The following is a 135,753-nucleotide window of genomic DNA, read 5'->3' as shown; positions in this document are numbered from 1 at the left end:
ATTTCTCTTGGAATACAATCATATGGAAAATAAGCTGTCAAGAGGACTCTGGAGATTTAATAGCTGGAAAACTTGGAAGGGTATTGATTCCTGATGAGTGGTCTGATGTATTTCCAACTTCTACAGTAAAATTTGTTATTCCGGCGCCAATTTCTGCTCAAGCTTATGCTTTAATTTGCTTGGATGTTTTGACGTGGTGAAAAGCTAGAAATAGAGCTTCTACATTGTGTGACTATTGGACTACACACCATGTGTATCAAGACTTAGTGTAGTGACGGTAAGATCTTCTAGGAATGCCATTCAATCTTTAACATCATGAGATGGTACAGTTCTGCAAAAGCATGAACCGATCATACTGGTTGCAGTTGGTTCGATCTCAGAATTGTCTCAGACATTGGATTCTCATATTTCTGGATGAAGATTATGCTTGGTTCTCCAGCAATTGCTGAGGAGATTAAGGCAGCTCTATGGTCCATCAATGGATATATGAGTCCTGGTCCTGCCCTTCCCACTGGTTCAAGGAATCTTGGCACATCGTTGGTGACGAATTCACAAGTACTGTTCTCAATTTTCTATTAGGATTCTCAGCTGCTCAAGGTACCGAACTCGAAAGAGATTACTCTGGTTCCAAAGATATCCCACGCTTCAAAAATGATAGAATGTAGGCCCACCTTCTTGCCGCAATATGGTTTACTAGTGTGCTACTAAATATTTGATGATCAATCGAAAACTGTCTTGCCTGCTTCTGTGAGTTTGAATCAATGTGACTTTGCCGAAGGAAGTAAAATTATTGGTAGCATGCTACTTGCACACGAGTGTAAATCGGTTTAAGTACCCACAGTGCCAAAGTTCGCGCTCACTTTAGTGCCAAAACTTTCAAATCGATCACTTTAGTGCTAAGTTTTGGTAACTTCGATCACTTAAGTGCCAACTTCTTTTAAAAACAACCACTTTAGTGCCAAAGCTGACATGGCTTGCTGAAAATTCGACACGTGTTATTTTTTATTAATATTTGAGATGACGTGGCTCGGTGAATTTGACACTAAAGGATCGTTTTAAAAAGTTCACTAGTGATCAAGTTACAAAACACACTAAAGTGATCGTTTAAAGTTTTGCAATCGAAATACAAAAACTTAGCACTAAAGTGATCGATTGAAAATTTTGGCACTAAAGTGAGCGCCGTACACAACTTATGGCACTTGGGGTGTACTTAAGCCGTTGTAAATCATTGTCACAGGAAAAAGGCCCCTCAATATGCCATAAAAGTTGATCTCATTAAAGTCTTTGGTTCTGTGTTTTAAGCCTTTCAATTTCAATATCATGGCGGCGTGGGGGTCCCTAGCAGATTTACTGAATGAGTTGGGATTTTCATGGCATCTCCTTCTTTCTCTATTCCTATAAATGAAGGACTGGAAGGATATTTCGTGGGAGCCAAGGGCCTGAGAGAGGGACATCCTATCTCTTCCTACATTTCTCTATTAATCATTCAAGTATTATCAAGAATGTCTGAAGCAGCTTAGCAGGGCTGACAAAAACACCATTCATTGTGCTCCAGGATCAGGCTGACTCACTTACCCTGACAGGAGGGGTACCCAGAGACAACCTTTACCGACTCACACTAATGCCCCTGACAAATTATCTAGTAATAGGTCTTTCACAACGAGATCTACCTGTAAAGTTAGACCTTTCACAAGCAGAACGTCAAGCATTTATACATAGTTGGAGTGCTAGAAGGCTCTCTTTTGCTAGAAGGCTTCAATTAATTAGTTTTATCCTCTATAATGTTGCCTCTTACTGTTAGTGTATGTCATCTTATTGAAGAAGGTTATCAGATAGATTGAATGCTGTTGTGTTGTTCTTTCTTATGAACTGCTTCTGAGGAGAAAGGTATTAGGGCGAGGGTTAAGTGGACTGAAGTTTGCTTGAGAAGAAAAGAGGGTGGACCCGGTTTAGAGCAGGCTTATCAGGGGAACAAGGCTGCTGTTTATGACACTACTTTGGCTAATCCTTATCGACTCGGGTTCTTTCTGGATTGCTTGGACAGAAGAATACCTCTGAGAATAGCAGAGTTTGTGGCAGATCCATTCTTCTACTTCTTCATCCTATGTATGGAGGAAGTTTCTTAAGTTGAGGAATGAGTACGAACAACATATCTTCTTGTGGCTGGATCCCTGGTATCCATTTGGGACTTCAGCCAGTTGATTTTTTCAAAAGAATTTCATTTGGGTGTCCCTAGTAATGCTGAAGTAGTGGGAGTGGCCTGCTGCAAGATCTGAGGATTGGGTCCAAATTCAAACTGCTCTACATGGCATTATCCTTCCAAGAGAGTAAGTTGATAGAGTTGTCTGGAATGCTTCTTTTTGACTTTCACTATTAACAGTGCTTGCAGTAAGTTAGTGTGCTATAGAGATGCCTTGGCACAAGTTGATATGGTTCTCCCCTAACATCCAATGACACATTTTCATCTGTTGGATGGTCATCTTGAACAGGTTGCCTAGTAGGGTCAGGATTATGAAGTGGAATCCTTCCTTTAAATGATGCATGCTTATTGTGCCGTTCCCTTCCCGAGTCCAGGAATCCCTTATTTGCTGATTGTGAGATTTCCAGGAAACCTTGGAGACGAGTTCACGGTAGGTGTGAAGTTTCTCGAGCTATGCAAGGCTGGTGTTTTGATCTACAGCAGGCTAGCTCATCTTGGAAGGGGAAAGCTGTCGAGAATTGTCTTTCTTAAAATGAATTAAATATTTTTTGTTAGGAACTAAGGTCAGTCCCTAATTTTTAAGAATACTCTGTTCGCCTATGTTATTAGTTAAGGAGGTTGTTTTCTCGTGTATATGGACATTTGTGAGTCAAATTGTCATTGCAAATGTCAAACAAAGCACAATGCAAGCATGAGGTAGAACTATAATAATCACATGTTATAATAGGACATGACAAATTGAATGCAAAAACATTATGATAAGGGCAAAAAGTTCATAAACAGACGAGCATGAGTAGGGCAGCTTTGTTTCACAGGTGAAATAGCTGAACCAGATGCACTTTCAAGGGCCTATGTTTTAGAGTTAATGTTGCTTATTTGTTATAACAAGGGCAAAAAGTTCTCAAGATTCTTTGCCTCCAAGTGCAAGAGTTTGGCTCCTGTCACGAGAGCATCCTTCCTTTGTTAAGAGGAACCTGCTTTACTCTTGGCCCAGGAAATGTCTTTTGATTTTGGTGGTCCAGGGGGCTTCAACACGTACTTGTGCATGATAGTAAGTTCTTGGTATTTATACACGGTGTTTAACATGGAAGTTAAGTCATTTTTTGTTCGCCCTAAAATCATGGTGAAATCATTGGATAATTTGTTGTAATGCCTAATGGTAACACATATATGATTCGATATAATATATGTGTAAGTAGTTAAGGACCGTTTATATTTGTACACAGAATTCCTGCATACGCATTTATCTAGCCCTGTAAAGATCACATGCTCAAGGAGGGGGAACAGAGGGAAAAAGACAAAACATTCCCAATGAGCAGGAAACATGAAACAGCCTTGGCTTACAAAAGCTAAATGCGTTTCTACAATGATCACCCAACTAGAGAGAGAACAAGCCTTTCATTAAGACATACAATTTTGAGTCTACAAAATATGTCTTGTTAATCACCAGGGCAATAAAGTAAAAGTTTGATTGGACCCCAGCATAATCACCATCCCACAAGTGCAATAAAATACTTGCTCAACTGCTTTTCAGATCGTTGAAAACCTTCACTTCATTCCAACAACCTGAGTGGACATACATGTGTCGATGAACACAAAAAATGTTCAAAATAACACTTGCTATGGCAAACTCATGACATCCTTCACCTTCAAATTTCCAAATAACGCAAGCAAACACAAGTGTAAACATTGACAACACAACCAACATCGAATTCAATTTTAAATTTTCTTTCTTCAGCTTTGCTGCATCTTATTTCACATGTTTCAGTTGTGTCTTGAGAGCTTTGATTTCAGCATTCATCGAACTGCCATCGTCCTCGTCATGGGTCGACACTGGTTCTTCTTCGGCATTGCTTGTTAACATGAGCTGTCAATTAGGGCCTAAATAGGAGAGTTTTTCTATTTAAGGTCTTTGTATATATGTATCTCCTGATTTTAGGAGATTGTGATTTGTAGAAGATTCTAGGGTGGTTCATGCCGGTATGTATATATGTGTGTGTGTGTGTGTGTGTGTGTGTGTGTGTGTGTGTGTGTGTGTGTGTGTGTGTGTGTGTGTGTTTATAATCTTGAAGTAAGAGATACATAATATGAGAAAAAGAATTCATTCTTGAATTGTTTACTTTTGAGTGCTAACATGGTATCAGAGCACATGATCTAGGGACTTTGTGTTCATTCTAATCAAGATCCGAATACCTTGCCGGGGTAGTGCGATTGCTACGCTGTTGCACTCACTACTAAGACTCATGGCAAATGATGACATTCAACCCACCAAGATAATTCCTCCGGGTCCAATGGGGGTTGCTGCCAATTCTCCAACGAGGAAATTTGTAGTCTCGCACTAGGCTTCAAGAGGGACTTCTACTACTAATGCACTCCTTGAAACCCTAACTTCCAAGTTGACACAAATCTTGACTTATCGTCAAGATTCACCTTCTCATGTTGAAAACTCCGCCCCACCAATTGCAATCAATTTAGATGGCCGTAATTATGGCCTCTGGTCCCAAGTTGTCGAGATGTATATCTCGGAGAAGGACAAATTGGGATATATCAATGAGGATCTTCCCCAACCACTTCCAATCGACCTTAGTTTTCGAAAGTGGAAGACTAACGACAATACGGTTAAAGGATGGTTCATGAATTCCATGGACCCGGCATTGATTTGCAATTTTATCCATTTCCCATCAACGAAGGCAATATGGGATTCGGTGGCTACTACATTCTTTGATGGCACTGATTTCTCCCAGGTGTATGATCTAAAGCGACATCTATCCCTATTGAAGCGGGCGGGCGGCCCAATTGAAAAGTATTACAATGATCTCTTAGGTTTATGGCTGGAGGTTGATTATTGACGGCCTAATCCCATGACTTGTCCTTGTGATATTGAGCGGTACAATGCTCTTGTGCAAGAAGACCGTGTATATCTATTCCTTGATGGGCTTGATGATCGCCTTGACAACGTTAGGGCTGATGTTTTACAGACGCATCCCTTCCCGACGGTGGAGCAAGCCTTGTTGAGAAAAATCCCTGGACGATTTTGAAGTTGACAAAATAATCCTAGTACTCTTGTATTTTGAGATAATGCCGTGATTTACTTATTTTGCAGATTATCCTTTGGTGCGGGGATGCACGGGATTGAATCTAGCAAAAGGATTTGGCTCAGATGTTGTTTACGAGAATCTCATATGCTGGTTCGAGCTCAAACGTTGAGTGGGGATAGCTCGGATGTTGGAATGACGCTCAAGCTCTGAGAGAAGTACTTCACGAGCAGTAATCAGAATTTTAAGAGGAATACAAATTGAGCTTAATTGATGCATATCAACGGACGCCATCGAGCTGGATCATCCTTGAAGATTCTCAACAATTGAGATCAATCAAAAATGCGGAACCAAGGAGACAAACCAAGACTTTCTAAATGGAAGAAACCATCTATGGAAACCCGGGATCATAATTGTATGGGCGATTTGATCCAAACGGGGAAGACTTTCCTTTGGTGATCCCCAACGGCTAAGAGATCTTCTTTTTGCAAACATCTCGTCCAAAAGGGTAGATTTGGAGAGATCTCTTTTGGATGCCTTGCAACGGCTAGATTGGAGACAGAAGAGTATAAAAGACATCTCAAAGACGAAGGGAATAGAGATTGGCGTAAAGAGGGAAAAGTATTCACAATTCCTAGATAGAAGTGTACTCCATTTCAAACACACCTTTTGTTTCATCCATTGTAATTGTGAGGAGGTGTACACACGAGTGTTGAACGTCGGGTGTGAAGTCCTGCGTGTCAAGGAGATCAACGATCCGTAACTTACGAGCGGATTAATAGTGGAATCCAGCCGATTGGTGTCGGCCCGAAGAAGTGGACGTAGGCTTAACCAAAGCCGAACCACTATAATCCCTATGTGCAGTTTTTCTTATCTCTTACTCTGATCACTACGAATACCTTTTTGTGATAGCTAAACCGCACACGAACAACGTGCATCGATCACATTACATATCCTGCACAAATTGAATTGCTTGATCATCTCGGATCTCGGTTCTACGCTGTGTGATCAAAATTCCGCAATAAAATCTTAAAAACACACTTTATCACCTATTCACCCCCCTCTAGATGAATTCACTAGCCACCAACAATTGGTATCGGAGCGAGGTGCTCGTATTTTGTGAAGTGTTTTTACTTCCGAGCTAACGATCTTTATGGCTAGCGGTTTCTCTCCTTCTTGGATCGAAGGTGGAAGCAACAACAGACCACCGTACTTTGAAGGAAAAGATTATAGCGACTAGCAGAACAAATTTAAAGCATTTCTCGGATGCCGGGATTCTCAAATCCGGAATGTCGTACAAAGAGGAGTAAATCCAGCGACAGAGACTACAAGTGCGGGGGATAACACGACGGCTGCTCCAAGCGCAACAGAGATAACCAAGAGAGATGCTCTTGATGCAAAGGCCATTTATTCATTTTACAGTGCATTATCTCCTACTGAATATAGACGTATTGTAGATTGCTCTTCATCAAAAGAAATATGAGATAAGCTTCACGTCACCTATGAAGGAACAGACAGAGTAAAGGAGACAAAAGTCAACTTTTTACTCGGACAATATGAAGCATTCAAAATGAAGCTTGATGAGACAGTGAAAGATATGTTTGACGGGTTCACTGAAATAGTGAATGGTTTCACATATCACGAGCAACCGGTTACTGGACCGATGAGAATCAACAAGCTACTACGAGCTCTTACAAAGGATTGGGACAACATTCAAAATTCCATTCGAGAGTGTTGAGAAAAATCCCTAGACGATTTTGAAGTTGACAAAACAATCCTAGCACTCTTGTGTTTTGAGATAATGCCATGATTTACTTGTTTTGCGGATTATCCTTTGTTATGGGGATGCACGGGATTGAATCTGGCAAAAAGATTTGGCTCAGATATTGTTTTCGAGAGTCTTAGAAACTGGTTCGAGCTCGGGCGTTGAGTGGGTATAGCTCGGGCGTTGGAATGACGCTCAAGCTTTGAGAGGAGTATTTCACATGCAGTAATCGAGACTTCAATAGGAATACAAATTAAGCTTAATTGATGCATATCAACGGACGCCATCGAGCTGGATCATTCTTGAAGATTCTCGTGCTCGAGATCAATCAAGGATGTGGAACCAAGAGGACAAACAAAAACTTTCCAAATGGAAGAAACCATCTATGGAAACCCGGGATCATAATTGTATGGGCGATTTGATCCAAGCGGGGAAGACTTTCCTTTGGCGATCCCCAACGGCTAAGAGATCTTCTTTCGACAAACATCTCGTCCAAAAGGGTAAATTTGGAGAGATATCTTCTGGATGCCTAGCAACGGCTAGATTGGAGGCGGAAGAGTATAAAAGACATCTCAAAGACGAAGGGAATAAAGATCGACGTAAAGAGGGAAAAGTGTTTATAATTCCTAGATAGAGTGTACTCCATTTCAAACACACTTTTTGTTCCATCCATTGTAATTGTGAGGAGGTGTACACAAGAGTGTTGAACGCTAGGTGTGAAGTCCTGCGTGTCAAGGAGATCAACGATCCGCAACCTCCGAGCAGATTAATAGTGGAATCCAGCCGATTGGTTGTCAGCCGAAGAAGTGAACGTAGGCTTAATCAAAGCCGAACCACTATAATCCCTCCGTACAGTTTTCCTTATCTCTTATTCTGATCACTCTAAATACTTTGTGATAGCTAAACCGCACACGGACAATACGCATCGATCCTACTACATATCTTGCATCAATTGAATTGCTTGAGCATCCGAGATTTCTGTTTTACACCATGTGATTTGAATTCCGCAATAAAATCTTAAAAATCATACGTTATCAACTATTCAACCCCCTTTAGGTGAATTCACTAGCCACCAACAATTGGTATCGGAGCGAGGTGCTCGTATTTTGTGAAGTGTTTTTTTTTTTTTTTACTTCGAGCTAACGATCTTTATGGCTAGCAATTTCACTCCTTCTTGGATCGAAGGTGGAAGCAACAACAGGCCACCATACTTTGAAGGAAAAGATTATAGCGATTGGCGGAACAAATTTAAAGCATTTCTCAGATGCCGGGATCCTCAAATCTAGGATATCGTACAAAGAGGAATAAATCCATCGACAGAAACTACAAGTGGAGGAGATAACACGACGGCTGCTCCAAGCGCAACAGAGATAACCAAGAGAGATGCTCTTGATGCAAAGGCCATTTATTCATTTTACAGTGCATTATCTCCCTCTGAATATAGACGTATTGCAGATTGCTCCTTATCGAAGGAAATATTGGATAAGCTTCACGTCACCTATGAAGGAACAGACAGAGTAAAGGAGACGAAAGTCAACTTTCTACTCGGACAATATGAAACATTCAAAATGAAGCCTGAAGAGACCGTGAAAGAGATGTTTGACGAGTTCACTGAAATAATGAATGGTCTCACATATCACGGGCAACCAATTTCCGGACCGATGAGAATCAACAAGCTACTACGAGCTTTTACAAAGGAATGGGACAACGTTAAAACTTCCATTTGAGAGACTCAAAGAATATCTCCCTTGTCAATGGACGAACTCATTGGAACTCTTCAATCTTATGAAGAAGAAAGGATCAATGATGAAACCACAACTAGAGGTAAGAAGTCAATTGCCTTAAAATCTAATGTTGATTTTGATGTTTCAGATTCTCAAGTCAAAGATGATGAAGAGTTAGCGCTCATAGTCAAAATATTCAGACGAATGGCCAAACAAGGCAGGAACTTCAAAGAAAAAAAGGATCTCGGACGATTCAATCAGAGAAGATCATCCGAGACCAAAAATGAAGGCCAAGAAGTCATCTACTTCGAATGTAAGAAAAGAGGCCACATCAAACCCAATTGCCCTCCGTTAAAGAAGAAAGGCAAGGACGAGAAATCCAAGAAAGCTTTGAAAGCAGAAACTTGGAGCGACACCGAATGTGAAAGTGATGAAGAATAAGCAAATGTTTGTCTAATGGCGGACTCAGATGATGATATCGAGGTAACTCATCCAAACATCTCTCCTGAAATATCTACGTATATAGATGAGTTATGTTTAGAATACAAGGCTACTCTTAAGAGACTTTTTGAATTGAAAAAGGAAGTTGCCGTCTTTAAACAAAAGGATATTTTGCAAAAAGATAAAATCAGCTTTCTCGAAAAGGAATTTTGTCAATTAAATGAGAAATCCAATTCTATATCTTGCGAAAATTCGCAATTGAAATCAAGGGTAGAATTTCTCGAAAAGGAAAACGATTTCTTGAAAAAGGAAAGAAATCATTTTGAAAAGGAAAACACTTCTCTAAAAACGGAAAAAGATCTTTTCGGAAAAGAGAATTCCGTTTTGAAAAAGGAAGTTTTAGAGATACACAAAAAATTCACATTTGGTTCAAAAACTTTGCAACATATACTTTCCATACAAGTTCCCTACTATAACAAGTCAGGACTTGGTTTTCAAAAGGAAAGTGATGAGAAAAATTAATTTCCAACCGTAAAAGAAAGACTCAAGCGGCGACCTTCGAAACGCACTTATCAAAGTCATTTTAGGAAACAATTTGTAAGATTTGAAGGACAACATCCCTCGGGACATTCAAATTGTAGTGATCCGAAACATTCCAAGAGCTACTACTCAAAGATCAATCGATCAACACGTGACATTCTTAGATACACTTCTACGACTAACCTTAAAGGACCCAAACAAATTTGGGTACCAAAGAAAAAGTGAGAATCTTTGGTCATTGCAGGTACCAAACAAAAGAAGAAACAAATGGTACCTTGATAGCGGATGCTCTAGACATATGACTAGTAACTCATCCATGTTCATTGATCTCGAAAAATTTGATGGAGGAAACGTGTCCTTTGGAGGCAACAACAAAGGAACGATTATTGGAAAAGGAACTGTGAAGATTGGCAATCTACTCATCAAAGATGTTTCATTAGTCAAGGGTTTGAACTTCAATCTTGTTAGTATTAGTCAATTATGCGGTATTGGATACAAAGTTTCTTTTGCAAAAAATAAGTGCTCAGGTACAAGCCAAGACAACAAGTCATCATTTATCGGACGAAGATATGGGAACATGTACCTTCCGGACACATCATCCGAAAAGGAAAAATGTCTTATATCCATCAAAGACGATCCAGAACTATGGCACGAAAAGCTGGGACATATAAGCTTCAAGCAAATAAACAAGCTCTCCAAAAAGAAGCTGGTGAGAGGACTTCCAAGTGCCAGATTTGAAAAGACAAAACTTTGCGAAGCATGCACACTCGGAAAGCAAGTAAGAAATTCTTACAAACCGGTTAATGAAGTCATCATTACCCATGCTCTGCAACTATTGCACATGGATATCTTTGGACCCATTCGAACACAGAGTATTAGAGGTAAAAAGTATTGCTTTGTTATTGTGGATGACTATACAATATTCACTTGGGTATTATTTCTTACTCACAAGAGTGATGCATTCTCATTCTTTAAAACCTTTTCTAGAAAAGTTCAAAATGAAAAAGGTTATTCAATTACAAGTATCAAAACTGATCACGGAGAAGAATTTGAAAATAACTACTTTGTTGATTTACGTGATCAAAATGGTTTTCAACACAATTTTTCTTCTCCATATACTCCTCAACAAAATGGAGTTGTTGAAAGGAAAAATAGATCTTTGTAAGAAATGGCACGAACTTTTTTAATTGAAAGCAAAGCTCCATCTCATTTTTGAAATGAAGCCGTTTCGATTGCCCGTTATATAATCAATCGTGTTTTCCTCGGACCATTGATTGAGAAAACTCCCTATGAACTCTACAAGGGAAAAAAACCAAATATTTCATATTTTTATGTGTTTGGTAGTAAATGTTATATTCTTAAGAATGCAAGTGATAGGACTGGTAAGTTTGATGAGAGATCAGATGAAGGTGTATTTTTGACTTACTCTACTACTAGTAAAGCATACCGAGTCGTCAACAAGAATTCTCGGACAGTTGAAGAATCAATGAATGTGAAATTTGAAGAAGAGCGGATTACTCGGACGATGGATTACGAAGAAACATCAAGATCCGAAAATCAGAACGCATCATCCGAATAAGAAAAACCATCATCCGAAGACACGAAACTAGTCGAAACATCTCAAAACATGGAAAACACTCCGCAAGGCACATCATCCGAAGAATCAAATGGTGAAAACCTCACTGAGACCGGACATGACAAGTCAAATAGGAGCAGGAAATACAGATCAAGTCATCCCGCAAATCAAGTTATTGGGAATATAGATGAAGGAGTAAGAACCAGATCCGGACTCACGGATACAATAAATGCATTTGCTCTAGTTTCCGAAGTTGAACCCAAAAGAATTAAAGAAGCTCTCGAAGATAAAAATTGGATCGAAGCTATGCAACAAGAGTTACAACAATTCGGATCGAATGAAGTTTAGGAACTTGTACCCAAACCAAAGAATCATCCTGTCATTGGAACCAAATGGGTTTTCCGGAATAAACTGGATGACAAAGGAAAAGTAGTCGGGAACAAAGCAAGGCTCGTTGCACAAGGCTACTCACAGGAAGAAGGGATTGATTATGATGAAACCTATGCACCAATGGCAATCTTGGAAGCTATTAGGTTGCTACTTGTTTACGCTTGCCATCATGACTTCAAGTTGTACCGGATGGATGTTAAAAGCGCATTTCTCAATGGGTATATCAAGGAGGAAGTTTATGTCAAACAACCTCTAGGCTTTGAAGATCCAAAGAACTCGGATCATGTGTACAAACCGAAGAAGGCTCTTTACGGGCTGAAGCAAGCACCTCGAGCTTGGTATGAAAGGTTAAGTAATTTTCTAACTAAAAAAGGTTTCGAAAAAGGTAAAGTCGATACAACCCTTTTTATCATAAGGGAAAGTAAAGACATTATGCTTATCCAAATATATGTTGATGATATTATCTTTGGCTCATCTAACCAATATCTTTGTGAGAACTTCTCTCAGAACATGTAGAATGAGTTCGAGATGAGCATGATGGGAGAACTCAAATTCTTCCTAGGGCTACAAATGAATCAGACTAATCGGGGCACATTCATACATCAAGAAAAATATGCCTTGGAACTAGTGAAAAAGTTTGGTCAAAATAATTGCAAGAAAACAGAATCACCAATGTCTACCTCATCCAAATTAGATAAGGATGAACATGGCAAACAAGTTGATCAGAAGCTATACGGGAGCATGATTGGTTCTTTGTTATACCTTCTTGCTTCTCAACCCGATATTATATTCGGTGTATGCATGTGTGCAAGATTTCAATCTGATCTCGAAGAATCTCATATGTCTCCTGTCAAAAGAATCATCAAGTATATAGGAACCAATCCAAACTTAGGATTATGGTATCCCAAAACATCAGATCTTATATTACATGGCTATTCGGATGCTGATCTTGCGGGTTGTAAGTTGGATAGAAAAAGTACTTCGGGCACATGTCAACTTCTGAGATCAATGCTGGTGTCTTGGTTTTCCAAGAAACAGAACACCGTAACTCTATCAATTGCAGAAGCTAAATATGTGACACTAGGAAGCATTTGCGCTCAAATACTATGGATGAAGCAACAACCGAAGGACTTTGGTGTTGAAGCTCACAATGTAGAAATCAAATGTGACAACACAAGTGCTATCAACCTTACAAAGAATCCGGTTCTGCACTCACGAGCTAAGCATTTGCAATCAAGCATCATTTTATTCGTGATCATGTTCATAATTGTGATGTTAACATTCAATTTGTTGATTCTAAACATCAATTAGCTAACATATTCACTAAGGCACTTGATAAGAATATGTTTGAGTACATTAGACAAGAATTGGGTATAACTATGATTCCTATTTGAGCTGAGATCTAGACGGGAGAAATTTCCTCAGAACTTGGAAAGTATCATCTGAAGATCTTCAGCAACTCCAAAGCATCTTACGAAGGAACTCAAGAATCTTAGAACTTGAAAAATCATCTAAAGACAACATCTTACGAGCAGATACGACAAAAGATTTGATCGTTCGAAATCTTGGCGCGTAAGTCGTTTTTATTTTTGGCAACAATTAAGGTACGCATCAACACAATCTTCCTATATATTAGGCAAATATTATGTGATTGTGCTGATTGCTCTGATTGAATATTTGATTGCTTTGATTGAATTTAAATTGATTGAGTTAAAAATATTCTCAAAATATTATCAAAAAAATTTCCTTTTTTATCAAAATTAGGTTCATCTTTTACGGAATCCTTCTTTCTTTCTAAATCGAAGTCATCTCTTCAAATTTAAAAAGGGGTGGTCTTCACACTTGTTTTTCCCTAAAACCTTCTCGGTTTCCTAAAACTTTCAACGCCCTACAATCCTCATGGACCCCAAAAACATCTCATCCTCAACAAACTACCCCGATCTTTCTCAAAGTGATCTAGAGAATGATAATCATCTTTCCCTCAACAAGTTCGTTGAAAAAGTCAGAAAAGAAAGAAACAGATCATCAAAGCAAAACATGGAATTACGGTAGAAGAAGACATATATCATAAAAAGATGTTGGCAGAATACCATGACGCTCTAGTTGAAAACCGCAAAGAAGAAACTGGCGATCCAACGCAACCGTACGCCTGTAAGCCAAGAAGAAATATCTCGGGGGGAGGACATGGAGACAGAAACAAGCATTGAGGAAGAAGAAATGAATCAGAATAATGACTCTGGCTTGTTGGAGGATGTATTGTACTACTAGGCTGAGATGAAGTACCAAATCACTGGAATGTACAATTTGCTCTTTCGGGAGACAGGAGAAATAAGAGAAAGGCTGATGGAAGAGTTCGGTGTCTTGGCACAGGAACTCTCACGAAAAGCAAGATAAATCCTCTTCAAAACCGATAGATTAAATAAGACGGTGGACACACTTCAGAAATCCATCAACCAAAGGCTGGAAGAATTCTCAAAACTAGTGCTGATGAAATTCCCGCAAGACTTCATACTATCCACAGTACCACGCAGCTCCTTACAATCAACAAGAAAGGAAATTGACCAGCATTCTGAACTAGTAAAGTCTCTCACCGCCCAAAGAGCTGCCTTTTATCTTCAAAGGAAAATAAGGTTGGCCAAAGTTGTTAGAAAGACAATTCTTACAGCTCGACAGAAAGAAGATGAAGAGGAATTTGTGAAAGCTTTGATAAGACACAATGGGTTCGTCTCTGAGCAAGAAGTGATCGAATATGCAACCAAGCCAACCGAGGAAGAATTGAGGAAGGCTTCACCGCAAGGAGTTCAAACCGACAACGAGTTGAATCTGAATGATTTCCACATTCATGATCTTCTTTGCTTCTGCAAGGAAAATGAGCAAGACTTTGCTCGAGCGGAATGTGCAAGAGCAATGGTGGAAGAACGGAAATTGGATCCAAGCTACATCTTGACCAGAATACAGGCTCTTGAAAAGCTACCTACGGAGATAAACAGGGATATCATCCAGAAGATTCAACAAGATAAAAATGATCACACTCGGGGAGATTGGTGTCACTGCTTGGACACAAAGAAACCAGAAATCTCCGACACGAACAAGCTATGGGATATTCTGTTTAAGCGGGGTAAATGCAAAGATAACTTGAGGAAGTTCAGCACAGAATTCAACATTGAAATGACTGCGATCAAAGATCAGCTGAGTTTGAAGGGACAGACCTTCAAAGAAAATATGAACAACAAATACCATCTTACGGGTTTCGAGCTCGAACAGGCTGAAAAGAATCTGCACAAGCTAGCAGCTGCAATCAATGAAAAGCTGTCGCACATGACACGAGCTGTTGTGTTTCAAATCTACTAAAGCTCCCTTCCAACTCCTTTTAGTCTTAACCTCGTTACTTTGAATAAGAACCTCATCTCTCACACTCTTCGTTTTTTCATTTGATTCAATGATTGACAATTTGAAATGCCAGCATGATTGATTGAGCGATTCACTTTTAAATGCTCGCATGGTTAATTTGAGTATATTGCATAAATGACCTAAATAGGCATTGAATTCAAGGGGAGCAATGTTTTATCACTATCCGACTATACAGGTTACTCCCTTTTGCTGATGACAAAAAGGGGGAGAATGGTATATAGTTGAGATATATTTGTGATGATGTTTTGATGGTGTTATGATATACACTTCATAATTGTATATGATTGCATGAATGGATTTTGTGAGATCAATCCGTTATATGCGTGCGTATTCTGGCAAGTATCCTTCAAATACAAGATTTCGGGTTAAGCATGTTCTGCGGAATACAAAAGCATGAACTGCGGAAACATTATCCGAGAAGGAACATCTTCTCTTCTCCTAAACAGAGCAGGTGAACAAGTTCCACTTTTTCAAAATCACATATTTGAAAGCTCTGACTAAACAAGACAAGTTCCGAGCATTAACAAAGAGTGATGATTTGAGGAGTTACAATCTTCATACTTGTTTGTATTTGAAATCGTTTCATATCTCAATGCACTTAAAATACAAACTTATCAATTGAGATAGCACAAGTTCTGAAGATTGCTCATCATAGCGTATAAATGCATTCTCTCTCAGAACTTAATCTTGCTAAAAGTACAAGGAACGAAACTAAAAAATTATTACTTAGCAAGATTATCACTAGAGTAACTTTGTTGAAGTTGCTCATCCTTTTCTAAACTCAATTTTTCATAAGTGGATCGTTTTTTCATCATCAAAAAGGGGGAGATTGTTAAGAAAAATCCCTAGACCGTTTTGAAGTTGACAAAACAATCCTAGCACTCTTGTGTTTTGAGATAATGCCGTGATTTACTTGTTTTGCAGATTATCCTTTGTTGCGGGGATGCACAGGATTGAATCTGGTAAAAGGATTTGGCTCGGATGTTGTTTCTGAGAGTCTCGGATGCTGGTTCGAGCTCGGACGTTGAGTGGGGATAGCTCGGACGTTGGAATGATGCTCAAGCTACGAGAGGAGTATTTCACGTGTAGTAATCAGAACTTCAATAGGAATACAAATTAAGCTTAATTGATGCATATCAACGGACGCCATCGAGCTGGATCATTCTTGAAGATTCTCGGTAATCGAGATCAATCAAGGATGTGGAACCAAGAGGACAAACAAAAACTTTCCAAATGGAAGAAACCATCTATGGAAACCCGGGATCATAATTGTATGGGCGATTTGATCCAAGCGGGGAAGACTTTCCTTTGGCGATCCCCAACGGCTAAGAGATCTTCTTTCGACAAACATCTCATCCAAAAGGGTAAATTTGGAGAGATATCTTCCGGATGCCTTGCAACGGCTAGATTGGAGGCGGAAGAGTATAAAAGACATCTCAAAGACGAAGGGAATAAAGATCGGCGTAAAGAGGGAAAAGTGTTTACAATTTCTAGATAGAGTGTACTCCATTTCAAACACACTTTTTGTTCCATCCATTGTAATTGTAAGGAGGTGTACACAAGAGTGTTGAACGCTAGGTGTGAAGTCCTGCGTGTCAAGGAGATCATTGATCTATAACCTCCGAGCTGATTAATAGTAGAATCCAGCCGATTGGGTGTCAGTGAAAGAAGTGGACGTAGATTTAATCAAAGCCGAACCACTATAATCCCTCCGTGCGGTTTTGCTTATCTCTTACTCTAATCACTCTAAATACTTTGTGATAGCTAAACCGCACACGGATAATACGCATCGATCCTTCTACATATCTTGCATCGATTGAATTGTTTGAGCATATGAGATTTCTGTTTTACACCGTGTGATTTGAATTCCGCAATAAAATCTTAAAAATCATACTTTATCACCTATTCACCCCCCTGCAGGTGAATTCACTAGCCACCAACAGAGATACTCAAAGAATATCTCCCTTATCAATGGATGAGCTCATTAGGACTCTTCATTCTTATGAAGAAGAAAGAATCAATTATGAAACCACAGCTAAAGGTAAGAAGTCAATTGCCTTAAAATCTAATGTTGATTCTGATATTTCAGATTCCGAAGTTGAAGATGACGAAGAGCTAGCGCTCATGATCAAAAGATTCGGACGAATGGCTAAACAAGGTAGAAATTTCAAAGATAGAAAGGATCTCAGACGATTCAATCAAAGAAGATCATCTGAGACCAAAAATGAAGGTCATGAAGTCATTTGTTTCGAGTGTAAGAAAAGAGGCCACATCAAACCCAATTCTCCTCTATTAAAGAAGAAAGGCAAGGATGAGAAATCCAAGAAAGCTTTGAAAGCAGAAACTTGGAGCGACACTGAATGTGAGAGTGATGAAGAATACGCAAATGTTTGTCAAATGACGGACTCAGATGATGATCTTGAGGTAACTCACCCAAACATCTCTCCCGAAATATCTACGTTTATAGATGAGTTATGTTTAGAATACAATGCTACTCTTAAGAGACTTTCTAAATTGAAAAAGGAAGTTGCCGTCTTTAAACAGAAGGATATTTCACAAAAAGATAAAATCAGCCTTTTCGAAAAGGAATTTTGTTAACTAAATGAGAAATCCAATTCTATATCTTGCGAAAATTCGGAATTGAAATCAAGGGTAGAATTTCTCGAAAAGGAAAATGATTTCTTGAAAAAGGAAAGAAATTATTTTGAAAAGGAAAACATTTCTCTGGAAAAGGAAAAAGATCTTTTCGAAAAAGGGAATACCGTGTTGAAAAAGGAAGTTTTAGAGATACACAAAAAATTCTCATCAAGTTCAAAAACCTTACAAGATATACTTTCTATACAAGTTCCTTATTACAACAAGTCAGGACTTGGTTTTAAAAAGGAAAGTGTTGAGAAAAATTATTTTCCAAGAACAAAAGAAAACTTAAGCGGCGACCTCCTAAAGATGCCTACGTGAGTCACTTTAGGAAACAATTTGTAAGATTCGAAGGACAACATCTCTCGGGATGTTCAAATTGTGGTGATCCGAAACATTCCAAGAGCTCCCGCTCAAAGATTAATCGATCAACACGTAACATTCTTAGATACACTTCTATGGCTAACCTCAAAGGACCCAAACAAATTTGGGTACCATAGAAAAAGTGAGAATCTTTGATCATTGCAGGTACCAAAAAAAAGAAGAGACAAATGATACCTTGATAGCGGGTGCTTTAGACATATGACTGGTGACTCATCTATGTTCATTGATTTCAAAAAATTTGATGGAGGAAACGTGTTCTTTGGAGGCAACAACAAAGGAACGATTATCGGCAAAGGAACCGTGAAGATTGGTAATCTACTCATCAAAGATGTTTCATTAGTCAAGGATTTAAATTTCATTTTTGTTAGTATTAGCCAATTATGCGATATTGGATACAAAGTTTCTTTTGCAGAAAACAAGTGCTTAGGTACAAGCCAAGACAACAAGTCATCATTTACTGGACGAAGATATGGGAACATGTACCTTCCGGACACATTATTTGAAAATGAAAAATGTATTTTATCTGTCAAAGATAATCCAGAACTATGGCACATGAAGCTGGGATATATAAGCTTCAAGCAAACAAACAAGCTCCCCAAAAAGAAGCTAGTGAGAGGACTTCCAAATGCCAGATTCGAAAAGATAAAACTTTGTGAGGCATGCACACTTGGAAAGCAAGTAAGAAATTCTTACAAACCCATTAATGAAGTCATCACTACACATGCTCTGCAACTATTGCACATGGATATCTTCGGACCCACTCGGACACGCAGTATTGGAGGTAAAAAAGTATTGTCTTGTTATTATGGATGACTATACAAGATTCATTTGGGTATTCTTTCTTACTCACAAGAGTGATGCATTCTCATACTTTAAAACCTTTTCTAGAAAAGTTCAAAATGAAAAAGGTTATTCAATTACAAGTATCAAAACTAATCACGGATGAGAATTTGAAAATAACTACTTTGCTGATTTACGTGATCAAAATGGTTTTCAACATAATTTTTCTTCTCCATATACTCCTCAACAAAATGGAGTTGTTGAAAGGAAAAATAGATCTTTGCAAGAAATGGCATGAATTTTTTTAATTGAAAGCAAAGCCCCACCTCACTTCCGGGCTGAAGCTATTTATTTTGCTCGTTATATTATCAATCGTGTTTTCCTCAAACCATTGATTGAGAAAACTCCCTATAAACTCTACAAGGGAAGAAAACCAAATATTTCATATTTTCATGTGTTTGGTTGTAAATGTTATATTCTTAAGAATGCAAGTGATAGGATCGGTAAGTTTGATGAGAGATCAGATGAAGGTGTATTCTTGGGTTACTCCACAACAAGTAAAGCATACCGAGTCTTCAACAAGAACTCTCAAACAATTGAAAAATCAATGAATGTGAAATTTGAAGAAGAGTGGATTACTCGGACGATGGATTCTGAAGAGACAACAAGATCCGAAAATCAGAACTCAACATCCGAAAAGGAAAAACCATCATCCGAAGAAGCATAACCAATCGAAACGTCTCGTAACATGGAAAACACTCCGCAAAATACATCATCTAAAGAATCAAATGATGAAAACCTTACTGAGACTGACCATGACAAATCAAATAGGAGCTGGAAATACAAATCAAGTCATCCCACAAATCGGGTTATTAGGAATATAGATGAAGGAGTCAAAACCAGATCCGGACTCAAGGATACAATAAATACCTTTGCTCTAGTTTCTGAAGTTGAACCCAAAAGAATCAAAGAAGCTCTCGAAGATGAAAGCTGGATCGAAGCTATGCAACAAGAGTTACAATAATTCGGATCGAATGAAGTTTGGGAACTTGTACCCAAACCAAAGAATCATCCTGTTATTGGAACCAAATGGGTTTTCCGGAATAAGCTAGATGACAAAGGAAAAGCGATCGTGAACAAAGCAAGGCTCGTTGCATAAGGCTACTCACGGGAAGAAGGGATTGATTATGATGAAACCTATGCACCAATAGCAAGACTGGAATCTCGGGTTGCTACTTGCTTACGCTTGCCATCATGACTTCAAGTTGTACCATATGGATGTTAAAAGCGCATTTCTCAATGGGTATATCAAGGAGGAAGTTTATGTCAAACAACCTCCAGGCTTTGAAGATCCAAAGAACTCGGATCATGTGTGAAAACCGAAGAAGGCTCTTTACGGGCTGAAGCAAGCACCTCGAGCTTGATATGAAAGGTTAAGTAATTTTCTAACTAAAAAAGGTTTCGAAAAAGGTAAAGTCGATACAACTCTTTTTATCAAAAGGGAAGGTAAAGACATTCTGCTTATCCAAGTATATGTTGATGATATTATCTTTGACTCATCTAACCAACATCTCTGTGAGAACTTCTTTCAGAACATGCAGAATGAGTTCGAGATGAGCATGATGGGAGAACTCAAATTCTTCCTAGGGCTACAAGTAAATCGGACTAATCGGGGCACATTCATACATCAAGAAAAATATGCCTTGGAACTAGTGAAGAAGTTTGGTCAAAATAATTGCAAGAAAACAGAATCACCAATGTCTACCTCATCCAAATTGGACAAGGATGAACAGGGCAAACGGGTTGATCGGAAGCTATACGGGAGCGTGATTGGTTCTTTGTTGTACCTTACGGCTTCTCGACCCGATATTATATTCGGTGTATGCATGTGTGCGAGATTTCAATCTGATCCTAAAGAATCTCATGTGTCTCCTGTCAAAAGAATCATCAACTATATAGGAATTAATCCAAACCTAGGGTTATGGTATCCCAAAACATCAGATCTTATATTACATGGCTATTCGGATGCTGATCTTGCGGGTTGTAAGTTGGATAGAAAAAGTACTTCGTGCACATATCAACTTCTGGGATCAATGCTGGTGTCTTGGTTCTCCAAGAAACAGAACACCGTAGCTCTATCAACTGCAAAAGCTGAGTATGTGGCACTAGGAAGCCGGTGCGCTCAAATACTATGGATGAAGCAACAACCGAAGGACTTTGGTGTTGAAGCTCACAATGTGGAAATCAAATGTGACAACACAAGTGCTATCAACCTCACAAAGAATCCAGTTACGCACTCACGAGCTAAGCATATTGAAATCAAGCATCATTTTATACGTGATCATGTGCATAACTATGACGTTAACATTAAATTTGTTGATTCTAAATATCAATTAGTCGACATATTCACTAAGGCACTCGATAAAAATACATTTGAGTACATTAGACAAGAGTTGGGTATTACCATGATTCCTATTTGAGCTGAGGTCTAGATAGGAGAAATTTCCTTAGAACTTGAAAGTATCATCCGAAGACCTTCAGCAACTCCAGAGCTTGAAAACATTTTCTCAAGGAACTTAAGGATCTCAGAATTTGGAAAATCATCTGGAGACAACATCGTACGAGCAGATACGACAAAAGATTAGATCGTTCGAAATCTTGGCGCGTAAGTTGTTTTTATTTTTGGCAACAAATAAGGTATGCCTCAACACAATCTTCCTAAATATCGACAAATATTATGTGATTGTGCTTGATTGCTCGATTGAATATTTGATTGCCTTGATTGAAATTGATTGAGTTAAAATATTCTCAAAATATCTTCAAAAGAATTTCCCTTTGAGAAAACGCCTCATATACCCTAAACCTTCTCCACTCGTTCACCTTCACAAATTGCACTCTTAGTTCTACGAAATCCGAAAACCCTAAAACTCCCCGAACTCCATGATCAGAATTACCCAACAAATCTCATTCCTCATGGCACCCAAAAATCCCTAGGCACAGAAATCTTCGGTGGCTGGTTCTCGCCGGTCCGGTCGCCTCGGACAGAGAACATCCGGGGAGGCTCCAGCACTCACCACCTTGCCAAGCGAAGCCGAAGAGCAAGCACGAAGACCGATCGCTCATATGACGGAGATTTTGCCATCGGGAGTAACAGAGAAGAAACGCAAGAAGATTCAGCAACGAGTCTCTTCTACGGTAATCCGAACCCCCGAGGAAGACGATAGTCTACCCGTTGATAAAAGAATAAGGCTAGCTAGGGGTCCGTTGAATATTATTAAAAGAATGCGGATAGTGGTAGGTCTGAAATTGACATTCTGGATTTTGTTAAAATGAATGGATTCTTCGATGAGGGAGAAATGCAAAGATTCTCTAAGATGCCCACTCGGACAGAAATCACGCTAGCTACCGGGGTAGGAACAGAATTTCGGAAGAGTAGTCCCTCCGGAAAGGGAAAAGAAAAGATTGGAGAACTCGTGGAAATTGAGCATGGAAGTGCTCAAAAGAAGGATGTGAGAGAAGAAGAAATTTCTGTGTCCGAACATCCGAGGGATGATGATGATGAACCGATTTATTCCTTTTTCAAGTTTGTACCTATGAAATTTTTGGCTGATGAAGAAGAGGCGGACGGGCTATTTAGATCAAAAGAACATGACCAATGCTACAAGGCACTACTTGCTAGAGGAGTCATGCCTAACGGACATGTCGATTCAGACTTTTTTGAAAGGAATGGTCTGCAGATTCTTTATCCTCTCACCAACCCGCAGCTTCACAACTTCTGCTCCTTATCTACACCAACTTACACTGAACCGACTACCTATTTCTATTCAAACTTCGCAATGATCGATAGAAATGCAATTCAGTTTTCCTACGGGGGTCAGAACATCATTCCGAGTGTTGAAGACATGACGGATATTCTTCAGATCGAGCTGTTCAACTTCACCAAAATCCATGTCTCAGATGAAGATGTCTATAAGAAGCTATCCGGCAACCCCGATTTGTCAAGAGCCAACAAGCCACACGTTGAGCATCACCACTTCCCTCCGAGGACCATTATACTGCATAAGGTGATTATCAACCGCCTAAAGCCAAAGGATTCCTCAAAAACAGATATCTCAAGGTATGAAGCAAAGCTTATCTAGGCCATTCTAAATGGAAAACCCTTCTCTCCGCCTCACTTAATCTTTCCGCATATGAAGAGAGCAGTGAAGAAGAACAAGGGTCACCTGCCCTATGGATCTCTGATAAGCAGAATTTTTGAGTACCGGCAGATAGTGGTACCCCTAGAACTCAAATCCATAGAGCTTCATAAGGGAAGTGTGGGTGAGACTATGCTCACAAAAATGGGTTACAGATTTGAGAATGGAAGCTGGAGGGATAGAAAAAAGAAAGTGATCTTCATAGATCTTCCTCGGAAGGAGGCTGCTGTTGAACCTTCACAGAACAAGTCTTCGTAACCATCCTCTGAGTCCACTCGAAAGAGAAGGATCAAGATGATTGCTCACAAATCAACCAGACCTAGCAGCAAAAGAAGAAAACTTGCTAAGGTGCTGCTTGTGACAACTGAAAAAGAGCACATCTCGGACACTCAAAGAACAAATGATTCAGAACTAGAAGAGCTTATCCAAACGATCATAAGAACAACTTATGAGGATGAGACCGCCATTCAACTAGAACAGCAAGAAAAGGAAAAAGAGGACACAAAAGCAGGAGGAGATACGTAAAGAGAAGAAATATCATCTGTTCCATAACAGGGAACAAAGACAGAGGGGCCACTTCCACAAGAAGGAATGTCCGAGAGGGAGCAAGCTGAAATAGAAACTAATGCGTCTGAAATAGTAAATCTCCCAGACAGATCCGCTTCATCATCTAAGCACCATACAAGGACTCGGGGGGAGTCAACAAATGTAGGAACTCGGACGAATGAGACAGACAAGACCTTAGACCTTCTTAGGGAAATAGCATAGAGGCAACAAGAAATGGACCAAAAATGGTCGGATCTTTGAACCTCTCTGCGCTCGAAAGTTGAAGGTCTAAGCACAAAGGTAGATCTTGAGGTTGCAAAAATTCGTAGAACTGTCCATGATCATTCAAAATCTCAGCTGGGCTTCTTGGACAACAGGATCCTCACTCTGAAGAAGGATCTGGATATCAAGCTAAATCAGATATCCAAGTTTGTCCTAGTTCAACTACCCACGGACCAAGCCTCCACTTCGGATCAAGCCCTACCATCTTCTCATCCGGACCAAACACCAAACCTTAAACTGTTTTTTACACCATTTCATGTTTGGATCTATACTCTGAATCTCACTCTGAACTTTATTATTCTCCGATTTAGTTGATTGAATGACTCATTAATTTCTGAATGCTAGTATGTTTTATTTGAGTATATTGCATAAATGACCCGAATAGGCATTGAATTCGGGGGGGGCAATATTTTATCACTATCTGACTATGCGTGTTACTCCATTTTGCTGATGATAAAAAGGAGGAAAATGGTATATTGAGATATATTTGTGATTATCCGTGATGCTGTGATGATGTTATGATATACATGACTCATGATTGTATGAATGGATCGTGTGAGATCAATCTGTTATATGCGTATGTATTCTGGCAAGTATACTTTAAATACAGGATTTCGGGTTAAGCATGTTCTGCGGAATACAAAAGCATGAACTTTGGAAACATCATCCGAGAAGGAACATCTTCTCCTAAACGCAATAGGTGAACAAGTTCCGCTTTTTCAAAATCACTTATTTGAAAGCTCTGACGAAACAGGACAAGTTCCGAGCATCTAACAAAGCGTGATGATTTGAGGAGTTACAATCTTCATACTTGCTCGTATTTGAAACCGTTTAATATATCAAAGTACTTAGAATACAAATTTATTGATTGAGATAACACAAGTTCTGAATATTGCTCATCATAGCATATAAATGCATTCTTTCTCAGAACTTAATCTTGCTAAAAGTACAAGGAACGAAACTCCAAAATTTATCAAGATTATCACTAGAGTAACTTTGTTGAAGTTGCTCATCCTTTTCTAAACTCAATTTTTCATTCCTATAGTGGATTATTTTGTCATCATCAAAAAGGAGGAGATTGTTGAGAAAAATCTCCGGACGGTTTTGAAGTTGACAAAACAATCCTAGTACTCTTGTATTTTGAGATAATGTCGTGATTTACTTGTTTTGCGGATTATCTTTTGGTGCGGGGATGCACGGGATTGAATCTAGCAAAAGGATTTGGCTCAGATGTTGTTTCTGAGAATCTCATACGCTGGTTCGAGCTCGGACGTTGAGTGGGGATAGCTCGGGCGTTGGAATGACGCTCAAGCTCCGAGAGAAATACTTCACGAGCAAGAATCAGAACTTCAAGAGGAATACAAATTGAGCTTAATTGATGCATATCAACGGATGCCATCGAGCTGGATCATCCTTGAAGATTCTCAACAATTGAGATCAATCAAAAATGCGGAACCAAGGAGACAAACCAAAACTTTCTAAATGGAAGAAACCATCTATGGAAACCCGGGATCATAATTATATGGGCGATTTGATCCAAACGGGGAAGACTTTTCTTTGGCGATCCCCAACGGCTAAGAGATCTTCTTTTTGCAAACATCTCGTCCAAAAGGGTAGATTTGGAGAGATCTCTTCCGGATGCCTTGCAACGACTAGATTGGAGGAGGAAGAGTATAAAAAAAATCTCAAAGATGAAGGGAATAGAGATCGGCGTAAAGAGGAAAAAGTGTTCACAATTCCTAGATAGAAGTGTACTCCATTTCAAACACACTTTTTGTTTCATCCATTGTAATTGTGAGGAGGTGTACACACGAGTGTTGAACGTCAGGTGTGAAGTCTTGCGTGTCAAGGAGATCACCGATCCGTAACCTCTTAGCGGATTAATAGTGGAATCCGATCGATTGACTATCAGTCGAAGAAGTAGACGTAGGCTTAACCAAAGCCGAACCACTATAATCCCTATGTGCGCTTTTTCTTATCTCTAACTCTGATCACTCTGAATACCTTTTTGTGATAGCTAAACATCACACAAACAACGCGCATCGATCACATTACATATCCCGCACAAATTGAATTGCTTGATCATCCGAGATCTTGGTCCTACGTCGTGTGATCAAAATTTCGCAATAAAATATTAAAAACACACTTTATCACCTATTCACCCCTCTAGGTGAATTCACTAGCCACCAACAAGCCTATGCTAGGGTGAGGCGGGAGGATATACGCCAAGCTATTATGCTGTCTACAACCGAACCACCTAGCACCGCAATAGCTCTGGTTTCATGTGGTGGGAAGGTTGCCTCACGCTTTCCCGAGCCCAACAATGAGCCCAAAGCTCTGCAAACGGTCCCTCCTAATGCCGCATCCGGGGAAAGGGGGACTAACAATGGCTCGAAGGCTAAACCACGATACCTAGGAGGCCGTGCTCATTATGGGAATTCTAGACATACTAAAGATGCCCGTTTTAAGTTGCACGGTTATCCGGATTGGTGGAAGGAGTTGCAAACCAAGAAAAAGATAGAAAATCCTTTAGGGGCGGGGGCAGGCATCATTGGCTATGAGGGCCTCACCCCTCTCTTTGGCGTCGTAGGTAGATGCCACCAATACTTTTAATGCGACTCTTGATGGTAACATTTGGTGTGCACTTGTCAAGATTTCTCGGGGTGGCGGGGAGGGGTGGATTGTTGATTCTAGGGCAATAGATCACATAACACCCAATCCCGACGATATTATATGCCGCACCACTCCAAGGAGACAGAGTATCTATAATGTAAATGGCACTAGCTATCCCATCAACGGCACCGACAATGTTGATATTACACCCTTTATCATTGTCTCACACTTTACTAGTACCCTCTCTAGCTAACCGTTTACTCTCCGTTAGCCAACTCACCGATGCTTTGAAGTGTTGTGTTCTTATGTATCCGTCTTTTTGCTTATTTCAGGATATCCTCACGAAGGAGATTATTGGTCGTGTACTAAAAGACGGGGTTGTACTATGTTAATGACTTTCATGATGGCCGAGTACATCACACCAAAGAAGGGTCTACTAATAAAGAGAAAGCGACTTGGTTATGGCGCTGTCATTTAGGACACCCATCTTTTGGGTATTTAAAGCATTTATCTCTAGACTTGTTTCATAATTTGTCCGAAATTGAATTCCAATGTGAGACATGTATTTTGGCAAAGAGTCATTGTGTTTCGTTTCCTTTGAGTTTTAATAAGGGCACCAGGCCATTTTCTTTGGTTCATTCAAATGTGTGGGGTGATTCACCGCTTACTACTCTATCTAGCATTCATTGGTTTGTAACATTTGTGGATGATTGTACTCGCATGTCCCGAGTTTATCTAAGGAAGCATAAAGATGAAGTGGCGGGAATATTCCACGTGTTTCATTGGATGATTGCAACGCAGTTTGGGACTCAAATTCGAGGCCTTCAGAGTGACAATGGTGGGGAATATATTAACTAACATCTTACGGCTCACTTTCGGGACCACAGGCTTATACATGAAACATCTTGCACTAGGACACCCCAACAGAATAGTGTCATCGAGAGGAAGAACCGCTATATCCTTGAGACGGCACGGGCACTTCTAGTGGGTGGTCATGTTCCATCTCGTTTTTGGGATTCCGCCATGGTAACGATCGTATATTTGATAAACAGAATGCCATCTTGTGTGTTAAAATTTCAGACCCCATTTCAAGCACCTGCATCCCATGTTTCTCTTCCTTCAATCATGACACTACCTCCGAAAATGTTTGGGTGTGTGGCATACGTCCGTCTCCACAAGAACCAATAGACAAAACTCGATCCTTGTGCGGTGAAGTGTGTTTTCATTAGTTATGGTACTCATCAGAAGGGATACCACTATTATAATCCGGCTACCAAGAAAACCCATGTCACAATGGACATCACCTTCGTCGAGTCCGAATTATTTTTTCCAGACCAAATTGTACCTTTCAAGGGGAGACGTTTGGTGAAAGGACAAATTGGTGGGAAACTGGTGTAATGGCAGGGGTTGAGGATGATTTTGCGGCTGATTTTGCTTTGGAAAAAAATAACCTAGCAAAGTTAGCACCTGGTGATACGAGGATTGGTGATATGCAGTAGCATGGTGTGGCCACATATCATGATGAGACACGGGAAAATGAACAATAGTGCACTAAGGAATCTGATCATTAGGTTGATTTGGTGCAAGAGACACACGAGCAATCTCAAGAACAGCCCCCTTCACTTCAAAATACCCCCTCTTTAGTACCCGACAATTCTCCTGGGGATAGTCCCGAGGTAAGTTCTCATACCACACAAAATTTCTTTGTTGATACCGATGTCATTGTTGGTTATAAATTGCCCGACGGACATAATCGTAGCAAGGCTCCTAATAGGTACTCACCAAATGTAGAAGAACGAAGGTTGAAGTATCCGATCACCAATTATGTTTCGATGGAACGATTATCGGGACCTTTGAAGGCATTTATATCAAATGTCTCTGCAAGTAGAGTTCTGGGTGGAGTATAGGAGGCGTTAAGGGATCCCAAGTAGGTTCAAGCAATGCAAGAAGAGATGGAGGTTTTACGGAAAAATGAGACTCGGAGACTTGTAGAGTTACCAAATGGAAAGAAGGCAAGAGGATGTAAATGGGTCTTCACCATCAAATATAAAGTAGATGGTTCCGTTGAGAGGTACAAGGCACGTTTGGGAGCAAATGGATATATCCAAACCTATGGTGTGGACTACCGTGAAACATTCTCTTCGGTTGCAAAATTAAACACTGTGCAGGTATTGTTATCACTTGCAGCGAATTTGGATTGGTCTTTACATCAATTTGATGTAAAAAATGTGTTCCTACATGGAGATCCGGAAGAAGAGATCTACATAGAAATCCCACTAGGATATGCGTGTGTTGACCAATCGGAAGTGGTGTGTAAACTTGAACGATTGTTGTACGGGGTTAAAACAATCACCACGGGCTTGGTTTGATCGCTTTAGCTCTGCAATGAGAAGGTATGGGTACACTCAAAGTAATTTGGACCATACATTGTTCCCAAAATGACAGCATGGGAAAGTAACGGCATTGATTATATATGTAGATGACATGATCATCACGGGGGATGACCTTGAGGAGATCACAGAACTTCAAAGGAAATTGGCGAATGAGTTCAAGATGAAGAACTTGGGGGGCTTGAAATATTTTTTGGGTATTGAAGTGGCCGGATCAAAGGAGGATATTTTTTTATATCAACGGAAGTATGTGTTGGATTTGTTGGCTGAGGTGGGGTTGTTGGACCGCAAACCTACTAATGCCCCCATAGTACGTAATCATAAACTTGGAGATTTTCCCGATCATGTATCAACCAATAAGGACCGATATCAAAGGTTAGTAGGGAGAATGATTTATATATCACACACTCGGCTTGATATTGCATATGTTGTAGGAGTTGTAAGTCGGTTTATGCATGATCCTAGTGAGGAGCATATGAATGTTGTAGTTCGGATTTTACGCTACTTAAAGTCATCACCGGGGAAAGGACTATTCTTTGCCAAGAATAATCATAGTGAGGTGGAAGGATTTACGGATGCTGATTAGGCTAGCAATATCTATGATAGGAGATCGACATCGGGCTACTTTACATTTGTGGGAGAAAACTTGGTTACATAGAGGAGCAAGAAGCAGAAAGTGGTAGCTTTGTCAAGTCTTGAAGCCGAGTTTCATGGTGTGGCTAAAGGATTATGTGAGCTTTTGTGGCTAAAAAATTTGTTGACGGAACTTGGTCTTCCACCTAAATCGGGGATGTGATTGTTTGGTGATAATAAGGCCACAATTCAAATTTCCCATAACCCGGTTCAACACAATCGTACTAAACATGTTGAAGTTGATAGGCATTTTATCAAGCAAAATCTGGATGACATGGTGGGGAGTTTTTCTTTTGTCAAATCTGAAGACCAGCTGGCGGACATACTTACAAAGGTTGTATCAAGTCGAGCATTCCACAAGTCACTTGTCAAGCTGGGTATCAAAGATATCTTCTCACTAGCTTGAGGGGGAGTGTTAACATGAGCTGTCAATCGGGGCCTAAATAGGAGAGTTTTTCTATTTAAGATCTTTGTATATATGTATCTCTTGATTTGTAGGAGATTGTAATTTGTAGAAAATTCTAGGGTGGCTCATGTCGGTATATATGCGTGTTTATAATCTTGAAGTAAGAGATACATAACATGAGAAAAAGAATTCATTCTTGAATTGTTTACTTTTGAGTGTTAACATTGCTTCGGTGAAATTTTTGGATACACTCCTGGTCGGCTGATTGATTTCTACATCAATCCAAATGAAAAAAAACCGCCACTTTCCTTGCCGTTGAGTGAGTTTGGAGCTAAACCTAGATTCAACAGAGTGTCTCGAATGCTATTATAATATAAAGAGCTATTCCAATGCAAGCTAACTCTTTGACCCAAAAAAAAAATACGAGCTAACTCCAATTTTTATCTAGACATATTATTCTAATGAAATATTTTCACATATCATGATTATCATATTTCAATGCTTCTTTTTTAATGACTCAAATACTGTTGGGTCATCCGTACCTTGAGTTCAAACAAGGACACAAGTAAATTCAACTAATTTTCCCAATTATGTAATTAACCTATATAAGCAGGTCAATAAAATGCGTTACAATCCAAAACGATGTCACTCTCACATTTTTTCCATCCATAACTCACTCTCTTGAGAAACCACAAGCTCTAGTTAACAGCCAAACGAAGTGACCGAAAAAAGGAAAAAAGGATTGAGGAATTTCTTTTGAAAACACATCTCGTAGAATCCTCTTGGAGCACGTTCCAATACCGATATGGAGAGTTAGGAAGTATCCAGCAATCCTTAGCAGAGAACAAGCTCCAAAATCCTCAAATAAATATTACTAGTTGGTTCAAAAGAAACATAAGCAAGAACACAAGACATACATGCCATTACTACCCAAAAAACTTCAGTTAAATCTCAACACGTACCCCACATAGATATAAGATCCTGACCCGAGAATGCTGTCGCCCAAAGCCTCCACAAAAGACTAGAGGATGTCCAATGTGTGCAACCCTAGTCACAAGGTCGCCCTTATTAATAGAGAGTTGACATGCCGTCAAGTTCAACTATTTTTCCCCTCTTGTTGTTGGGGTTGTATCTTAAGTAGTTGTGATATCTTCTTCTCCGATTGTCCTTTGTCCTAGCCGTTCTAGAGAGATTTTAGGCCACAATGGCAAAATCCATATGTATCATCGTCAATTAGACGGACCGACATCGCCTATTGTGACGAATTTGATGACCTCTTCATGAGTTTGCTGATCTCCTCTTATAATGACCCCTCACTATCAGTTATAGGACACTTCCAATAGTTAAGATAAGTCAAAAGGACATCGGGAGTATCAATATTTGTGTACGGCGCTCACTTTAGTGTCAATAAATTTTTTTTTATCACTTAAGTGCCAATTTTTGTGAAAAACAATTATTTCAGTGCCAACTCCAATGACCTTCGTTGGAAATCATACATAGCACCTACGTAGCTCGCCAGAGGATCCGATTAGCAAAAAAATAAATTAAAAATTAATAAAAAAATCCATGTAATATTAAAAACATAAAAATAAAAAAATAAAAAATAAGGGAAGTCATTGCGACAGTGAGGGCTCAAAACCCTCACCGTTGCAACCTCTGCTTCCCTTTCTCTTTTTTTTATATTTTTAGGTTATTTTTCTGTTTAATTTTATTTTATTTTTTTAAATTAATTATTTTTAAGTTGAACAGTCCATGTGGATTGATAAATTGCCACGTAATATTAAAAATAAAAATTAAAAATGGCACGTGTACTGTTTGGCGGGAATTTGCAGTTAAGTGATCTTTTTTTTTTCTCGGAATTGGCATTTAGGTGATTGTTTTTTCTTCAATTTGGCACTTAAGTGAGTCGGTAAAAAAAATTGGCACCAAAGTGAGCACCGTACACAAATATTTGCACTCTTGGTATCCTTTTGCCGTTAAGATAGTGAGCAAACATAAATGGATAGCTGAAATGTTCACAAAATGAACATAAATGTCAATGAAATCTTGTTGCCAACATGTAGGAGTATTTAGTTCCCAGCTAAGGAGCGAATAAATCCGTAACATGCAGATGACATCTGGCCTTGTATTTGGCCTTGTGATGCCATGTTGTCTGTTGACCATTTGACTGGTAAAAAAAAGAGAGAAATAGAGTCATCGCCTCAAATAATAGTGCTCAACCGAGATTATAAAAAGGAGAGAGTGCTTCATTCACTCGTGAAAACAGGAAGAGAAAAACGCAAAGAGAAGAAGAAGAAAAAAGATAGAAATAAATTCGTTTTGGTCAAGAATCAAGCCGAATCAATTGTGTTTTTCAACATCTAGTAAGTATTCGAACCCCTTGTTAGTACAAGTCAAAATAGTTTCAAGTTACGCCATATAGTTGAAGTTTTACGCTTACACGTTACGGATAGTTTAGATTATGCGATTCGGATAAGCGTTTTATTAACACGTAGGAATAATTTGATTAGCGAATGAGCTTAACTTAGTCGATTCGTACTTACGGTAGCATTTTTGCTTGACTGTGATACCAGTTTTCGTTAAATTGATAGGATTCGAGTTCGTGGGCCCGAATTAGCTTTCGAAGTTTGAATTAGGTTATATCGGGTGATTGGTGCTTATCTCTTTTATGAATCTATAAAGTCATAACTTGAAGGCGGTACGGAGTTGATATATATTATGAATACTAAAGGCATATTTGTTGCATAAAAATTCTAGATAGAGCATTTACTGCGTTTTGATACTTACGAACCACTTTAGAAATGTGTTACAAAATGAATTGTGAAATATGTGTTTCAATTTGTGAACCTGGTTTATCCGAAATGGTTGTGAGATATATTCTGGTTTATGAAATGGATTCTGGATTGGTTTGTGGATTATTAGTAAATGTTGGTTTGATGCTCATTATGGCCATGAACCCGGTTAAGGGTTTTTGGGTATGCATACCAGCTTCAGGATATCCTTTGTGGCCGAACCACCGGCTAATAATAGGTGGAGACCTTACCAAGGGGGAATCTTGGTAACCCTATCACTAGGCGTTATGTTGTGATCGTGGTTTCATATGAGCAATAGATTGGTCAATGGAATGGACCATTGATATTTGGTTTGATGGAGATTGATCAATGGACTTGACCATTGATTTTTATATTGGTGACTAATGAAATATTTCTGGTATATATATACATATATATATATATATCGTTAAGCTAAAGTGACATTATTCATTTTATGTGAATTAGAGTTTTGATATTATTATATGTGCATAGTGAGTGCACGATCCGCTTAGAAGAGATATGTACTACTCACTGAGTTGTGGTTGCTCATTCCATTCCTTTTACGTGTTTTCAAGCTCTTGAGTCAATGGCAAGTAGAACGAGAGCGCAAACGTCGGGGGCTTTTGGAAGTCAGATTTTGGGTATGACCTAATGGAAGTTGTATACATGTATGTTGTTAGTCGTTGGGTTTAGCCGAGTGGTGATATGTAAATATCTTTGAGGATTATAAAAACTCTGATGGAGGAGCCAACTTTATGTTTAGATAGATGTCCGTATGTATATATAGTTGGATATATATATATATATATATATTTGATATCAAGCTTATGTTGGTTTCTATCCGAGGCTGCATCCTTTAGGTACGGGGACGGCCATGTCATTTTCCTATTCATTGTAAGATAGGGATGTGACATATGTTGCTATAAGAGCTTAGGTTATGATTTGTTTTGGGGTAGCTTTTCGGGGACGTGGTGAGATTGAGTGATAGTTTTTAACAAAATAAGTTTCTACAAGTTAAGGTTATATTTTATTGTGGGTTCGAGTAATCATGGGTTCCGACTCAAAAATGCTTGCTTCACTTCGTAAGAATCTTAAAGGCAAGCGAGGTAGTACCTCTTGTATCGTAGACATGTCAGAAGATTCTTGAAGTGCAACATCAACGAGTAGACGAGAGGAAGGTTTTGATAGGAGCTCTAACTTGCCGAAAGTAAGGGATGAGCTCCATCAGCCTATTACCGAAAGGGATTTGTCTAGGGTTTGTCAAGTGGTACTTGAACTGCAACGTGATTTCAAGAAATTCAAAAGAATAATGGGTGAATCTAAAGATGATAGAGAATGTTCATATGCTCGGTTCGGGAAGACAAATCCACCTACCTATAACGGGAAGCCCGATCCTTTTGTAGCTGAAGGTTGGGTTAGAAGGATGGAAGGAATCTTCAAAGCTGATCGAGTTCACGACAATGGAAAGGTTGATTTTACTAGTCAATGTTTGATAGGTGAAGCTCGGTATTGGTAGGAAGGAACAAGACCAACCTTAGGGGATGAAAATGCTACGATATCCTGGAAAAACTTTACGAAGGCCTTCTTTGCTCAATTTTCCCCGGAGTCCTTCCAAATGAGGAGTGACTTTATGCAAATATCTCAAGGCGATCCCACTGTTATGAGGTACGCAGGTCACTTTAATCAACTAAGTAGATTTGCAAAAACTCTTATAGCCGATGAGAAAGTACGAGTTGAACATTTTCAAAGAGGGCTTCGACCTGATATTCGATCTAAGCTTACACCTCTTGCACTGTCAACATACAACGATGTCTTAGAGCGAGCAATCGGGGTAGAACAGGACCATTTGGAGCACGACACAACCGGCACTCATCAACAAAAGTGGTCCAAGTTTAGTGTTATTCGAGAGAGCCATGCAAATGGCAGTAATATATGAAGTGGTAGTAGTCAATCGAGGAAGTTTAGAACTCAGAAACCTTGTAATACATGTGGAAAATATCATTGGGGTGAGTGTTATAGAAAAATTGGAGCATGCTTTTTATGGGGGAAAGTGGGACACATGCAGTGGGATTGCCCTACACGGAGGGACGCTGCAGTTGACATCATGCTATATGTGTGGGAAACCGGGACACATAGCACGCAATTGCTCCATGCGGAGGGATGCTCTTTCGGTTGGCAAACTACCGCAGAATCAGCAAAGACAGGCAGAGGACAACAGGAAAGGTTTTTGCTATGATCGAGGAAGATGCATCGGCATCTAATGTAGTTATTGCATGTAATATTTTTGTTGCCTACAATATGCTTATGCATTGTTTGATCCAGGCGCCACACATTCCTTCATTTCTATCGAGTTTGCAAGGAGACTTGATGTGTTACCTAAGCCTCTTGAATATGAACTATGTGTTAATACTCCTACTAGTAATCTCTTGATTGCAGATCGTGTGTTCAAAGGATGTATACTCCAAATAAATAATGATGCATTGTCGGTAGATTTAGTGGAGTTGAATATGCAGGATTTCGATGTTATACTAGGAATGGATTGGCTATCTACATATCATGCTACCGTAGCTTGTTTTTTGAAGAAAGTGTTCTTTTGACTTTCGAATCAGCCTGAATTCTATTTTTCGAGAAGTTGTAAGGGTACTTTTCCTACATTAATTTCATTCATGCAAGCAAGAAAACTTTTAAGAAAGGGTTGTTGTGGTTATTTGGCTTGTGTAAAAGATATAAGAGTGGATACTATGAAACTGGAAGATGTCTATGTAGTCAAAGAGTTTCCACATGTATTTCTTGAGGATTTATTAGGTCCGCCTCTTGATAGAGAAATTGAATTTTGTATTGAATTGATGCCTTGTACAAGACCTATCTCTATGGCACCATATCGAATGGCACCCGCCGAATCGAAAGAGTTGAAAACCCAACTTCAAGAGCTTACGGATAAGGGTTTCATCAGACTTAGCGTTTCACCTTGGGGAGCTCCAGTATTATTTGTGAAAAAGAAAGACGGTAGCATGAGGCTTTGCATTGACTACCGAGAACTTAATAAGGTGATGACCAAAAATAAATATTCTTTACCCCGGATTGATTATTTATTTGACCAGCTTCAGGGATCCAAGGTATTTTCTAAGATCGACCTTTGTTCTAGGTATCATCAATTGAAAATAAGAACGAATGATGTGCCTAAAACTACTTTTAGATATAGTCATTATGAACTTCTTGTCATGCCTTTTGGATTAAAAAATGCACCTACTGCTTTCATGGATATGATGAATAGGATATTCAAGGAGGATCTAGACAGATTTATAGTAGTGTTCATCGATGATATTCTAGTCTATTCGAGGAATTTGGAAGAACATGAGCGACACTTGAGGTTTGTCTCGCAGACCTACATGAAAAGAAGTTGTATGCTAAGTTTAGTGAGTGCGACTTATGGCTTGATCACATAGAGTTTTTGGGTCATGTAATTTCGAAAGATGGTATTTCAATTGACCTAAAGAAAGTTGAAGCAATTGTTCAATGGGATCATCCTACTAATATTGCAGAGGTGAGAAGTTTTCTTGGGCTGGTTGGCTATTACAGACGATTTGTGGAGGGATTCTCTAAAATCGCTGGTCCACTTACTTAGCTAACACAGAAGGGAGTTAAATTTGTGTGGACCGATCGGTGTGAACATTGTTTTTAAGAGTTAAAGAGGCGATTAGTGTCAGCTCCTATATTAACCTTGCCTTTAGGAACCGATGGCTTCACGGTTTATTGTGATGCTTCTAAAGAAGGTTTAGGTTGTGTTCTTATGGAAAATGATAAAGTTATTTCCTATGCGTCTAGACAATTAAAACCGCATGAGAAGAATTACCCCACTCGCGATCTAGAGTTAGCGAAGCTTGTGTATGCTTTGAAAATATGGCGGCACTACTTGTATGGGGAGAAATGTGAAGTATTTACAGATCATAAAAGCCTAAAGTATATTTTCACTCGGAAAGAATTAAACATGCGGCAGAGGAGATGGTTAGAACTTCCGAAAGATTATGATATATCTATCAATTACCATCCAAGTAAGGCTAATGTGGTAGCAGATGTCTTAAGTCGTAAATCTTTTGGAAATATGGCAGTATTGCTCACTACTCAAAGGTCTATTCTTGAAGATATGAGAAAACTGGATCTAGAAGTATTAGTATATCAGCTTGGTTCTCGATTGGCTAATCTTCGAGTGGAACCAACATTGATTGACAGAATCAAGTTTAAACAGAATGAGGACCTTCGGTTACTGAAAATTAGAGAAGGCGTGGAAGCTAATGGTCAAACATATTTCAACGTTCACGTAGATGGATCTTTGAGGTTTCGTGGTCGATTATGTGTTCCTAATGATTCAGAGTTGAAAAAGGAGATATTACAAGAAGCTCACAGTACTCGATTCTCCATTCACTCGGAAAGCAGTAAAATGTATCGAAACTTGAGAGAGAATTTTTGGTGGATTAATATGAAAAGGATGTCGTGAAATTTGTCGATCAATGTTTAATTTGCCAACAAGTAAACATTGAGCATCAGAAACCTGGAGGACAACTACACCCACTTGAAGTACCTAAATGGAAGTGAGAGCATATTACCATGGATTTTATCGTCGGTTTGCTGAGGACACCAAGTGGTAAGAATGCTATATGGGTGATTGTTGCTCGATTGACTAAGTCTCCCTACTTTGTATCATATCGGTTTGGTCTTTCACTGGAAGATTTAGCAAAGCGATACATCAATGAGATAGTGAAGCTTCATGGGAGTTCCAGTAAGTATTGTTTTTGACAGAGATTCTAGATTTGTATCCAACTTTTGGAAGAGCTTGCAAGGAGCCCTAGGCACCAAACTCAACTTTAGTACGACTTTTCACCCACGGACGGATGGGCGAACAGAGAGAACGATTCAGACCTTAAAAGATATGTTGAGATCATGCATCATCGACTTTGGCGGCTCTTGGGATGAACACCTACATTTGGCAGAGTTTTCTTATAATAACAGTTATCATTCCAGCATTAAAATGGCACCTTTTCAATCTCTATATGGTCAAAAGTGTAGAACTCGTATTTGTTGTGATGATATTGGTGAGAAGAGACTAATTGGCCCAGAGTTTATTCAACGGTCAAAAGAGAAAGTCAAGTTGATTAGGGAGCGCGTCAAAACCGCTCAAAGTCGTCAGAAAAGTTATGCGGATCTTAAAAGGCGTAACGTGGAATTCATTATAGGAGATCGGGTATTTCTCAAAGTTTCTCCCATGAAAGGCGTCATGAGATTTGGCACACGTGGCAAGTTGAGTCCAAGATACATAGGACCATTTCTTATCTTAGAAAGGGTTGGCGAAATTGCTTACAAACCGGCCTTGCCACCAGCGTTATCTAGAGTACATAATATGTTTCATGTGTCCCTGTTACGGAAATATGTGTCGAGTCCGGAACACATACTAGATTTTACTCCTTTGAGATTGAAGGAGAACTTGACTTATGAGGAGAGACCTATTCATATCATAGATAGGAAGGATCAAGTGTTGCGACATCGGACTATTCCCTATGTAAAGATACAATGGGAACATCATACTAAAAGAGAAGCTACTTGGGAACTCAAGGAAGAAGCGAGACGCAAGTACCCCGACTTGTTCAATAGTTGAGGTAAATTTAAATTTCGAGGACGAAATTCTTTTAAGGAGGGTAGAATGTAATATGCAGATGACATCTAGCCTTGTATTTGGCCTTGTGATGCCATGTGGTCTGTTGACCATTTGACTAGTCAAAAAAAAAAAAAAAAGAGAGAGTCACCGCCTCAAATAATAATGCTCGGCCGAGATTATAAAAAGGAGAGAGTGCTTCATTCACTCGTGAAAACAGGAAGAGGAAAACGCAAAGAGAAGAAGAAGAAAGATAGAAATAAATTCCTTTTGGTCAAAAATCAAGCCGAATCAATTGCATTTTTCAGCATCTAGTAAGTATTCGAGCTTCTTGTTGGTACAATCAAAATAGTTTCGAAGTTACGCCATATAGTTGAAGTTTTACGCTTACGCGTTACGTATAGTTTAGATTATGCGATTCAGATAGGCATTTTATTAACACACAAGAATAGTTTGATTAGCGAATGAGCTTTACTTAGTCGATTCATAGTTACGGTAGCATTTTTGGTTGATCGTGATACCAGCTTTTGCTAAATTGATAGGATTTGAGTTCGTGGGCCTAAATTAGCTTTCGAAGTTTGAATTAGGCTATATCATGTGACTGGTGTTTATCTCTTTTATGAATTTATAAAGTCATAACTTGAAGGTGGTACGGATTTGATATATATTATGAACACTAAAGGCATATTTGTTGCATAAAAATTCTGGATCGAGCATTTATTGTGTTTTGATACTTACGAACCACTTCAGAAATGTGTTACGAAATGAATTGTGAAATATGTGTTTCGATTTGTGAACCTGGTTTATCCGAAATGGTTGTGAGATATATTCTGGTTTATGAAATGGATTTTGGCTCATTATGGCCATGAACTCGGTTAAGGGTTTTTGGGTGTGTATACCGGTTTCAGGATATTGTTTGTGGCCGAACCACCGGCTGATAATAGGTGGAGACCTTACCAATGGGGGAATCTTGGTCGCCCTATCACTAGGTTTTATGTTGTAATCATGGTTTCATATGAGCAAGAGATTGGTCAATGGAATGGATCATTGATATTTGGTTTGATGGAGATTGATCAATGGACTTGACCATTGATTTTTATATTGATAACCAATGAAATATTTCTAGTATATATATATATATATATAAGCTAAAGTGACATTATTCATTTTATGTGAATTAGAGTTTTGATATTATTATATGTGCATAGTGAGTGCTCGATCCGCTTAGAAGAGATATGTACTACTCATTGAACCGTGGTTGCTCATTCCATTCCTTTTACATGTTTGCAGGCTCTTCGGTCAACGGAAAGTAGAACGAGAGCACAAACGTCGGGGGCTTTTGGGAGTCAGATTTTGGGTATGACCTAAGGGAAGTTGTATACATATATGTTGTTAGTCGTCGGGTTTAGCCGAGTGGTGATATGTAAATATCTTTGAGGATTGTAAAAACTCTGATGGATGAGCCAACTTTATGTTTAGACAGATGTCTATATATATATATATATATATATTTGATATCAAGCTTATGTTGGTTTCTATCCGAGGTCGCGTCCTTTAGGTACGAGGACGGCCGTGTCATTTTCCTGCTCATTGTAAGACAGGGGTGTGACAAAATCTAACTATTTATTAGCCTTTTTAAGAGCCAATATAACTCACATTGTGACTAGACTTTCATCACTCGAGAGCGGAGAGGATCTACAATTTTGCCTAAACCGGTTGCTAATTACACCTCTCAACATTGTTCTCCTCAAGAAACACAATCACAATTCTTTGAACTAAAGTCCCATATAATATTCTCACATTTCATCACATATACCCAAGAAAAAAATTCGTGTTCTCAAATTTCGCCACATTTCATCTCCTCTTTCACTACGCCATAGAGATTTCAGTAGATCATTAGCTAAAAAGAAATGCGCACAAAAGGGGAAAAGTGACACAAGTAGCACAGTCAAATCGACAAAGACATAGCATGAAGATTTTCCTGGAAAGTGTAAGAGGCTGGCACTTGATCGAACCTGCGCAACAACTTTCTCTCCATCGAAAGTTACTAGCAACCTAAACTATCGTTGACCTGTGTAAACAAACATTGTAAACCATTTTTAATGAAAAGACAACTTTTTCTTCATTTATCAATAATTCAACTAACAATAATGGATATAGAAGTATTCAAGAACCTGAAATTTTAAGGTTCATGTTAATATTTGCTCCGCAGGTGAAAGAACAATTCGTTACATGACATCAATCAAGTTAATTATCAGCAAAAGATAGCTCATAGAATTCAAAAAAGATGAAGAATTAGATTCGCTTCAATAGAAAATCATCTGACGAACTTACCTCAAAATGTTGGGCGAGCTTCCGACGATTCTAAGAGTAGGTGTCGATCAAGCATTGGGCGAATATCAAGTGAGCATCGGATTGAGCAAAATCCTTTGATTTGAGTTGAGATCGAATCAATTTGGGAACTTTGCTTGATTTGGGGCAAGAAAAAACGCACGAGAATGTGAGTGTTCAAGGTTCTAGGGTGTTTTCTTTTCTTTTTTTTTTAATTAAACAAATAGCGTTTTGGTTTCCGACGACCACATCAGCACCGGTTTGGTCATGTAGGACGGCCGACGCCGACTAGTTATCCACGTGGATAGTTTCTGAGCTAAATTAGCCGAAAGGACTGAATTGGCTCTATATTAAAAAATTTAGGACTAAATTAACACAAATACAAAAAGTTTAGGACTTTTCCGACATTTTTTCCCAAAATTGAACTATTACTTAAAGAATTTCCTCGAAAATTGAACAACATAAATCAAATAAATTGTAAAGAAACTAGAATTCCCACATGAGGCTCATTCTAATCTCCCTTTGATTTAGAAAAGAACAAATTAAGCAAAAAACAATTTAGGACATAAAAAAATATAATAGGAAATGCTAAAAATTATTCAAATATTTGCCATTAAGAAGATATAATGACCCAAAAATTGAACACTATAAATCAAATTCTGAAGAAACTAGAATTCCCTGTTGACCACCTTAGATCACTTGATCTAGATGGCTGGCTCATTCTAATCTCCCTTCTAATTAAAAAAAATTAAGCCAACAAAAATTTAAGCCATAAAAGTGATGAATTCACCTTATTGTCGTAAAAGATTAGCAGTCTTTACCATTTTAATTCGACTACGTCACCACGAGATCTTAATATAGCAAAATGTATGAGATTTTGCACACATCATACTCTAGTATGTAGGGGAATTAGGAACGAAGGAAGCAAGGATAGATAACAAGGTGTTAAGAGAAAAGTTCTACATTACCTTAATCAATACCCTGGTAGCAGGAGAATCTGATAGAGTCGCATGCTTATGCAGAAGCAAATTTAAATAATCTACATTTCTTGCTTGTTTCTATTAATAAAAGAAAAAAGGTTTCTTCTAGAGAAGATTGAAGAGCATCTGTACGTTCATACTTAAGATCATCGATCATTACAATGATTCTCCTCTCAAATCTATTCTCAAAGCAATGTCATGTTGTCTCAAATACTAAGGACTAAGAACGTGAGTTATGTTCTTGCTTCGTTATGAGATGGTGATCATGATCATGATTGAGGCATAGGACGAACGAGGGTGTAACACTATCGAAGCTTGCGTATCTAACTGCGTCTGGTTAAGAGTTTTAACTCTTCCAATTACTATCATGAAGGTTTACAAACCAAAAACCGAAAGATTTGTGTGGGAAGGATTTTGGGGATAAAAGTTCAAAGTGCTTTTTCTTGGTTCAATCTGGTCCTAATGACATAACTTCAATCAATAAGAGAAAAAGAAAGGTTTCTTCTGAAGAAGCAAGGTTTCCTTAGCAAGAAGAAACAAATCCATTCAAAAGGAGTATAAATTTATTTGAAACAGCTACTGACTTGACAATGCATCTCCATCGATTGAATCCGACAAGAATGAATATAGTTGAACATCTGAAGTTTTGTTTTGATCCCAAACCAGCACCAATTTTGAAATGAGCGACATCTTGAGCAGGCATTTTATTAAGCATATTCATCAATCTTAAAATTAACCTAGAATGCAGTGTGTTAAAGTTTGAGGAGGAACTTTGGAAAGTCGGATGGCGAAGCAGAGAGGAACTTGGGGAATTAGGAGGAGGAAGAGAGGAGGCACCTTGCAAAAACCCCATTACCCACCACTGCTTCATCTGCTTCATTAGTGGGGGACTGGGCTGCAAGATGCAAAGAGAGAAAAAAGCTTCGTTTGTTTATGGAGGGAGAGGGCTGCAACAAAAAGAGAATATATACTAAAGAGAGAGAGAGGAATCATCGTCGAGAGAAAAAGGGTACGAGGACGCCTTGTCGTCGTCCTCAGCCCCCGGCCACGCCCCTTTCTGCCTTTTTGCTCTGCAGGCTCTTCGCCCTCCACACGTTAAGTTAACCATTAGGGACTCAATCGAATTGAAAAGATCAGTCGTTTCTAATTGTTGTTTGTGCCGATGAAAACCTTTTGCTTGAGTCGCAACCGTATCACCAAAAAGACAATAGAAAGGCATTTTTGCAAATCACAAGAGGGAGGGATGATTTCATGTCTAATGAGGTCATTAATTTATCTTCACTAGAGGATCCACAGTGGCCATGAAACGCTTCGCTTCTCTTCGCTTACGGTCTTCTTAACACGTTATCTTTGAGTAGCTCATGTTCTCTTCTCTTCCACGAGGACGCCCCTTTCGCTGCTGCCCGTCGGCCGGTCGTTCGACTGCGATTGCAACTGCAACGCCCTTTTTTTTTTTTTTTGCATTTTGCGTTGCTGGTCGTACTCGCCCTTAAACCAAATTAGGTTTATTGAAAAGCTCAACCTTTCGTGTCGTTTCCAATTGTGTTGTGTCGATTTAAAAAAAAAAAAAGAATTTCCCACGCTTCTACTGATTAAATCGGGATTTTGTAATTACATCGGGGTGAATGGAACTAGTGTTTTTTGAATTATACGAAGCCAGTCTAGACATAATTAAGCACATTGATGCAACAACTAACTAGACATAACCTAAAAGAGACATTAAATTAGTTTTTTTTTATTTTTTTATTTTAAGGTTTTTTTTTGTCTCTTAAATCCCTTAAATTCACGACCTAATCTTACATGCGTAGATTAGTATAAGTTCCTAAATTAAACAATGACATGCACTAATTAAGTGCAATTTCACATGCAATATCTAGTCACTATAGCAAAAACTGAACGGGCTTGGAAGTTGGCCGGGGAGCAGAGCTCGAGGTGCGGGAGGGGGCGGGCTTGTTGATGATGGCGACGCGTATGAAAAAGCTAGAAAGTATCGACACTCTCCGACACTCAGACACTGTCTCGACACTCTTCGACATGCGACCGACACGTGATCGATGTTCCAGACACGCCAACAACACGCGAGTCCAACATCTCGACACGCAATTATTAACATACCCAACCAGCCCAATATTAACATACTTAGCGAATCCGAAAAAACTGAATCTTGAATCCCTAATAGAAGAATAATAAGAAGAAATTCACCATTGATATTTTTATAAGTACATGATAAATATAACGTGTCTCAACATATTGGAATCCTCTATTTTTTGAGAAATAACGTGTCGGCATGTCGTGTCGTATCGCGTGTCAAGGATCGGTGTCGTTACTACTTAGTGAAAAAGTGATGAAAATATGGACATACCACTCCTTTCCATTTAATGTTCACGATTATGAAGACAGAGAGAGACAAGGAGAGGGAGAGCCGCTTGCAGACAGAGAGACAGAGAGTTGTTTTTATTGGTTTTGGTCTTCGAACTCATCTTTTTTTTCCCCTTCTCTTCAATTATTAGCTAATTTAATTAAGTTAGTAAACTTGTATAACTTTTCTAATCAAGTCAGTGCCAATAAAATTCTGACTCAAGAGCTCGAATACTGCGTTGGAGTTGAAAAACTTGATTAGAGAAACTAAATTCTCTAAAACTTAATTAATAAAAAAATGCTCAAAATCAAAACAGAAATCGATATTAAATTATTATTATCAACACATAATTTAATTCCGCTTTGTTAGTATATCTTCCAATTGGTCCGAGTTTCACTTTCGTGTCCTCTTGATTATACTTGTACAAATTAGATTGTTTTTTGTAATCAAAGTGTTTTTTTTTTTATTTATTTTTTTTTTGAGGGTGGTTTCAAGGGGGCTGGCCATGGATGGATGAACGAGGAAGGCAAAGCCAAGCCAGACAACAAATTTCGCATAATTTGATTTTAATTTAATTCAAGACAAGATGCGTGTCAATTTTTAAGTGGACACGATGGAACTCGCACCTTGGCCGAGGATATCATAATTCACAATCTGCAGCGTACCGAGGACATGATACAGTGTGTTTTTTTTTATTATTTATCAAAAATAACATTTCATTCATTTCCTCGAAATACAAGAGAGAAACGTCTTGGCTCAAAGAGCATAACAATTGATACGGGGCATTGACCATGTTGTAGCTAACCAACGCGGCCTGCTCCATCATATTGAGAGGGAAGACGACGACTTGACTTTTATCGGGGAGTATGTCTCTTCGAATTTCCCCGACAAAGATTTCGAATCGCCTATGTTGTTAGATTTAGGGAGTACACAAGCTAAGCCGGTGGGCGTAATTGTAATTTTGAATTTGTCCTCAATGCCCCGAATCCTTAATACGAAATCTCGCCTATGTTGTCCTTCGATTTGCTTGGCACATTATTAACAGCGAAATCTCCAAATACATCCGGATCAAATAACTTTCACCCTATCAAGAACTAAATTCGGCTATCCTTCGGCCTATCTTTAATACGACATGGGTTGACATTCTTCATGCTTTTACAAACTGCAATGTGCCCATTTTTGCGGCATTTAACGTTAGCCTTCCATTCACAATAATCTTTTGCGTATCATTTTGCATTGGCGGTACTGTCTGAAAAGTTGTGCTTTGAGAAGCAAGGAAAGCTGTTTGGTAAGAACATATGATATCCAACTTCTTCTTTTTTTAATTTAGCTATTGACAACAATGATATTAACAAATTTATATATCATTCTGACAAAAAAGATAATATAAATTAGAAAATTAATTTTTTTCCTAGAAATTCAAATGAAAAAAAAATGCACATCAAAACAGACTCGATCTCAATTGAAAAAATAGCACCTTCAATATAATAAAATAAACGTTGGTAACATATGCCCCAACGAAAGAATTTCATTATTTCTCCTTGACTATTTCCTAAACTTATAGCTAGGTGCCATGTTATAATCCTTGTAAACCCTACAAGCACAAACGACACAGGCATGAACCAAAGCTAAAACCATGTAAGAAGACTCATACTAGAGACTTGGGTGTTAGTAGGTTTGACCATAACATCTCTCTCTCTCTCTCTCTCTAACATATTCTTGCAAGCATATTCATTAATTTCCGTTACATTTACCGGCAGATTGCTGAGTTAAATGACATGTGATAGTTAACGAGTGTAACGCTTTGGAATTCTTATCCTATGCTTGTCATACGTGTATCAGTTTGGGATTTTTAATTACGTTAACTAAATTTAACTAAAACTTTCAGAGGATAAATTTATCACATGTATACCAATTTGGGGTTTTTTGTAGGAAAAACATTAATTTTTGATAAATTTGTCACATCCGTATATGCCAGTTTGAGATTTTTAGTGGCAAAAAAATTAGTTTTGGATAAATTTATCATTAGTTTACCGGTTTATGTCTTTTTTTCAAAAAAAAATAGTTTGGAATAAATGTGTCACATATGTACCAGTTTGAGATTTTTTTTGGATAAAAAATAATTTTGGGTGGATTTGTCACATCGTATACTAGTTTGAGGTTTTTTATAGTCAAAAAATTAGTTTGAGGTAATTTTTTTTTTTTTTTTTTTAAGGAGTTTGAGGTAAATTTTTCATTGGTGCACTAGTTTATGTTTTTTGTGCTAAAAAATATATTGGGGGTAAATTTGTCACATGTATATCAATTTAGGGTTTTTCGTGATATTAACCCCAACGTCCCGAAATGCATTTCTACATGAATTAGAAAAAAAAAATGAGGGAGTCGAGACTTACTTAGAAAGTGCAAGACTCACAATACCTACATAGATTAGAAAAACACGTAACCCAATTTGAGAGAATTTCAAGAGCTAGTAGAAGATCAAGGAATAAACAGAAAATGAAGGGGAGATAGGTTTATATAGGCATTTGAGCAGCCTTAGAAAAACCATTGTTTGCCATAATTCAGAGATATGGAAATTTTCTATCCAAAGGTCGGACAAAGTTTGACTCATCGGCAGCATCCGTTCGCCATCGCGTTGGCATGCTTGCAATCTCTTTTTTTTTCAATATGTGCAATCGAAATTGGGAAATCGCAAACATTCCAACACTAAGAAATATGACCACCTATCTGGAGGGGTGAAAAATTAATTGCCGGGTTCGGATAGCAATATATTTACCAAACGACTCAGTTTGATGTGTTGAGCCCATTTTTCACGTTTAAATGTGTCATTGGCCTTATATTTGGGAGAATTTCAAATAAAAGCATTAAATGGATATTATTTCAAACAAAGACTTGAAGTGTCCTCTTTATTTCAAAGAAGGGCTCGGCGGAGTGTATATTCATCATTTAACTTTTTTCCTTTTTCCTTTTCTATTTTCCCATTTCTTTTTTTTCTTTTTTCCTTTTTTTGGCCCTTCCTTCTCGCCGGTGGTCGGTCTTAAGCGACACCGGCCACCGGCGAGGGCTATTGTCGTCGCAAGGCAGGGCGGCCCGGAGTTGTCTCGCCTAGGTGAGGCCGGCGCCAAATTTGGGCATTGTCCAAAAGCATTTCTTTATTGCTTTTTTCAAGTTACTATTCATTATCTTCTTCCTTTTTCCATCTTCCGATGAAGCGTGCTGCAGGTCTTCAAGTTCACCAAACTAAGCGAGGCCGAGGAGGGTTCGGCAAGACGAGGGCACGAGTGAAGCGAGGGCACAGGGCGAGGCAAGGGTGGCCCTCGCGAACCTTGCCCAAGCGAGTGAAGGTCGGGCTTGCCTGATCTGCTAAGGGTTGCCCTCGCCGGCCATAGGGGAGGTCGGCGCTCATCGGATCTAGGCTCTTTCCTTTTTCTTTCATTTTACTATTCATGATTTTCTTCCTTTTTCCATCTTCTTTGCTGCAATGTATTGCAAGTCTTGAAGTTCACCAAGCTTTGAGATTTTGTCTTCGTTCACAAACCTTCATGCCTCGCCCGGGGTTGTCCTCACCCTTCTCACTTGGCCCTCGCTTGGGTGAGCGGAGGGCAGCCCTCGCCACGCTCAGGCGAGCCCCTCTCCAGTGGCCAACCAGCCGCTAAGAGAGGAAAAAAATAAAAAAAATGAAAGAAGAAAAAGGGAAAGGAAGAAAGAAAAAAGGGAAAAAAAAACTTAAAAAAAGCAAATGACAAAATATCTTTGGTGAGACCCTTCTTTAAAATAATTAAGGCATTTCGGGCCCTTGTTTAAACTAAACTTCACTTCAAATCATTATTTGAGAAAATGATGGCACTTCGGATCGTAATTTGAAATTTTTCCCTTATATTTTGCCGGGTTAACCTTTGGTCAACTCTTCTGACCAAAAAAAAAAAAAAAATTTGGTCAATTCACTATCAACAAAAAAAAAAAAAGGAAAATAAGCTTTCAAATGGTAAAGAAAATTGGATTTTTTTTTTCCATTCTTAGGAATATAAAACATAAGCCTAAGAAGTTTCAAATTCCCATCCAATTTAAAAATATGGGAATAAGACATAATTTAATGCGTTGAATTTTTTTTTTCCATATTCACATTATTAGTGTCTATTTTCATTATCAAGGCGAAATTATTTAGCCCATTAAATCAGTTTGACTGGCAGGTTGCATGACAAGTCATGCACATCTATGATGCTTAGTTTTAGACCATTGAGTCTGGTTAATCACTGCCCTCGTGAAGCTTATACAAGCTTATTTCACATTAGGTCTAAGGCCATATGAGTACTCATTTATTCAATTGCTAGTGAGCAGTGACCAGTCCTAGAATTAAAGTGATCAGTTCAAGTTCATATTTACTTCCAAATAGCTTTTGTTCAACGGGCGAGTACACTTAAGCTGTATTTGGTCGTCAAGTTATAAAGTCGGGGTATGATAGGATACCAAAGCTCTCTTAAATTTCTCAGCAAAGAGGGGAAAAAATGGTTGTCCACTTAATCCTGTTAGGTATAGGTGCTTTCCTTCTAGTTCCGGCATGGATGGCGGGTAGACTTATACTTCTTGGAGGATATTTTGAGTTGAACATCTTTCACTAGGAGTAAGGATTAAGTTAAGATTCTCTTTGAAAATAAGTTTTGTCCCATCTGCTACGAGAGGCCTATCAACCACGGCGCGATTTTACGAGGTTGAATCTGCTAGATTAACAATTCTTTGAGATCAAATTTGACTGCAAATTCGTTTACCGGTGGTCACATATAGATGGGACAACATAGGGTGGTCGCTAAAGAGTGGCCATTATAGGGCAGTTATTGACAAAGGCGATGCTTATCTGCAAATCAAGTCGATTTTCGTTCTTCTATTTTTCATTAGCTCCTAATCTATTATGGGTGGGGTAAAACTATTATACCCTGAGGGCAAGATTAGTTATCTAAGTTATGAGTTATTTAGGCTTTTTTTAAGACTTATCTAGGTATCTCATCCAAAAGAATATCACCAATCGCGAAAAAGATAATTCTTGTCCCACCCGATCTCGTACTCGAGTTGCTAAGCACGCCGTGAAAGTATTGTTTCGTTGGGATTCTTTATGATACGGTCATGCTATTTATTAGGTTGTCCCTTTTAACCTTTGGAATGTAATGAAGTAAGAGAGTATGATACAATAGGCTCAATCCCATGATCGATATTAGTGATCGAATGGCCAATTCATGAAATGATAACAAGTCTCTTGTTCCGCTTTGACTTATCACATACTAAACTTCACGGTTTTGTCCACCTCCTTACAAACAACGGCATATTTTGTTGGAGTTCATTCAGCTATATAATGCGTAAGGTTGAAATTGCAGTACTAAACTAAGCCGTCCCACAAACGTACTCTTATTTCATTTATAGTTTCGCGTATATAAGAATGCTCTTCTTTTGATTTAGAGAGGAATCCGGTCCATTCAAGTCCGATACGCAAGTCCCAAAAGCCTGTTAGGAGCCGGATTTTGTCCGAACCATCTGACCCGACAATTATGCCCCGGACTGCGCATGGATCATCGGACATGGTCCATCAAAATTATGAGCAAGTCGGTGGCTTCGGCGCTGCACAGTTGGCCAGCTCGACACCGCAAATGAGAGCACTGCAACGAGACTTTGTAAAACTCCGTTGCGTATAAAAAGTCTTTTCAACATCCTTGGCAACAAAACACACACACACACACTCTCTGTCTTCTCCGACAAGCGACGCACGAAGCATAAACAGAGAGAGAGAGAGAGAACTGAAGGTGTGTGCTGGTGATAGTTGAGAGAACACCATGTCTCTGGGCTACGCCGAGAAGCTCTCCTACATAGAAGATGTCGGCGACGTTGGAATGCGGGAGTTCTTCGACCCACCCCACGTTTTGCAAGAAAAAGTAGAAAATAAGACTCTCTCTCTAAATCCTCGCTTTTTTCTCTTCTGGGTTTTTCCTTTTCCTTTTCTTGTTTCCGTTCTTCTTCGTTTAGATGAATAATCTCCTGAATCCTTTATCTGGGTCGTGTTTCTTTTGCCCCCTTATGTGATACGATCTATGCCAACGACATGGACGATCCTCCGTGTACGACGAATGTCGTGAATCATCCGTCAATCGCATGTGTTGTTTTATACAGTTTTTTAATTGACTCGACCATCGTTGATGGCATGTGGGCGCATGCGGATGGTGTTGCTCTCTGTTTTCTAATGTTCTTTCGGGTTTGCCGCGTTTGATGTTTCAATGCTGCGAGGGTTTTTGGTAGGATTGAGTGCTGTTCTGACTCGTCAGACCTAATGACTATGCATGCGTGAAATTGGTTATACTTGAATGGTGGTTTAGGTCTTAGATGGCCAATGTACATGGTGAAGTGTACAATTAAACCGCCATGATCATTGTGCTCTTGGAACTTTATTCTGTCTGCAATGATTGCATCGCGATCTGTAGTTTTGTGCTTGGCGGCTCCGAATCACGAAAGTATCACCTTACTCAAGAGTCTCCGCATGAGTAAAACGATTTTGCTCTAGAATCTGTATGTGTCATAGCACTTGTCACCATATCCTTCATCTTTGTGATGATTACGATTAATGTAATGGACAAACATTATGTGTCATAGTTACTGACACTATCAAAATGATTTTGCTCTAGAATCTGTATGGCTTTTTGCTGTGAAGAAACTTGAGTAGGCAACAGCAAAGACTCTCTTCGTTGTTGATGTTACGTCCTTAAGATGATTACGATTAATGTAATGGACAAACATTCATGAGCTCGTGTTTTTTTAGTCCTTGGGATAGTAGCTCACCTTAGTCTAGCATTTGGAAATGCGCTTTCCATTTCTGCACTTCCTGCCATTAGAGAATAGAGGTCTAACTAATTTGATGATTTAGAGTTTTGACGATCCGGAATTCAAATTTAGATCCTCATGAATCTCCTTTAGTCTAATCCTTGGCTGGTTTTGTTATGGCAGATTGAAAGACTTGCAATGACAATAAAAGAGGTTCGGATTCTGCAATTTGTACTCAATAAGATGGTGATAATCATATTTGTTAGCAAGTGAGTAATAATACTTTTCAATTCTCTTGTTCTTGCAGAGTAAGCATCTAGTGGTGTTTACAGGTGCAGGAATATCAACATCTTGTGGTATACCTGATTTTCGAGGTCCAAAGGGAATTTGGACTATGCAGGTGAAAATTAGTAGATATAACATGTAAATCTTGTATTTAAAGGTGAAAGTTCAATTGTTCCTGCCTTGTAATAGAACTTAGGGTTAATAGAAATAATTGATGCATAGATTCAACAGTGTTTTTAAAACTTACTGTCCAAGTGGACATTTAAAATGCAGTTCATTCTCTTAGCAAGACAGTAACTAGGAATTTCAGCAAAAATGAGGAAAAAAGACAAACTAGGAAAAGAATTTCAACTTCTAAGCATGGCGCCATGAACTTTTAAAACATTTATAAAGAGCAAGCTCAAAATTATAGCAGTTTTAGTCAAAGGATCTCATCTAGTCCTACTGTCAAGGTGCCAGATCTCAAGCATTTGATATCTGTGCACGTGGTCTGACATGAGAATCAGTAGAATTAAGATGCTCATTGTAAAAGTCACTCAACAGTTTAGTCATTTTGTTGAAAAGTCTCCATTTGTTGAGTGCAGCGTGAAGGCAAGCCATTGCCCCAAGCTTCACTTCCATTTCATCGAGCTGTACCAAGCATGACGCACATGGCTTTGGTTGAACTTGAGAGGGCTGGCATTTTGAAATTTGTCATTAGTCAGGTAAGGCTAGGTTTTTCATATTTTCACCACTGTATACTTTTCGATAAGCTGTGGCTATGAGAGCTCCTTTTGTTTGGCTAGGATTGGAAATCCTGTATTTTACATAACCATACCATTGAGTCCTTGGGTTCTGAGTTGTTGCTTTACCTTAGCTACTTTAAATGTTCTTAGAGATAACTGGTACCTTAAGATGCTCATTTCAAGTCCCAAGTTTTTTGGTGTTTCATTAGTAATACAGGATCTATCACATAAACCATGGATACTCTCATTTACCGATACCTATTGTTAGTTTGTGGGGATACTGAGCTCTACTTTCTAATTCCATCTTATATTGGAAATCACAAATTCTAGAATGTTGATGGTCTCCACCTTCGGTCTGGAATCCCAAGGGAGAAGCTTGCTGAATTGCATGGAAATTCATTCATGGAGACTTGTCCTTCCTGTGGAGCTGAGTGAGTGATGTATTCCAGTTCCTTTGGGTCCTCGCAGTGAGCTATTTTGCCCCGTGTTTCTATGCGCATTACCTTTTGTCAAAACTTGCTGCATCTACTTTAGTGAGTGCAGAACTGTGTTGTTTGGTACATCAAGTATGATATAACCTAAAAAAATGTAGCCATGAAGATAGGAAACTCCCATGTGCGATGGAGCTCTGTTTTGCTGTGAAAAGCTAGTAAATAATATCTTAGTGGAGCTGAGTGTTTGTTTGCAATACGAATAATTCTGCAGAAGCTCAATAAAATGAAGTCTATCAGTAAAGGCTTCAGAGAATTATGGAAAGTATGGAAACTATAAGATTGCATGTCAATGAGTTGGTCCATCTGTGGAGGGCTAAACTTTCCTGACCTGATTTAAGTCTAGAAGCTTACATTAGTTGAATTAGCATTATAGGCTACAAAGATTAGTAGAAAGACGAGGAATCTATAAATGGCCACTGCAAATTTTAGTAACTTTTCACTTAACATAATTTCCATCCTGTGGAGGTTTTTGCAGCCTGCATTAGTAATTACATCGAAGACGCAAGCTTTGTATCATCTCTTCTTTTTTGCATGTACTTGTCAATTAAGAAGCGTTAGTTTAACATATGAAGGTACTTCCGAGACTTTGAAGTGGAGTCAATAGGACTGAAGGAGACTTCACGTCATTGTTCTGATGCAAATTGTGGAGCAAAGCTTAGAGACACAGTCCTTGATTGGGAGGTATCCATACGACTTATTTACCTTGCATTATTTTATTTCAACTTTTAGTTGAATATTATTCTGCATATGTTTGCTATTAAGAATAACAAGGACAGCAGAGTTGATGAATCTTTTTCCAGAGTTATAGCTGCTTACCTGTGTCCCTTTTTGCTGTTTAATGTTCTCCGTACTTAGTGCATGTTAAAGTTGATAGTTTCATTGAAGAAGAAGTTGAAACAAGTTTTCTTAACAAATTTGGACATGGTGGTATTTCTTTAAGAGTCTATCTGAAAGCTTGTTTTTGTGTTGAAGGACGGTAATACTGAAGAGCATCTACCGTGCTTATTACCGTTGAAATAGATAATACTCATCTTTGGACAGTGACATTAGCTTAGTTCAAACGGCCACCCTACATTGGCATTAACTTGGTTCTTCTTTCTTTCTTTACCCTCCTTTGAAGTGGACTTCTCATTTCATAAGTAGTGTCAGCAATATGTTATCTGTGGAAAGTGTTGTGACCATTTCATGCCACTAGGCACTACAAATATTCCATCTTACTTATCAGTTCTCTTGATGTGGTTTAGAGTAGTCAAAAGGAAACAAGGAGAGAACTTTTTTTTTCTTATTATTAAAACTCTTGGTGCTGAAACCCAGTTTCTGTATTAGGATGCTTTGCCCTCAAAGGAGATGAGCTATGCAGAGAAGCATTGTCGAATGGCTGATGTTGTTTTGTGCTTAGGAACAAGGTAATATTGAGGTTGCCTAGTCAGGGGAACTGTTTATCTAGTTTGGTTACTTGTTAAACATATTTGGAGTTTTAAAGGCGTGGCAGATTGATGAGATTTGTAATAATAATTGTATGCTGGTCTTTCGTCTATAGCATGACCATGATGGATATCAGCTTAGTAGCTAGTATAATTGACATCAGGAGACAGCACATTTAAAAAAAGGTATCCATGTCTTCGATCTCTCCTGTGGGGAAAGGATCAGTTAATGGTTGGTTTACATCAACTCATGGGTCATCTTCAATCAGCAGTATATTTTTTTGCAACATTTGTTTTTCCATTAAAATCTACTTCTTTGGTGTGTCATTGTATTGTTAGTTTTCCTCTTAACTTGTCTAAAGTATGATTGCTCTATGACATATGCAGTCTGCAGATCACTCCTGCATGTAACTTGCCTTTGAAATGTCTACGTGGTGGAGGGAAGATTGTGATTGTAAATCTTCAGGTGCTTCTTCTTTCCAATCAAAGACAAAATAAAGAGCTAGATGACATGCAAAATATGTCAGAAATTATAAAGGATTTTTATTCTTATAGATGCCAGAATCTGGTGAGTAGGTCCTGCATGTTCATTTAATTGCCAATGAAGCAGGACCTCTGCTTGTATATCTAGTTTATCATCCCATATATGGCAGGAATTAAATTGTCAGGAAGTCAGTAAATCAATAATGGTCTGGTCATTATTGTAAGGCAAGGAGTTCAGGTGGTTTCTTGATGACAAATGCTTTTACCATATGATTGTGCTTTTTCCCTCCCAACTGTTAGAAGCTGATGAATCAGGACCAAACCGAGCATAGCCACAAATTTTGAAGTCTTCAAAGGAGAACTTTAGCATTGCCATATTAGTAAATCTTATAGGTCGCAAGCCATGTGAGAAGAGAGGAACAACGATCTGTACTCCTTTCTCATGGAAATTGATCAGTGGATTGGAACTGTATCTTGACTAATCCACTGAATTCTGTGTCAAGTTGTTTGTGTTACTGGGCACCACAAAGGCCATTTCTGTGTATCGTGAGATCTTGCTGCTTTGCATTATCAGACTTTGGCCTTGCTGACTTTTAGAAGCATTCCATCTAGAGATAAATTACACACAGAAACAGACTTGGTGAAAGGAGACGGACAAAATCAAACATACCATCAGTTGTTAGAGAGTTCTAGCATTTCACGCTTATCAACTCTTTAGTGAGCTTATTTATTTCTGTATTGAACACATTGGCAGAAAACTCCAAAGGACAAGAATGCAAGTTTGGTAATCCGCGGACTTGTAGATAAGGTACTAAATCTTCGCTCTTGGGCTCACAGAGATCTCTGTGTCATCATCCTCTATCCTTGTGTAGCCATTATCTGTGCTAATCTAATCTAGATGATCTGTTGGAGCTGTCATCTAGATATTCTATTATTCGTGTACAAGTTCATTTTCACCCACATTGCGAGCCCCATGCAACATTTCCTGGTGTATGTGTCTTGTACTTCCTATTGCATTGGAGAAAAAGTGCCTATGAGTTTTGCGTGCCTCATGGTTACATGATATGAGCATCTGAAACTTTGTCGCATCTTTTAGGCCTCAGTGGTTTGACTTGCTATCTACTCCATAATTTTCTTTAAATTTGAAAGAGCACAGGTTATTGCAGGTGCCGTGAACTTGCTGAATATGCAGATTCCTCCGTTTGTCAGGATTGACTTCATCCAGATTATTTTGACTAAAGCTTTAAGTGCAGGTAGCTATTCATTTTGTGAAACCTAATGACAGTGATGAGTGATGTTATATGCTGCCTTGTCCCTTTATGGTCATTATTCATTCCTAGGTTGGCAGTACTACTAAATTCAACCGTGGAATATGTTTTCATTCAACAGCAAGATAGAACTTCTTTTCCTTTATCTGTATATGTATTTGTTGCATCATTTGCCCTCTTAACTTCGCTAAGTCTGAAATTTCGTACACCATTGTGGAATGACCCCTCAGCTGAGCTTACCATAGCTTTGTGATGAATTTGATGGATTGTTGATACATCATAGACGTCTTCATATGCTAACATTATTATAAGGGGCTATTATTCTGTCACGTTGATTTGTTGGTTGCATAACAGACGAAAAATACATCAACTGGATGCTCAGATTGGCTAGCGTTCATGGGCAGAAAGCTCCGTTGCCATTCATCAAATCAGTCGAGGTAAAATTACGTTAAAAAAATTTGAGTCAAAACTTCTACCTCTGTAAATATTTCCTATTTCTGGCGAAGTCAGAGAAAATTATGCTCTTTGAAAAATTGGTTCGCAGACTACCCATTTATTTATACTTGCTTGTGTTGATTATTTTTTATATAGAAAAAATCTTCTATGGGTATGATCTATTCTAGTTGACATAAGCATATGTGGAGTTGAATTGCAGAAGTTTCTGGGAGGGCCTATGCATGTAATTGTTTAGTTTTTGAGATGGTGACTGTGCTTCCACTTGCTTCTTTCGTGGTGGTCTATGTTGATGATATTTTCAACCTTAAACAAATTTTTTTCTTTTTGCTTTGTTCTTAAACTATCGATGTCTTTAAATACTCTGTTAATTAGTTATCGACTCGTATCTGAGTATAGCTAGAGTGGGGTTTCTATCAAGTTGGGACTCTCTGAAATTGGACAGTTTCGATGCCCTTCTGAAGTCTTATCACAGCTTGACTTATGAATGTACTTTTAACATTCCAGATTACTTTTTTGGATGAGGAAAAATACAAAGCAGCTGTTCTTCATGAGCAGCCATTCCTGCTGAAAAGGTAAGATTTTGGAAATGTTAATGACTTTTTCTGCTTTCCATGAAAAATGAGAAAACCTTCATAGATAATGTTTCATGGTGATGGCCAACATGGTAGGGGGCCATTTTCATTTGCAAATTAAAAGAGATCTTGTACTTTACTCTGTTAGAGCAGTTTGTCACTTTTATTTTTCTATTTATCTTCGTTTTTTTTTTTTTTTTTCGGGGTGGGGGGGGAGGAGGGGGAGGGGAGGGAAGAAGGAAGAGAGAGTAAGTTGCCTTCTTATGTGCAAAAAAGTGAGTTAAGCAAAGAAAGGATTCAAGGTTGCTTTTCTTTGAGTGGCAACAATGCGACAGCAATGCGAGTTAAGTATTTATAGATGAGGGACCTGAGGTGTTCTTTTTCTGACCAATCGTTGATCCAGAGACATGGTTCACTCTGTTAACCTGAGTTCATATAGTTGTCCTCTTCTAATGCTTATGTATAAATCAGAGTGGCGATTGCTAAACTCATCAAACAACTGAAGAGATTTGCTCTTGATTTTAGAAAATATTACCTGAATTATAATAAAACCTGAGAGCTTGATCACTTTGATTGGCGTTCTCTAGATTTAATGAGCATTGTGATAGAGCACGAACAAATCATGAGTTCCTTAAGGTACTTTACCTGAAATCACACTTATATCTGTGGCAAGGGGACTGATTAGTGCTAAGCATGGATATTTCTCAAAAGAGTGCAAGATGTGTTGACATAGCTCCTTGTTCTTTGATTCTCTTGACTTTATTCTTTACATATGTGCAGGAGAACAGAGAGGACAAAAGTATTTGAGATGGTCTTGAAAATTGATTTCTCTGATGGCTGCGGCTGTCTGTGCACCCAGATTAATATCCCTTTTGATCCTAATGTAAGAATCTTGAGCAGCTTCGCTAACATCTTTTTATTAGCTATAACTGTCATCATTGTCAATTTAAAGGTTTTGACTGCGAAAATGAGTCTTTGAAGCAGGCTCCCATCTTTTTTTCCTCAGGTCGTCAATTACGTTCCAAAGTGATTCTATTGGGTCATGTAGTAGAAGCCGATGTCCTCGTGTCGCTGTCCTATAAATATTTGTCTTGAATTGCCTGATTTAACATTCTGGTTCCAATGAAATCTTGCATGCTTGGTGATCAAAAAGAAATAAAAGGAAGAATCTCCCTTGCTCATATCAAAGTGGAAAAAGAAACAGTGAGCTCTTTTCTCGCAAGCTCTTTGTCTAGTAGGGTCACCATCTTATCAGGATCAGCGACCTAACGGCATAAGTTTCAGTCACACGGAAAATATGATACCCGTCCTCACTCTCTTGTTAACGGCACCGTAGTAACAACTGATCACCTCGCAGGTTTCAACTGATTGCTCTCCTCCCGATAAGGACGCAATACTTCAGAAGCTCAGAGATACAGCGATTCAAGGCCTGTGCTGCGGTCAGAATGCCACCATAGGAAAGAAAATCAAGCCGGCCCCAAATGGCGAGACCACCACGTTTGCCGTCGTCACCAACATCGTCATCCACAGTAAAGCCTCCAAGGCATTTGAAATCGAGGCAATAAGCAACGGGGACATCAGGAGGCAGAAAAGAAGCGTGAGGAGCGGCAACAGATCCTCTCGGAAGCGATCTAAGACATGAGGATCGAACTAAACATTAGCCATTCTTTTGGGGGGAACAGACAAGAGACTGGCTCTTGGGATTTGTAAATATGGCTTCCTTCGGAACTGACCTGACCAGGTAAGTGCATGGGATATGACTGAGTGAATTTTGTTAGATACTGCACTCAGCCTTTGCTTGCTCTGTAAATGATCCTTTTGGGCATGGCCAGATTGACCGTTTGGCCTACTACTGATTTACACCAATACTCTCTTCTACAAAATAGCGAAGGGGGCCTTCTAGTTTGTTCGGTTAAGTGTCATATGCGATTCAACATTAGACAGATAATGTTTCGAATCATTGCAATAGTGTTTTTGATTATGTAGTTAGGTGATTTTCCTTGTTTTTCTGTAGCATCCATGATGTTATGGAGCGTCTGTCGATCTAATCCAGCTTTGCGCTTCCTAACAATTCAAGGAGGAATTCCACTCGATCGGACGTCAACAGTACATGTGCATGGAGTACACGCGTCAGCTCGTTTTAGACTTCTACAGCGTCAATAGATGTATCACTAAGGTAGTTGGATATCCTGATACCTAGAAGTGTGCATGGTCCAGGGCCGATCTGGCCCGGACCATGGAATCGGGGACTGGACCGGTAGTCCAATCCCCAAATTTTTCGGGACCGAGACCGGCAGTCCGGTCCGGTCCCAATAGGCCCGCTAACATCATCTACTTTTAGAAATCTAGCCTTTGGATCTAAATAAACAACTTCCAATCTCAATCATCCAATCTAATAAAACATACATGATCATTGTACAATCATCATATGAATACTTATAATCTTAAAATAATGAGAAATGACTAAATTAGGAAGAAAAACGCTTAAAACAACTGAAACATGATTATGTTTTTGCATCATTTTGCTCGTGTTAAAAAGAATTAAGCTTAAAGTGGGATTACACTTGTACTTCACTAAATCCAAGTGCGAATAAAATATATATTTTTCTGCTGGACACTCACTCCTCTCCTCTCACTCGACTCTCGAGTCTCACCTTCGCAACGTAGCTCTCGGCTCTTGCTCCTCTCGCCTTCGCATCTCCGTCGCTCCTCTTGCTTTCCCCATCTTTGTAGATATGCGATCTCCGATTGTGTTTTGTCTTGACTCAATCTATGTTTTATCTTAATTATATTATACAACAAGCATCCCCTCTACACAGAGAAATTGCTTATATATATTTTGGGCGGTCCGATCCCCGGTCCCAATTGGGACCGGGGATCGGACCGCTCCCCTCAAGAACAGGACCAATCTAGCCGGTGCGGTCCGGTTTGCTCACCTCTATTGATACCCGACCAAGCTAGTTCACCTTGCTAGGTTCACGACTAGTTATTGCGTGTTCACCGGCAGAAATCTTATTACATGGAAGAGCAAATAATAAAATATTTTAGCTTGTTTTAGACTTCTTGTACGTGAATAGGTATGCAGCCTTGTTGGTAAAAGGATTGAGAGGGTGGATAAGTTAGTATCATAGAAGTGCATGATTCGACTCCCGTGTTCTCTAAAGAGGCGAAGCAAACATCCGACATGATACTTTAATAATAGGTGTAGGGTTCAATTCCCGTGCTCTCTAAAGGGGCAAAGTAAAAATCTGACATAGTACTTTAATCTTTAAAATCTAAGATGTGTTCATTTAAGTTCTAAAATTTATCACGAGAGTGCAATTAAGTTCTAAAACTTGAAAAAAGTGCATGTAAGTCTTAAAACTTGACATATTAGTACAATCGAGTCCTTCCATTAACTTTGTCTACTTTGGCAAACGAAAAATGTTGCCGGGCCTTTTTAAATATTTTCTCCTCTACGTGGTGATGACATGGCTAAAACGACGTCGTTTTGGCAAAAATTTAATCTTTCAACATAATTTTTATTTAGATTAATTAAAAAAATAAGCTAAAATAAAGGAAGATGAAGAGCGCAGAACCAGAACAGCGGCAAGGGCTCTGCCGCTGCCCCACGTCCGCCGGAAAGGGGCGAGGGTCGCCGGTGGCGGGGGTATCATCATCATCATCAACGGCCAGAACTGCGGCATTTTCACTTCTATTCAATTTCAAGGTCCGATCTTGTAACCCTTCACCTTATCGATCCAGCGCAGGAAGGAGTTCTCGGAGTTCCACAACCCGAGGAAGCCATGCTCCTTGCTCTTGTTCATGCAGTCCAATAACCCCGCCCCGTCGAACATCATCATGTCTACGAACCACCACAGTCCGACATCCTCCAGCTTAGCCTGGTCTCCGGCAGCCGGTTCTCCTTCGCGATCTGCCTCCACACCCTCTCCTTCCCCTTCATCGCCTCCGTAAGCTTCAGCCCTCACCGCTCTCGTCGAATCCATGCCGCTCGCCGCTCTCGTCGAATCTGTGCGCCTCGATCCCATGCTGCTCCGCCAGCACCTTCAAGAAGTGGTTCCACTTGAACGCGTCGCCGTTGCTGCAGTTGAAGGCCTCGTTCCGGGCGTATGGGTGGACCGATGGAGCGGGGTTAGTGGACAAAACTGGGCGAGTGCAGGGGCTCGGCGATCCCTGCCAACCACCTCCTCACCAACGCCGGCTCTTTCCCGCGGAGGTGGGGCGGCCGCCAAAATAGCGTAAAAATTAGATTTTGGCCAAAACGATTAAACACGTCGTTGCCACACAAGAAAGAAAAAAAATTTAAAAAAAAAAAAAAAGCCACGTCAGCATTTTTCTTTAGCCAATTTGATTGCACTTTTTGTAAATTTTAAAACTCAATTATATTTTCATGATAAGTTTTAGGATTTCTAATGAATATATCCCTTAAAATCCTATTTTTAACATGTGAACACACACGGCTTTCTGTCGATCTTTTATCTTATTGAAATATTTTTTATTGGTTAATTATTTCAAACAATACAAATAATCATTTTTAAAAAATTATTTTTAAATTATCTATTTTTATAAAACAAACGGAGCCTAAATCTTCCCGAAAGTTCAAATCGGATGCTTCAAATTAAAAGAAATCTGAAAAGCTGTGGTCGAAAATGAGAGTGCCTGGTGAAAATTTTCAATGGGCTTTGAACTCAAAGCCCAAGCAACTGATGGTCAAACTGGACCGCCTGGGCCCAGTAGCATACTACGTCTCCGACCCGACCCGGTTCTGAAAGCTGACCGATACACCGTCTTCCCCAAAATTTTTCAAAATCTGTACTCGCGCTCATCTACACCGCTCGAGAGAATCCATCTGCGTCGTTCGCTCAGAAATCCCCCCAAGAACACGACCCTGCATCTCTCCCATCTCCTCTCTTCGAACTCACTGCATCGGTTCTCGTGGTTCATGGCGGACTCGTGAAAGATGTCGGCGATGGAGAAGCTATTCGCGCAGATTTTCGAGAGGAGGAACTGGATCGTCGACCAAGTCAGGCACCAGACTCGTCTCTTCGATCAACACCTCGCCTCCACTCTCCTCATCGACGGAGTCGCCCCTCCTCCCTGGCTCCTCCGCTCGCAGCCGTCCTCGGTTCCCAAAGGTACTCGGAGAACTTCGGAAGCGACTGTTTTCCATATGCCTGAGTTAGTGTCGTCGACGATTCGGTCGGAGTTTGATAAACCAGCACTGGATTTGCTCGTGTCCTACTGTTTGGAACATAATAAAATGCTAATAATCTGCACGGAAGTTGCATTTCTCAGGTTTTGATTTCAAATGCCTATGTGCTTTTGTTCGTTTGAAATGCTTTAGTTGCCACTTGCTCCTATAATTTAGTTTTCTCCCTCATTTTCTGCTTTGGATCAATGCATCCACGATGAGCCAAGCTTGAGTGACGATTGCTGGAGTTGATTAATGAACTGGATTGATTCAAAGTCATGCCCCTGAATTTTGATGCTTCTATGAGTCCTTTATCCTCTAATGCTGCTGCGGCATTAGTGTGATGCTTTTGTTCTGTAACCGATTGTCTGTGTATAATTGGGAAATGTTCAATGCGGGTGGATGTAATGACATGTAATGATGCACTATCACTTTTGATAAAGCACTTGGTCATTCATGGTACAATGTGTTTGGCCCTGATGGTTGTGGCCAATGGACCTATAGTCCCTAGCTTGAATTTACATTCACTGTCGTGTCCTTGCAGAATTTCGGAGAGAAGAGCTTATCACAGAACTTTTGGAACCGCAACTACAATTTTCAGTTCCTTACTCCATTGGTCACTGTCCTGTTTATGATAAACCCGTGCTTACAGTTGACACGAGAGGGTTTCCAGCTGATTTATGTGCATATCTTGGCACTTTGCAAGAAACAGGTGAAGCAAGCAGTAAGTTGCCTTTGTTGCATGAAAATCCTAAACATGACACTAGTTTTGTCCTAAATGGTGCTTTGGAGGCAGATCCTAACATTAGGTCCCCTCAACATCAAAGGGACATGATAATTTCAGAATATTATCATGATCTAGATCAGTCACTGGCAAGGGTCCAGAGATCCAAGTCGAGGCAAAAGGCTCTTGAGCTCCGGAACAGTGCAAAGGCATCTGGAAATTGTTTACGTCAAAAAGATCCTATTGTTAACCCCAGCAGATCTGCTGTTTCTGGGGTTGCCCCTCAACTGTCTGAAAATGTATTTTCTGCAGAGCTGGTCAAGCCTTCTCATGCCAGTTCTCACATCAATTCAACAAAAGAAACACAGATGGTCTACTTCAATAGCAAGGAAAAGGGCAGCAAAACCAGCAGCGGTAGAGCCATGAGATCCTTGGTATCTGGAAGCTGTCCAAATGGATTATTGGAAATGGATGCTCCTTGCAGTATTGATCTTGAAGTTCAAAGGCAGAGTGAAGGGGATAGAGGAGATTCTTCGAGAAAGGAAAAGGAAAGCAACATTCGGTGTAGGGAAATAACAAGACCTCATAAGTCAACTGAAAACTGTCCTATGAATGAAGCTTTGAAGTCCAATAGTTCCTTCCCTGTTGGAAAGATCAGTGGTATGGATAAGCTAATGCAACCTGTGAGCCAGGTTGACAACTCTGTGGAGTTGAATGGAAGTGGCAGCATACATGGACTGGAAAGCAGAGATTGCCAAATCAATGGACATCAAACAACTGTTGATTGTGGTGAAATCTCCCAGTTGAGATGTTATTCCCATCAACCTAATCGTGAGGAACTTCCAGGATTGGAGATGTCTTCTGATCCAGGTGATGTGAAGATGGCTGGCTCTTCAGGAAAACCAGTGCAATCTCCTCAAGATGATGATTGTGGTAATGGCAATGCATTAGTAACTGACAACTTCTTGTTTTCAGGTTGTTCTGTCAATCAGTTGGGTTCTACCCATTCTGACCAGCTTATCACAAGCTCTACCCATAACCTCCCAAAAGCACACAGTACTACACCAAATGCCCTGTCCAACTTGTGCAATAATTTTGATCCAGAAAAATGTGCTACAGATGCCGCTCAATCTTCAGTTGCATTTGAAAAGCCGCCTGAAGGATCCCCTTTTGGCATTCCATCTAACATTGATCCTGCTGATTTGAATAATGTGCCAGAAGCATTAGCCTCAAGCCTTTGCTCTGATTCTAACATTCATTTAAAGCCCAAGCAGCTTGACTTCGATGATGCCGGAGAGAATGGGTGCTGCTTGAATAATGTTCCTGGAGCTGTGTTAGAAGAAAGTGTCGAGGACACAGTGCAAGGTAAAGGGCTGGACACCTCATGGAAGCAGGAAAAAGAGCTTTGAAGAACTTGGATCTACTGGACATTTATCAAAAAACACCCTTGACAAGATAGGTCCGACAAACACATGCCTAGGACAGGATGATGAGACAGTAGTGAGTGAAACATGTGGAAATGACAATGATGTCATTCCTAATTATCCCCTACGAGGGAAGACATCCAGGATGTCTTCCATTGATCATTCAATTAATTTGTCTGCCGCCTGTAAAAGTTTTCCATGCACATTAAATGATGGAGAGTATTCTTCATTGTCCGGTTTGAAATCAAATAGCATAATGAATACTTCCCATGAGAAGAATACTAGAGAGTTTGATGCAGCAGAATCAACTGAAGTGGAACTTGGTCATCATAAACTAGACCCTGATTCTTATGGTGACCAAGTAATGCCAACAGAACTAATTAGTTCCATGACTACCGGCACTCCTCAATTTGCTCCAATTTTGGAGAATGTAGCTTGTTTCAAATGTTCTGACCATCAAAGTGTCAAGACATTACTGGTACAGTCCGAAGGCAATGGTTTTGCAAATTCATCGCCTCAGCTTGGTAAATCAACTGAGCTATCACCTGCTTCATTGAGCTTGCAGATCAATCCGTTGCACGGCACTTACGGAAATTGTGGAAAAAGAAAGGCAATCAGGGCAGAGGACGATGAAAAGAATCACATTAGTTCTAAGAAAGGGTCTAAAGTTGATAGCAGCCTCAATAATCTGATGCAGCATAATGCTAAGCATGATGTGATTGAAGCATTTGAAACTCTGCAGATGCAGCAAATTCCAGAGGTACTCAATTTTCCATTTCCAGTTACAAACTTTTTATTGTAGTCCTCTACTATTTGGAGAAGATTGGTGAACATATATAGCACATGTACCTCGTAGATAAAAGCTGCTTTTAAAGGGTTGTGGGGAAGGTTGATTACAATCATCTATTGACTGTCTTTATGATGATCAACATGGCTGGCCTGTGTGCAATTAGTGATAATAGGTCAGTTTCAGTTGATGACAGGGTCCTAGATTTAGTAGTTCATTCTGTTATGCTTGTAATTGGACCCATAAGTATTTTTTGGTACGGACAGCTCCATCTTATGTGCTATTTGTGTTTCCACCTCCATACCACAAAAAAAAAAAAAAAAACTTCTTCTGAGAGTGAAACCATCAAGTTAGGATAGCTCCAGAGAAAGCTCACGACTAAAGTCTTTGTGTTACAACAAGGTTTTGCTTAAAAACATCGGATAATGTTTGGGGATTGTAGATCTATGTCAGATAGTATTGTAAAATATTGGAATAACTAAAGTTAGTTAATTGATGCCAGCACAAGAAAAATACATCTTTCACCTCATAGCAGCAATTTTTTAATATATAAAACACTTAAACCTGCTTTGCAGAGCAGTCTCTGCATCAACGATTTAGTTCACAATTTGCATCCACACTAAATGCATGCACAGTTATGGAGCTGTATTACTGCATTTGCTGCGCTATGCTTGTATGATGCAAAATGGTGCTGTAAATGTTTTGATCATTTTGTCTCACAGGGTGTTGAAGGGCAACATGAAAATACAGGTGCTCATTTGGTGCATGAAAACCATGGACAGACTCACTCAAATATTTCTGGTCTGTCTGATATTGGATCTGTAGCAAGAATCGAAGGCACCATAGATAAGGAAGGTCAATGCGTGACTGAGGATACTTTCAATCAGACAGATGAAGAACATTTAGCTTGTTCGGAAAGACCTGAAAAGAATAGAGAAGCTCATAACCAAGGGAAATATGAGTGTCCTTACCACTCACCTGGTTGCCAATCCATGGAGCAAGTCGGAAAGGATCAAATAATGCCTGTTTTTGAGGGATTTTTCATGCCGACTGATGATGAAACTTCATTTTCTGATGATGGATTTCGCTTTGAGATGCCAGATGTTCTAGATGGTATTACTGAACATGCTAGTGCGCAAAAGCTGCTTTCCAAATCTGCTTCTGTGCGTACACCATTGTCACATTTCTCCACCGCATACAAGCTGCATAAGGCACCAAACTTGTACAAGTCAGTTCCAAACGGTCTTCTTGAATATATGGACAGCGGGAGCACGTTCTCTCTGAATGAGTGTAATGGGGTGAACAGCTTCTTGAACAAGGAAGTTGAGCAGGCTCCTTATGGAAGGTCTCACTCTGATTGCCTTCCTCTTTCATATGCTGAATCTGCCGGATATCAGAAGAAAACCTACACATCTCCTGTCGGGAAGTTGTGGGATATAATTGCCTCTAAGTCTGGAAGTTCAAAGGAGAAAAGAAGCTTAAATCCTGAGCTTCCCTGCATTAGTGAAGAAAATGAGAATGTAGATGAGGTAGCTGATACATCACAAGAGGGCATTGATTTAGATGTTAGAACAAGTGCAGCAAATAGAAAACCACTTGATGATATTACAGAAGATCCTAATTGTCCTGCTTCAGTTTCTGATACAGAGAATGAGATGACAAGATGTAGTCTAGATTCCATCAGAACAGAAATTAGCTTTGCTGGGACTCATAGAAAGGATAAACCGAAGCCTGGGAAGCGGGAAAGCAGCAAGAGGCATAGGGCGAAGGACAGTACAACCATGCCAAAAGGGCTGAACAGAGCGAAGTGGCCAGCGGAAGTGCCTAATAACAGGTTTAGTAAGCCCAAAGCCAGCCTCAGGAAAGGTGGCCCTGGCATCTCAGAAATGGACTCTAAACGTGACAACATTGTGTCTCATATGACTTCATTCTTACCACTTGTTCCACAAAAACAAACAGTTGCACCTTTCACAGGTACGACCACATCTTTTGCTACAAGTTCTCCCTATTAAGACATTTGAGAGTGCTTTGGGTAAATGTCATACTGCTTTTTGCACGTCAAGAGGTCTGTTGCTTTTCCTGGATTCCTTGTTGGAAATTTGTGATGCTGAAATTTTTATGGTTCTAGATTTCTCTCACATACCGTCGCTGGACTCAAATAGTTCAGTAGATTTACTTCTCGTTCTCTCAATTTTTCCAGTTACTTTATCAAATTAGAGGAGCTGAATTTGATGTTTGAAATCTGTTTCACTGATGGTGGATGAAGATGGGATTTGTTATCTTATTTCTTTGAAGTGATAGCTGTTTGCTTCATGAAGAAACTTTAGATGAGTGCAGGCTTTCATCAGAATAAGCGATTGGTTGCTTTTGGCTTTATGCTGTATGTGTACATAAGATAAGTCTATACTGGATTTTGTTGCCAATCATTTAGTTTAAGACTTCTTATCTTTAATAGGGAAGAGGGACATTAAAGTGAGATCTCTTGAGGCTGCTGAAGCTACAAAACGTCAAGCAGAAAAGAAAGAGATTGAACGTAAAACGAAGAAGGAAGCATTGAAACTTGAACGGGCAAGAGTACAGAAGGAAAACATGAGACAATTGGAGCTTCAAAGGAGAAGGAAAGAAGAAGAGCATAAGAAAAAATTGGCTGATATTGCCATGAAGAAAAGGCAGAGGGAAGAAGAAGAGAGGAGGGAGAAGGAAAGAAAAAGAAAACGTGTTGAAGGTGCTCGGAGGAATCAAGAGAACCAAGATATGCCCATAAAAAATGAGCAGCAAGGACCAAAATATCATGCTGCAGTATGATCTATATATTGCTATCTTACTATCTGTTTTTTTCCTTTTGTTAGTCCTCATGGTAGCATTGACCTCACGTGTGTTTCGGGATGGATTGTTTCAGGAGAAAGGAACATTTGAGACAGAGAAAAGAGTTGCTTTTCCAGAGAAGATACTGGAGAGTGAAGCTGAACTTGACCAGGGCTTAGGCTCTAATCCCTGCACAACTGAAAGAATTTGTGTAGATGGAACAAATAAGGTATAATTTCTGTTTGGGCTTTCTTTGAATAAATAAACTAAGTTCAGTCATTGATCAATTGCCTAAAATGAGAAAATAAGTTGAAGCAAAGAGCCAAGAGAGGGGGACTTGAAGGTGAATTTAATATGGAAATACGTGGGACTTTTCTTGCCATGTGTGATTTCTATTTTCATCAGAATAACTGTAGGAAAAATTAATATCTCTACTCCTTGCACTTGCAGTATTTAATAAGCAAGTAATAGAAAAATCTCGCCCTAAATGCAGCTTTGCAGTCCTTTTTGATAGACTGTAAAGAAAATTTATAATTGTATGACAGCAGAAATAGCAGGAGTAGCTTTAACTTCCACATCATCTGAATTCCTGTGTGGGTAGTTGTCTCATACCACAAATAGGATGACTTTGATTGATTATAGAATGATATTCTTAATGTCTCCTTAATCTGTTTAATTGTGCTTTCTGGCATGGTATTAGAATAGCTACACTTGAAATGTAGTTGGCAATGATTTTGTCCAACAAACTTTCTAAGTGGTTATTCCATGACTAAGGCCTTCGTCCTTGCCTTGTTGTGTCGTTTTACTGAAATTGTCAGTAATGCTAGCTGTAAACGTCAAAAGTTTTCTCTTCTTATTGTCAATAGCTTGTGCCCAATGCATTTTCAAGTAAATAGCCTGTACTCAGTTGTATAAGGAACTTCTAGAGAGATGAGGGTTTCTAAGATCTGCTGAAGGAAATTGCTTGCCTGGACTCTTTCATGCTAAGAGTTGCTTATCATCCAGGCAACAAGCATTTTGCAAAGAGCAACAGTTATTGAGGACAGTGTCAGCGATGGCAATCAAGAACAATCATACGAGATTTCACCCTACAAATGTTCGGATGATGAAGACGAAAACGAAGACGAAGAGGAAGACGATACACCCAATGACAAATTTGTACCATCATGGGCAAGGTCAGTTGACTCATTATGTTGTACCAATTTAACACTCTTTTGAGAGCACAAAAAGCAGGCAACATGGGATTTGGTGCTGAAACTGCTGCAGTGTTTCTTCTTGATCCTTGTTGTCACCTTACTAGCCATGTATCATATGTTGATTTCCCAGGATAGGTAGAGCCCACTCGTAAGCACCTAAATAGCTTTTATGTCTTTCTGCAAGCTGGAAATCGTATCTATACCTTATGCTTCTCTTTTGCAGTAAAAGTCGTATTGCGCGGGCAATTTCCTTTCTCAACAAAGAGTGGATCCAGATGTAATTTTTCCCCTAGATAGCTTTTGTAGTATATCTGAAGGTTGGTTGGGCTACAGACTCTTATCTATCAAACAGTAACTGCTAATTTAATGACTAACTTTAAATAACCATGCAGTTGTCAAGCCTCGGAAGTTTCAGATACAATAGGGAGCATGCGACTTGCCAAATGACTCCGCAATGGGATCTAGTCGCACTTTGTACATTTTGCTCGCGAGACAAATGGTAACATATTCTCAATTGGCAGGTCATATTTAGTAGTTATACATTCTTTGGCAGTCGATCTTAAGTTTCCAATTTCTTCTCTTATGAACCGTTGCTGAACTTGATGACTCGACCCTTCCCTTATCTAGAGTCAGCCAACCTTTGATCCTTTCAGCTGCTGAGATTTTGTGCCCCTCAATTATCTTTATATAGTGAATTCGACCAATTAAACAGCTGCCTTGTTAATGTGGGTAGCAGCTCCCTTAGATACTTTCTCGTCACATGAATCAGACCTGTTTAGGAATGTTTCTCTCAGTGTGCAGCATGAGCACAGTGATGACCAATGAGTAATGACGTTGCAGATAAAACAAATCCTTGGATTCCGAAGAGTTTATGCTTATTGCCGTTTTTGTTCCCTTTGTGCAGCAGAACGGTGGAATTATAATACTTTCTCAAGATTCCAATTCGAGGACTCTAGATTTCTCAGGGTGGGCGAGTTCCTGAAGACGTTCTTGGCATGGCAAGTATGTATGTACACAATGTCATCCATGGCCTACTGTAGTACAGCTAAAAGCCCCCATAGTTGAGTAAAATCTCTTTACGTTAAATGCGTGTCTGAGAATCTCTCTCTCTCTCTCTCTCTCTCTCTCTCTCTCTCTCTCTCTCGCTTCTAGAATCCAAGATCAGAAAATGTGAAGAGTACTTTCTTTTTTTTTTGATAGCTTCATGGCGAATAATTAGGTAAGGATAAGAAATTAATCCCCAGCTTGAGAAGATGCAATTGCTCTCATGTTACGTGGTTCTGACTGAGAAATGATGTGGGGGCAATCCTTTGAGGGTTAAGAAAGTCAAATGATACATGTGTCTCCTAAGAAGCATGAGATAAAAAGTGCAAAAAAAAAAACCAAAAGACTTTGTGATTGATTTAAAGAAAATGAATCTGACACTCGGTCAAAGTTTCAGTGCAGGAATTCTTATTATTAGAATTATTTGTTTTGGGTGTAAATCGCTCTTTGGATTCCAACGGCTCTCTCTAATGGACCGTACGGCAATCGCATGGGTTGATTCGGTCACATGACGTGGTCGGTGGTCGGATGACGACACTTCCTGTTCTTATAATGCCGTTGGGATTCCTCATCCGCCCGCACATTCCCAGCCGTCCGATCCCCGAAGCTTCATTCATTTCATTAGATTCTCCGAAGAAATGATTTTTATTTATGGTAATCAGTTTACCATCGGAAAGAACGGTATGCGCGTGTCACGTTCACTCTCAGATTAATTTGCGCGTTATCAAAAATCCCAAATCGATACAACCGCGACAAATATATTCAAAATTTTATAATCAAATTTCAATAAATGTGATATAAGTGTACTAGTTTATGATTTTGTGTGATGCGAAAGTCAGCTTGGGACATAGGTGGCAAGAAAGTACCGGTTTAGAGTTGTTCGTACACGGTTTGAAATTTTTTGTGTTATTAGCTCCCGATTTACTCATGAGGGCGTGCCCTGCTACGATGCAAGGAGCTAGCACAAGATGAAGATTCGCACAATCGAAGTGATTTTCGATTCCTTGCCTTTTCTATTTTTTTGAAACTGTGCAATGCTTGTTATTTTTTTTAAGGTTTTTAACATCTCTTTTCAAATGTTTATTGGGCACACTTTTAACAACAAAGATAATTGTGTACATGCGGTTTCGCTCACACGAGGTGCGCAAATATGTATTTACTTCACGTCCGTCCAAATTGTGTTTATGATTGTTCGACAATTGAAGTATTATTTGCATTTGGACGGAATGAAAAAGTTTCCCTGCGGTACTACGACGTCGTCTAGCCAGAGTTCCATGTCGTCTCGTTTCTTTTCTCTTTTTCCTTTTCTTTTCTTTACTTTTATGCCAAGACGCGCCCATTTCAACCGTTGAAGCCCCTCTTCCTCTCTCTCTCTCTCTCTCTAAATTCAAATTGCAGTGACATTCTTGACAAATCAATCGTAGTCGCCTTCTTCTTCTTTGATGACCGAATGGCTCCAAGAAACCTCCGCAGCTTGCTCCTCTCCCTCTCCTTCATCCTCTCCACCTTCCTCTCCTGTCCCGATCTTGCGTCCCCTGCAAGCACGAGCTTCAACTTCACCTCCTTCCCATCCCCCGCCCTCCGCAACCTCACCCTCCTCGGCGACTCCTACCTCCGGAGCGGCGTCCTCGGCCTCACCCGCGACACCGACGTCCCTTCCTCCTGCTCCGGCTCCGTGATCTACGACCGCCCCATCGAGTTCTTCGACCAAGAATCCAACACCACCGCCTCGTTCTCCACCACCTTCGCCTTCTTGATCGACAGCGTCAACCCGGCCTCGTTCGGCGACGGCCTGGCCTTCTTCCTCTCGCCCGGGAACGAGACCCTGGGCAGCCCCGGAGGGTACTTGGGCCTTGTGAACTCTTCGCAGCTGACCAAGAACACGTTCGTCGCCGTCGAGTTCGACACCAGGGTGGATTCGCACTTCGGCGACCCGAGCGAGAACCACGTCGGGTTGGACATCGATAGCTTGGTTTCTATCAAGACCGCGGACCCGATGGTGCAGGGGGTTGATCTCAAATGTGGGAAACTGATCACTGCGTGGATTGATTACAAGAATGACCAGAAGAAGCTGTTGGTTTTCTTGAGTTACCAGAGCTTCAAGCCGCAAGATCCTCTTTTGACGGTGGATATCGATCTCTCCGAGTATCTTAAACAAATGCGATATGCGGGCTTCTCCGCGTCGACCGAGGGAAGTACCGAGCTCCATTTGATCCAGAGCTGGAGCTTCCAAACTTTTGGCTTCTTGCCCGCGAGGCCGAAGTCACGTCCTCATAATGTATCAGATAGCTCTGTGACAAATAAGCCGCCGATTTCTGTGCCCGAATCAGAAAGCAAGCTTCATAGGAGGCTCGGGTTAGGCCTTGGGATTGCCGGCCCGGCTTTCTTCTGTGTGGTGCTCGCTCTGTTTGGCTACATTACTGTAAAGAAGTGGAGGGACATTAAAATTGAGAAGAATTTCAAAGCAGAGGTTTTTGCTGGTCCTAGAGAGTTCAGTTATAAGGAACTGAAGATGGCTACAAAAGGCTTTCATGCCAGCAGGATCCTAGGCCACGGAGCTTTCGGAACCGTGTATAAGGCCTTCTTTATTTCATCTGGTACTATTGCTGCTGTGAAGAGATCAAAGCATTCCCACGAGGGAAAGACCGAATTTTTAGCCGAGTTGTCGATCATAGCTCGGCTGAGGCACAAGAATTTGGTGCAGCTCCAAGGTTGGTGTGTCGAAAAGGGTGAACTGCTGCTAGTTTACGATTTCATGCCCAATGGGAGCCTCGACAATCTGCTATACCAGGAAGTCGAACAAGGGTCCTTGTTAAAATGGCCCCATAGGCTCAACATTGCTGTTGGATTGGCTTCTGTTCTTACTTATCTCCATCAGGAATGTGAGCAGCAAGTGATTCACAGGGACATCAAGACCAGCAACATAATGCTCGATGGGAATTTCAATGCCAGGCTCGGTGATTTCGGGTTGGCAAGGCTGATGGATCATGATGAGAGCCCTGTTTCGACTTTGACAGCAGGAACAATGGGGTACTTAGCACCCGAGTATCTTCAGTATGGAAAAGCAACTGAGAAAACAGATGTCTTCAGCTATGGAGTGGTCATACTCGAAGTGGCTTGTGGGAGGAGGCCGATTGAGAGAGACCCAGCTGATCAGAAAATGGTGAATTTAGTAGATTGGGTCTGGGGACTGCATTCTCAGGGGAATATCATTGAAGCAGCTGACAAAAGGTTGAGTGGGACCTTCAAGGAGGAAGAAATGAGGAACCTGCTGCTTCTGGGGTTGAGCTGCGCAAACCCTGATAGTGCTGAGAGGCCTTCCATGAGGAGGGTCCTTCAGATCCTTATCAGTGAGGCGGAACCGGTTCTTGTGCCGAGGATGAAACCGAGCCTCTCCTTCTCCAGCAGCTTACCACTAAGCCTTGAGGACCTCGTCTCGGACAGCGATGATATCAAGTGGTCCTGCCCCCGCAATGTGCCAAATCAAAGTCGATTGAAGTGTTGATCTCATGCTCTCCCATGCAAAAGCAGTTTGATTGTTTCATTCCTTAGATTCTTGCCTGTATAATAGTGTTGTCGATGTTAATCCCATGATGAGGGACATTTTGAGTTCAACATCCTGAGAAACTGCTCTGTTGAACTATATAGTTAGTGGCTTGCAGCACCCCACCAACTCACTAAAAGAGAATTTAAGTCTTTCTCTTCCACTTGCAACTGCCACCTAATTTTGTGAAACACCTCCATTGGAAAAGATATGTTCTTCAGCTATCAGACCGCATAATGCAATGTAACAGGTACCATGTTTCATTAGTTGATGGTTTCAGAATACATAATGTAATCAAAAGATTTGAAGGTAATGAATCATTGTAGATCGTGCTCAATTTCGATTAACTTATATCTTCAGAATGCTATAATTTTTATAACAGCAAAGTAGATTCTACAAATGGAATTAGGTAGTATTACTCCCTTTGCTTAATTGGAGTATGTTAATTGCTTCATATGACCCACTAATCCTATTTCAGCACCAATGGCTACGACTCAGCTCAAACACCCATCTTCATTTTGTCTTTCAAAAGGAACGGTGGATGACTCGTGGTCATTAACAACCCATTAACAGTCCATCATCCTCTAGTAGATGTCGTTCGACATTCGGTTTGTTATGTTGTCCAGATTATTTGTCTTTCACCAAACTTGATGAAAAAGTAAATCGCATTTTATCCTTAATTTGAAAGTGATACCCCCCAAAAATCCCGGAATTCTGAAATCGGCAACCCTCATCTTCAGAAGTGTTTATCAGATGATGATGCTTAGTTCATAAATACATGCAGGAAGAAGAGTCCATCCGTTTCAACATCTAAAGATTTGCAAGGAACTGGCAGGTGGTGGTGCACCTTGTCCTTAAATTCCATACAATGAGAAGAATGCAATCGTTATGACGGTAGCCGAAGCAATGAATTGTCTTTGACCCTATCATCACTGAAGCCAGAGGTCTGGGTTATCTCCTTCATCTTATCCAATCATCCTGTGCATCAGTAACAAAAACACCGAAGCGGAGTTTCACGTAGACCTGTTGAGTTTCCACTCTTTTGTGTGTTCTTATGAATTATCTGCGCCCTCGCATTGCACCTCCTCCACCTACGTGAGAAATAATGAAGGGGGCCATCTTTTACCAAAACCAGGATTCCAGATCTATCTGTCCATGAATGTATCTGTGTTAGGGGCACAAGTACACTATTGTTTGGACTCGTCTGCCAACTCAAGAATGCTAATGAACACGCAGAGAACATGTAAGTAGTAATTGAGATGCTATCACACGTCACACCTACTGTAACCCTCAGTACACATTGCTAGAGCTATGGATCGGAATTGAATCATCATAAGCAAGCATATAAACAAAATCGGTGAGATAAAAGCACGTCTCCTGCAAAATATTCCTCCTTTTCGCACCTCCAACTTAAGCCATTGCCCCTGAAAAATAAGGAATGCACTAGAGAAAGTAGGAATAAAAAAGTTTCTCTCTTTTTCCTCTTTTTTAACTGTTTTTGGGCTGAAAAGCAACAGAGTTATGCAGCTATAGATGGCTGAGAAAGTCTTTTACTTTAAGTCCACAAGACTATGAGGTTCAGAAGTTTCCTACATCACCAGATTTTACGTGTGTCATGACGATGATGACGGGCTGCGGTGGAGATGGTGGTGGTGACAGAAGAAGAGAGAGCACACTTCCAGCAAGAGCTAAGACCTTTTAGCCAATGGAGGGTTGTGCTCTCTCTCTTCTGTCAACACTTGCACACTACCCTTCATCTTCTAAGTCCAACACGTTGGTGGATCTGCATTTCAAGGGCAGCAAACACGCATTAGCACATGTTAAATGCAAAAACATGCAGGATCAAGCAACGGATGAAAGAAAGACTATAAAGACTATAAATTTTGCTGCCCTATACGGCTCTGAAAAAGCCATCCCTATCTGATCAGTGAGAAGATCATTATTCCAAAAGAGGAAGAGTGCAATGCAAAAAGACGCTGCCAAGCATTTACAAAGTTGAAAATGTGGCAATTCAAACACCCAGGAGCCCAAAGATCCTCCCCTTTCGCCGGCAGACAATGTTAAAAAAAAAATAAGAAAAAGAGAACTAGATCGATCCTCGCACACGCATGCATGCGCACAAAAGCATGCAGACTTTTGCACATGTATCATGCAAGACCGATCCGCCAAAGGAAGGTAAACCAACTCCTTTTTTTTTTTTCGTTTTTCCAGAAGAGAAAAAGATCGTACGTGTCATGCTTGCCTGCGCTCTGATAACTTCGCAAAGCTCTCGTACTCAGAAATCTTGCTGAACGCGAGGACATTTCTACTGTGTTTGAAGGGGAGAGAGAGAGAGAGAGAGAGAGAGAGAAGCAAAAAAGTAAACCCTTTTCTTCATCTCCAGGCAAATTGCTCAAAAGGGTACAAACCAATTCGTAGAAAGAAAAGGAAACAAAGGCGGATCAGAGAAATGGTATGCAAAGGACAGTTCAACACTACGAGGTGGGGACTCGCTAAGCACCGATGGAACAGTGCACAAGATGACCGCGCCTTTAATAAGACGCTCGCCCACAGGCTACGGCCGGTGGAGGGGGACGGCGACCGGCTGTAGGGAGTGAGAGCTGGCCCTTCTCCAAAGCCTCTGACGATTCCTCATGCTCTCTCTCCTTGGAGGTTTCTGACCAGCGGAGATTCTGCCAAACACGAACCAACCCCTTTCGCTGTCTCATTTACTGGGTTTTCCATTTGAGGCCCCGCACTGGAACGTGCATGGCCGAGCGACGACGACCCAGTTGGGAGGAGCAGGTCATAAATGGCGGAACCAGATGCGCGCCTGGCGTGAGGATGAGAGGTGACCGGCCATTGCTGGTTGGTCCTGAATAGTACACCTGATGATGTGTTGTTGCCGCCTCGCCTCACTCGGGACGAAGACCGGGGAGAGGGGGATTGCCTCGATCGTGGCCGTCGATCGTGACACGTGGGCTCCATAGAGTGAAAATCGGGGGGCGATTTGGAACAGTCAAAGCTGAGGTCATACTCTGAGTCGTTGGCTGCTCAATGAGCAGATGGGTCCCACCCTTCGAATATAGAGAATGGAATCAATTAATTTCCTGGGATTTTAATCTTTGGACTCAACCATCGAGAAATAGAGCAGCATTGCGGGTTCTCATCATATTTGGTCAAACAACATCGTAATTTCTTCCCATAAACAACCCATGACAACCTAGGAATTTCCCAAGAACATCTTGCCATAACACATACTTTCACTCTTTCTGCCGAATTTTTGCTGAAGTTTAGCTGAAGGTGAGATATTGCAAAATGGAATTACATACAGGACTCATGAGACTGCGAAATTCTGATTTTAAGAAGTATAACTCAGAAGTGAGGAGCTCCTGATCCTCCCTTCGACAATAGGGGCTTCGATTTCTTTCCCTACATTCTCACAGATGATCGCTGCGCAATGATAATGATCAAAACAGAAGAACTAATGCCCTTGACCTTGAACGGAAGGGCTCAGATCTGTATTACAACAAGATAATTAGTATGGAAAAGCAAAATTTCAAGTTGGTGCAGAAAGAATTGAAACTTCGAGTCTTCACAACCCTCTGCTTGATCAGGAATTAGTAAGTCCTAACCCGCTCGACTTCATGGGCGCAAAGAGAATCAAGGATCTCCCCGCATGAGAAACGCCGGCGGTTCATATCGTCTGATGCGCTCTTATTGCTCTTCATGTTGGTTTTATCCAAAACAGAATCCGCTGCATTTTCTAGGCTCAAATTTGAGGCACCTTGTTTTCGGATCCCCTCCTGCCCCGGCACTTTGGAGTTGAGCAATCTGGTCTTCCACTTTATCCCAACTGCCCTCGCCTGATCTGAAAAATAGGCCTTAGATACAGGGGAGCTGCAAATTTCTTTGTAGGTCTCATAATCAGCCGCACAAGTGTTTCCTCCCTCCAACAGACTCCATAAAGGGTTCAGAACGGAGATTGGATCATCATTTCTCTCTAAAGTTTCTTTCAAAACCAGAAAATCAGAAACCAACTGTGCCTCCTTGAATTGAACGAAAACAGTAGTTTTATCCAAAGCGTAGACAGAAGTAACAGAGGTTAGGCCAAAAACTTTGGAGATGCACTCCTTTATCTCCCTTGCCCTGAGTTTGTGTGGGAATCCCCAAATCAAAACAATGTTCTCAAACAAAATCTTCGAGTATTGGTTCTTGCAGTAAGTTGACCCAACAGAATTCCCAGTCACCCTACCAGTGCTTAAGTTAATAATGTCTAGGTTGTTCCAACTGAGAAACAGACGATTGACATATTTCTCAAGCATTTCATCACGCGCCAAAATTTCAGAAGAAGAACGAGGATGGAACTTAATGCCGAGATGAGAGCATGTCTGGGCAAAGACACAACCAGTCATGAAAGCATCATACCCTGCCTCATGCTTGGCCCCGGCATTCCAGCTGGAGGCCCTGTGATTATAAATAAAAGGATTATGTTAAACAAATCCCCTGGATCAAAGGAATAATGTAAGAAGAATTACCCAGGACAAAAGCGAATTAATGCACACATTGACAGTCAAAAATCATAAGCATAATTGTGGATCTGTGCTAAGAAGAATATCACCAGTACGTCCATTTCAATGTCAACATGATGTAACTAATCACAGCTGGACAAAAAACTAATGAAACTCAACCATCCTATTGTATCATCCTCATAACTATGTGGTTTGACCTAACACCTAACGGACATGTGCAAAATAAAAGCATAAAGAATCAGATATGAAGGGGAAAAAACTAAATATGCTGAATTTAGTGAATCGGCACATAATCTATAAAAAGTATGCAATAGAGAAACGATCCCATGATCATATAGATTACATTGGCTAAATGACAAACCTAAATTCATCAATTTGTCTCACTTCTCCAAACATCTCCAGGCCTTGCTCTTGTAAGAAGAGCACAAACCAGGGAACATTCATGAATCCGCATTTGCCACACTAGTATATAAACATGTATAAATTGGTGCTTTTTCACTCTCTCCAGCCCTCCTGTCTTTCTTCTCCGTCTTTGAGAAAGGATTGCAGCTGAATTGTAAGTGTGTCTGAATTATCTCTTCTGGATCAATACCAGCGCCTAAGGTATGACTAAAATGTTCTAACATCACTACAAAGATGTATCTATCAGTAAGCATGCAAAACATTCATCTAATTACATGTCCCATCAAGTATCATTGTTACTGACTTCTGTTGTGGAATGATTAAAACTAAACAAACAATAAACAGTGAAAAGAGATCAGGGAATTCTACCTCACATCATCTACTTGAACCTCCACTTTCACACAAGCCTTTGAAGCCAAATCGGTACTCACGTAACCTAGAGCAATTTCAGGGCACAATCTGGCAAATGCTGAGGACAGAGATGTTTTTGACTTCCTCATCCAGTACTTAAGTATGTCACTTGAATTCAAAAGAACTTTGGTGTCAATTATATATGGCAGGTGCTTGTTAGCAGAAGAGACGAACTCTTCGGCAGCGAAGGGAAGCTGACCAAAGAACTTCCTATATATATGGGCAACATCTGCATTATAAAAACAATGAGCTTCAGATGATATTTAATTTAACTAATCAACAGAAAGATAAGCTCTCAGCAATTATCATACCAAGAAAGCAATTATGACCAACAATCAATTTCTGCTCAGAAGATAAAAGGTCAATAACATGACGAAATCCAACTGCCGAATGAATCTTTAACTCTTCTCCTCTGCGATTCTCATCCTCCACCTCTTTCTACAAAATGATATCTGTAGGTTATTGGGACAGGCGAAACAAATACAAATTACATGGGATGTTATTATGCATTCATCTCTTCTCTGAGCACAAAATTAGCAACTCGTATCTGAAATGCTGCTTTGCCCTTTACAGAACATCCAGCACAAAATGCGAAGCAACAGTTGCTTCAATGTTCATGGTCTGGCTATTATTGTCATCGATCATTTCAATCCAGCCATCGGACAAAATACCAATTCAGCTCGAGTGTTGGAGATAAAAGTTTGAGGTTATAGGAAAAACGAAGGAAATTGAACAGACAGACACAGACATTGAAGAAGTGCCCTCTTTACTCATAAATTTACTCATTAAAGAATTAAGAAAAATACTCTCCTCACAAGTTTCGCCAGTTGCATTTGTCTTACCAGTAGAAGGTCCTTGTCGGTGTTGCAGTCCGTATACACAAGCAACGGTTGGACACAAGATTTTTGAACATTCACACAAACATATACAATGTCTTCAAAATGATTTCTCGTAACCTGCAAGTTTCAACCTTTATCAGCAATCAGTGCTAAGCTCACCAATATGAAGCATTTCAAGTGTAGTTAATGAAAATGACAGTCTAAACAATAACTCGAGTCCACCTCAAGTGAAAAAAATGAAGAGAGTAAATTGTGCATGCCAATATGAAGTATTTCAAGTGTAATTAATGAAAATGACAGTCTGAACAATAACTCGAGTCCACCTCAAGCTAAAAAAATGAAGAGAGTAAATTGTGCATGCACATTATTGCACTTGAGGACACTTTAGGTAATAAAAAAGCCTGACCCTCTAAGGAACAACCAGCAATCAATGTTATCACAACTGTTCTGATCAAAAAATTATCAGCAATTCACTATTATTATCAACTACATCGGCAGGCATGCAGGTCCTTGGACTAACTTTTCTATGTTTGCCAAGCCAGGTGACCATGACTTCATTGCACACATTTTCCAAATGACTTTCCATCCTTTCCAACCTCTTTTCTCCTACCAGGAACATCACTGAAACAAAAGAGCTAAAGGTGACCTAAACCACTTCTTGCAAGCCAGTAAGGATATAAGCGGATGATAGAAAAGCCGGTTTCTTTCACAACAGTACCAAATATCAATATGGCAGTTGTTTTTGGTGTGGCTTCTGCTTTTAGATATTAGATACTTCCTGAACTTTTACAATTTTAAATTGGACTTTCATATGATTTTTAACACTCCAAATTATTAAAACGAGTAATATCAGCGTGATAAGTTATCCCAAACTCATAATTCCTAAAAGCTAAAATACAATTTTCATCTTTGGAAAATTTACATTATATTATTTGGTGGCTCATAAGCAAAAAAAAAAAAAAAAAAGGCCTCTAAATGACTGCCATGACACTGATCAGAGAAACTTATAACCAAGGAGATCAACCTCTTTCTTTCAAATATAAATATACAACATACACTGTCTCCAAGGCCAGAAACTGAAAAAGATAATTAAAGTACCAGAGAATGGAATTACCTGCCGAATCAACCTGAGCTGATGAGGAGTGAACCCACTAAGAGCAAGAGCAGGGCGCGTTCTATAAAAAGTGGTTTGAAGCTGCTGTTTAGAGTCATTTGTGCTCTCATTGAACTGTAGTTCGCAATTTCTGTCATGTAACAACTTTTCATGCCATTCCTTCATTCGGCTCTTTATTCTCTCACTGAAGAGAACATCTGCCATCCTGATCAAAGGTACATCTCTGAATTCCTTATGTTTATGCCGGAAACGCGATGACTCCTCCAGACGTCTCAGCAGCTCATTTTCTCGTTCTCTGGATAAATAAGATATTCCTGAGATTATTTAACAATGTGAATTTCCAGATTCAAGACTGTACATGTCCACATCAAATGAATGCTTTAGATTGGGCAAGAACACAACGAAATCTATCAATGAAACAACTAGCCAGAATACGATCACATCCTAATTCCTTATTTATCAAGTTCAACAAAAAATTGTAGTTCAGACTCAAGATAATTGATTTGCTTGAATTGTTTATAGCTACCTAAACAAGAATCAAAATTCGCAAATTCCTTCTGGTTCATCAATCTCAGCTCCCTGAAGATACCCAACCTCGCAATCCCCCATTAAAATTTAATGATTAAAGAGCAGCGACACTTGACTGCAAGTGCAGGTCTAGTTACTAAAAACCCAAAAAATGTCTACATGTTCCTCAGAGTTCCCATATCACGTGAACTCATAATCATATCATGTCGAACAAATTCCATACCAATGAGAGCAACCTCTGTGACAAAAATATAGACGCATTACCTTCCCGTATGCACATGTTGAAATCGAACTGGTATTTAGCCAAGAAGTCGACTGAGGCAGTCTGGCAGAGGAAGTCATAAGCTGCTGGGTCATCAAATGACAACTCTTGCCGAGGGAAAATATAGAAATTGTGCCTGCGAGATTGCCACTGAGTCACTCAAGGGAATTGTGAACCAAAGTCAGACTTCGAATGAGAGAAAGAATCAATCCAGAAGCGAGCCCTGATTTTACCGAAAGGAGACGACAATTTCAACAATCCAATCACTTGAATCAGCTCAATAAAATCCAATCGCATCCCTTCATTTCCACCCCTCGTCGAGAAGGACACAAAAAGGCGAAAACAGAGAAACTCACGGGTGAGCGATGAAGCGGAGCTCCTGATGATCCCAGCGGAAGGGACAAACGCCGAACTGGACGACGGCGAACTTCTCGGCCGAGTCCTTGACCTTCAAGTACCTGACGTCGTAGCGGTCGAACTCGAACGACTCCCGCCAAGGGGCGCTCGTGACTCCGGTCATCTCGAGGTCGATCGCCACGTAATCCGCCGCCCTGACATGTTCCCTCAGGGACTCGAGCGCGGGCTCGAAGTTGGACTTGGTCACGTTCTTGAGGGGGAAAGTCGAGGGCGTCGGCGCTTGTGACGTCGCCGCTGTAGCTAGGGCTCGTGATAGGGCACGAGAGAGTGCCCTAACCGGACACCGGTGGTTCATCGTCGGAGCATGATTGAGGAAGCTCTCTAGGGTTTTACAGAAAGAAGAAGAAGAAGAGGAAGCCCGACGGCGGGGGCGACGACGAAGAAGAAGGTTGTGTCTTCAGACGTCGTTCAGTCCCAGACGTCGTCGTATTTGGGTGGTTTTCATGCATTGTCTACCATTCCATTTAATATAAATTAAGAGGACAAGAGAACCTATTTCATTACTTGGATAAAACCTCGCCATATTTTCACTAAATATAACCATTGTAATAAACTAATGAAAATGTGCAACTTATTTTTAACGTGCATATTCACATTTCAGTTAATTTTATTACGTTTTATTAAACGTTCTTATATGATAATCTTAAACCGAAATATATCTTACTTTGAATACAAGTCGATACCCATGCAAATATTTGTTTAGAAATATAAATCATTATGCCAATAACACTACTTCGAAAATAATTAATGGAATCAAACAATGTACGATTGCTAAATAATGCAAATCAATCATGCGTGAACTGCTCCTAATTTGAAACGTCGATTATTTCATAATGTCAATTAGGCACCCGGATAAGGGCATACAGGAAAAAAAAAAACCAAAAAAAAAAAAAGAAAAGAACTCTTGTTTGAAACTAACGCAATCGGCCTTCCCGAGGATTTCTTTTGTTGAAGGGCCCGTAGCCGTTTGAAGACCGGTAGCTTTAATTTCTTTAATCTTTGCCTTGCGACTGCTTTTTTCTTTCCCCAAGTTCGAAAATTTGAATTTTTGCTCGATGTGAAACCTCAAAAACCTTGTATTTGGCGCAACCTAATATAGGATTTGAAAATTTTTGAGAATCTTCGGCACGAGAAATATCACGTCGTCTTTAACGAGCGCTCTCAAGCCTCCCACGGGCGTCGATTCTGTTCTCGGCAGCCTTTCCCCGCGTTTCAATGCTTAGTCCTCTATCTCTCCGGAAAATTGTCGAATTCGAAATCCACAGTTTGGAAATATCAAGCCATTCTTTATTTACCGTAAATCGAAATATCTGAACGTAATAAGTTATGATTTGAATGAACAGTGGTTTTTTTAACAAACGTATGTCTATAGTTTGTTTCGGTTTTTTATTTTAAGCTTTTATCGAGCATTCTATCGTGTTTACATAAGACTCCGGACCGAAATTATCTTATCGTTGTCTTGAATAAACAGATTTTTCTTTAATAAAAAAGAAACCATATTTAAAATATGTTACATCACTTATATCGCGTGTCTTACGTCTTCGTCACGTCACACAATTACGGAGACTATCATCACATGACAAATGTAGAAATAACGATTCGAGATTTAACTACATATTATACACACGTCTAAGAAAAATTTTATTCCAAGGTATTCTATCCTCATCCATTTTTTTTTTGAATTTCAAATAAAAAAAGAACCAAAGCGCAATTATTCGTCGAACGTTATTAGATTTGTTTTTCCCCATAAATACTAATGAATCATGTCCCACATATGGTGGCTAATCATAAGCAACCCTAGAGATTTTATGGTGCAATAGTCCACTTATATCATCAATTGACACCAAATGAGGATATCTAAGTGGATTGATAAATATGAGAAGGTACTCATCTACATCTACTTTCAATAATTGGCAGCCAGATTCTCTCTCTTTTTCCAAAGCTCTTCTATCTTCCTAGAATGAATAAGTAGCATTTGTGAAGGAAGATGAAATTTTGAAAATTATGTTGTATAAATAAATATACATAACTATCTCAAACTTAATTTCTCGAAAGTTTTATTTTCTCTCTCTCTTTTTTTAGACCGAAAAGAGATTCCCTTTTATGTTATCTCTTCATCTTAATATATTGGATAATTTTATGTCTATGATTAGGAGAAACTTCAAGTTTAGTAACATGGCTAAAACTTGACCTTTTAACACCGCAACGATACTTAAATGCTAAGAAATCCACTCAACTTTACGTTTTGACAACATTGACTTTTACTTATTAGTAATTCAAATCGCAAAATCGAAAATTCATTACTTATATCCGTTAAGAACGGCCCTCAATACTCATCGTCTCAATCATCAAAGAAATAATTAGGAAATACAATCAAAATCGAGTTGCGTTCTTGGCAAGACGCATGGGCGGGGTCAAGCTCTCCGAGTAATCTTTTCTGGATCCGCTTAATCTGTCGATAAAAATTCGAGCTAAGCCGAGAAATGTATTTTGCAAAAAAAAAAAAAATCATTTGGCAAGAGTGGATTACCTTAACCGACATTCATTTTATGATTATCCTCGTGATATTTTTTTGCTGATTTTGATGACGTTCTCTAAATTTTCATGCCAATTTCCATTTCTCCCTCCTCAGAGTATAAATACAGAGCTCCACTCCGCAACTCCTTCCCAGTTAAGAATAGAATTCTTCTCCACTTATCTCTCTTCTCTCTCTTCTCTCTCGCTCTAAATCTTTCGCTTTGATCGTCGTAAAACCCTAATTCTGAATCGCAAGTGAGCCTAATCCCAGGCCTTCGTGCGCACCAGCACGCTCGGGATTTTTCGATCGCACTGCTCTTGGAGCATCCGATCATCAGGAACAGTGATTGAAAGTTCCGCCGCTGCTTCGCGCTGCTCCTCAGAATCGGTCGCTCGTTGGGTGTCCTTGATCGGTCAATTCTCCGCCGCCGAGAATTGATCGGTTTCTCGAAGTGCTCTTGCTTCGTGCAATGCGTAAGGTTACAACATGAAGATGAAGCGGAGAGCCGTGGAAGTGGTCAGTGTCAATCATCTGCACATTCGATTACTTGAATAGTATAGTTTTTTGTGGATTGGTTCCTGCGTTGAGGAATCGAATTGCCTGTGATTGTTCTGTCAGGAGCTTGGTCTATTTAGTTAGTTAATCCCTATGCAATGAGGTTCTATGAAATGAGGATCATTCAAAGCAATGTCTTGCTACCAAGACTTATATCATCACCGATCACTGCATGGTTTTTTGTCTTTCCCCCCTAGTCCCACTGAATGTCTTGTCGTAAACTGAGAATCATACTAGGTAGTGTCTTATTGTAAACTGGCTAGACTTAGCTCCCTACGCAGGATCATATTGAACCTCATGATTTTTTCCCATCTGACCTCCAATTCCACTCAATGGGATCTGCTGACTGGGTTTTGGGTTTGAAGGTAATCCTTTTACAGCGTATTGTTGTTAGTTTTCAGTTAGTACAGGATGCTGGGTATTGACAGGAATGTTATTTTGGAAATTTACTTATATGCAGCGTATTAAGGATTTAACTCTATGGAGATGGATAAAGTAAGGATCAATGGTTAGGGGTTGGAGATGGCTGTCAGTAATTCTTTTGGGTTATTTGGCTGACTGGATTGTCAGACACTATGGTTTTATTTGTTTCTTTTCCTTTTACACAAGGACCTAGGAGATGAAAGTGGAGACATTAATTTTGCAGTAGAATGGTGAGATTTCAGTTGGTTTCTTGTATACTTTAGATTTTCTCCGTACTTGGAGTGATGGTAATCCACACAGACCAACATAGAACAGTTCAAAGTAAGTACACTATTAGCAAGGTACTTGGTCGCTACTGCAGAAAGGGAAAAAAGGGGCTAAATTTTACATCTCAAAGTCCAATCTTTTCCAATCTAATTGAGCAATGACCAATGATTCAGACACTTACAAAGTTGAAACAAGAAAACAGTATGCGGTTCAGTGCTTCAGGTTAACAGAGGAAATGATGTTGATGTTTGCAACATTTTTTCGGATTAACTTGATTATTGAAATACCGATGAGGAGATTTGTTTGTTGACTCGGTCTTATTTTGATAACCCAGAAATATTTTAAAGGTTTTGTTTTGAGCTTTGAGATGTAAACTTAGAGTTTGCAAATGGCGTCTATCGATCATGATGCGACTCTGAATCTGGAATTTAGTACAATGAGTTATTAGCATCTTTTTTGCATGAACTATTCTTTAAGACAGTTGAGAATGATGCTGCTTAGTGCCCTCTGCTTGTGCCTTGTTAATGGTATTTTATATGATGGAATTTCCTGATCTCTCTTTTGCTGATCTTCGAGCACAGTTTTGCAATATGGAGGCTTTTTGTTGGAATTTTCACGAATTTTATTGGTAGACACTGGACAGTTTTGACCATCAATTGAGAAATGACAAAGAATTGGTCAGAGCAGGAGAGGAAATTTTTATTTGTTTTCAAATTGTGTCATGTCATTTACTCCGATAATCTCGCGTCTCTGTTAAAAATGTATTTAAATGGCTATAGGAAAACATACAAGCTTGTAAATCTGATAGTCGGTTGGACTTTTTATTTTCCATTTTTTGCTGCAGCCTCCAAAGATTAGATCCTTCATTGACAGTGTTACTGCTGTTCCACTCGAGAACATAGAAGAGCCCCTTAAATGTTTTGTCTGGGAGTTTGATAAGGTGAGTTTATTACTTTTAAGTTGAATGTTACATTGCTTTACAAATGTTGCTCATCACTTTAAGGTCATCTTTGGGCAATGCAGGGAGATTTTCATCACTGGGTTGATCTTTTCAATCATTTCGATTCATTTTTTGACAAGCACATTAAGTCGAGAAAAGATTTACAGCTCGATGATAATTTTTTGGAATCTGATCCTCCCTTCCCAAAGGCTGCGGTTCTTCAAATTCTTCGTGCAATACGGATAATCTTGGAAAATTGCACGAATAAACACTTCTACAGTTCATATGAGGTGCGTACCGTTTTTCTTCCTGTTACTTTTAGTCTTTCCTTGCAACACCTGCAATTTTCGAGCTTGTCTTAACCGGAGGCATTGGGATATCACATGCCCTTTCTTTAGTCATGTCACAGCATACTTCTGAGTGTCATTACCAATACTCGGATTGAGGAATTCTGTGTTTAAAAAATCTATACAAACAGAAAAAACCGGTTCATATTTAGATAAACAGAATTCTGGAATACACACTAGGTATCGTGTCACGCGATTGCACTGTTGCGAGTCTCACATTTTCAGCCCATGGTGCCGTAGTTGAGATGGGAAGTTACCCTTTAAGTAGTGAGAACAACTTTATCTTCCTAGTGACATGAATAAGATGACCTTTAATTATATGTTTTATTATTGAAACTCCTGCTTTTGGTGTGTGAATGCAGCAGCATCTCTCATCTTTGCTTGCTTCAACTGATGTGGATGTTGTTGAGGCTTGCTTGCAAACTTTGGCTGCCTTCCTTAAAAAGACTATAGGGAAGGGCTCTATCAGAGACGCATCTTTGAAATCCAAGCTTTATGCTCTTGCACAAGGTTGGGGTGGAAAGGAAGAGGGCCTTGGACTTGTTCAATGTGCTGTGCAGAGTGGGTGTGACACCATTGCCCATGAGTTGGGCTGCACCCTTCATTTTGAATTTTACGAGGCAGATGAATTGCCTAGAGATTCAGGAAATGAACAGCTAATCCAGGGGTTACAGGTCATTCATCTGCCTAATGTGAATGCTTGTCCGGAAACTGATCTAGAGCTTTTAAATAAGCTGGTTATGGAGTACAAAGTACCCAGTGGTTTAAGATTTTCATTGCTAACAAGACTGCAGTTTGCAAGGGCGTTCAGCTCTTTAGCTGCTCGGCAGCAGTACACCTGCATTCGCCTATATGCCTTCATAGTTCTAGTTAAAGCAAGCAGTGATGCTGATGATTTAGTTTCTTTCTTTAATACAGAACCTGAATTCATCAATGAATTATTATCATTATTGAGCCATGAAGATGCAGTTCCTGAAAAAATCCGCATACTGTGTCTACTTTCATTGGTTGCTCTTTGTCAGGATCGATCTCGTCAGACGACCGTCCTGACTACAGTTACATCAGGTGGATACCGAGGTATCCTTTCCAGTCTCGTGCAGAAGGCTATTGAGTCTGTTACAAGTGGTTCCTCGAAGTGGTCTGTTGTATTTGCTGAGGCTCTACTATCTCTTGTTACCACTCTGGTTTCATCATCAACTGGGTGTTCTGCCATGCGAGAAGCAGGATTCATAGCTACTTTGCTTCCCCTTCTCACTGATACGGATCCACAGCACTTGCACTTGGTCTGTACAGCCGTGCATATTCTTGAAGCTTTCATGGATTATAGTAACCCAGCTGCTGCATTGTTCAGGGAGCTGGGGGGTCTGGATGATACCATTCAACGCTTGGAGACAGAAGTGTCTTATGTAGAAAATGGTTCTAAGCAGCAAGGTGAAAAGGTTGAGTGCAGTGCCAGTGCAGATGTAGTGTCCGGTGCTTCCAGTGACCTGGATAACATACAGCCTCTGTATTCTGAATCATTGGTTTCACACCACCGGCGGCTACTAATGAAAGCTTTGTTGCGTGCAATATCCCTAGGAACTTATGCGCCTGGAAATACTACAAGTATTAATGGCTCCACCGAGAGGTTGTTGCCTCATTGCCTGTGTGTAATTTTCCAAAGGGCGAAGGATTTTGGTGGTGGTGTTTTCTCACTTGCAGCGACTGTCATGAGTGATTTGATTCATAAAGATCCTACATGCTTTCCCATTTTAGAGGCAGCTGGTCTTCCTTCTGCTTTCTTGGATGCTATCTTGGATGGTGCTATCTGCTCTGCAGAAGCAATATCTTGCATACCTCAGTGTCTGGATGCCTTGTGCCTCAATAATAACGGTCTCCAGGCTGTGAAAGATCGAAATGCCTTGAGGTGCTTTGTGAAAATATTTACCTCTAGAGGATTTTTGCGCTGGCTTACAGGCGATACACCCGGTTCCTTGTCTAGTGGACTGGACGAACTACTGCGCCATGCTTCCTCATTGCGTGGACCTGGTGTGGATATGCTGATTGAGATTTTGAACGCAATTTCAAACATCGGGTTAGGGGTTGATTCATCCTACTCCTGTATTGAGTCTGCATGCTCATCCTCTGCTATTCCCATGGAAACCGATGCTGAAGGGGGAAGTCTTGTTTCACCAGATGATGGGGAGTCATCCAAGATGGATGTTTTGGAGCATAACCTGGAGCCATCGCCTGATGCTTCTGGCTTGAATGTTGAGGCTTTTCTACCCGATTTTGCTAGTAATGCGGCTCGTCTTCTTGAAACGGTGCTTCAGAATGCCGAAACATGTCGTTTGTTTGTTGAGAAAAAGGGGATTGAAGCTGTCCTAAGGTTGCTAACATTGCCTTTAATGCCGCTGTCAGCTTCACTTGGGCATAGTTTGTCTATTGCTTTCAAAAACTTTTCATTACAGCACTCGGCCTCTCTCGCACGTGCAGTATGTGCCTTTATCAGGGAGCATTTAAAGGAAGCTGTTGATCTCTTAATATCGGTTGGAGGGACTTCATTTGCAGCAATAGAATCCTCAAGGCAAGCAACTGTATTGCGACATCTTTTTATTCTCGAAGGTATTCTGTCTCTTTGTAATTTCCTGTTGAAAGGGACTACAACTTTATTTTCTGAACTGGGTGCTGCGGATGCTGATATATTGATGGGTATTGGGAGGGCATATAAGGAAATAATCTGGCAAATATCTTTGTTTAGTGATTCTAAGGGGGAAGAGAAGAGGAATAATCTTGAGCAAGAACCTGAGAGTTCTGATGCAGGTTCTTCCAGTGCTGTTGGAAGGGAGAGTGATGACGATGCAAATATACCAGTGGTGAGATACATGAACCCTGTTTCAGTGAGGAACAGTTCTCATTCTTTGTGGGGCGGAGAAAGAGAATTTCTTTCAATTGTGCGATCTAGTGAAGGTTTGCACCGACGTAGTCGGCATGGTTTCACACGCATACGTGGAGGAAGGACAGGGAGGCACTTGGAGGCTCTGAACATTGACTCTGAAGCTTACTCAAATGCGCCAGATACCTCTTCCTTGGAATTGAGAAAGAAGAGTCCAGATGTGCTCATCGTAGAAATTTTAGGCAAATTGGCTTCAACAATACGTTCCTTTTTTACAGCACTTGTCAAGGGTTTCACCTCATCAAACCGTCGCAGAGGCGACTCAGGTGCATTGGGAACGGCTTCAAAGACCCTTGGATCTGCATTGGCCAAAATATTTTTCTATGCTCTCTGTTTTCCAGGGCATTCAACTTCTGAAGGGCTTGACATGTCTCTGTCAGTGAAATGTCGGTACCTTGGTAAGGTTGTGGATGATATGGCGGCTGTCACATTTGACAGTAAACGCCGGACATGTTATGCAGCAATAGTGAACAGCTTTTATGTTCATGAAACATTCAAAGAGCTACTTACCACTTTTGCAGCTACGAGTCAGTTGCTCTGGGCGCTTCCATATTCTATGCGAACATCAGGGGATGATCATGACAAGCTAGTTGAAGAAACTAAACAATCTGGCAGAACATGGCTTCTCGACACGCTTCAAAGCTACTGTCGCGAATTGGAGTATTTTGTCAACCCTACTTTTCTGTTATCTCCTTCTGCCTCCCAGGCTCAGTTACTCGTGCAACCAGCTACAACTGGTCTGTCTCTAGGACTGTTTCCTGTACCGAGGGATCCAGAAGTCTTTGTGAAGATGTTGCAATCTCAAGTCCTGGACGTCATACTTCCTATCTGGAACCACCAACTATTTACCAAGTGCAGTCCTGGTTTTATAGCTTCTATTGTTTCCCTTGTTACACACGTGTATTCAGGCACTGGTGATTTGAGAAGGAACCGTAATGGTGCTGTTGGGAGTACGAACCAGCGATACGTACCTCCTCCACCTGATGAGGCAACTATTGCAACCATTGTTGATATGGGCTTTACAAGGGCAAGAGCGGAGGAAGCCCTAAGACGGGTTGAAACAAACAGTGTCGAAATGGCAATGGAGTGGCTGTTCAGTCATGCTGAGGACCCTGTGCAGGAGGATGATGAACTGGCACGAGCACTTGCTCTGTCACTGGGGAGTTCATCTGAAACGAGTAAAATTGATGTTGCTGACAAGTCAATGGAAGTTGAAACGGATGGAGGCCAGACTAAGGCGCCCCCTGTTGATGATATTCTTTCTGCTTCAGTCAAGTTGTTTCAAAATGGTGACATTATGGCGTTCACCTTGACGGATCTGTTTTCTAGCCTCTGCAACAGAAACAAAGGAGAAGATCGTTCAAAGGTGGTGGTACATCTTATCCAGCAGTTAAAGCTTTCTGGGCATATGTTGAGGGACATACATGCACTTTGTATCATATCCCGTGTGATGGCACTGCTCCTTTTAGAAGATGGAAGTGCACGAGAAATCGCTGCTCAAGAGGGTATTGTGTCTGCTGTGATCGATATTCTGATGAACGCCAAGTCTAAAAGTGAGTGGGGGGATGAGACTTTGTACCAAAAGTGCATTAGCGCATTGCTACTTATATTGGATAACATGCTGCAGTCCAGGCCCAAAGTTTCTTCAGAGAATACTGGGGTTGCAATGAGATCTCTACCTGACTCATCTGCAGAGCAGGCATCATTACCAATGACAGCCCCTGTCATAGAAAATAAAGAAGCTCCTGATGTCCGTGACAAAGAATCTGGTACTGCCATGGAGAAGATATTTGGCAACGCTACTGGTCATTTGACTATTGAAGAGAGTCATAAGTTATTGGAAGTTGCATGTGACTTAATAAAGGATCATGTCCCTGCGATGATCATGCAAGCCGTTCTGCAACTTTGTGCTCGTTTGACGAAATCTCACACCCTGGCTTTGCAGTTTCTAGAAAATGGAGCATTGCCAGCACTTTTCAGTCTCCCCAAAGCTTGTTTCTTCCCTGGATATGACACTGTTGCATCTGCTATAATACGGCATCTGCTCGAAGATCCTCAGACACTGCAATCGGCTATGGAATTGGAGATTCGACAGACTGTGAGTGGAAACAGGCATGCAGGGCGTCTATCCCCGAGAATATTCTTGACATCTATGGCACCTGTCATCTCCAGAGATCCTGCTATCTTCATGAGAGCTGCAACTGCTGTTTGTCAAGTGGAGTCATCAGGGGGTAGGAACTTTGTTGTTTTGTCAAAGGAAAAGGAAAAGGAAAAGGAGAAGCCAAAAACATCAAGTGAACAGAGTCTAAATTTGAATGAAACTGGTCGGGCTACTGAAAGTAAAGTTCTTGAGGGATCGGCTAAATGTTCCAAGGTCCACAAAAAAGTTCCTGCCAATCTCACCCAGGTCATTGACCACCTCCTTGATATTGTACTGAAATTTCCTTCACCTAAAGGCCAGGATGAGTGTGCGAATTGCTCATCGCCCATGGACGTTGATGAACCTATAACCAAGGTAAAGGGCAAAAGCAAGGTTGGCGATAACAGAAAAAATGAGTTGGAATTTGATAGATCTGCTGGATTGGCTAAAGTGACTTTTGTCCTAAAATTATTGAGTGATATTCTCCTTGATGTACGCACATGCCGTGGGGGTTATACTGAAACGAGATCTCGAGATGGCTCAGTCACAAGTTTCTAGTCATTCAGATTGCTCTGGAATATTGCACCATATTTTACATTATCTCCTTCCATTATCAGCTGATAAATCTTTGGGACCTGATGAATGGAGAGACAAGTTGTCTGAGAAGGCATCATGGTTTCTGGTTGTTTTGTGTGGTCGATCTGGAGAAGGGCGAAGGCGAGTAATCTGTGAATTAGTGAAAACATTGTTGTCTTTCTCATACCTGGAAAGCAACTCTGCCAGAACCTCTTTATTGCCAGATAAAAAGGTTTTCTCGTTTGTTGAGTTAGCATATTCTGTATTGTCAAAAAATTCATCACCTGGCACCTTGCCTGGTTCAGGATGCTCACCTGACATAGCAAAAAGTATGATAGATGGAGGCATGGTACAGTGTTTGACAGGAATTCTTCAAGTTATCGATCTGGACCATCCTGATGCTCCAAAAACTGTAAACCTTATAGTGAAATCTCTGGAGAGCCTCACAAGAGCTGCCAATATGAATGAGCCAGTGACTAAGTCCGATGGTACAAATAAGAAAAAATTTGTGGGTTCAATTGATAGGGTGAATGAGCATATAAATGCAACTTCAGCTGTGGAAACAGCAGAGCAAAGTCAGAGCAGGTTCAGTCAGGAGGAAGTTGCAGATGCTGCTGAGACACAAGAACCACAGCTTCGAGGATCTTCCCAAATTGATGCAAGTCGTGATGTGAATCCCGATCGGTTGATGAGCCCAAATAGGGTAGGTGAAGCAGAAGAGACACTGGCTTCCAGTCCTGCTGCAAACCTTGAGATGGAATTCATACGGGAAGAGATGGAAGAAGGGGGTTCATCGCATAACACAAACCGCCTTGAGGTGACATTCGGTGTTGAGAACAGAGCAGATGATGACATGGGTGATGAAGATGACATGGGTGATGATGGTGAGGACGACGATGATGACGATGATGGTGAGGACGACGATGAAGCTGAAGATGGTACTGGTATGATGTCTCTAGCTGATACTGATGTAGAAGACCACGACGACACTGGCCTAGGGGATGACTACAATGATGAGATGATTGATGAAGAAGATGATGACTTCCATGAAAACCGCGTTATTGAAGTAAGGTGGCGGGAAGCTCTTGATGGGTTGGATGATCATTTGCAGGTGCTTGGTCAACCTGGAGCTACAGGCGGTCTTATTGATGTTGCAGCTGAACCTTTTGAAGGGGTGAATGTGGATGACCTTTTTGGTCTCCGTAGATCGCTGGGTTTTGAACGGCGTCGGCAGACAGGTAGGTCTTCCTTTGAACGATCCACCACAGAAACATCTGGTTTCCAGCATCCCCTTCTATTACGACCAAATCAGGCGGGAGACATGGTCTCTATGTGGTCTGGAGGGAATTCATCCAGGGATCTAGAATCTTTGACATCTGAAAGCTTTGATGCATCTCACTTTTACATGTTTGATGCGCCTGTCCTTCCATTCGATCATTTGCCAAGTAGTCTGTTTAGTAACCGTCTTGGAGGCTCGGGGCCTCCACCTTTGTCTGATTACTCAATAAATTTGGACTCCCTACAACTACCGGGTCGCAGAGGACCTGGTGATGGACGGTGGACTGATGATGGCCAGCCTCAGATTGGTTCCCAAGCTTCTGCAATAGCTCAGGCAATAGAAGACCAGTTCCTTTCTCATTTTCATCAAAGCATTCCTGCCAGCAGTCCAGCTGAAAGGCAATTAGAGAATTCGGAGGTACAGGAGAAGGAACAGCAGGATGCCCCACCTTCAAGTAGTATTCAACCCGAAGTTGAGGTCAACAATAGCATTGACCAACCAGTTGAAGATCAACATCAAGAAGGTTGTAATGAAGCTGAAAATCAAGAGAATATTCAGGCTGTTGAGAATGTTCCTCTTGAAGAACAAGTCAATACTGAGTCGGCTACCGAAGAGCCCATGTCTATTCAACCACTTTCACTGAACTACACTCCCAGTCAACAAGATAACATGGAAATTGGGGATAGAAACGGGGCCATTGGTCAGGAGGGAGAGACGGCACATGAATTGGCCATCTCATCAACAGAGTCACTTGATCAAGTTGGCTCAAATGTGCTTGCAGATGGACGTGATATAGCTGCTCATACGACTGGAGGATCTTTGATGGTGGGTCATCAGGCCAATAATCAAGTCATTGCTCTTTCTAATTTAGATAGGGCAAGTGATGCTGACGCCTCTTCTGCACTGCCCAATGCTGACATTGACATGAATAGTTTTGATGCCGAAGAAAATCAAATCGAGCAATCTGTGCCTGTCCCTGAACCTTGTGGGAATGAATCCTCAGCAATGCAGGCCGCCGTAGTTGCTCAAAATGGGAATCACACCGATCAAACTGGTTTAGACAGTGATGTACCTGGGGGAAATGTTATTGATCCAACATTCTTGGAGGCATTACCTGAAGACTTGCGCGCCGAAGTTCTAGCTTCTCAACAGGCCCAGTCCGTTCAACCTCCAACTTATGTGCCGCCATCAGCAGATGAAATTGATCCTGAGTTCTTAGCTGCCCTTCCTCCAGATATTCAAGCTGAAGTTCTGGCCCAACAACGAGCGCAAAGGAGTGCACAGCTGGCCCAGCCAGTCGATATGGATAATGCCTCAATAATTGCTACTTTTCCGGCTGATTTACGCGAAGAGGTTTGGAATTTTTACCCATCCTCCTAGTTTTCACCATGCTTTCTCATAATGCTGTCTTTGTGCTTTCATCTAGGTACTTTTGACTTCATCAGAAGCAGTGTTGTCAGCATTGCCTTCCCCACTACTGGCTGAAGCCCATATGTTGAGGGATCGAGCAATGAGTCATTATCAAGCTCGTAGCCTGTTTGGAAGCAGCCACAGATTGAGTAACCGGAGGAATGGTTTGGGTTTTGATAGGCCAGCAATGGACAGGGGAGTTGGAGTTACAATTGGCCGAAGGGCATCTTCTACTGTATCTGATAGCTTGAAGATGAAGGAATATGAGGGTGAACCGCTTTTGGATAGAAATGCACTAAAAGCGTTAATTCGCCTCCTGAGGTTAGCTCAGGTAATGCTGTTCCATGCCTATTAAAGATAGTAAAATACGTTGAAAGAGTCCCCTAGCATCAACAGGTTTATGTGCATTTACATAGATGACTGATTTGCATATGTTTTAACTGGCTCGGTTGTTGAGCATTGGGCTAGGAAAGAGGCGCATTTCAGAGATGGTAGGAGGACTTGTCATTAGTCAGTCTTTAGCAATATCTAATTTTGCAAAAAATCTTGGACTCTCTAAATGTTCAAAGTTGACATCTCAATATCTGTGTTTTTTCTTCTCTCGGTTCTTGGGGGCAAGTTTTGGCTAACATAGACTTTGCTGCCTCTCATGTGGATAGCCTCTTGGCAAGGGCCTGCTCCAGAGACTGTTGCTCAACTTATGCGCACACAGCATTACAAGGTCAAGTTTAGTTGATCTTTTGCTCAACATGATTAAGCCAGAAGCTGAAGGTTCAGAAAGTGGATTGGCGAGAATCAACTCCCAGAGGCTCTATGGCTGTCAGTCAAACATTGTTTATGGTCGTTCACAGTTGTTGGATGGTATATCTTCTTCTCTTGGGGTGGATTTAGTTACCCTTGTTTCTTTCTGGCCTAATCTCTAAAATGTTCTGTCAGGTCTTCCTCCTTTGGTGTTGCGTCGGATTCTTGAGATTATGACTTACTTGGCTAGAAATCATCCTGCCGTGGCCAGTATGTTGTTTTACTTTGATTTCTCACTCTTGCGGGAGCTTCCAAACCCAAGTCACACAGATGCAAAGTCGCTTAAAGGTAAAGAGAAAATTGTCGAAGGAGGAGCAGCATCAGATGGATGTCAAATTCAAAATGGAGATGTTCCTTTGGTCCTATTCTTGAAGCTCTTGAACAGATCCATGTTTTCACGGGGCGCTACTCATTTTGAGCAGGTAAGTGATGTCCTTGCGCAGTAGCTATCCTATTGCTTTAGATTTATAAGCATTAGTTATTTTCAATTTAATTATCTCAGAATTTGCTCTAAGATATGTTCGTAAATATCCATGGTGCAGGTATTAGGTCTACTTCAAGTCGTTGTTTATAATGCGGCTTCAAAATTAGAAAGTCAATCTCGGTCTGAACAAGTGATAATTGAGCCCCAGCCACCAGAGCAATCAGAGCATGGCAAAAACGAGAAATCTTCATTAGAGCCGGAGCTTCATAAAGAGGATGAAAATTCAAATCTGAACTCATCTTCTTCAAACGGAAGGAGGAGCATCAGTATATATGATGTGTTCCTGCAGCTGCCACACTCTGATTTATGCAATTTGTGCTGTTTGCTGGGACATGAGGGGTACTGATCTTGATTCTAATTTGATCTTTGGATATCACCTGTGTTTGTAAATCCATCCTTTAAACTAATTCCTACTGAATGACGTGAAGATTTAGGTTTGACTATCTTTGATTTCTCCCGAGATATGTTTATTATTCTCTGCTCTTTCTCCCTGCTCTAGTAAAAGACAACAAGAAGTCAGCCATTCAACTATTTTGCAGGCTTTCAGATAAAGTTTATGCTCTTGCTGGTGAGGTGCTGAAGAAGTTGGCGCTAGTTGCTGCTCCCCACAGGAAATTATTTATCTCGGAGCTTTCTGGATTGGCTCATGAGTTGAGTGGCTCTGCTGTCCGTGAACTATTTACCCTGAGGAGTACACACATGCTGGGTTTAAGTGCTGGTTCCATAGCTGGGGCTGCTATCCTACGTGTGCTTCAAGCGCTTAGCGCTCTCACTTCATCCAGTGTTGATGGGAACTCAAGTGTTGATACTGCTGTGGAACAGGAAGAGCAAGCTATGATGTGGAAGTTAAATCTTGCTCTTGAGTCATTGTGGCAAGAACTAAGTGACTGTATAAGCATGACAGAGACACAGCTGTGTCAGAACTCGCTGTCAAACATGAATATTGTGGAGCATGTGCAGGGAACTACTCCTGGATCTCCGCTTCCTCCGGGGACTCAACGTCTTCTTCCCTATATAGAGGCTTTCTTTGTTCTGTGTGAGAAGCTGCAAGCAAGTAATTCTGTCATGCAACAGGACCATGTTAGTATTTCTGCTAACGAAGTTAAAAAATCTCCTGGAAGTTCCACATCAGTGATTTTAGAAGGTGATGGGGAATCTCACAAAAGGCTTGATGGAACTGTCACATTTGCTAAGTTTGCTGAGAAGCATCGCCGGCTTTTGAATGCTTTTATAAGACAGAATCCAGGCTTATTGGAGAATTCTCTTTCAATGATGCTGAAGGCACCAAGGCTTGTTGATTTTGACAACAAAAGAGCATACTTCAGGTCCAGAATTAGGCAACAACATGAGCAACATCTCTCAGGCCATTTGCGCATAAGTGTTAGACGGGCTTATGTGTTGGAGGATTCTTACAATCAGTTGAGGATGCGCCCAACTCAAGAGCTGAAAGGACGACTAAACGTGCAATTTCAAGGGGAAGAAGGCATTGATGCTGGTGGCCTAACTCGAGAGTGGTATCAGTTGCTATCAAGGGTTATATTCGACAGAGGTGCACTCTTATTCACAACGGTGGGAAACAACACGACTTTTCAGCCAAATCCTAATTCTGTCTACCAAACTGAACACCTTTCATATTTTAAATTCGTTGGACGTGTGGTAAGAAATTTTGGACAAGTTCCATTAACAGCTTACTTCTTTAATTTCTGTTTCCGGAGAAAATATCTTTGGTTTGTGTTTGTTGCAGGTTGCTAAAGCATTGTTTGATGGGCAGCTATTGGATGTTCATTTTACTCGATCCTTTTACAAGCATATTCTTGGAATTAAAGTAACTTATCATGACATAGAAGCTGTGGATCCTGACTACTACAAGAATTTGAAGTGGATGCTGGAGGTTTGTGGGATATGCTGATGCATAATCTGCTTTATTACAGTGCGAAGGCTTTTAATATTGTAGAGTACTATATTGTGGATATTTTATTCATGACCAGAACTTTATTTCCTTGGCAGAACGATGTGAATGACATTCTCGACCTCACGTTCAGTATGGATGCAGATGAGGAGAAACACATTCTTTATGAGAAAAATGAGGTTTGTTTTTTCATGATACTTTCATTGCCTTAGTCTTTTCCATATTTCTTATTTCTCCAGTTGTTTTGATCCTTGTGGTTTTCCTACTAGGTCACTGACTATGAGCTTAAACCGGGAGGAAGGAATATAAGGGTTACAGAAGAAACAAAGCATGAGTACGTGGACCTTGTCGCTGACCATATTTTAACCAATGCTATCAGGCCTCAAATCAGTTCCTTCCTGGAAGGCTTTAATGAGTTAATAACTCAGGAGCTTATATCTATTTTCAATGATAAAGAGCTTGAGCTACTGATTAGTGGACTTCCAGAAATTGATTGTGAGTTGGCTCTTCTTCCGTTAGCAATTATTTTTTTTCTCGTTAGTGCTTTTGACATTGATGATTAAATACTATTGCAGTGGATGATTTGAGAGCCAACACCGAGTATACTGGTTTTTCAGCTGCATCGAGTGTTGTTCAGTGGTTTTGGGAGGTTGTTAAATCTTTTAACAAAGAAGATATGGCAAGATTGCTTCAATTTGTCACTGGAACCTCTAAGGTGATTTTCTTTGGTGCATTGATTAACTTGACAATAACAGTTTGGTTCACTTTTTATATGGCCAAAATAGGATTGCAGTATCTAATATAAGTGCATGCTCTTGGAGTTGCAAATGAATTATGTTCTATATGTAAAATTTTGACTGGATCCTTGTCGGGCTTTCAGGTTCCATTAGAGGGGTTCAAGGCTTTGCAAGGCATATCTGGTCCTCAGAGATTCCAGATTCACAAAGCATATGGAGCTCCTGACCGTCTACCTTCAGCTCATACATGGTCAGTGGATGGAAAAACTAATTGCAATGCAAAATATGGTCACTGGAGTTGTCATGACATATGTAGTGAAAATGTTATGATTATTCATGCGTCTCTTTTTTCCAGTTTTAATCAACTGGACCTGCCAGAATATATTTCCAAAGAACAGCTTCAGGAACGCCTGCTTCTTGCAATTCACGAGGCTAGTGAAGGGTTTGGATTCGGTTGAGCAATTTTTTGTGCCAGATGTCATTGATATTACAAGTGTCTTCAGGTACAGTTTGATTGGTGTGTCTGATCATCCTCTTACATAGTAGAGAGGAGCATTGCCAATGTGACTGAATGATGAACTTCGTATATGCGGAGACTTTTTTATGTGGTATTCCCTTTTAAAAAAACTATTAAAAAGGAGAACATTTATTTTATTGGTATGGTAATGAGGAAGATCCTTCTCAAACTGCAGGTTAAATGTAGCTTCTTGTTCCAGTTTGTTTAATGGAATTTTCTTCATATTTGGCCTGATTAGGATTTTATTGTTCTTCTGAAATCGTAACATACTTAACTGGATTCACCTTGGCATTGAACGTTTGGATTTTCACATAGTATGGTATAATGGTGGTGTGTAAAGATCCATGAATCTGGGCCCACCTTAAAAAAAAAAATGATCGGTGGTTGGTTGTACTTGAGCAGAATCAAATGTTACATATCTGAACATTAAAAGATTGTGGCTTGGAGCGATTACTGACGCTTGAAAATGTTGTTTCTGAAGGTACAAGCTGCATCATTTTCAGCTGCTCCATGTCCAGGTAATAGATTGGTTTATACAGATTGTGTATTATTTGCCTCACAGTCACTGGGTATGTAACACCTAGGCTTTGTTCGGACCCCCAAAAAAAAAAAAATACCTAGGCTTTGTAATTACGGTGCCTGTACTTGAAAGCCCTGAAGAGTGGGTTTTGTTCTGTGGGACATTCAGATTCATATTTCGAGAATCTCTTGATATTAACTTGAATGTGACATCAAGACAATTCTAGGTTGGCTGATTGATCATATTTATTTGCAGGCGGAGGTGTTCTCGTCGATTCAAAATTCTGCAGAGCTTTTTACCCCTAGTGCCGAAGGTGTGCGATCAGATGACCATTTCTCTGAGCTTCCCTACAATGCTTCTTGAGAAGTAAGCGGGAACTATTTCGGTTTCGAGTTAAAAGAAGACGAGCCTGCTATTTATATAAATGTAGTAATAGTTGCATAGCCTCTTAGCAAGTAGGCTGGTACATAGTCTGTTTTGCTGTGCGCGAGAACCGAAGTGACCCGGCACAAGGAGCTGCCTTTCTTTTTGTGCTTTATGAATACCATTTACAGCTCTTGGATAGAGCCAGCCCAACTTATTTATCACCTCTTTTCTGTACATAAACAGACCCCACCTTTTGATAAAGCATTGAATATATTATAGGGCACGGATGGAATCAATGAACTGCCGAAGGTGCAGATCATGCTCTTTTATATTCGTACGCCCGAAGTTTTGGCTGAGGGAAAGCTAGGGTTGCGGGGTATGCTGACCTCCAAATGATGCATAATTGCTTGGCTATATACCCATCTCTTAAGGTTCATCTCTGCATGGCGATGTTCGAAAGTGAACCGATATTCGTCTGTCATGTTTTACCCAAAAGAGCTGCTGCGATCGGGTCTGACGCTATAGGGTGGATCTGAGTATGTGTTGCTGTGTTCTTTGTGTTTGTGTAGATGATGGGGAGGACATTGGTGCGGCAGACAGAATCCGGCAAAAGTTTAAACAGCAATTGAAATTGTTGTTAGTAATTGGGCCACCTCCGAAGTCGTTGTCGTCCTTGCAGGAATCTATCCCTCTCTCTCTCTCTCTCTCTTTTCCCTATGGATAAGCGATGACAATGTTTGGAAAGTCCAAATTAGGTCTAATTTTAAGGAAAATACATTGGAAGTGTCATAACTTTTAGCGTTAAACCTTTTCAATTTTTTTCGTGGAGAAGTAAATCCCAGATATAGCAGCCGAAAACGTGTGCCTGAACTTTTTGTTTGTGGTAAGAGCTATTTAGTTCAGAAGTTCTGATTTCCCCTTCAAGCATCCCTTCTAAGGATTAGTAGGCGTTTTGTGTGGTTGTAAGGGACATCTAAGCACTTCGAATCTGGAGCAGTATGTTGTGATTTTTTTTTTTTTTTTGGGCCGGAACAGTATGTTGTGATGCAGAGTGTTTCAACGGAGTGAGGAGAAGCAGAAGACTAATTAAAACTGCTACTTCTACAAGAACCAAGCTGTGGCTTCCTCTCTGACTCCATTGAAGCAACACCGAAATTACTAGAGCTTTTGTCGGACCACGAATTTTCTCTGCTGTTTGAACGATAGTTTTGGCGTGGTATGAAAAGGGGATATTCATTGCTGCAAGGCATAAAAAAATTTCAGATTCCAATTTCCATTCCAAGTCAAGACATATTGTATCATCAGATCCAGGGGTGGAAGAAACCCTGACGTTGATATTAAATCAATCCGCTCCCTCGGCAGGCGGAGATGTGTATGAAATGCGGAAGGGAGCCCGAAAAGGTCCCTTTGGACGTATTAACCAGGTGAAATTCCACCTATTTTGTACTGGAGATGGTCTACAATGCTGTAGGTTCGTTGAAAATATCGTCCTTCAGTTAAGTTGGGGTTGTCAGTACTCATTTGTTCCGCGAAAAATGAATAATTTTTGGTAAATATTATCCTTCAGTTAAGTGGAGATTCTCGGTACTCATTTGTTCCACAAAAAATGAATAATTTTTTGTAAACATTGTCCCATAAAATAATCACTCGAGAATAGTTGAACAAAAATTATTATCGATAAGAGTTTTTCATTGACTAATTATTGCAAGCATACAATCGATCATTTTGAGGAACATACTCTCCAAATCATCCAGTCTTCCGCTTTTTAGGTCCGGTCCTTATTGCCGTGAAGTACTTCAATGAAATCTTCTTTCTCGGTATCTATGTGTTTGGATTCGAGATAGCGTGCTTCGGGGCATTGATTTGCTCAAAGTCCCGAGAATTCGGGTCTCCATAATTCGATGGATGTTCAACAGATATTGGTTGATGGTTAGATTTCACATCAATTTACTTAGGTTTCAAATCGAATTTATTGACCATAAAAATGCCAAATATTTATTGAAGTAGCGAAACCTCGCACAAATATGATGCGCTTGAGCCGGAAGAGCGGCCCTTCCTAATTTAGGAATATTAAGGAGTGTATGGCAACATTTCTACTTCAAAAATCAATTTACGGCCAAAAGTTGATTTTTCTTCTTCTACTCAGAAGAAAAAATTGATTTTTATACTTCTACTCCAGAAATTGATTTCCGATCGTAGAAATTTGTTTTATAATGGTTGAAAATTTCTACTTCTGAAATATTATTAACACAAAATCTTCTATGAAATATTATTGTCAGCAACCGAAAAATTTCTACTTCATTTTAAAATTTTTAAAATTTCTTTAAAAAATATTGTTTATTATTAAAAATATTATTTAATTTTTAAAAATAAAAAAAATATTTTTATTTTTTATTTAGGCAGCGGCGGTCGGTGGAGTTCGGCGGTAGACTATAGCGGCGGGCGGCACAATGGTTGACAATTGGCAGCATACGGCGGAGGTGGTCAGCGGTTGGTGACTAGTAGCAATGGTCGCGAGGGCAATGGTTGGCGGTTGGCCGACGGCAACGGGCGGCGATCGATAGAGGTTTGTGATGGGCGGCGGGGGGAGATGGTCGGCGGTGGTTGCGAGCGGTGGCTAGAGGAGGTCAACGATAGGCGGGAGCCGACGGTGGTCGACTATTGGTGGTGGGTAGTGGTAGTCATAGGCGGCGGTGGTCGGCGATGGTTAACGGTGGGTAGCGGCGGAAGTCGGCGAAGGCGTGCATGGTCGAAAAGAGGGTGAAAGCATAATGAAAAGAGGGTGAGGGGATAAGTACTTCTTGTGTTGAGAAGCAATTTTTTTAACTTCAAATTAGAGAAAAAAAAAATAACTTCAGAAGTAAAAATTCATTTCAGAAATAGCAATTTATTTTTTAAATAAAAAATTTTACCAAACCAATTTTTGCTCCATAAGTACTTCTAGAGTAGAAATTCAATTCCATAAGTGTTATCATACTAAGGAACAACTCGTTAGGGCCGAAGCAACATGGATATGATCGCCGCCTAAAAGATGACAACTTAGGGTGGGTCCGACAACGATTTCGATTCAAAAAATCAATTCCATTCAAAATTGATTTTTTTCTAATTTTATTCCCTAAACGAATTCTAGAGAATCACAAATGCATTGTCCTTTAAGTGAAATAATTACTATTTTTTGGACCAATTTATCTTCCCAATTTTTTTCATTTAAGTCAAATAATTTCGTCTTGTCGCTATAAAGTCAGCCTATAAAATGTCACTCGTAAAATGAATACAAATCATGCAAGATCCTTAAGAAAAAACATGAGCTCAATAGATAATTTGCACTGAAATTTTTGCCACAAATTTGTTCTTAGATTAGCTTATGAAATAAGTTTGAATAACTCCTAGACTACTCCATGATGGTGTTGATCATTTATACAAAGTACTTAAAAAACAAGATTACAAAATTCGAAAACACAAAGTTATAGAATTGAATGATGAGTAAAGGTGTCGGATGGGTAGGTCAAGTTGAATATGATCCGACTCAAATTGGCCATCCGTTTTGACCCATTTTCATGCAAGACAAATCTAATGACTCACACTCGACCAGTATTACTTAAACACTTATATATTTAACCAAATCATGACATTTATTAATTATATTTTTAAAAAAATGATATTGCTAAAACACTTTCATGCAATACAAATCTAGTGAAAATTATTTGATTTTTTAATTTATTTTTTAAAATAATTTTAAATACATATTTTTTATTTTAATTTTATTTTCCTTTTTCTCTGGTTATCAGAGATACCGACCGACAGCGGTCGATAACTTATAGTGGTGATGGAGCTGGCTGGTAGAGTGGCGTATAGCCAATGAGTGAGGGAGGGTGGCTGGTCGAGCATTCTTCCTTGAGATTTTATTTTATTTTTTTTTTATTTTTGGTTGAGGAAATAGAGTGGGAGCCTTCTCCGAGCATTCTCACTTTATTGATCTTATTTCTCAAAAGTGATTATGGAACAAAGAATTAAATATTTTTTTATTTTTGATTTTGCTCCTAATCTATTTTCGGGAACAAAATCGTAGAATTTGAGAATCAAAATCATTTACGTCATTAAATAGATTTTTTAGGGATCGCATGATAACCATTCCGATCCAAAAAATGATCCGATTAAAATGAATTTTTCTAATTCCGTTCTCCGGATGAATTTTAGAAAATCAGAACACGTTTATAATCGCCCAAAATTTTTGTTCCCGAAATATAAATGCATTTGATAACTGCACAAAATTTCTGTTCATATGAACAATTGCTCCTCCCAATTTTTGCCATTTAAGTTAAATAATTACGTAGTTACTATGTGGAATTTCATTCTATATTTCAAATTAATCGAAGATTAATTCACATTGATTCTCTTATATAACTTATTGTATATTGAAATGTAAAAACAAATATCAAGAATTATCACGAGTCATTTTCGCCATTTATTGTAGGGTTTTATCGAATTCTTTTGAGCGAGCGGATAACTGGCACGAGCGACATCTTCGTTTACACAAGGAAAATGCACTGCATTACCTTGAATTTTGTGCATTTTTGGTTCTAGAAAATCAAATGTCAAATTCATTGAAAACTTAAGAATGAGAGCTTGCTAAGTACTCACGATAGTTATTTTTGTCTTTTTTCAAAAAATGTTAAAACTATACTAAGTCTAAAGTACATAAACCTAGGCAAATCACAACCAATGAAATCAAGTGCGCAATCAAGGAATCAAGGAATTGATAAATCACATCATAAAATCCTAATGAAACCCTAAAAGCTTAGAGAAATGTGGTTCGAGTTTAATTGCAAAGGTGTTTATGATTTTTCTAAAAAAGAACAAAATATATGAAATCCAGACCCAAATTTATGAAACCGAGATCAAACTAGCCTAATGTAAACTTCTTCTATTTTTAGAGATTTTCTGAAATTTTCCTTATTTTTTAGAATTTTCCAAAATTTTTTGATTTTTGATTTTATTTTTTATGTAATATTTTATTATCTTATGTATTTTTCTTTGAAAATGAGACCTCGTTCTGTTTTAGATCGAAAAAAAATTGAGAGAACTAAAAAAAAAGTGAAAGATATGTGACTTTATTCTGTTTTGTGATTCTCATAAGTGATTCTTTTTTCCAGAACAAGTTTTTTTTTTTTGTTCTTATTTTTACTCCAAAAATATTTCCGGAAATAGAATCAATCGAATCAGAATCATTTACGTTACCAAATAGGACTCTTATCTCTTTTTTGTTCCGGAGAATAGAATCCAAAAATAAGAATGTTTAGCATGCAGCCCTTTTTTTTTTTTTTTGTTTCGGATGACCTACGTTACCCAACATATCTTTAGTAACGGCGAAAGGACGGCCCCATCCGTTACCGTTAAGTCGAGCAAACGCCGTTAAACTAGCAGGACGGCGAGAGGCGCTTTCCAAAGAAAAAAGAAGAAGAAAGAAATCGCCTATTTCACATGGTTAGAGGTCTCTCTCTCTCTCTCTCTCTCTCTCTCCCTCTATTTTCGCAGACGTGTGCTATAGTCATTCTCACTTTCTCGGGAAAATTTTCGGTCGCTAATTCCTGGAATTCATGTCGGTACGTGCATCCTTCTCCCGAAGCAATTTCGATCGATCCTGGCGCGATTCTTGCTTTTCTTTTACCTCAGCATACCGCGATTTCCATCGCAATCGGCCTCTTTTAAGCTTTTGCTGCTTCAGTTTCTGTTGATGAGGATACGTCCTTATCCGCTCCGTCGACCCCGTAGATTGTAATCTTTTTTCCTAATTTCGCTGGTGTCGAGTCGATCGCTTGCCCCCTCCCCCATATGATGCGCCCGTCTCGCGTGATTTCCTGCACCGATCGGTGTGAGTTCGCCTGCTTTCTCGCTCAATTTGAGGGAGTATCGGCTTTTATGGCTTCTGTGTTGTGAAACGATTGGCGACTCTGCAGTTGGTTTGGTTGGATTCTCGGGTTTGGTTTTCGATGGCTTAGATAAATTCCAGTTCGGTGCTCTCCACGAGTTAACGAGCTGGGAGTTTTTTAATTTATGAAAAGAAAGTGCGAGAGAGACGGAATTCGTGAACGGAGAAATGGGTTTCTGCAGAGAGCTTTTCTCGAATATGCATGTTCAAGATTTCTCCGGATAAAGACATATTTCCGGTGGTGGCCTTTAGGTGGGTAAAGAGTTTAGGATGGGGTGGACTTAGTCAGATCTTTTCATAGCAAGTCCAGTTGAATTGGAGATAAGGGGGAAATTCTTAGAAGCCAGCCATCCAATCTAGTCTACTTACGCGTGCAGTGTGTGATAATTTATAAGTCTATTGCATTATTCGATGGTCGATTGATCAATTAATTTGATGATTGGCGGAGGTGGAGACTGTTTGGAACATTGCAAGTTTGTGCGACTGTGTTATACGTGGTCAGTTGACAGTGTTGGTTTCTGTCTCACCCTTGGCGTTTGTAGTATTATTATCCGTAGTATAGGTGGTTAGTCAACAATTTATGCAATCATGTCACCCCATCCCACTTCCCATTCTGTCACTAGATTTTTTGACATCACCTTAACCACAGAATTTTCTTCATGGTGCTCATTCTCTTGGGTGAAAATCATGCTTAATTGGATTTGTTCTCTTTCAGTTGAGCTTTCTTTGAGTTGTTAGTGGTATCCCGATTTTTTCTAGGTAAGCTAACACCTATGTTTCACGGACCTTATTCATAGCTTGTTCTGTGCACGATAACCTCATATACGAGACTCGTAATTATGATTGAGTTTTCTTTATTGTCCTTGACAGGAAAAGGGTCAACCACTGCCAAAGTTCGGCGAATGGGATGTCAATGACCCTGCTTCTGCTGAGGGATTTACTGTCATCTTCAACAAGGCTAGAGATGAGAAAAAGACCGGTGGCAAGCCTGAATCTCCAGGAAAGGCTGATGCTCAGATTAGGCATACAGTTGATCCCGGCAAGCCACCAACTGTGAGAGTTTCTTTGATATTTCTCTAATGTAATGCATGATAAGCCTGCCGCCATCACTTGCCCACTTTATAGACATACAATAAAAGAACTTGTTTAGACTGCTTCATGGAACAAACTCTCTTAAGTCAGATTAAACAAGAATTATCTCATATGCACTATCTGGGAGAAAAAGTTTTGGTTGTGTGCATAAGATAGACTGCATATGAGTGGGAAAATCTAGGCAAAGTTGGCACCACATCAACATAGAAGATGGTAATTCTCTTAGAAAGATTAGTAGGTGGTGGGTGAGTTAGTACAGAGGGCTCTCCTAAATTGAGCTAATAGTAAAGGATCAACGGATTTTTGCCATTATCTGGAAAGTTCTCTTACGGTCTACTGATGGAAGGTATCGGCAATTCCCAGCAAAGCTGAATGAGCTAATTGCTGTTATATTTACAGTCCACTAATCGTAAACCTGGAATACAGTCCATATGTTGGATCTGATTTGGCGTTGTTGTGCACTATTAGGTTCTTACCCAGATAAATTTGTCGTCATGATAGGTTTTCAAGTACAGACTTTCTCTCTCTGGCCTCTTTTATAGTTACCCTAAACCTAGCTCCCTGTTGTTCTGCATATGGACATTTTTCAGAAGAAGTGGTTGTGCTGCATCCAGAGCTCACCTGCAGAATCTTGACGAGGAACTACTCCTGTAAAAGCTTCAGGAACACACGAGCCTATCTCTTACTAGCCCCGCAGTTTGTCAAGGAGATCGGAAGGTTTTGGGCTCTGATGTGTCTTGCTGGGATTGTTGTTAGTTCGGTAAACCCCCGCGGTTTGTGGGGATTGATTACGATAAAATGGAGACATCCATGTGCTCTGCTGTAATCAGTCTGCTAGTTTGCTGGTTACTATTAGTAGATGAGTTATCATTTCTTTCCCCTGTCCTCTCTCTGCCTTCTCGTGCTCTGGGGTCTATAGCATTTGGGATTTACATTTGTTTTCTTCTCATTGTACGGTTTGAAGTGGTTTTTGCTTGTGAAATAAGAAATTCTTTTTGGCCTTTCCTTGTTCTTTCCACTGTCCTCTCTCCCTGGGATTTGCTTATTAGTTTAGCACGTCCGGTGCTGTATCCGAATTGGAGTCGTGAAGATACCTCCTATTCGGCCCTTCAGCTAAAAATTAGGGGCATGATGCATTTCAGTGCAAGAACTAAGTATAACACCGGCGTCTTTCAGGTGATATGAAAAGGTTTTCCACTGGCCAATCTACCAACTTGTCTGATATGGCTGTTTCATTGGATATAAGAGTGCATCCTTATTTATGGTGCCTGAGATGTTGCAGGAATCAAGAAATTCCAGGATCGATGTCCCGTTAGACCATGTGCAGTCAACGACTTAACGGCCTTAAAATCAGGGGAGAAATGGCAAAGGAATTGGCTCTGTATCATCCAAGAACGTAAAATCACATGGTGCTTCCTGAACAAATGATAGATTAATCTGGACAATCAATCTGTCTCTCGTTCTACAGGCAAACAACAACCTCCCACTAGATCTGTTTCTGTACATGTCAGGTCAAGAGGGGGAACATGCGTGCTCTTATGAAGATACGTGCTCGTGTTGAGAAGCGTCAATATCCGGCGAATAATTCAACTGCTTACACGACACAATGAGAACTAGACTCTTGACATCCCGAGCTTCCTTTCAAATAGACGGCGGAGGAGGTAAACTTGAAGGACACTTGCTCCAATGAGTGCCGCCGACTCGAAGAAGGCCTTATGTATTGCCCTCCGGCTCATCAAATCGTTCACTGCATCACCAGGGCATAATAAGGTCTAATATCAGAATCAACTGCTAAAATTGCAAAGCCCTCACTAGTCTGCTTATCAACTAGGACAGAGCTCTACAGCATGAGATGTTGAAACAGAAGCATTGAGTATTCCATGCTAAGTTCCCCAACATACTCGGGCATTACTGAAGAGACACTTGACTTAGATTTCTAGAAGATACACGGAATTCATCTCATACCTATTGCTTGCCGTTCAGTCTGAGCCTCTAGCCAGTGCTGCTCGAATTGAATGTTGTACAGAGCTTCTTCTAATTTTCCTATCTGATCCAACAAAGGGTTGAAATGCTCTACATGAACAAATAAACAGTGAAAATAAAGTTATCTCTTCCCATTCTCCATGCGAATATAAGGATGGATCAGTGATGGCACATGTTACCATCTTTTGCATGCTCATCATGGAACGAATAATGCCCAACATGCACGTCAAAGTCAATGGTTTCATGATAAGGAGACTTGTTAGTGAAACAGAAACGGTGGACTCCTTTACGATGAGCGACAAACTCAAACTTCTCGCTTATCTTGTCGTGAAAGTCGTGGATTTGATCACCAGAAGGTCCCTTCACCTAACAATTTCAAGAAAATTGAAAGATCACCAATTGGCAATGGCACTTCCACATGAATGAGGCACACAAATGGAATCCACTCATGGAAAATATGAGAGGGAAAACCCATAAAGAAATTGTCAACTTCCAAGCTCAATCATTTTTCGTAGTTTTTGTTTGTATGAACCTACTATATCCTATCCCGTGTAATGTAACACTTCACAAAGAGAAAAAAACTACTGAAAAGTCTAAATGTAGCATCCATGGGAAATCGATTTTCCAACAATTCAATGCTGCAAAAGACCCTTCTCAGTTCACGTTGTCGGCTTCTTCGTGCCAATAGACTACCTAGGGTTAAAATCAAACAAATAAGTTACCCAGTAAAACAAAATTCTTTGAGAGAGTGATTTGGAAGGGCCTTGACACATATGGTGCGAGTGTAAGGACTGAAAACTACTATAAGACCCCTTTCTCAGTTTTGGCTCCAAGCTTTGTATAGCCAATCGATTGCATCAGGTTTGTAAGTATGAGACAGGTAATACGCCAAGAAACACCAAATTTGCATTCTTTTTCCATTTCTACATCTTAAAATCCAAAAAACAGAGCCATAAGCACAAAACAAACTTCACCCACACAACTAATTATGCCCGAACCCAAAAGATTTCTGATCCATCATCGATTCCAGCATCATAAGCAGGAAAATTTTTATCTGTATCGAGCAGATCTAGAAGGAATATCAGTAGAGTGATGAAGCATCTACATCCCGCAATGTTATCCGGTGCAAGCCCAGGTGCTATAATATGCAACCACTTGAACTTGAGCAGTCAGATTAGCCCTTCACTCTAAAGCATCAGGCAAAGGAGCACATGCATATCAATACTTGCGCACGCCAGAAAGAGATGACATCACAGCCAATCTAGTTAGGAACATGACCATGTAAATAATATAACGAAAAAATGAGCTATACCGAGAAACTTATATCAAGCTTACCAGAAGATCAACACCATCTTCACTATAATGCCAAGATGAGTCGGACTTGATCACAACAAAAGAAACGTGCACCGTATCCCCATCATACTCAACATTGTGAGAGAAGCACTCCTCCCTGTCGATGACAAATCTAATCCCGGACACAGCTTGGAGGCTTGAGAGCAGCGCCAGCATTGCAACAAGGACATGCCGGAACAATGGATAACCCATCTGCTAATTGCATATGGAACATCTCAATAAAACAGCACAGGGGGCAATAGAATCTAGAGAGTTATAAACTAAAAGAAGAAAATATTTTACAGTGAAAACATATTCAGCTGCTGAGGATGGCAATTACGAAAATTCAGCGACCGTAGTGCTGGCGAACATGGATTCGCAGTCTCATATTTTTTGCATAACAGAAACCCAAACAAATGGAGCTGGAAAGACCTTACACATTCCCAGAAAAATACTTGAAACATCTTAAAAATCTTTTGTTCTTTTCATAATTCAGAAACCAGACAAGAGAACAGACGAACCTAGAGGCAAGACTACTTGCAAATTCTACCTTCACAACAATTAATAAACGGCTAAAAAACAATCCAACCAAGCTCTAGATAGTAAGCAACTAATCGAAACCATGATGAACACGATGACACATACAATTCAAGCCTCAAATTGAAAAGGAAAAAAAAAAATCCCAAGTCATCAGCTTATCAGCGACTTGTTCGAAGAACAAAACAAAACGAAGATGACCCAATTGAAATCGAGCGCGTCCAACCCATCCGAAAAGAGATACGCATGTCCATGCAGATCAGATTCGTAATTCCCGGAGCTAGGACTTGGGACGAAAAGCTTCAAGCGAAAAAAAAAAAAAACAAAACAAAGAAAACTCAAACGCAAAATGGGAAGCATTACACAGATCGAAAGATGGTGGCAGACAAATCCCAAAACAGAGAGAGAGAGAGAGAGAGAGAGAGAAAATGGGTGTCTACCTTAGAACTCGTTCGAAGCAAATCGCGGCGAAGCGGGCTCGAAGACGCAGCAACCGCGACGGTACGGAGCTCGAGAGCCGACGAGGAAAGACGTGAAATGAAGGTTGAGGGAGCTTCCGTCCTCTCGCGTGCTTCGAGCTCGCAGATTTCGATCTCAAGGTTTCATGTTGTCTTGGCTGGGGCTCTCGCTTTTACTTCGTTTCCGGTCTAAAAATGCGGCACGTGATTGCGTGGGGGCCCGATGGGCTTAGTCACGTGATCTTGAACGGAGGAGATTGCATTATACCAGACTTGATAAAGATTGACTCTGCCGGATCAATAGAGAAAGAGAGGTAAAGTAGGGGGGGGAGGTTGAGCGTCTCTAGAGTCAGCGAAACCTTAAAATCGATCCCATCAAAATATTTCAGATAATTTTTTTTTTTTTTTTTAGGGAAGATTTTAAAAAAGGGGGGTTATTGTCTCTAGAGCGACTTTCAAAAAAACAGATAATTAAAAAAAAATATCACGAAAATTAAAGGACAATAATGAGTAGCTACAAGAAATTGATCGACTGATCATGTTTCGAGTTTTATAATACTATTATTCTTTGATGTTATCATAGGTATGTCGTAATTTGAAAGTTTGAGATTAATAAATTTATCACGTGCAGCCTGTTTTTAAGTGTAAGCTTTATTCGATGTATGCTGCTATTATTCCCTCCGAACTCAAAAAGAAAATACAATCAAGACGTGAGATGATATCATAAGGTAATTAGGATAAATTATGCCTCCATGTGTCAAAATCGATCGACAAGCACGGGGCGGATGAAGAGGCATCATCCATCATCTACTTGTCAAGCAAAAAAAAAACCGAAACCAAAAGTCAAAGTCAAAGTGGTTGTGGTTCTGGAGTGAATGCCGATGTCTATTCAAATGACATCGAAATTGAAATTGAAATTTATTTTGGGGGTGATCTGGACAAAAACCCTGACACGTGTCCGAATTTCAATGGGCCGTGGACGGACATGTCTGCGCGACATGTGAGCATGTAAGTGATGGACATGTCATCCACTACGAAGTCTCTCTCTCTCTCTCTCTGCCCCCACGTCCACCTCTTTTTTTTTTTAGCGACCCGTCATGTCATAGTTGCCTCTGGCCGCTGCCGCCTTCTGACGTGGCATCTCCTTCCTCCTCCTCCTCCTCTTCTTCTTCTTCCTCTTCAAGTGTCGGTGCTCCTAGTGTTTCGGATTTTACTGAAAATCAAATTCCACCGGCTGCGAGCAAAATTTTGATTAGGCAAAACGTAGAATGTAAATTGAATTTTGATTGGATCGTAAAATGTTCAGATCAACCGACGGTGAAATTCAATAGTAGATCGTAAATTTGCTGCTATAATTCTTACGAATGATTCATAATTTTTCAAAATCGCATATCCTTTGTATGATTTTATTAAGAAGTCGCTTAAGTTTAGAAGCGTCTGTCCTTAAGAATGAGAATTGGCCAAAAAGCGGGGGTTGGGGGAGGGGGACTAGATAAAGGTTTTAGGCATCATTTTGGTTCGGATTCTTCAAGGAGTGAGATTCTCCGAAGAAATATTAAATCGCGATTTTGCGTTTCACGTTGAATAAGATTGCTCAAAAAAGTTGAAAATTGAATTATCAAGCAAAGGCTACGACCACAAGTCAAACTTCGCATTTCTTAGCACCACAAAGCTATCGAAAACCCGATCGGTATTGCTATCGGTCACCGTGGGACACCGCCGTTAGTTGCCGTATACTATTATTTTTGGTTGTTACTGCCGCTACCAATCGTGCTGGGGTGAGGATTTTTTTTTTTTAGGATCAAAATTTTTTTTTTGTTGCAAGGCGGACAATTGAAAGGAAATCGGTTAAAATGAGGATCTATTTGAAGATTCCTCACCGTGAAATCAAGCCATGCCTCAAAATTTACCATCGGTTATTGCTGGAAAGGTGCAGGCTAAGGGTGCGCATGATAACACTTGAAGCAAAATTTCTGCTTCAAAAGTGCTTCTGAAGTCGAAATCCATTTAGTAAAACACTTCAAAAGTGCTTTTGAAACCGAAATTCATTTGGTAAAAATATTGACTTTTGGTAGGAATTTCCACTTCTAAAAGAGATTTCTACTTCTGGTTGGATTTTTGGCCAACTTTGAGAAGTAAAAAATTTTTACTTTTTAGCTTTAGAAATCACTTTTTCGACTCCGCCGACCAATACTCGCCCGCCCACCGGCCACCGGCCGCCGCTCGCCACCGACCACCGCCCGGCCGTTGCCGCGCCGCTGTTGCTTCTCGCCGCCGCTCGTCGGCCGCCTCTCGCCGCTGCCGCCGCTCGCTCGCAGGTCGACGCCACCGCCGATCGCCGCTGGTATTTGATTAAAAGTAGAAATTTCAGAAATAAAAATTTTATTAAACGTCTTTTTATTTATTTATCAAAAATCAACTTTTAAAACAGAAATAGAAAAATCAACTTTTGCTTTTAATGGAGAAATTGAAAAATCAACTTCTACTTCTGATGGTGTTTCAGAAGCAGAAGTGTTGCCATGCGCGCCCTAAGTCACCGCACCCGATCACAGCTCAATTTCTTTGCCACTCTAAAACCCTTCTCTCTCTCTCTCTCTCTCTCTCTCTCTACTGACTATGCTTTTGATTTTTCAAATCATATCTCTCTCTCTCTCTTTCTGTGCTGAATTTTCCATCTGAAGACTGGAAGTTCAATCATTCGATCAATCAAAAGCCTCTGTTCTGCGCATAGGCTTTCGTCTCCCGAGTCCTGTGTCGATTTCTTGAAGCTCCGACTAATCTCTCTCTCTCTCTCTCCGCAAGGCGAGGAAGGCAGCTTCTCTTTCCTCTCTTTCTTGTTTTTTTCTTTTTCCACAACTTCGCCGGCTCCGATTTCCACCGGGTCGACGTCGTCGGAAGGCAATTCTTTGGCCGTTATCGGGCGCCGGAAGCCGCGGTGTTGGAAATGATCGCGGGCTTCCGCTTCTTGTAAAGCTCGAGTCGGAGGCGCGTGGTTGGGGGGGCACGTCGTCAGCGTTGCGCTCTCGTCTCGGCTTCGAATCGTTTCTAGGGTTTATGGCGTGAGTTTTCTGTTCTGTTCGGGACGCGGGGGGCTGGAGTTCATTAGGTATGGTTTCGAACTTTGAAGCTCTGCATCGCTTTCTTTTGGCCGACGTCATTCTCTTTTTGGCTTTTGGTGTTTATAATTGCTGATTGTGTTATCATTTAGTTGCTTTCTTTGGAAGTAGGGACTGGGCTATACTTTGCTCCTCGATTAAAGACTTTTCGGTGTTCATGATTGACTGTGTGTCTACAGGTGTATCGGATTCATTGAGTGTACAAGCGACGTCTTCTCATTCAGGTAGTTCTTGTTAGCACGAAATTTCTTTCTTTTTTGCTAGACCTCCTCTGTCTCGCCACCTGCTCCGACCGGTGTCCTGAGACTGATTTTGTGCTGTGTTAAATGGTTGATGCCTACTTTTCCCACTTTGACGGTTCAATCTTTCTTTCCCCTGAAGATTTGTCCGGTGAATATTTTTCTGGATAATTAGGAGTCCTTGCTGAGAGATGTCCATCTTTGTGGTTTGTACTTGGGAGGCGATATAACAAACTCATTCTTTTTCAAAATTTTTTTTATAGAGCTTAGAGCACACACTTTCTTTCTCCAATGTTTTGTACACCGTGGTTGTGGTCCCATCACACACACGATTGTCATTTGGTTGCTACTCCTTGAAAGATGATACATTCAAGGTTTCGTTGTGGTCATGCAAGGCAAAGTCATGAGCAAGTGAGAGATTCTTTTGGGTGTAAAATAAAATTGTTTGCCCGCTCACAGTATTACAATTTGACTTTGTTTGCTGTAGTGTGATTAGTGTCTAAGATGGTTTGCTTCTTTTTGAATTGGACAAAGTGTGTTAGTTTTCATCTTGCTTCACACCTTCAAATGCGCTATTTAGTGGTAGACTAACTTCAGCGTGCCTCTCCCTGACAAAGGGATATTTTGGCTTGATTGTATATGTCGGCCCTGGTCATAAATGGCCAGTTATCGCATGGGTTTCTTCTTCCCTGTCATTTAAGTCCTCTGCTCCCCCCCAAATTGGTTTTTTAATATATCTTTACGATTGGACCAAACAGGTGGTTTACAAAGATACAAACCAAGCAATATTAAAGTGAAATGGTAGCAAAAGACTGTCAAAAAACTACAGGCTCTCCCAAAGTGGAGGTGGGGGAGATAGACACGAGGGCACCATTTCAATCTGTCAAAGATGCAGTGACTATGTTCGGTGAAGGTGCTTTCTCAGGAGAAAAGCCTGCTATTAAGAAGCCTAAAGCCCTCTCTGCAGAGGTAAATTGATATGACCATGCTCTTGGAAATGTTTTAGGGATTCAGCTACTTTTTGTTATTACGTTCCTTCTTCTCTTTTTGGGGAAAAATACTGTTATCATGCATCCATTTGAGGTGTGCTTATAATGTCCTTGACGTTTGAGCTCTAGTTATTGGAATAGTTCCTATAAATGCAGTGATAAGGTCATTCATAGCTGATTCTCCCACTGTCATGATTGCATCATGTCCTTTGTAATGAAATATATTCTTTAGATTGTTTTCTCAGGTTCCAAAATTTTATAAATGCGCATATAACGGATCATTAGTCTTAAAGATCTAGGAGTCAAAAATTTTTACTTCTGAGATTACTATGATACATGTGGAAACTTTTCTGGGAGGGGTCTAATGTTGACTAACTGAATCCTTGTCTTGGGACAGATGCCCTTTTCCCCTTTTGAGCACAAGAGGGATACCGATTTTATTGCTCGTCTGTACATTTTTTTTTGCCTCATCCCCGGTATGATGAAGATTCTACCCAGATTGACTGCAGACGATGGAAGTAGGCAGTAACTTTCTCCAGAATCTTTATTATAGGTGTGGGTGTCTGTTGGTCTTTGTATTTTCCTTGACTTTCTCCAGAAGTAGTGCTCAACTTCACCTTCCTTTTGCAAACTATCCATGCACCGATTCAAGCTTGCTTAACGAGGATAAGGCGTCAGAGAGATACGAAGCCCTCTGTTCTCATTACACTTTGCTACTTGGTTTGACACTTGTTAAGAACATAGGGCACTACTTGGGATTTCTTCAATAGCTCTTACTCCTGCATTGTCTGACTGGCAAAATTAAGGAGAATCTTCTTCTTGAGTTTGGTTCTTCCTCTAGATTTCTAGATATGGCCCAAATACATGGATATTCTTTTTGGTGGGAGACTGAGGACAAACATCTTAAATACCTCGTCAGCTTATGTCACGGGAAAAAATGTGTAGCATTAGTGATTCTTCTGGTTAAGTAGGGGGAGAGAGTTTTAATGTGTCACATGCTGAATGTTTTGGCTGTACTTCCTCTAGATTTAGATGAAAGCAGAAGACCATGAACCCATTATTAAGATGAATTTTGTGCTTAGGCACTGGTGTTCATGGTGATTGGTTGTTTCTTTTGGCTTATGGAGCCTTTTTCTCATTTCTTCTCCAATCGCAGTTTTTGGGATACAATTTGTCACTTCCTATTTTGATCGACAAGTAGATCGTCAATGTCCTTATTGGTACCTTTCTTTTAGGTTGTATTATGTTAACTGCTATTTGTGTTTCACTCTAGAGAGTATTGGCCAAGGAGACCCAACTTCACCTTGCCCAGAAGGAACTCAACAAGTTGAAGGAACAATTGAAGAATGCTGAAACTACAAAATCCCAGGTACTTGAGGAACTTGAGAAGGCTAAGAGAACATTGGATGATCTTACCCATAAGCTCAATGCAGTGAATGAATCCAAGACACTAGCAATTAAGCAAACAGAGATGGCAAAGAATCAAGCAAAGCAATTTGAAGAATTAAATAACGGTGGCCCTTCTGGGACTGATGGGGCTTGGAAGCAGGACTTAGAAAGTGCCAGAGAACATTACAGCACCCTCATTACAGAGCTTGATGCTACAAAGCAAGAGCTGACGAAAGTTCGTCAGGATTGCAATGGGGCGGTGGAGATGAAAATTAGTGCCTCCGAGCAAGTGCAAGAAGCTGAATATGCAGCCAAAGCAAACTTGGAGAGAGTTGGTGAGCTTTCCAAGGAAATTTCTGCCGTACAAGAATCAATTGGACAAGTGAAGCTTGCTACCCTTCAGTCGCAGCAAGAGCAAGCCAAGATTTTTGCAGAGAAGGACGTGCAGAGGCAGTCTTGCAAAACTACCTTGGAAGAGTCTGCGAATAAGTTGCTTACTTTGAAAAAGGAATTTGATCCTCAACTGGCCAAAGACCTTGAAGAACAGTTGGCCGATACAGTGAACCAGATTGGGTCTCTGAAAGAGCAAATGGAAAATGCGAAGGCTTCTGATTTAGAGTCTGTGAAAACTGTCACATCAGAACTTGATGATGCTAAAGGATCACTGAAGAAGGTTGCAGAAGAGGAAACCTCTCTTAAGAGTCTTTTGGAGTCTCTTAAGCAGGAGATAGAAAATGTAAAGAAAGAACAAGCAGAGCTCAAGCAAAAGGAAGCAGAAACAGAATCACTTGTTGGTAGTCTCCATGTCAAGCTTCGAAAGAGTAAATCTGAACTGGAAGCATGCCTCGCTGAAGAATCCAAGGCAAGGGGGGCTTCTGATGAAATGATTGCCACCCTTCACCAGCTATCAATGGAAACAGAAACTGCACGTAAGGAAGCAGAGGAGATGAAAAATGAAGCCGAGGCATTAAAAAAGGAAGCTGAAGTCACCAAAGACATGCTTAAGGAAGCAGAGATGAATCTGAGAAGTGCCATCGAAGAAGCAGAAGAAGCCAAAGCTGCAGAAACTAGGGCACTTGATCAGATCAAAAATTTATCTGAAAGAACAACTGCTGCTCGTGCTTCTACTTCCGAATCTGGTGCCAAAATCACAATCTCCAAAGAAGAGCTTGAATCTCTAAGCCGAAAAGTTGAGGAATCTGATACATTAGGACAAATGAAGGTTGATGCTGCCTTGGCCCAGGTGGAAGCTGTAAAGGCAAGTGAATATGAGGCGCTCAAGAGATTGGAAGCAACTCATAAAGAGATCGAGGATATGAAGTGTGAAACTGAGGCAGCTTTAAAGAGGGCGGAGATGGCTGAAGCGGCTAAGCGAGCTGTGGAGGGGGAGCTTAGGAGGTGGCGTGAAAGAGAACAGAAAAAAGCTACTGAAGCTGCTTCCCGAATTTTATCCGAGACGGAGAATTCATATGAGCAATCTCCTCAACATTTTAGGATTCCAAAGCAGAATCTTCCTGAGAAAGTTATGGAGGTAAAAAAACTAGAGAAGGAGAAGACTTCCGTCTCAAAGAAGGTGCTCATGCCTAATCTTAGCGGCATCTTTCAGCGGAAAAAGAACCAGGTCGAGGGTGGGTCTCCTTCTTATTTGCCTGGGGAGAAGCCCGTGTGATTTTGCTTTTGGATATTTGGCTATTCTTCATTTGTACATTGGAGATTGGTGAACGTAGAATTCTGTTTTGAGTATGGAAGTGATTTGGTGGTTTGTAGATGCTTGGCTTCGAAGGAAACATGAAAAACTGTGATGTTGGGTGGGTAGGAGTTTATGAAAAATCATACGTTTCGGACTGCTGATGGGTTACATGTTTTAGTCGCTGCCATCTCTTCAAGGAGAAGCTATAAAGCACAATCATTTCAAACCTTGTAGCAGTTTACTTTTCATAAGAGAAGACCTTTTGGCGAATCAAGGCTCAAGCAAAGCCCTTGTGATGACCCTAGTGACAAGTCCAGGCTCGGTTCTTTCCGTGCTTTCGTGCACGAAGTTCTTAGTTTTTTCCTTGTCTCAGGTGGTGTCTCTGTTACAATCGTAAGGTACATATTTGCTGTGGTAGAATTTCATGTGTCTCGTTTTGCGATAGCTTTTGCTGGTTGTCACGTTGTGATTTTCGTGGTTGTACCATAGGCAATCTTCTCATTCATGCCGTGCAGTGAAAAACAATGGGGTTCCCTTCTAGCGCATGCAGGAGATTGAACTGAACGGATCATCTTGATCAACATCGATCGCGACATAGCATTTGTGCTTTCCTGCACAAAAAATATGCCCAGAAAATGGTCGTATCTGCACATTTGTGTACACAAACCTAAATATTCATCGACGACGGGGAAAGAGAAGAGGGAAACCCCTAGTAACTCAAGCATCAAATGCCGAATCATCTCTGCACTGGCTAAGGATATGGGCAGTGCACATTTCTTCTCTGCTCTCCATTCTTGACTTGATTGCGTGAGAGGCACAAAGCCATTACTCACCCAATGCCGTTCTTGGAATCCCTGTCGAGAAAAAAATCCATTCGGTACAAAACTCGGTGGGAACTAGTACTTTCAACCTTGACGTTGATACTTTTCTTTTCTACCCTTCTGATTGGATCTTGAGGGTTGACTTGATGAATGACTCGACATGTTATTTTCCAGAACCCGATGTTGGTACCTATGTGGAGAAGTTAGTAGCAAATTCCTTGAAACAAAACCCAAACTTGAGATTAGTCTCAATTTTATCTCGAATTATTATTTGCCCAAAAAAAAAAGTGAACTTTAGATCCTATTCCAATTTTGCTCCGATTTTGTTGTCTAAAGAAATCATCAATTTTAATTCTAGTCCCAAATGTCTTCAAACTTTTTTTTTGTCTAAAAAAATCACAAACTTCCAATGTAATTTTAAATTTGCCTATGTTAACTCTCCGTCCAAAAATTTACATTAGCTGTTCTATGGAAAATTCTCTCCAGTATGAAGCCGTTCTTTAATGGGTTAGGGACGACTAAGGGTGATTTTTGGACAAAGGGCAAACGGAGGCAGATTTGAGACTAGAGTTAAAGTTTAGGATACGCTTGGGATAAATCTATAGGTTGGATTAATTTGAAGTTCGTGATATACTTGGAGAGATAGCATCTGCAATTAAGTTGTTGGGTCAAAGCAATGTCGATTACTCTGAACTTTACAACGAGGTGATGAAAATGGATGGACATGATGAAGTTGCCCTTGGATCGGTTTTTGACCATCTAGTTGAGAATGAAAAAAAATTGAAAAAGCATTCATGCTGAAGAGTGCGAAATCTTAAAAAATCGGGGATTGATAAATTTCTAAGCAAAGAGACCATGATCGTGATACTTTTATTGAGCTTTATTGCCAAAAGACACGTGTCTTCTTTCTTTTTCATTTTGTTATTGTTAGTACTTTGAGAATTTTTATAGGATGAAGACTATTTGATCAATTCTCTCTGTCGTTTCCATATATCTATACGTGCTGATACTGAGTTCGGAATGTTGGTCGATGTGTTGCCTCTGTTATCCGATATTTTGATTGATGGGGTCTGTGTGTTGGCAGTTTATAGTTACTTGGTTTGAATGTACAGGGAAGGATAGTTTTGGAGCTCTTGTAACAATGTTTCGGTTGTGTCGCGACCTAAAAATCGGGTTTCTAGGCTAATGGATTACTAGATTAATTAAATTAACTAACCTAGTTCGAGCTCTCCCGAGCTTTACCAAATCGCAACTTAAGGTTCAAATATCATGAAGAGATTTTATATTTGGAGTCCCCACTAATCATTTTATGATAGGTCGATTAGACACCTAAATAAAGTATCGAGAGAAATACTTTATTCCTACGAACTAGAGATTCATTGAGTTCGGGGACTTGATTATTCTAATATTTCTATTAACGTTATTTCGGTACCTTTCATTTCAATGAAAAATATTGGGAAAAGTACACTAGAAGTGTCATAACTTATGTACGACATTCACTTGAGTGCCATAACTTTCAAAACGTTCACTTAAGTGCCATAACTTTTAAAAATCATTCAATTGAGTGCCTAACGTTCAAAAGCAAAATCGAGTTCACGTTGAGAATGCTAACATTAACTTTTCCGGCGTGCCACGTCGGTTTTCCGGCATGCCACGTTATTTTTCCGGCGTCTATAATAACTTTTCCGGCGTCTACGGTAGCTTTTTGGCCGCCACGTCAGCTTTTCCGGCTGCCACGTCAATATGGCACTCAAATGAACTATTTTTAAAAGTTATGACACTTAAGTGAACGTTTTGAAAGTTATGGCACTCAAGTGAATGCCGTACAAAAGTTATGGCACTTCTAGTGTACTTTTCCCAAAAATATTTAAGCGGGCAGCTTGGATTGATTTTAATCTAAAGTCCTAACATGTGGGGTGATCATGCCGGTGTACAAACATTATTTAATACCAAATAATCAAAGCATCAAATAAATTGCAAGATAGGAAAAGAGAGAACGTACTTGGATGCTGCAGCCTAAACCCTAATGCTTATCTCCCAAGCGTAAGAGTTAGTCTAATGCAATATTTTTATGGATTTTTACTTATTTAATGAAGAATGCAAATGAATAAAATGCATATGCAGTCTTAAACTAAATGGCATGCAAGGTATTTATTTGACCTAACTCTAATGACATGTGAAAATGAGGCTAACTTGACAATGCGATTCTAATTGAATGACTTATGAGTTGACTAAATTAACCTAGACTAGATGGCATGTGAAAATGTCATGAATTTAACCTAAGTGACATGCAACATTAGGCTAAATGACTTAAACATGTAAACTAGATTAATGAGCCTAGACATGCGAATAATAACATGGCCATACGATGACATAGCATTCTAAATGATGACATGGCGTATGTGCGGATGACATGGCAATTATGAGACATGCGAATGAGTGGCATGCAATTGGTGACATGGTAAATGACATAGAAAATATATAACATGGCAATTACACATTTTAACCTATATGATGTGCATATAAAATAAAATGCGTAATCTACATGCATGACATGGAATAGTCTAAACTACATATGCAATGCATATGAATGAGATATTTTGGTATTTTGAATGAATTGTCGCAATTAATTATTGATGAAATTAAAACTCTCCTAAATATCTCGGAAATAACTTGAATTAAATCCTAAAATTATCTAGGAAATATTTCATCCTAAATCTAAATCTTTTCAGATATGACATCCCATCTAAATGAAGATATGCAACCTATATCTAATATGTAAATTAAATTAAAATGTACCTAATCTATTAGACACGATTTCTAATAAATCATATCTTCCTAAATGAATGCCTATCCTATGTGATAAGATTTTTAAGAAATCTCATCTATCTAAGACAATTGAATTTTCGAGATAAGATTTCTAATAAACCTTACCTTTTAAAATATTTTTTTTTCGAATTTTCAAATAATGAAACAATCAATCAAATATGCAGATAAAGAAATGCATGATTTTGAAAATATTTTCCGATTCAAATTTGGTAACAAATTGAATCAAGGAATCAAATCTAGTGGTTAAGATTAGATATCTCAATTCCCGCGCCATCGAGACAAAATCTCAATGTTGAGATTAGTCCGAATTTGCACATTGTCGGTAGGGAAGTACCCTAATTTGAATTGGTTTTTCTAATGACTAAAAAAATGCACGAAGAAGATATTATGTTAGTTCAAAATCAAAAATAAAATCAAAAAATCGGAAATTAGATATCATATTTTACCTAATTCCAATATTGCACCGGATTACATTTCCATTTGAACTAACGGCTCGGGGATCGGACCGGCTTGGCTCGGCTCGGCTCGGCTCGGTGGACTCGTGACGATTCAGGCGGTGGTTCGCGGTTGGACCAGCGGAGGTCGGTCGTTCAATGGATGAGCTGGCAATTGTTTGCGACTGGTCGGCCAACAAGATAACTTGTAGTGCTCGTGGATCGATGGCCGCACGAGGGGTTTGGTTCGTTTCTCCAGTGACCTGTCATTCTGATGCTCTGGGTTAGGACTGGCTGGGCAGGCAGGCCTGTTCTTGCTTTTTGCTGGGTCCGGGAGGGACCCCTTACACAGCTCATTTCCACGAGTTTGCGCTAATTCTCTTGCATTTTTGATTGGATGAGAGTCCCTCAATCCGTGCAGTTTTCTCATGCTTATTCTTGATTTGGGTGCTCAGTTTTCTCATCCACTCACCACCGGACCTTACCGAACCCGTTTGCGCTAATCTGGTCCTCTTAAGATTTTTTTTTCAATTTCCAAACCCAAGTGTTTTCCTCCTGCAGCACCCGAGCCCGGCCCGGCCGAAGAATGCTGCGGAGTTCGACCGAGTGCGGGAGACTCGAGGCGCCAAAGGGAGAGCCCGTTTTGCATAGTGGAATGACGATACTGAATTTGTAATTTGGTCCACCCGACCTTGATTGGCCCGAGTTAGAGCACCGGGATCTCAAGCCTGGCCTTTGACGGACCCGAGCTTTGGGCAGTTGGGGATCCTAGTTGCCGTGCCCATTTCCCTGCAGCTTGTACCGGAAAATGAAATTATTGTTATTTTTCAGCGGAATAAACGGTGCCTTAAAAAAATTAATAATAATAAAAAAGAAAGCCTAAAATGAACCCTCCACTGATCAGGTCGGGTCAAGTAGTCCGCATCTCTCCTGCTCGACACGTGTCCCCAGATTCCCCGTCGGTGGCCGAAGTCCTAAAAATGTCGCGGCACGATAACGTCTCCCTCTCTCTCTCTCCATCCATCGACCCCAAAATCCTCGCGCACACACACTCTCTCTCACTCTCAAACCACTTCCACGGCCTCGCTTATCTCTCTCTCTCTCTCTCTCTAATGGCCAGCACAAGTAGCAGAGACAGAGAGGACGCGCTCTCCTCATTCGCCGCTCACAACCATTCGCAATCGTCGTCTCCGATCACGGTCTCCGACCACCTCGCCATCTACGCCGAGCCTTCCGGAAGCGCCCCGGGGAGCTTCCACAATGAGGGGCTGCTCGGCGGCGGCGGCGAGGGCGGAGGCGACGCCGAGTTCGGCTTCGCTCGCCCCGAGTTCCGGCAGGCCCAGCTCGCTGGCACCGTGCAGTTCTACGAGCGCCACATCTTCCTCTGCTACAAGAACCCTAAGGTCTGGCCGCCGAGAATCGAGGCGGCCGAGTTCGATCGGCTGCCGAGGTTGCTTTCCGCCGCTGTTGTGGCCAGGAAGAATGATATGAGGAAAGAGGTAGTGGCAGGGTTTACATTGTACGAGCCTTTTAGTGTTTGTGTATGTTAAAATCTAACGGAAACGGAAGGGGTGTATGGTTGAATTCTATTTGGTTTTGTGTTTGATTCTTTAGTTTTGAGATGGATGTTTAGATTGGTTGGACAAGTGATAAGGAGAAGTTTGGTTTTGGTGTTATGGAGTTGATTAGCAGTTTTGGCTTGGAAATTAAGTGTGCGTGGCTGTTGTCTTCTTTGCTTTTTATTAATTTTAGTCAAAGAAAGTTTCATTGTCTTGTGCATCAAATGAACTAAGCTCCAATTCTTTGAATTTAATTGGTGGTTTCGTTTTATTCTTGGTCGACTAAGCGGATTTAAATCTGCTTGTGCACTCAGCATTAACAGGTCATTACTTTGACGTGGCTAGGTTCATGTGTTTATTCTATCAGATAAAGGATCTTCTCATGTTATATTCACCCCGCTAATCGAATACTTCCCTAGAGTTAACTAGCAATATGAATTGATGGCGATATATTAGTTAAGGAAGGAAGATGTAGGTTTTGGATGATGGGTAATATTGGCTGGTGTAAGCATTTTATTCAAGGAAAGAGCTTTAGTTGCTTCACTCCTGGAGTCTTTTATGATGCTTCCTCAAGGTCAAATTTGGAGTTAACCTGAGGATACCTGAGGATGACGGGAAAGCGCACGGCTGCAGATATTGATGATGGTTTTGACCCTAGAAGGAAGCACCTGTACAGGAAAGGCAATTTGTTCACATGAAGACCTGTCTCTCCTCTTTTCTTTTTCTCTTGCATTTCAAGTTTCCTGAAATCACCACTAGTTTAAGAATACTAGCAGCAATATTATTTGACTATTGCTTTGGCAAATCCGTGCTATACTGTGTTATCATTTATTGTATGTTGAGCAGATTAAGAGGTTCTTTCTTTTCATTTTTTGTTTGTTTGGCAGAACGTTCTGAATAGTTTTAGTTGCTCAGTCGAGGTATAACGAGGGAATGTTAGGTCTGCTGTTCTGTTAATCTAGGCTTTTCTGTTGCATTCAACTAAATATTGCAAAAGATAGCAACATTATTGCTGTCCAAATTTGATCTTCAAAAATTAATTCCGTCCCTGAGTGTAATGAAAGTCTAATCAATGATCATTCGATATGACAATTTAGAGCACTTTTGACAGAGATTATCTGCTAGAAGCGATCGATATAGAAGTAAGGTTTTTTGGGTGATTTCCATCTATCTGGTTTAAGCTTATCTTGTATTTCTTTTACAAGGATGGCCATACATGGTTTCTTTCTGATGATGTATCATTATTAGATGCTTTGTCATCGTCTATTAGGTTGAGGATCGGAGGAAGAAACTCTTACAAGTGGTGGCGCCATGTCCTGCTAGTTTTTTTCACTCTCTTAACTCTTTTTTATGAAATCTTAAACTTTTCACACCCCTCTACATACATATTAGAGCTTAACTAATGTAAAGTTGTAGGTTTGGGCCAATAGATGGCTTTAGATGGCTTTTGTGTGGGTTCTCATGTGTGTGAGCGCAAAGCATGCTTCATAAGACACCCTGTATGTAGATGCTTGGTTTCTTCCTTCAGTATTTGTACATTGAGGTTTGAGATGTAGTCGAAAGTCAGCTGACTTTTCTTACACTTGTGGCTGGCTGATCCTAATTGCGGTTGCGGTGTAGTTGTACATAAACCAAGTAAATGAGGCTAACAACTGGTGGTTTAGATTTTATCAAACCACGGAGTTGTTTGGGTTCACTAATTAACATAGTTTTGGTTGTTGAGTATTGCCTGCTTGCTGTTTGATTTCCAAATCTTCCTCACTTACTGTTGCTGATACCATCTCTCTCCTTTCTCTGTTCTCCCTGCAAAACAAAGACCCTCCTAACCATCTGTGAGGGGCATGATGGTACAGAGACGTCCAATGGGGATGTGTTGATATTTCCAGACATGATAAGATACAGGTCGGTTGGGTTATTTGGTTTGAGCAATTATCAGCTGCTCTTCATATTTCCTTTCAGCTACCTTTATTTATTTCCATCCTGAACCAACATTTGCTGAGAATGCAGGAGATTAACCCATTTTGACGTGGATACATTTGTTGAAGAAGTTCTCGTTAAAGATGGTGAATGGCTTCCTGGAGCACCCGAATCCCTAAATGGTTCTTATGTTTTTGTATGTTCCCATGGATCACGGGATCGTCGTTGTGGAGTCTGTGGGCCTGCTCTTGTTAGTAGGTTCAGGGAAGAGATAGAGTTGTGTGGTCTCCATGGTAAAGTTACTGTTAGCCCTTGTTCACATGTTGGGGGTCACAAGTATGCTGGAAATGTTATAATATTTGGACCAGATTTTAGTGGAGCCATATCGGGGCATTGGTAGGTTCTTTGATGCTAGTACTCTTTTATTTGACCATGGATTTTTGGACTTATATCATCCCACCTTTCCTTGCTGAAATGTGGTATAGGTACGGGTATGTGTCTCCAGATGATGTGCCCATATTGTTGGAGCAACATATTGAGGGAGGGAAAATTGTAGAATGGCTGTGGAGGTAATGCTGCTAATTCGTTGTAATTTTAGGGTGCCATTCTATATTGCACTGATTATCTTCTTCTCCAGAATTTGAGGACCACTGTTTTGCATCTGCTTCCTTGATTTCTCTAGAAGGAGCTTTATGTCAAGTCTCCTTACTGAGTTGGAATTTGTTTACAAGAAAAAGGAAATGCTCTAAAAATATTTGTAAGTTGGATCCTTGCAAACTGGAAGCCTTCACAAGTTAGGACGCAGAACTTGCACTTACCTCTCTGTCTTAAGATTGGTTCTTAGGTTCTGCAACTCCCAGAACTTCACATGCTGTGTGCAGCAGTAGGACCCTTTTTCTACTGTTGGTTTCCAATGCAGCATCTCTTGAGCATATATATTCATCCCTATTACTTGAACATGTTGGAATCATCAAACAGTTGACGAAAGATCAACTTCTACCTGCAGGGGCCAGATGGGTTCGTCAGAAGATGCACAGAAGACGTTACATGAGCAAAGGTTCCAATTAGATGGTAACGTGACTGTGAATAAGGGCAAAGAGCTAACAGGGACATGGATGGACAAGAAAAAGACTGATGTTTTTGAAACTCCTGTTGAGGTTATGGTTTGTTGCCAGGGAAATGGGGACTCATCTTGTTGTGAGCAACCTCTTTTACCAGAGAAGACAGATGAGAGGGCTGCGAAATTGACTTCTGGAAGGAAGATTGGCAAAAAGCTGTTGTCCCACACAAAGAGTGGTAAAAGCGTAGGTGCACGTAAAGTCTGTTCAATGCCAACTTGGTTAGAGAGTTGGGAGCAGGAAGATACATATGCAGCACTCGCTGTTGTTTTTGCTGCAGTGTCGGTTGCTGTTGCATATAGCTGCTATAAACAATTATGATAGGGTGTCTACATAATCTTCCATGCTTCATGATGAAATGCACTGGTGGATTTTCCCCTCCAATATTTAGGGGGATCGTTTATTTGTACATGTCAGGATCATGGAAGGGCGGGCTTCATCCTTAATGTCCAATGGCCTTGATTTATGTATGGCCCTTTTAACCTGTTGTCCTATATGTCGAATTCACATATTCTACCTTGTGTTTTTAGGCGTGCCCGCCCCTTCGTGTGCAGAAAGGTCTTGCTTGTTTTGGCTAGGTAGCTTTTGGCTTGTAAATATAACCTTTTAAATATGAATAAGTGATATCGTGTGTTATTACTTGGCCGATATGAGATAGGCTCCTCCTGCCTGTGTGTTATATTTTGCCAAGGCTCGGATTACCTGGATAAGGCTTGGATCTCATCTCATCTGTAGCCTAGTTTTCAAACGGTAGATGGTGCATTTTATATTTCCTTGCTGTAAATGCAAGTGGTTGGAGAAGCATTTCAGAGCTAGAAAAGTAGCAGCAAAGAATGTAGATCAACTTGCATACATATTGAGCTGGGACGTATATTGAGCCAGATCTCATTTGCTAGATCCTATCATACAGCAATTTGGCAGTAACGACCCAAACTTCTCCTTCTCCTGTCGACACTCAACGGTGCCAAAGTTGGGTTATTTGACCACTTCTTTAGTCTTATTACATTCCTCCATTAACTGGATTTGAAAGCATTGGGTTTCAACTCACCCTGCTACGTAAGTAATAAGGTTTTCTTATTGCACATAGCTTCAGATGGGGAATAGGGAAGGACTTTACACTGTCATAGCATAATATTATGTGCTGGAATATAGAGCCACCCAGGACCAAGAAAATGCAAATATTGCCTCGCCAAGTCGCCAGCAACATGGTCTCTTTTCCTTCACTTTTTGGGAGGATAGGCACTAACAGGAAGGCTTTGATGATTCCAGACACATACCAGATAATGCCACAAGCAAGCTTTTACATCATTAGAATTAAATCAAAGCGGTCAAATACTACTAGTTAATGATGGCGAGCTCTGATGCGCAAGGTCTCTCCTACAAAGCCTGCGTCAAGCGGATGCAAGCAGACGCGACTAAATGTCGTAATACTGAGTACAAGCCCCTCTTGTAATAGAAAGGGGAATTTCTTTTTAGTACCGTTGCATCTTCTCTGCAACATAAGCCTCCAGAGGTGTAGTCAGCAGAAGTCGGAGCCTTCAGTTACCATTTACTTTTAGTCCATTTAGTGAACCAACAAGGCCATTCTGATTCCCAAACATGTGGAACGTTGATTCTATGGTCCGAGTGATCTTCACATCTTCTGGGTCCGGGTCAGGAATTGCAACTTGGAAGGAACCATGCTTTATAGGAGCCACCGACTCCATGAGCAGGGCTTGCTCCTTCATGAAGTTGTAGAGCTGTTGATGGAAAGGGTGATCGAAGGAGAAACAGCTATCGGCTACCCCATTCTCAGAACGCCAGGATGATCCAGAGCCTTCTTTTCTACAAAAGTGGGGGAGGGAAGAGTAATCCATTATCTGAAACAGGGGGAAACAAAAAGATTAGTCCATACCAAATATAAGCAGTGCAGAACAGATGAGCATATTTCTAATCATAAACGTCATTCTCGTGACTTAATCCAGCTGGGGGCAACATAATGGTTTTGTCGGTAACAAGCAACACATTATAAGGATGCTCCTTTTCAGCAGTGGAAGTCATCTATACACAGGATTCTACGTGATGTGACTTATGCAGCTTTCGGAATTGTGGTTGTTATTCGGTAGACAGTGACATTTGATCATCAGCTAGGACCCACGTCCATCAGCTTATTCCAGATGCAGTTTGACTGAGATTACCACAATGGCAGATATCCAGACTATATATCTAATTCTCTCAGGAATCCGTAAGGGGATTCATTCGGTCAAAGCCTCCATGACCTTTTCATGCTCCTCTACTGAGGGGGGCGCACCATCTTGATAGGAATCGGCTGTAATCTGTTCGTACATCACGAAGCAAGACAAGGAACCACTCATAGGGAGTGTCTAGTAAGGAACAAATTCTAGAGGTGGCATTAGGTAGCTAGTTCTAGACTAAGCTTTTAGAGCAATTCCCTGGTGAGTAAGGTTCTAGTTATCGATCCCTTGCGCCAGGAGTTAGTTACGCTCTGCACACTGAAGATACGTGCTTAAATGGACCAGAAAAGAAGCTGCAGGGGACTACCACACCAGTTGATTATGGCACTTGAAACATAAAAGAGATATGGCGACGGAACAGAAAATACTCGTTATCTGTATCATTGCAAAAGAATTAACCTTTAATAACTCGTCTCTTGGACAACCATGCAGCACCTGAATTTTCCTCCTTGTTCTTTCTTGCAAAAGGGGCTTCACGAACCTGCCAATAACTTTCATCTTCAGAGGGGAAATAAGATTTCAATGCATAGTAAACTTCTTGCTTATAGGGGATCAAAATTCTCCAGAACTAAGCATAAAAGCATAAAGATGCAAACCAAACCTAACCTTCCAACAAGCTGAAAATATTCGAGGTGGGTTAACAATATAGTATGTTTCCGTCTTCTCTGGATAATTCAGGTCATCAACCGAGGCTATGTTGCTCAGGAGCTGCCATTAACAAAATCAAATGAGAAAATGACCAAGGACAAAAGTAAAAAAGATTGTGTTTAAACTGGCTGCAAAAGGAAAACGACAATCTAGAGATCATATCAGAGACTATCATATTAGGAAGATGAGACAAGTTTATCTTCTCATTGTGGCTCAATCAAAGTCTTCTTTAATCAAGAAGACTGAGTATGATGCTGCATTATGGGCTGCCCAAAATATTTCTATTGACTTTGGTGTTATCTGCTAACTCATGAGCATCTAAGATGGCTTGTGTCTGCTCAAGGAGATAGGCAAAAGGACATCATGACCACATTGCGGACCATAAAATAAGACTATAAGGGCCACAGTGAGAGCATTACCAAGGAAATTTAAAACAAATGGAAAGATTGGTAGAATTGCTCAATTTACCTTAATTTGATTCAGTGCTGAAAGCCTCAAACCAGTCATATCCAAAACCTTAATGCATGTGCCGATATATCGCCCGTGCTTCTTTGTGGCCTGAGGCTAAAACATGCACAGAAAATCAAGCTACACAGGCCAGCAAAAACAACAGGAAAAACATAAGGACGCAGAGATCATACCAGCACTACTCGATCTCTATATTCATTCATTTGGATGTGGGACTGCACGTACTTATTGCCCTAAAACAGTGGAGGATGGGATAAGTTTCAGCCATTAAGGACAATAATACAAGTAAATAACAAATTAGCAAATTCATTTAGCACAGTATAGTTGTGCATCCCATCTGTGATTAATGAGGACAAGTTCATGTGGTGGCAAGTGCCACAAAGATTTACAGTTCACTAAAGCAGAGGTGCAACTTATTTTTTATATGCAGAACTCCATGAGCAACTCACTAAGTTTTGACGGATTGACCTAGATACCAAGTTTTTGGCCAGATGAATCAACACCTAAAAACTAGCACCTTCAGAATGAAACTGAGCAGTGCACAACAGTGATGCTACCCTAAAATGCAAATCTAAACTAAACGACAGCACTTCACTTAATCAATCTGCCATCTCTCTATTTTCTGAAAAGACGAGACGACCAAGAGTCCTTACACTTGCTTTGTCATATGTACTGAGCCCAACACCAATAGCAATAACTGGAAAACCCTGAATATTCAGCAAAAACGTAGGATTAGCTTTTATCCAATGAATTTTTTACTGCACAAGTTTTCATATGGAAGTGATTAGGACCAAAAGAAGCAGTGCAGCCAGCACTATTTGGTAGGGCTAGCTGCGGGGAAGACTTTTTTTTTGTTTTTATCATAGGTACCAAATATGAACTGCTTGAATAGATGCTCCCGCATACTTATTTTAGCTAGAGCTATTTCCCTTAACAGATCCAGGAACGGACTCAGAAGCAATGCAGATTTTGGTGAACCTACCTCTTTAGAGTAACCTGACAAACCGATGAGCTGAGAATCTCGCACTGCTCTGTACAATTCTACAGGGGTAATTGGGTTCTGCAACCAGAAAAAGAAAAGGCATCAATTTATGATTGACAAAACCAAACAGGCTTAGAGCATACAACTACTTCTGTCTTTTTCTTCTATTGTCTTTTGCTCCTTTTCATGCCCCCTAGCACCCATTTATTGGGGAAATCTCAACTGATTACTTCTTAGTCAAATAATGAATTACGATAAAAAGAGGGAAAAACTTTCTCCTTTCTCAATGTGGGTCCAACAAAAGCTCCCTCCCTCCCTCCCTCTTCCAGATCTGTGACTAAGAGTTAGAAATGCCATATCAAGCAATAATCTCCAATCTCAATGTGGAGATTTTGCAGACAGATACTAGGGTCACTGAATGATGCCCATTCACATCTGTTCCTTTATCTAGCATATAAAAAAACGACTTACTATATGGGTTGCTTGAGTTGATGTATTTGTACACTATGGCAAGATCAATGGTTGCTATTTTCTCCCGTATGAGGGGCATTGTTACAACTTGAAACGTGACTAATCGGTGATTGTGAATATGTAGACTAGGCAAGCATGATAATATAAAAGTACTGAATGTAAGAATGGGATTCACACCTGAAAATCAAACAAAAAGGAACAACAGAAGTAGGGATCCAAGCAACAAGACTAGCATACAATAAAGCTACAACTTGTGTGATGCTTCTAGAACTCACCGCCAAAATAGTGTCGATCTCATTTTCAATCCTCCACTTTAGACAGTTTACCAACTGAAAAGGTTTAGCATTATTAGCAACAGATACGTTTTGTGGTGAAAAATGTTTTTAAGAGAAGTCATAAGTTTAAGGAGAAATAAAAACTCGATCAAAGCTAACCATCTCATAGGCTTTTGGAACATTCCACTCTCTTGCTTTCAAGAACCGCACCAAAGTTTCAGTAGGATATCCTTGGTGGATATTCTGCATGTCAGGGAACAAGTTTCAAATGTCCACTTAAAGATACTATCGGATAGGCTACTAAATCAACTGAACATGCATTTTCTGGGAAAACTATTTTTCCATGAGCTTCGAGAAAGAGAACATGACTTAAAAAGCAATATTACATTTGGCCCTTTTACAAGGTCCACCGCTGTTATGTAGTTGTCTAAATTCACATCTAAGAGCAATTTATCGTATATCCTCTTGTTGACTGAAAGAAAACTGCCATCATCACCTAAATAGAAGGAAATGCAGTTCTCCTCAATCTAGCATCGGGCGGCATTCTTGCAACCCACTTAAATTACATGGAAATGAACAGAATGTGTTGCCACATAAATCACCTTGAATCATGACCTTTCTGCACCTCTCTACTTGAAAGATCATTTGGCTTGTAAAGATCCCATTTTGCTTGCAAAGATCTCAAACGAACAACCATTTACACATGAAACATGCCTAGAGTATTTTAACGAACCATATAAATCCCTGATCCTTCTAATTTAAGATGTTAACTTTTCAAAACAGCGAATCAGACTTCACCCAGAACAAAACATCCCTTCAACTGATATGGAAAAAGAAAATAATCAAATTAGCATCACAAATTGAGGAATTTCTTCCACCCCCAACACCCCCCCCCCCACAAAAAAAATAAAAATAAAAAGAGAGAGAGAGAGAGAAATTAAAGCAAAAAGTTACAAAGAAAACTTCTATACCAACTCATCCGAAAGGATAGCAATACTCTTAAGTCAATGTAGGAAAAAGAGAAATGATAAGTTCCAGATACCGATCAGATCAAGCAGATAAGATGGAGAAATCAACGGGGACTAACCTCATATGTACACCTCAGCGGCTCGTCCACTGTAAAAAAAAAAAACAAAAAAGTAACAAAGTAAAAATCTTTGAGACTCCAGTAGATCAAACCCCAGGATGAAAGAACTGGAACTGGGCCAAAAGAATCCTCACCTTCTTCCATCAAAGCCTGCAACTGCCTGATTGCTTCTTGAGCAGCGATACCCATTTCCGATTCTCTTCTTTCTTCACAAGAATCGCCAACTTAGCAGCCAAAAAACGAAAAAATATCGACTAGATCCAAGTTGGGAATCACTTGAAATTCACTCCCTGTTCGTCTCCGGGCTCTGAAAGTGAAAAGATGACATGTAGAGACGAGAGAGAGAGAAAGAGAGAAGATGGGTATTTTGCTATGAAGAGAGAAACCAAAAAAGCTTGGAGCTTCGGCCGAGGCTACATCATTGAGGAATGAGTGGTTTAAAAATGGAAAGCAATCACAGTCGTTTCACGTTTATGTGTGTACGACTTCTCACTCGTCCTTGTTTTGCTTGACCAGAGGAGGTGGACTTGCCAATTAATCCAAACTCTAATCATTCACTTTCCTCTTTTTTTCTTATTTATCACTGGTAAATACTGGCAAATCAATTAGAATATAAGATATTTATATCCACAATATATGAAAATCAAGGCTCGTTTATTTCCCTTAAACTTCTCGGCGGGTGGATTGATATTATCCAAGGTCACTTCAAAATCTTTCGGAACAAGTGGGTTATAGCTTAATTAATGGGAAGATAAGATGCATCTTGAAATTTGATTCGATGATCCAAACATCGGAAATTTTCTTTTAAATCTAACCATTCGAATAGATCACAGCAATAATATCTAGATTTCTTCACACACTATAGGGCCTAATGAACACATTAATTGCTTTGTGAACTTTAATTTAATATGCCTTGAGAAAAATGACAAAAGAAGAGTATTACCGAGCAAAAGCGGCATTTTTATTTACATCTTTTTTCGAGGGGTCAAAATCCAATGATAATTAGGAAAAGAGCAATTAAAGGGAAAAAAAAAAAGGGAAAAGAATCCATCAGCTCGAGGAGCAAAAAGTCTAGATGCCTCGGTCACGATATCTAATAAATTCTTTGGCCCAACTCCTTTTTCTTTTTGTTTTGTTTGTTTGCCACCGTCTTTTTCTTGTATATTCCAAATTTCAATAGTTGCCGCGAAATGATTGACATGTGACTCAACTTTACAATATATCGCATCGCACCATCCTTCCATCACAAGGGAATTCGCTTAAACTCTCCGAAAGCAAAGCCATCATTCAACAACCATACTATAAAATATTCTTAACGATTTTTAATAAACTAATACTTGCACTTATTCCCTTCTTATTCAAATCCCATTTCCTCATATTCTAAAAGGAGAAATTGCGTGCCCCCCAAAAAGAATATGCTGCTAAATGTCAACAAATAGGGGCCCCAAAAGTAAGAAAAGTGAGCCTTTTTTTTTTTACCCTTATTTTTATCACCTCCTATTTTTCGAGATATGTATATTTATTCATTTATTTTTATCAAGAGTCAAATAAAAAATGATAATAAATGAAAGGTTCGAGGCGGTGGGAGTGACAAGGACAAGTCGGCTGTTCATGTCAAAATGGGACAACTCCTGTGTGGGTTAGTTGGC

At 40.2% G+C, this 135,753-nt stretch overlaps 11 protein-coding genes across 21 annotated transcripts; 8 read left to right on the top strand and 3 right to left on the bottom strand.

The window, feature by feature from the left end:
- Positions 1 to 49,645: 49,645 nt before the first annotated feature.
- Positions 49,646 to 58,502, top strand: LOC115726127 (NAD-dependent protein deacetylase SRT1). The gene is made up of 14 exons (XM_030655862.2): positions 49,646 to 49,997; positions 51,061 to 51,090; positions 51,185 to 51,277; positions 51,747 to 51,866; positions 52,218 to 52,318; positions 52,954 to 53,062; positions 53,708 to 53,787; positions 54,193 to 54,271; positions 55,043 to 55,096; positions 55,445 to 55,541; positions 55,911 to 55,993; positions 56,517 to 56,584; positions 57,365 to 57,467; positions 57,942 to 58,502. Exons 1-14 carry the CDS (start codon positions 49,899 to 49,901, stop codon positions 58,224 to 58,226), a joined length of 1,401 nt encoding a protein of 466 aa, XP_030511722.2. The 5' UTR covers positions 49,646 to 49,898; the 3' UTR covers positions 58,227 to 58,502.
- A 2,920-nt stretch (positions 58,503 to 61,422) lies between these two features.
- On the top strand, positions 61,423 to 63,915 carry LOC125313916. 2 transcript variants are annotated; one of them, XM_048275122.1, is made up of 3 exons: positions 61,423 to 61,719; positions 62,320 to 62,499; positions 62,812 to 63,915. In XM_048275122.1, the coding sequence occupies exons 1-3, from the start codon at positions 61,545 to 61,547 to the stop codon at positions 63,906 to 63,908; spliced, it is 1,452 nt and encodes a 483-aa protein (XP_048131079.1). In that variant the 5' UTR covers positions 61,423 to 61,544; the 3' UTR covers positions 63,909 to 63,915. The 2 variants fall into 2 exon arrangements, with proteins under 2 accessions (XP_048131079.1, XP_048131078.1); XM_048275121.1 differs by having other exon boundaries at positions 62,320 to 63,915.
- A 153-nt stretch (positions 63,916 to 64,068) lies between these two features.
- On the top strand, positions 64,069 to 69,841 carry LOC115726125. 4 transcript variants are annotated; one of them, XR_004013503.2, is made up of 8 exons: positions 64,069 to 64,683; positions 65,433 to 66,684; positions 67,166 to 67,509; positions 67,610 to 67,744; positions 68,521 to 68,690; positions 68,935 to 69,028; positions 69,104 to 69,210; positions 69,619 to 69,841. XR_004013503.2 is itself a non-coding variant. In XM_030655857.2 (7 exons), the coding sequence occupies exons 1-6, from the start codon at positions 64,069 to 64,071 to the stop codon at positions 68,990 to 68,992; spliced, it is 2,574 nt and encodes an 857-aa protein (XP_030511717.2). In that variant the 3' UTR covers positions 68,993 to 69,028; positions 69,104 to 69,599. The 4 variants fall into 4 exon arrangements, 1 of the variants encoding a protein (XP_030511717.2); XR_004013502.2 differs by having other exon boundaries at positions 69,616 to 69,841; XR_007197624.1 differs by having other exon boundaries at positions 69,104 to 69,232.
- A 1,283-nt stretch (positions 69,842 to 71,124) lies between these two features.
- Positions 71,125 to 73,361, top strand: LOC115732781 (probable L-type lectin-domain containing receptor kinase S.7). Its single transcript, XM_030663462.2, has one exon. The coding sequence runs from the start codon at positions 71,206 to 71,208 to the stop codon at positions 73,258 to 73,260; it is 2,055 nt and encodes a 684-aa protein (XP_030519322.2). The 5' UTR covers positions 71,125 to 71,205; the 3' UTR covers positions 73,261 to 73,361.
- A 1,433-nt stretch (positions 73,362 to 74,794) lies between these two features.
- On the bottom strand, positions 74,795 to 82,194 carry LOC115726126 (poly(A)-specific ribonuclease PARN). 3 transcript variants are annotated; one of them, XM_048274524.1, is made up of 8 exons: positions 81,723 to 82,194; positions 81,369 to 81,502; positions 80,577 to 80,890; positions 79,466 to 79,579; positions 78,935 to 79,061; positions 78,582 to 78,852; positions 75,529 to 77,745; positions 74,795 to 75,082 (listed from the first exon to the last, which is right to left on the bottom strand). In XM_048274524.1, exons 1-7 carry the CDS (start codon positions 82,076 to 82,078, stop codon positions 76,899 to 76,901), a joined length of 2,163 nt encoding a protein of 720 aa, XP_048130481.1. In that variant the 5' UTR covers positions 82,079 to 82,194; the 3' UTR covers positions 74,795 to 75,082; positions 75,529 to 76,898. The 3 variants fall into 3 exon arrangements, with proteins under 3 accessions (XP_048130481.1, XP_048130482.1, XP_048130483.1); XM_048274525.1 differs by having other exon boundaries at positions 81,369 to 81,589; positions 81,723 to 81,851; XM_048274526.1 differs by having other exon boundaries at positions 80,577 to 80,871; positions 81,369 to 81,589; positions 81,723 to 81,851.
- A 2,271-nt stretch (positions 82,195 to 84,465) lies between these two features.
- LOC115726139 (E3 ubiquitin-protein ligase UPL1) lies at positions 84,466 to 100,788 on the top strand. Its single transcript, XM_048274500.1, is given in 18 exon segments — positions 84,466 to 84,817; positions 86,391 to 86,486; positions 86,570 to 86,776; positions 87,196 to 92,394; positions 92,396 to 95,116; positions 95,190 to 95,504; positions 95,833 to 96,034; positions 96,110 to 96,396; positions 96,517 to 96,797; positions 96,998 to 98,114; positions 98,203 to 98,349; positions 98,466 to 98,546; positions 98,637 to 98,862; positions 98,943 to 99,082; positions 99,248 to 99,354; positions 99,460 to 99,607; positions 100,103 to 100,139; positions 100,397 to 100,788. Coding segments are annotated over 16 exon segments (11,259 nt in total). The 5' UTR covers positions 84,466 to 84,787; the 3' UTR covers positions 99,563 to 99,607; positions 100,103 to 100,139; positions 100,397 to 100,788.
- A 5,189-nt stretch (positions 100,789 to 105,977) lies between these two features.
- LOC115726141 (protein NOI4-like) lies at positions 105,978 to 108,536 on the top strand. The gene is made up of 3 exons (XM_030655885.2): positions 105,978 to 106,110; positions 107,307 to 107,489; positions 108,119 to 108,536. The coding sequence occupies exons 1-3, from the start codon at positions 106,105 to 106,107 to the stop codon at positions 108,161 to 108,163; spliced, it is 234 nt and encodes a 77-aa protein (XP_030511745.1). The 5' UTR covers positions 105,978 to 106,104; the 3' UTR covers positions 108,164 to 108,536.
- A 379-nt stretch (positions 108,537 to 108,915) lies between these two features.
- On the bottom strand, positions 108,916 to 112,086 carry LOC115726133 (transmembrane emp24 domain-containing protein p24beta2-like). Of its 2 annotated transcripts, none has more exons than XM_030655876.2 (5): positions 111,821 to 112,086; positions 110,847 to 111,059; positions 109,691 to 109,877; positions 109,494 to 109,601; positions 108,916 to 109,275 (listed from the first exon to the last, which is right to left on the bottom strand). In XM_030655876.2, the coding sequence occupies exons 2-5, from the start codon at positions 111,054 to 111,056 to the stop codon at positions 109,142 to 109,144; spliced, it is 639 nt and encodes a 212-aa protein (XP_030511736.1). In that variant the 5' UTR covers positions 111,057 to 111,059; positions 111,821 to 112,086; the 3' UTR covers positions 108,916 to 109,141. The 2 variants fall into 2 exon arrangements, with proteins under 2 accessions (XP_030511736.1, XP_030511735.1); XM_030655875.2 differs by having other exon boundaries at positions 110,847 to 111,056; positions 111,821 to 112,084.
- Positions 112,087 to 114,416: 2,330 nt separating this feature from the next.
- Positions 114,417 to 128,583, top strand: LOC115726131. The gene is made up of 6 exons (XM_030655873.2): positions 114,417 to 114,437; positions 124,389 to 124,844; positions 126,721 to 126,806; positions 126,912 to 127,217; positions 127,307 to 127,390; positions 127,828 to 128,583. Exons 2-6 carry the CDS (start codon positions 124,458 to 124,460, stop codon positions 128,258 to 128,260), a joined length of 1,296 nt encoding a protein of 431 aa, XP_030511733.2. The 5' UTR covers positions 114,417 to 114,437; positions 124,389 to 124,457; the 3' UTR covers positions 128,261 to 128,583.
- Positions 114,445 to 119,705, top strand: LOC115726129 (WEB family protein At5g55860). Of its 4 annotated transcripts, none has more exons than XM_030655868.2 (4): positions 114,445 to 114,944; positions 115,134 to 115,178; positions 115,952 to 116,162; positions 117,456 to 119,705. In XM_030655868.2, exons 3-4 carry the CDS (start codon positions 115,992 to 115,994, stop codon positions 119,238 to 119,240), a joined length of 1,956 nt encoding a protein of 651 aa, XP_030511728.2. In that variant the 5' UTR covers positions 114,445 to 114,944; positions 115,134 to 115,178; positions 115,952 to 115,991; the 3' UTR covers positions 119,241 to 119,705. The 4 variants fall into 4 exon arrangements, with proteins under 4 accessions (XP_030511728.2, XP_030511730.2, XP_030511727.2 ...); XM_030655870.2 differs by lacking the exon at positions 115,134 to 115,178 and adding an exon at positions 115,066 to 115,133; XM_030655867.2 differs by lacking the exon at positions 115,134 to 115,178.
- Positions 128,584 to 129,027: 444 nt separating the features above from the next.
- Positions 129,028 to 134,549, bottom strand: LOC115726132 (phosphatidylinositol/phosphatidylcholine transfer protein SFH9-like). The gene is made up of 11 exons (XM_048274085.1): positions 134,239 to 134,549; positions 134,105 to 134,133; positions 133,177 to 133,260; positions 133,018 to 133,071; positions 132,272 to 132,349; positions 131,943 to 131,996; positions 131,463 to 131,522; positions 131,290 to 131,385; positions 130,778 to 130,881; positions 130,573 to 130,651; positions 129,028 to 129,798 (listed from the first exon to the last, which is right to left on the bottom strand). The coding sequence occupies exons 1-11, from the start codon at positions 134,291 to 134,293 to the stop codon at positions 129,478 to 129,480; spliced, it is 1,014 nt and encodes a 337-aa protein (XP_048130042.1). The 5' UTR covers positions 134,294 to 134,549; the 3' UTR covers positions 129,028 to 129,477.
- Positions 134,550 to 135,753: the final 1,204 nt, after the last annotated feature.

Source organism: Rhodamnia argentea, chromosome 2 (genome assembly GCF_020921035.1).
Source record: "Rhodamnia argentea isolate NSW1041297 chromosome 2, ASM2092103v1, whole genome shotgun sequence".
Taxonomy (NCBI): domain Eukaryota; kingdom Viridiplantae; phylum Streptophyta; class Magnoliopsida; order Myrtales; family Myrtaceae; genus Rhodamnia; species Rhodamnia argentea.
This window is presented reverse-complemented; position numbering and strand designations above follow the sequence as displayed.

Coding starts and splice junctions, on each gene's coding strand:
- LOC115726131 (XM_030655873.2), top strand. CDS start 124,458: ATGGCCAGCACAAGTAGCAGAGACAGAGAGGACGCGCTCTCCTCATTC. Junction 127,218..127,306: donor GGAGCCATATCGGGGCATTG/GTAGGTTCTTTG, acceptor AATGTGGTATAG/GTACGGGTATGTGTCTCCAG. Junction 127,391..127,827: donor ATTGTAGAATGGCTGTGGAG/GTAATGCTGCTA, acceptor TTCTACCTGCAG/GGGCCAGATGGGTTCGTCAG.
- LOC115726132 (XM_048274085.1), bottom strand. CDS start 134,293: ATGGGTATCGCTGCTCAAGAAGCAATCAGGCAGTTGCAGGCTTTGATG. Junction 134,134..134,238: donor GCAGGCTTTGATGGAAGAAG/GTGAGGATTCTT, acceptor TTTTTTTTACAG/TGGACGAGCCGCTGAGGTGT. Junction 132,350..133,017: donor AGATCGACACTATTTTGGCG/GTGAGTTCTAGA, acceptor TTCTGGTTGCAG/AACCCAATTACCCCTGTAGA.
- LOC115732781 (XM_030663462.2), top strand. CDS start 71,206: ATGGCTCCAAGAAACCTCCGCAGCTTGCTCCTCTCCCTCTCCTTCATC.
- LOC115726127 (XM_030655862.2), top strand. CDS start 49,899: ATGTCTCTGGGCTACGCCGAGAAGCTCTCCTACATAGAAGATGTCGGC. Junction 53,063..53,707: donor ACACAGTCCTTGATTGGGAG/GTATCCATACGA, acceptor TTTCTGTATTAG/GATGCTTTGCCCTCAAAGGA. Junction 53,788..54,192: donor GTTTTGTGCTTAGGAACAAG/GTAATATTGAGG, acceptor TGACATATGCAG/TCTGCAGATCACTCCTGCAT.
- LOC115726125 (XM_030655857.2), top strand. CDS start 64,069: ATGTCTTCCATTGATCATTCAATTAATTTGTCTGCCGCCTGTAAAAGT. Junction 64,684..65,432: donor AGATGCAGCAAATTCCAGAG/GTACTCAATTTT, acceptor TTTGTCTCACAG/GGTGTTGAAGGGCAACATGA. Junction 67,510..67,609: donor GACCAAAATATCATGCTGCA/GTATGATCTATA, acceptor GGATTGTTTCAG/GAGAAAGGAACATTTGAGAC.
- LOC115726126 (XM_048274524.1), bottom strand. CDS start 82,078: ATGAACCACCGGTGTCCGGTTAGGGCACTCTCTCGTGCCCTATCACGA. Junction 78,853..78,934: donor TGGTCATAATTGCTTTCTTG/GTATGATAATTG, acceptor TTTATAATGCAG/ATGTTGCCCATATATATAGG. Junction 77,746..78,581: donor GTTCAAGTAGATGATGTGAG/GTAGAATTCCCT, acceptor TTATAATCACAG/GGCCTCCAGCTGGAATGCCG.
- LOC115726141 (XM_030655885.2), top strand. Junction 107,490..108,118: donor ATCCCGGCAAGCCACCAACT/GTGAGAGTTTCT, acceptor GACATTTTTCAG/AAGAAGTGGTTGTGCTGCAT.
- LOC115726133 (XM_030655876.2), bottom strand. CDS start 111,056: ATGGGTTATCCATTGTTCCGGCATGTCCTTGTTGCAATGCTGGCGCTG. Junction 109,878..110,846: donor AAGATGGTGTTGATCTTCTG/GTAAGCTTGATA, acceptor TGAAATTGTTAG/GTGAAGGGACCTTCTGGTGA. Junction 109,276..109,493: donor GACTGAACGGCAAGCAATAG/GTATGAGATGAA, acceptor CTGGTGATGCAG/TGAACGATTTGATGAGCCGG.
- LOC125313916 (XM_048275121.1), top strand. CDS start 61,545: ATGTCGGCGATGGAGAAGCTATTCGCGCAGATTTTCGAGAGGAGGAAC. Junction 61,720..62,319: donor GCCGTCCTCGGTTCCCAAAG/GTACTCGGAGAA, acceptor GTGTCCTTGCAG/AATTTCGGAGAGAAGAGCTT.
- LOC115726129 (XM_030655867.2), top strand. CDS start 115,992: ATGGTAGCAAAAGACTGTCAAAAAACTACAGGCTCTCCCAAAGTGGAG. Junction 116,163..117,455: donor CTAAAGCCCTCTCTGCAGAG/GTAAATTGATAT, acceptor GTTTCACTCTAG/AGAGTATTGGCCAAGGAGAC.